General features: G+C 40.1%; 7 protein-coding genes across 9 annotated transcripts; 4 read left to right on the top strand and 3 right to left on the bottom strand.

The window, feature by feature from the left end:
• Positions 1–4,489: 4,489 nt before the first annotated feature.
• Positions 4,490–13,279, top strand: LOC142396507 (long-chain fatty acid transport protein 2-like). Its single transcript, XM_075479382.1, has 10 exons — positions 4,490–5,052; positions 5,395–5,604; positions 5,706–5,864; positions 7,682–7,806; positions 9,196–9,390; positions 10,107–10,197; positions 10,314–10,512; positions 11,233–11,330; positions 11,459–11,589; positions 11,738–13,279. The coding sequence occupies exons 1-10, from the start codon at positions 4,572–4,574 to the stop codon at positions 11,912–11,914; spliced, it is 1,866 nt and encodes a 621-aa protein (XP_075335497.1). The 5' UTR covers positions 4,490–4,571; the 3' UTR covers positions 11,915–13,279.
• An 822-nt stretch (positions 13,280–14,101) lies between these two features.
• LOC142396454 (long-chain fatty acid transport protein 2-like) lies at positions 14,102–21,171 on the top strand. Its single transcript, XM_075479254.1, has 10 exons — positions 14,102–14,595; positions 15,058–15,267; positions 15,413–15,571; positions 15,844–15,968; positions 16,151–16,345; positions 16,542–16,632; positions 16,721–16,919; positions 17,593–17,690; positions 17,864–17,994; positions 18,092–21,171. The coding sequence occupies exons 1-10, from the start codon at positions 14,127–14,129 to the stop codon at positions 18,260–18,262; spliced, it is 1,848 nt and encodes a 615-aa protein (XP_075335369.1). The 5' UTR covers positions 14,102–14,126; the 3' UTR covers positions 18,263–21,171.
• On the bottom strand, positions 18,268–23,022 carry hdc (histidine decarboxylase). The gene is made up of 12 exons (XM_075479117.1): positions 22,933–23,022; positions 22,630–22,802; positions 22,383–22,496; positions 22,165–22,287; positions 21,924–22,061; positions 21,705–21,848; positions 20,619–20,685; positions 20,338–20,500; positions 20,153–20,243; positions 19,964–20,062; positions 19,721–19,822; positions 18,268–19,443 (listed from the first exon to the last, which is right to left on the bottom strand). Exons 1-12 carry the CDS (start codon positions 22,958–22,960, stop codon positions 18,745–18,747), a joined length of 1,941 nt encoding a protein of 646 aa, XP_075335232.1. The 5' UTR covers positions 22,961–23,022; the 3' UTR covers positions 18,268–18,744.
• A 5,797-nt stretch (positions 23,023–28,819) lies between these two features.
• Positions 28,820–40,980, top strand: usp8 (ubiquitin specific peptidase 8). The gene is made up of 19 exons (XM_075478990.1): positions 28,820–28,907; positions 29,653–29,828; positions 31,252–31,396; positions 31,501–31,586; positions 31,700–31,841; positions 33,481–33,523; positions 33,667–33,838; positions 34,052–34,214; positions 34,293–34,434; positions 34,727–34,998; positions 35,098–35,610; positions 36,204–36,278; positions 36,406–36,710; positions 36,909–37,130; positions 37,225–37,435; positions 38,471–38,707; positions 38,818–38,960; positions 39,101–39,233; positions 39,398–40,980. Exons 2-19 carry the CDS (start codon positions 29,725–29,727, stop codon positions 39,554–39,556), a joined length of 3,267 nt encoding a protein of 1,088 aa, XP_075335105.1. The 5' UTR covers positions 28,820–28,907; positions 29,653–29,724; the 3' UTR covers positions 39,557–40,980.
• Positions 40,859–46,355, bottom strand: LOC142383428 (uncharacterized). Its single transcript, XM_075469185.1, has 6 exons — positions 46,235–46,355; positions 44,160–45,408; positions 43,096–43,290; positions 42,817–43,012; positions 42,246–42,715; positions 40,859–41,368 (listed from the first exon to the last, which is right to left on the bottom strand). The coding sequence occupies exons 1-5, from the start codon at positions 46,353–46,355 to the stop codon at positions 42,452–42,454; spliced, it is 2,025 nt and encodes a 674-aa protein (XP_075325300.1). The 3' UTR covers positions 40,859–41,368; positions 42,246–42,451.
• Positions 46,356–47,554: 1,199 nt separating this feature from the next.
• Positions 47,555–51,125, top strand: LOC142396279 (uncharacterized). Its single transcript, XM_075478863.1, has 10 exons — positions 47,555–47,672; positions 47,763–47,879; positions 47,966–48,117; positions 48,318–48,458; positions 48,729–48,786; positions 48,907–49,035; positions 49,191–49,286; positions 49,581–49,675; positions 49,826–49,868; positions 50,611–51,125. Exons 2-10 carry the CDS (start codon positions 47,856–47,858, stop codon positions 50,878–50,880), a joined length of 1,008 nt encoding a protein of 335 aa, XP_075334978.1. The 5' UTR covers positions 47,555–47,672; positions 47,763–47,855; the 3' UTR covers positions 50,881–51,125.
• A 15,093-nt stretch (positions 51,126–66,218) lies between these two features.
• mapk6 (mitogen-activated protein kinase 6) lies at positions 66,219–81,372 on the bottom strand. Of its 3 annotated transcripts, none has more exons than XM_075478687.1 (8): positions 81,167–81,372; positions 76,707–77,643; positions 76,292–76,609; positions 69,873–70,017; positions 69,346–69,510; positions 69,020–69,215; positions 68,800–68,917; positions 66,219–68,616 (listed from the first exon to the last, which is right to left on the bottom strand). In XM_075478687.1, exons 2-8 carry the CDS (start codon positions 76,941–76,943, stop codon positions 67,519–67,521), a joined length of 2,277 nt encoding a protein of 758 aa, XP_075334802.1. In that variant the 5' UTR covers positions 76,944–77,643; positions 81,167–81,372; the 3' UTR covers positions 66,219–67,518. The 3 variants fall into 3 exon arrangements, with proteins under 3 accessions (XP_075334802.1, XP_075334876.1, XP_075334734.1); XM_075478761.1 differs by lacking the exon at positions 81,167–81,372 and adding an exon at positions 79,618–79,777; XM_075478619.1 differs by lacking the exon at positions 81,167–81,372 and adding an exon at positions 78,367–78,496.
• Positions 81,373–107,257: the final 25,885 nt, after the last annotated feature.

The following is a 107,257-nucleotide window of genomic DNA, read 5'->3' as shown; positions in this document are numbered from 1 at the left end:
CTCAGTGACTGCTGATATTTCCTTGGCCTCTTAAAAAAAAAAAAAAAAAAAAAGTATCTTTGGCCGATGCCCAAGGTTCAAAGGGTATGTTCAAAGAAGCCTTCAGCTCCCTCCAGCATCATCACCTAGTTCAAAAATCACACACAAAAAAAAGTTCAAGAATGAACACAGTTGTGCCCATACTTGTGTATCTGAACTGCATTTATTAATTCAGTGTCACTTGGGCGGGGGAGTGGGGGTGGAAAAAGTAAGAGGCAGATAAACACATAACTTATGTAAACAGTACAGTCATGCAGGTGTTATAGGCTATTTCACAGGTCGACGAGTACATCAGAGCCTTCTGGGGTCTACGTGATGTGAATCCCGTCATCCGAGGGAATTTGCGAGCCAATGTGCAAACATCTGCTGTAGGAGCTGATTATGCTCAGCACTGTTTGTACTATACATAGGTGTGGGTGAGTCTGTCACACAAGCACATCCAGTGCGTGTAAATCAACGACCCAGTGGACAACTGTTGACATTAATTGCAAAGTGCTGCTAACAAAAAAAACATCCCACCTCACTGTCTAATTTCAATCCTGTAGGGAAAATTAAACTGGTTAAAATGTCTTCATTACTAGGCGCGAGGCACACTGCGTACAATCATGTCCTCAACCAAAAGCAGGCCCTGAGCAGGCGTCAGCACAGAGCCTCACATGCACCTTCTGATAAAAATACTTGCATCACGCAGACTGTACCTGATTCTCATGTACTCACAGACACTGCAGGTACAGCATTCATGTACCCACCACTTTAATGTGACCATGCAGACTTGTAAAAGTCCTATTCCACAGGCGTAAATCCGTGGGGAGACCCCAGTGTCATGCTCTCTTGGGCAGTTTATTGTAAATTATATAATTATTTAGTTTTGAATGATATCATATGCATCTAAAAGTTTTTTTTAAGACACAAATTTGGAATAACACATTTACATTCCCTCCCTTAAGTCTCACATTTTTTAAGTTCACCTGAAAGACCGTCATGCTGCATTGGACGTACCTCAGAAGTGAAGCGTTGAAAGTAAATTTTACATCATTTTCAATACAAAAAGTGGGGGAAAATAACAGGATTACCAAACAATTTGCAAAAAAAAAGGCTCATCAGCACTTAAATACTTCTATCAACAAAGGAGATAAATAAACTAAAATGCTCTAAAAGTACTCTGAAAGTACTTTGTCCAGTATTACGTTTAGCCCAGTCTCACCAGAAATTGTAAAATGTTTGTCCACACTATATGTAGTATTTTCACAATCCAGACTTAAAAATTGTGAGATAACACTTTTTTTTTGATACATTTTTTTGGTGTGGAGGAGTCACGTGATGTGATATAAAATTTGACCAGTGAGTATAAAACTTTGTTGTCCGTGACAATGTTTGTATTTCTAACCCTAACCATGTACATTAATAGTAACACTGCCCATATAATTTAACTCATAACTGCACCATTAGCGGGTGAGAGCGAAGTAGAAAAGTAGGTAATTGCAGAAGCATAAAAGTAAATGGAGTGAAGAAAAGGTTTTGACAGAAGCTGAACCAGCAAAGTGTTGCTTGTCCCTAAAAAGGATTTTTTTGTCTCACTCAAGTGCAAAAATCAAGCGAAAGCAATGCATTTGTATACTTAGAAACTGGAACTCTTGTCCTTTTTCTTTTATTTGCTTCAAAAGCAATTTATTGAGCAAGAAGTGTCTTGAGTTCTCTGTGTGTGTGTTTGTGGTTGTTTGTGTGTGTGTGTGTGTGTTTAGGGGGGGGGTTAAGAATTTGTCAATAACCGTAACAAAATTAAATATTTCTGCATGGGTTCGGGATCATTTTCAGCGAACACATTTCATTGCTTCATCTGCTGAATCCGTTGGAAGGAAGAAGTTCCCAAAAATGCTGAGCAGCTGAATTCCCATATCAAGCAAGAATGGGAAAGAATGTGATACATATGTAAATGTGTCTTCTTCGGCAGGAGAGTCTGAGCATTTACACTAAACTGTTTACTGCTGTACTTTCATTTTTCATTTTTACCTATTTGTTTACCGTGTCTCATTCTGCAACTGTATATATGTACTTATATGTATTCATACTTATGTTTATAGTTAGGCACAGTTTATTAGCATTCTGCTTTTACTGCACATGCACATACTCAACACTTTCTGCTTCTTTGCACTTCAGGTTAGATGCTAAACTGCGTTTCGTTGTCTCAGTACTTGTACTCTGTGCAATGACAATAAAGTTGAATCTAATTTATAAAGTGCATGTCACCAAACAGTTTCAGTAAATGGAATTGCGGCCATAAAAGAAATAAAAAAGAGAGAAATCTCAAGTTATCAATTCAGATCTAGTGATCAGAGCTCCAATCTTGAAACTAAAAGGGTATTTCCTTCTGGAAATTACTTTAAATTAATCAAGAGCCTCACATATAATTACTTTAATAACTATTTAATAACTTTTTGGCAGGTTATTAGTTGTATTTACGTCATTTTAAGGCTATCCCTATCAGTCTCACAGACCGGCATGGTATTGTCTTGACAAACACGAGACTCTTGAATGAAATCAGGCCACTTTTGGCAGAAATAAACTTTCAGTCTCAAGCTGGAAGCCATAATCATTTTTGGCAGGCAAAAAACTGCTGTATTGACCCATAATATGTATTTAAAGGCATTGCAGAGGGTAGAGATAGGTAGTTAGTCTGTAATCTATACAATATAACTCTCTCAAATTAAATCAAGCCGTTTAAGGCAGAAACAAGAATTTAGGGCCTAGCTGGGAGCCTTAAATCTCTTTTTGGCAGGGAAAAGATATTTGTAATGACCCACAACGTTCATTTAAAAGTATTGTAGAGGGTGGAAATAACTAGTTGCTCTATAATCTGTAAAATATAACTCTCTTGAATAAAATCAAGCCATTTTTGAGCAGAATGATCTTTTCAGTGCCAAGATAGTATAAATAGAGAATAACTAAGTATACATTTATACATTACAGCAGTATAAAACTGCTTTTTACAACAGAAGAGCTTGCCATCCGACCAGTTTCTGGCTAATTGTCACCTTTTGGTACAACAACTGCAGAAATTTGAAAGCTTAAATAAGCTGATTTATTATCTTTTAAAGCTGTCACCAAAAACTCAGCCTTCCTGTCTTAAAAGGAATTAACTTTTTTCAGCTTTCTTTTCTGAGTTTCGCTGTTTGTCCTAAAGCAAATCTGTGTCTGCAGTCGTCCAGGTTTTTTTTTACTTTTTTCTTTCAACTTTAATCCAAATTCAAACATGTCAGTCTCATTACCTTTTACAGAGCAAATAGGGAAAATGATTCAAACGGGCAGTGCTTGAATTGACCTGAGGTCCCACACGTCAGAGGGCATTGTATTTTTTAAAGTGCTACATTCATTTAGGCCACAGTCAGGAGTTACTAATAAGATTACGATTACATTTAGACAAAAGACAAAGGCTATTAAGCTCAACAACACAGTGCTGTAGAGGAAACTACTGAGGTCCACTGGGTCACGTTTCACAAACGTGAAATTCAGGATCCATTCCTTTTTTACGGGGTCATTTCTGACCCTACGCATTTTTACCCATTTGGAGTGAGCCTCAGACACAGATTGGAAAACCTGAAATTTTGCTACCGCACTGCCATGACTGTTGGGTTTTTGGACTTAACTATGTTTAGCCTCAGTCATATATTTCTTTTGATTAGTTTATGTCGGTGTTCTTTCTTGTAGTCACCATGCTGATCATCTAATCTAATCCTCATTCCCAAAAAGCACACCTGTTTCCACTCATCTGATCATCACAGTCCTACTTGAACCTTCTTTTTTTATCCCCACCATGCTTTTGTCAGAGCTTCTGTTTTACCACAGTTCTGCTTGGCCTGGTCTGGTCTGGTCTGGTCTGGTCTGGCTTGGCCTGGCCTGGTCTGGTCTGGTCTGGCCTGGATTTGAAGTCATAGAACCACTGAATGTTTAGAGGTTGGATTTTTCTTTGAGTTTTCTCTCTGGTCAAACTTTTAAAGCCTTTCAGAATCAACTTTTCATCTGTTCATCACACTTCCTGAGTGCGGGTGCATGCGTTTGGCTCATTATTTCAACTCAAAACACAACTCACGCATATAAACGAGTGACACAGAAACGTTCCAGTTGTCAAACTTCTTCATGTGAACAACAATACCAAATGCACCAGACAAGCTGCAGACTGTGGCGACTTAAAACCTCAAGGGTTTAACCTCTTCATCTGAGTGCCCTGAGCAGACTTACGTTGGGGGGGATTTGGTGTTGAAATAAATAAAATTAGTTTATCTCGAACGTAGTCAAACAGTATACGGGTCCAATTTAACACGTTGACTTTGTTTTTTTAAGAAATCTGGATTAGTTTTTCTCAGTTTCCAGAATATTCGCATATTCTTCCCTTTTCTAGGAACTTCACATTCTTTTGGGAAAATGCTCCGCCCCACTGAACAAAATCCTTATTTGCAACCTTTCCCGTTTTGCAGCAGGGACCGAGCATTCCTTGTTTGTTTGTTTTAAAACAGGATTTTAGAAGTGAGTTGACCATGGAGTTTTATGTCATTTCAATCATTTCAGCAAGTATTCTCGTCGTGCCATTTGCACTGAAAACTTTTTCTCCTTATGTTTGGTTGGATATTCTCTATTTCGTGGATCTCATGCGGATTTTAATCATGTTTGTTGCGAGGCGGAGAAGGAGACCTCTCTTCTTTGTTCTGGACCGTTTCTTGGAGCAAACCGCCGCGTCTCCAGATAAGCCGTTCATTGTGTTTGGAGATGAAAGCTACACGTACAGATGCACAGACAGAAAGAGTAACCAAGTTGCAAACGCGCTCCGGTCTCAGCCCGGATACAAAGCTGGGGACAGCGTTGCACTTTTCATGGGGAATGAACCCGCCTTCATGTTTACCTGGCTGGCTTTGGCTAAACTCGGCTCCCCTGTCGCTTTTCTAAATTACAACATTCGGACCAAATCTCTGCTGCACTGCTTTAGCTGCTGCAAGGCCAAGGTGTTGATAGCAGCCCCAGGTATTGACATGTGTGCTTGCTTTAAAGTGTTTTTTTTTTTTTTTTTTTAGAAAACTTCAGACAATTAGAGCTGCTCTTAAAGAAGAGCTGATCACTTCAGGTCCAGGAGGTTTAGGAGATAACCTTTGTGTTTATCCATGTGGAGCTCAACTAATAAAGTCATTTGTGCAATAAAAACTGTTGAAGGGGAAAAGTGCAGATTTTTAACACGTTTTTTTTTCACCCATAATCTGCAGTTGAAAATATGGAGATTGTAAGGTTTTGGTTTGCCATCAGTCTCTCTCTAGATTAAACTGGTAAGCTGTTGTGATGAACCCACTCTACCTCTTTGTCCTTTTGCAGAGCTCAAGGAGGCAGTGGAGGATGTGCTGCCTTCTCTGTTAGAGCAGGGTGTCACCGTCCTTCTGATGTCCAAACATTGTGACACTTCAGGAATTGAGAGCTTCTCTGACAAAGTGGAAGAAGCATCAGACGCCCCGCTCCCTCGATCCCTCAGATCACATGTCACATTTAAAAGTCCTGCCGTTTACATTTACACATCTGGAACTACTGGTATTGGAGAGACTGGATATGTGGTTTTGTTCGGCAGTATTTTGCAGTGTTCTCTACCAATAAGATATATAAGGCCCTGCTTGTGTCTTTCTGTATTTCAGGTCTCCCTAAGGCAGCTGTGGTCAACCAGAACCGCCTGTTAACAGCTCTGGCTGTTTTATCATCAAACGGTGTAACATCAAAAGATGCCATCTACCTTAACCTCCCTCTGTACCACACAGCAGGCTTTATTGTTGGCTTTGTTGGCTCCATTGAAACTGGTGAGACGATGGAGAAGTAGCTACTTTGGCAGTATTTGGGGGTGGCTGGCACACAAAATTGTATTAAAGCTGTCGGATGTGTTCGGTGGGGCTTGAATTTCCTTGAAGTTCTTTTTAAGCATTTTCTAAGACCTTTTATTGTGTTTATTTTTTGACAATGCATGAGAGTTCTGCGTAATACAAAGTGCAGACAAGTAACTACTTTAAAAGCAGTCGTGGGCATAGATTTATTTTGTAGTAATTGGACAGTTTTTGAGCAATTATCGCAGACCTGCTACATTTTGCACTGTTGACCAAAATAGCTACCACACATTCTGGAGTGAGATTGCATTTGACCCAAAGTCAGCACCATCTTAATAATCTTGACATTTTTAGATGAACAGAGGGATGATATCTTGGAGATACATTTTTTTTTTCTCATGCGGCTAATTGTAATTTATCTTACTTATTTCTTTATTTTTTAGATTGGTTGACCTTGCAACATGCAAGATGCAATATCTCACTGACCTCCCTGCTAAATTTGTAAAATAATTTGTTAATGGCGGTAGGTTTAAAGGATAAGACCGGTTTTTTGACATTGGGCCCTTGATTTCACATTATAACATGATGTTCTACTCACCCCTGCTTGTTGTTGGTCATTTGGAGCTGTTCCGAAGATATTCGCGAGGCGTCTGGCTGCTCTCTTGAGATATTCGGCCATGAAACGGTTTCCTATGGGCAAGTTTATACAGGCACAAACTATGCTGTTTATAATTTATTAATTACTGTACACTAGCACTGATAACGTGGAGGTGCGTCGCTTACTTAAAAAAATCCGGGTTACTAATTTTGAATTTTAGCCGAATGAATAAATAGGCAGCAGGTCTGTGGGCTGTCTGTGGCAGTAGCACGACGATGACGTCAGTAACACCCACTTTACGACAAAAATTCAAAATTACAGTAACCCGGATTTTTTTAAGTAAGCGACGCACCTCCACGTTATCAGTGCTAGTGTAGAGTAATTAATAAATTATAAACAGCATAGTTTGTGCCCGTATAAACTTGCCCATAGGAAACCGTTTCATGGCCGAATATCTCAAGAGAGCAGCCAGACGCCTCTCGAATATCTTCGGAACAGCTCCAAATGACCAACAACAAGCAGGGGTGAGTAGAACATCATGTTATAATGTGAAATCAAGGGCCCAATGTCAAAAAACCGGTCTTATCCTTTAAGTAAAATACTTCAAGTCGTTCCCATTTTCAGTTATGCAGATTAATGAAAGTGACACCCTGTTACAGGATCTTCAAATGCCTTCATATTACTTAAACGTGTGACTGCTGCTGCAAAAATGTAAAAATAAATTGAACTTGTTTCCGCTACACCCAACACAAAAGTGATCCCCCTGCTCTTCCTCTCCCTCTCGTTATCCTGCCTTGATTCAGTCTGGGTGAAAGAGTCTTTTGTCACCAGTAATCTGAACAGATCCTTTCTAATGGCTTTTTCCTAAATAGGCTAAAGTTCACATAGCTATTGTATATTTGTGTGAGCACTCTTAGTTACACGCTTTATTCGGGGGGCCTTTAAATACTGCCCAGAACAGTCCCTGTTCTGTTGTCCATAGTTAACTTGCACACAAGTCAATAATGTGGGCATAAAGTTGTGGACATATTCAAAACTTGTTTGCATGAATTCCTCTTTAATTAATTCAATTGACCGTGTACAGTAAATGCGTTGATTGCAGATCGGTTTAAGATTATCTTCAAAGAAATCTTATCAGTTGAAAACAAATAAAATAAAGTATAATGTCTCCATTCTTTGCTTTTTTCCCCCCTTTAAGGGTCAACTATAGTTCTGAAGAGGAAGTTTTCTGCCTCTCAGTTTTGGGATGACTGCAGGAAATATAACGTGACTGTTATCCAGTACATAGGAGAGGTGATGCGCTACCTTTGTAGCACACAAAAGGTACGATTTTGATTAGAATTTTGTCTGGTAGTCATGTTCGAATTAAGCTGTGTTGTAATACATGTTTTTAAGTGGCTGAGGCAGCCCTGTAATTGAAATCACTTTATACGACTAAGAATCACATATTCCAGGTTATATGCCTTATATTTGTGTATTTGTGGAAAAGCCTTTGCAGCTGGTTTATGAGCATGTGACAGTTAAAACTCTCAGCTTAAACCGAACAAGTAGCAATCCTTTAAGATTGTCAGGGAGTTGATATCACTCTCCCTGTTACTCAGAGGCACTTGAATATAAGGCCTTAGTCATCTATAACTGTAATGGGGATGCCCCAATGTAGAAGGAAATTGTTGCATTGAATAGTTCATTTTCAAAAACCATTGATTTTAACACGTTGATCTTATTTTGTAGGCCTTAACCAATTTTTCTTTTATCCTTGTCTTTTGATGGCTTGACTAACTGCAACCTGAACAAGCTCACACAAGATCTTTGGCAGGGACCTTTGGGCACCACGCCTCCCCCTTGCCATCTTAACTACTGTAAAACTTCCCAACAGCTGCAGAGGCGGGGTGCTGTGAACCGGCTGCAGCAAGCTGCTATTGAGAGAGAACTAGTTTTCAAATCTGTACATTCCCAAAGCACAGCACAGCTGGCTTACCAAAATAGAAATCGTTAAATCTCAACTATCCGATTCCAGTCTTTTGCTTCAATATCTGTGGGGTTTAAGCACATCATAAAATGCATCTGACATTTTTCGAGGATCACAATGAAAGCGTGTTTTTTCTACATTTTCTACATGTGTACCATTCAGAGTATCTAATTGCATCACATGAAGTTCTGTCTCAATTTACTGCGTGACCCTTAGAGGAGGTGGTTTGTCTTTATCTGGTCACCTCTAGGAATAGATGCTGGCCTTTACTTTAGAGGACCATATCAAGTAACTTGGCAACCAAATCTTCTTGTACTTATATACAGTAAAACTTGTGCGTCACAGTATTTTAAGAGATGAGTATTTTGTTAAATCGAGGTATTTTTTCACGTGTATCGGTGTGCTTTTAAATGTCAGAAGCATTATGAGATATCTGCATAGTAGAAAATACGTTAACATGCATGTTTTTAAAAGCATGTATTCTTGCACTTTAGAAACATCCTTTTGAAATACTCAAAAATATATATATTTGTCCCATTACCACATTTCATTTTTTTTTCATAAGAAGTGTCCTTTTGATTTTTTTTTTAGCACTGCTTTAGGATTAATTGATTATCCTAATTGATTGATCATGCAATACCTCAAGTCTTCAGTCCAATATTTTGACATATTGAAGTAACTGTTTAGGAAAGTACACGCACAATGCTTCACCTTTTTATTCTTATTTTTGTGTCAAAATGCAGAGAGACAATGACAAGGACCATAAAGTAAGGCTGGCCATTGGAAATGGTGTCAGAGCAGAGGTATGGAGAGAATTTCTCAATCGCTTTGGGACCATTAACGTTCTGGAGTTCTATGCCTCCACTGAGGGAAATGTGGGATTCGTCAACTACGCAGGGAGAATCGGAGCTGTTGGACGAGTCAGCTTTTTGCATCGGGTAAGAATGACCACATCTAAAACCAAAATTATTCTTTTTTTTTTTTATCCTTTTAACTTTTAACATTTTTTATTAATTTTTTTAGATGAACCGAATCCAGTTTGTTTGTAAATATGAACTCAACTCACTAGCTTAATCTCTTTTGCTTGACAACACCTAGGAAAGGGAAACAAAGTCCTTCATTTGTCCACAATGTGTCTGATTGTTGATTGGAGGAGTATAAACTAGACATTGTTTTGTCATATTTTCAGACTGATAAACAAAATGAACTCTCTTTCTGAGGTCCTCAGAAACACCTGTCATGCTTCTGCAAACATTTTGTTCCAGAATCTGAGACCCAATCAAGTGCATCGCACCTAATTGTTTTCCCACTGATTGAAAAAAATCCCTGACTCTGAAATCAGCCTCAAATGAAGTCTTATATATTTTTGTCTCTTACTGATTTGTAGTGTAGCATCATTTTCTTCAATGACTAAACAATTAAACAGGATAGTTTTAGTTTTTTAGTATTTGGGTACTTTGTAAATTTTGTGGAAATCTGATGATGTTTTTGACCACTGAAATGTTTAAAAAGCACCACCATGCAGATCCCTTGTTGAGGAAAGTTATGGTTATTTGTGGCTTAAAAATGTGTTGTTTAACAACATTGTTTTATTCGAATGGTATAAAAATGCATTGGACACTGATTACAATACATGTACATGTTCCTTTGGTAGAAGCTGTTTCCCTATACTCTTGTAAAGTACGACACTGAGAGAGACGAACCGATGCGAGATGCCAGCGGCCTCTGCATTGAGTCGCCCAAAGGTGAAGAACAACATTAATTGTCTAGCTGAATAGCACAATTACCTTTTTAAACTCTTCTCTCTGAGAGGTTCGTGTTTAGCTTGGCTATTCTATTTATTCATTTATTTCGTTTTTAGGTGAAACGGGACTGCTGGTGTCAAAGATCACAGACATAGCACCCTTTGTTGGCTACGCCCAAAACAAAGAACAAACGGAGAGGAAAAAAATTCAGAATGTTCTCAAAAGAGGAGATCTTTATTTCAACACTGGAGACCTAATGAGGATCGATAGTGACAACTTCATTTACTTTCAGGATCGCGTTGGTGACACATTCAGGTACACATTGCGTCATGATTTGATTTTTGACTTCGTGCTTAACTATCGAGCAAAGTATTTTACGACAAATAAGACTTGTTTCTGCTCAGAGGTAAACACACACAACTGACACAAGTCAGAAACAGCAGGTTTTTTAATTGATTAAAAAAAGTAGCGTAGAGCACATTTTTTTCTGGCAAATGAAGTGTAGTTTATTTTTTATGAAGAACTTATTGTTGCAGTTAATCATTTTTATACAACATAGTTTCCATCACAAATGCTGTATTTTTAAAAAAAAGATACTTTTATTAGACCACCAAAGTATTTTTTCCCTTCGGTCTATCTTTGTTATCAAGGGACCGCGCAGACAGTTGTACCATTAGCATGATTATGGTTTCACTGCTCATGTTATCTTCCCCTCACTGTGCCATTGGCTATGTATTATAAACATTTCATACATTTTCTGACTCTGATCAAACACTATGGTGTTGAAACATTTGTCTGTTAGCACTGAGTAACCTCCAGCCCACCTTTCATCTTTAAAATATATCCTAATCTTCCGAGAAGCGTTGGAATTCTTGGCCCACTTGTATTTCTTGTTTAGGTGTTGGGTTTTATCAAGTAGAGGAAGCATATGCTTTTTTTTTTTTTTTTTTTTCGTTTTAAACCAACATGCATTAGCTTGATTAAAGGGGGAAAAAATCTAGTTGATATGGAGTTGTAACTTGTTTGAACCCACAGGTGGAAAGGTGAGAATGTCGCTACAACTGAGGTGTCTGACATCCTGACGATCATAGATTGTCTCCAAGAAGCCAACGTTTATGGAGTCCAAGTGCCAGGTGATAGTCATTCCATCTGTGTGCTTTAACCAGAATGGGATTTTTTTATAGCATTACATTGCAGAGAGACATTGATTTTGTGACAACTTAGTTAATCTGTGTTTGTTTTATTTCTTTTTTTTACTCAGGACACGAGGGGCGGATAGGGATGGCAGCTGTAACTGTGAAGGAAGATTCACAGTTTGATGGAAGTAAAATCTATAATCATGTGGTTAGCTATCTGCCCTCATATGCACGAGCTCGCTTCATAAGGGTACAGGTAAATCAGTTTTGCACATAGTTTACTTCATTTTACTCTCAAATGAAACCCTGGGCATATGTTCATATTTAAAAACAAACAGTTCTATTTTCAAGAGATGACTGTGATCACGTGATCAGTGTTTTTTTCATGAGTGCTTTCTGTCCAGAGTGCCGTGGAGGTGACAGGGACTTTCAAGCAGATGAAGGTGAAGCTGGTGGAGCAGGGTTTCGATCCAGGACGTATCCAGGACCCTCTTTACATCCTGGATGATAATGCTAAGAGCTACATTCCGCTGACCGCTGAGCTCTACAGCTCCATCATATCAGGAGGCATCAAACTATGAGCAGGTTCACAAGCTATGCAGGCATTTTCAGACTGAACTTTCAGCTCAGGGACGTAACAGTCTTTTAATAATGATTATCCTTTGTTTGTTTTTTTTTTTTTAAAAAGGAAACGTATATGGAAGTTAGTGTAACAATCTAATGTCAGGACTCACTTCAGTGTCTGGAGTCAACCTGCAAGGGGAGATGTTCAGTCATATTAATAATATATTTGACCAGGAAGTGATGATATAGATAGCATGTAGTTGTATAATGGCTGTGCTTCAGTGCGAGGATTGCTGCTTACTCTATACTCTGCACGATATCTGTGTTGACAAGTGTTGCTGTATGGTGATAGTGGGTGTTGTATCACACGTGGATGGATGCTGCAGTTTAATAGGAAGTTATTAATCATCTTGGGAAACCAACCACAAGGCATTAAACTTACAGACAGTTTGATTATTCTCTTTTATGAAAGATGTCAGTAGCATGTGGTGTCTGTGGCTGACAAAAACGTGTAGAATAAGGCGTATTATGAAATTCCTGACTTACCAATATCTGTAAATATAGATCACTTTGCCAAAACAGAAAAATGAAACTGATTCTTTCTGTAAAAAAAGAACTAGTTACCATGTGTACGCCTTTTGTGATTTTGCTCGCCAAACATTACAAGGAAAGATTTCACATGTGACTGACAAAAAAATCACCAGGTGGAGCCAAACACTCACACTTCCAGACACTGTCCTCGGTGTAGGTTGGGGAATGTATGCCATGTGCTTGTTTTAACAGTTGCCATACATGGCCCAAACCTTCTGGAAACGTCTGTGGGGATTTGCTCACATTCTGCAATAAGAGCATAACTGAAATCCAACACTGATGTTGAGCAATAAGGCGCATCTCCTTTTGTGTTCATTACAAAGTGACATGGACAACATACAGTATGTCTTTAACCTGCAGCAAGACTTATTTAAAAAGGATGAAATAAAATCTAAATCTACAGGTACATCTAGTTACATTGCGGTCAAGATCAAACACTCCTGTGAAGTGGATGTCACCTCATTTTGGCAAATCGTTGAAGCACATGAAAATATGTGAACTTACAAAATAGGAACAGTGGATCATTTTACTCTTTGATACCACTTCAGAAAAACATGTTTCCAAGTACTGCAGTGTATTATAGATCCATTCTTTTTCTTTTATGTCTAGTTTACTGCTTGGGATGAGAAGAAAAAAAAAAGAGAGAGTGAGATCTGGCAGTTGAACTTTGATTTGACGATTGTAAATTTAAACAACCTTACTTTCAGCTATACTGTTTTGGCTAAAGTTAGTTATAATTTACCCTTGCGCTATATATTACTACGGGTAAAAAAAAAAAAAACCCAGAACAAGCTAATTATACATATGATAAATACATTTTTATGCTTTGTTATGTTGTATTCAATCATTTTTGATAGATAAGTATGGATAAGTTTATTTTGAACAGGATTGTTTGCTCCTTAAATAGTGTTTTGCCAGCAAGCATTTGGCCCAAAATCATCATTCTGCATAACAATTTAAGCACACATGCTTTTGAGGGTCACTTTGCAGCTCAAGAGAAGTGCTTTGCACTGAATAAAATGTAATAAAGAAAATAATAGCACTTTACTGTACAAGTGGGAGTATTTATTACAAACACACTGGTATGCACATGACAGTTTTTGGGCTCTGTCATTTATATTTTAGTTTTTTTTACTGTTACGTGAGAAAAATTGAGAAAATAATACATTATTTTTATTACTTATTATTATCATTAGCACACACCTATCAACTCAAACTACAGGACGCCGGCATTAAAACCCATTCCTGATTAAGAATACTGACAGATAGCACGAGGAGCCTCTTCATCAGATTCAGTGAAGAGCCAATCAAATATAACAACAGGCACAAGTTAATAAAGTTCATCCGGAGTTAGTTCCAGTCACAGCAGGAATCATGACCCACTTTTCCCCTCTGAGTGGCTGAACAATCCACCTTCATGAGTTCAAAATGGGGAACCCTGGGAACATAACCCGGGGATCATATTCTTCTAGCAGCAATTCAATTGTTAACACTCGAGACCACGAGAGTACACCCACAGAAGAGAAAGTCGTCCAAAGTTCAAGAGGCGTAAACAGAATATATCCACCCACCGCTGGAATGAGATGTTAAAAGTTTCAGTACTCGCATAGCAGCAGGACAGACACATTACTCCCGATAATGATGATTGCCTATATCATTTGTACCGTTTTGGCAATTTTGCCCATATTGCTTTACCTGCGAAACCCCTATTTTTTCGGAGATCTAAATTACGCAATTAGTGCCTTGCGCATCGGGATGCGCATGAGCAAACTCAAGAAAAAGTTTGTTAGTATTTTAGACTGCTTTCTGGACAAAGTGGCGAAGCATCCACACAAGAAGTTTATCATTTTCGAGGGAACGTCCTACACTTACAGCCAAGCCGACAAAGAGAGCAACAAAGTGGCCAGAGCTCTATCGACGCACGCCCACCTGATGGCGGGGGACACGGTGGCCCTCTTTGTGGAAAACGAACCTCAGTACGTGTGGGTTTGGTTGGCGCTGGCCAAGCTGGGATGCGTAGCGGCTCTCCTCAACCACAACATCAGATCCAGGTCCCTGCTGCACTGCTTCTCCTGCTGCGATGCCAAGGCCCTCATCGTTGGTGCCGGTAAGCTTTGACAAAGAAACGGACACAGGCTGTGTGTGGAATTCATTTCACATATGCTGCCTTGTGTTTTTTTTTTAAAGTGGAATTTTCACATTTCCCAAATCGTGGAATTTTGTCATATTTATTTAAGGAAGTCAGAAACTGATGGTAAATTTGTTTCCTTCCAGAAACGTGTTCTCTGTGTGTTATTCTAGGTGTACTTTTTCTTGTGATAATTGGTCATATCGTTTGACAAAACCTGAACAGGAACGATCAGGAAAGATGGAGATACTTTCTTACATACCAATAATCAGTTAAACATTTCTGTGCTGCAGTTTCATGTTACTAATTGTATGACATGCACAGCCAATTGAATAAATTCTGCAATAAAGCAATTCCTTAAAGTAGCCTCGAGGCATCTCATTGTGATTGCATTGACCTTTGTGAAGACCTTACAACCTCTCTTCTGCGTTTCTCTCTCAGAGCTGAGAGGAGCAGTAGAGGAGGTGTTGCCCAGCTTGAGGCAGCAGGGCATCCGTGTCTTTATCCTCAGCGAGCACTGTGATGTGGAGGGCATCGACAGCCTCTCTGACAAGATTCAACAGGCCTCGGATCAGCCTCTCTCACCAGAGCTGAGGGCCAACATGAACCTCAAGACTCCTGCACTGTACATCTACACGTCAGGGACCACAGGTAATCTGAAAGACCTATTTCACCTTGACCTGTAATCTTTGTTCAAATTGTTTTGTGTCTTGCTTGTAGTGGCCTTGAGCCGTATAAGTAGGACTGTAAAAAATATACAGAGTCATCTGCTTATAATGGCGGCCTTATCTTTTAGGTCTTCCCAAGGCAGCTGTAATTAACCACGAGAGGGTATGGCTGTCATCTTTCCTTCAGTGTATCGCTGGTGTGCGCTCAAATGATGTCATCTACATTTACCTGCCTCTCTACCACTCTTCTGGCTTTCTAATGGGACTTTGTGGAGCCATAGACAGAGGTAATACATGAAAGAAAGAAAAAAACACTTTATGTGAAAACTACATGTAAAAATGACAAATATGAGTTTCCATCCCACATCCCAATAATAACTAGGTGTATTTTAGGTTAAACCAACCGATATATGACCTCAAACAACAGACCTTCTGGCTCTGATTTTCATTGTTTGCTTTTCAAAGTTCTAAAGTTCAGTTCACTTGGTGAGTTCCCAACATTTGGTGAACTCTCACTGTAATGTAGTTAACCTGCTGAAACCTTTTCCTTTCTTGCCAGGCATCACAGTTGTTTTACGACGTAAATTCTCTGCCTCCAACTTTTGGAACGACTGCAGAAAGTACAACGTGACTGTCATTCAGTACATAGGAGAGGTAATGCGTTACCTCTGCAATACACCAAAGGTAAACGTCCGTCTCATGTTTGGATATTTATCAATAGAAATATTGTGCTAAATTTAATCAGCACCTTAATACATTTTTGTTTGAATTTGGTAGTTTCTGTTACACTTTTCATCAGTTAGATGCACAGCTTGTACATTTTTTTGTTTTTGATCTTTCTATTTGTAAAAATGCTTTCCTTTCAGAGAGAAAATGAAATGGATCATAAAGTACGAGTGGCTGTGGGGAACGGGATCAGGGGAGATACCTGGACCGAGTTCCTGAAGCGATTTGGGAACATTCGTATCTGTGAATGCTACGGAGCAACTGAAGGAAATGTTGGCTTTGTCAACTACGTTGGAAAAATCGGAGCTATTGGCAGAGAGCATTTTCTGTACAAAGTGAGAAATCAAGCTTATTTGCTCAGCATTTCGGGTCAGGGTCAGATTTACCATCGTCAAGTTGTTGGTTTGATTGGACCCTTGTCTCAAATTTAGCAGGTTCATTTCTATCATTACTACATGCATAGTACATACATGGATTACTCCATTAACACATCTTCTTTTCCTTGTGATTTATTCTTCAACTGTTTTTCAGATGTCGAATCCATATGCCTTCATAAGATATGACACAGAGAAAGAGGAGCCAGTCAGAGACTCTAAAGGATTTTGTATTGAAGTCCCAAAAGGTGAGCCACATTCCCCCAAAGCTAATTCCCTTCTTTATAGTTAAATTTCTCACTGAAAACACATCTTGTTTGTTTCTTCCATCTGCAGGAGAGACTGGTTTGTTGGTAGGAAAGATTGGAAAACAATCTCTCTTCACAGGCTATGCCAAGAACAAGCAGCAGACAGAGAAGAAGAAGCTGAAAGATGTGTTTGTAAAGGGAGACGTTTACTTTAACAGTGGTGACCTTCTAAGAGTAGACAATGAGGGATTTGTTTACTTCCAGGACCGCATTGGAGACACTTTCAGGTCTGTGGATAAGAACAATTGAACAAATTTGACAAATAATGATGAAACGCAGAATGCACATCACAAAGACATGTAGCCACTGGAAATCGTCTTTGAATTGTTCAGTTAAAAAAAGAGCAGAGCAATGCCTAAACTGGATGGATTCTTAACCTTTGAGGGTCAATTTTATTCAGTGTTACTGGCAGTTTTATCAACTCAGATTTTGGACAGCATTATATCTTGTTTTTCCGAACTTGCTGGCATTTTGTTTACTCTGTTAACGTCACATTCAGTATTTCGATTTTAAGTAGGTAAAACTGGGCAGAACTTGGTAAAAATGAGATTTTAGCATTTACTTCTCCCTCTCTGCTGTGCTTCCGCTTTGCATCCAGCGCTCCTCGCTGAAGATGAGGCTATCATTTATGCACAAGCTAGAAACCACGGCAACTGTAGAAGTGGCTGTGACTCCTTCTGGTTCTTATTTTCACTCAAAAACAGTGGATTAGAAGCAATGCGAAGAGGCAGTGGAAACAGATTTTTTTCACAATTTGTCTGTCTTGTGTGTTACTGTCATATGATAGTTATAATTTTAGCAACAAAAAAGAAAGTTATTTTCATTTAAGCTACCTGTTTCAAAAGCAAACATTGCACCTGTGTTAAGCATGTTTTCTGTCTTTACTGTCATGTAATGCAGGTGGAAAGGAGAAAATGTGGCAACCACAGAGGTGGCTGATATTTTGCTCACAGTGGACTTTGTTGAGGAGGCGAATGTCTACGGTGTAAAAGTGCCAGGTAATGAATACATCCATGGTGATTTATTGAGAACACACTCATAAGATAATAACTGTTACAAAATCACATCTGTAAATCAAACATTTGTCTCCCAACCTCTCTTCAAAATGTGGCAAATATAATGGATCATGTACCAAAATGAGTCTTTTCTTGATATTGACTGTACTGATTAGGACACGAAGGAAGAATTGGAATGGCAGCACTAAAGCTGAAAGAAAACATGGACTTTGATGGTAAAGCTATATACCAGCACGTTAAAAGCTACCTGCCCAGCTATGCGAGGCCACGGTTCATTCGCATACAGGTAAACAAAGTTCTGGTAATTTTACAAACTTGTATGAAAAATTGTGTGAAAATGTCCCAGCGACCAGTAAATAACCATTTTATTTTTTACGGGGTAGGATGCACTGGCAGTGACGGGAACTTTTAAGCAATTGAAGGTGAAGCTGGCCGAGGAAGGTTTCAACCCCACCATCATCAAGAATCGTTTATTCTTCTTGGAAGACAAGGGCTACGTACCCATGACTTCGGAGATATTCAATGCTATAGAAGAGGGAACACTGAGACTCTGAATGATTTCAATCTTTATTATTGGATTGTCAAATAGTGCTTTTAATTTTTTAGGCGATACAGGATGCAATAATAATGACAAATGGCCTGCAAAGTGAGCACTTATATACAGCACATGAGCTATTTTATTTTTTGTTGGGAATATTTTGTACATGACTTATTTCAGAGGAAAAAGTTTTGAGAATTAAAACAAAACCAAACAAAAACGATAATAAATGAGAAAAGCAATCCCGCATTCTTATAACTTTAATTTTGTGATGATCAAATTGCCAGTGGCTGTCTGTGCAGGCTCAGTATCAGCACAGCCGATGCAGAAGTAAACTGCTTCATTATCAATAACAGATTTACTGTGTGGGTGTGTGGGTGTGTGTGTGTGCTGCAGTTCATTGCTTTCAGGAACATTATAGGAGTTTAGGTGCAGCGGCAGTTTCCAGTGGAGTAGTAGAGGGAGCTGTGTTGGCAACAGGAGAAGTGGGCATACAGTTCATTCTTCACAGGTGGAGGACAGGTGTTTTTGAGATGCCTGCGAAACCTTCAAAGGGCAGCACAGTTGCTGCTGACCACATTGAACCCACTGGTTGCAGAAACTGGGCACACTGTAGAACTTTGTCAGCTTTTTTAGCACCCGTTTGCCTAGAACATTTGAAGGCATCTCAGTAATCTTATACAAAGGGCCAGATCCTGTTGTTGATGGCAGGGGCAGGCCCCCTGCTGCATCTTTGAAACCAGACCTTGTTTCACAGTCGTAGCCAGACAGCGGCCCAATGTGCGTGTAAGGCAGAGGCTCGCTGTTGCAGCTAAGAGAGCGCATTGGTCTTCGAGGTCGATTCCAATTCTTGTCAATCCACAGCTCCACTTGAGCCTTTTCCAGCTGGGCGGCTGCATCTTCTTTCTCGTCAGATGTGGCATCTAAATGAGAGTCTTGGTTTTCTGCAGCTCCTTTTGCCTCATCTCCCCCTGGTCTTGTTTGGTCTGCATTATTCAAAGCGTGCATTTCAGCCAGAAGAGTGGAAGCGGTTTTAGATATAATGCCCCAGTCCTTAAGGATGTCATCTGCAGTGGTGAACTGTGAGGTCACCGTAAATCGGATGATGCGTTTGGCTTGAATTTCTGCAGGGATGAGGTACATTGTGCCCGAACGGGTCAGTCTCCTCAAAAGCTCCTGGGTCAAAGCATTTCCTGCCTAGAATAAAAGAAAACCTCATTGTGTGTAAAGCATTGTTATTGACCTCAGACAAATTTCAACACTGACATGTTCAGTTAAATTTTAGTTTTGACTCTGCCCTTCACCTGAGCTCGGTTGATAAAACTATATTCCTCGAACTCACCTTTGAACAAGGTGTTACGAGAACACTTGTACATCTTAGTAATGATTAGCCAGTAACAGATGTGTTGCTTCATGCAAAAAGCAAAACACTCATTCTGTGCGTTTTTATAGCTTAGAAGGTTGTGCTGCGTACTTTCAGACAGAAGACCACCAGGCCAAGATGCCTCTGAGCAGGAACCTCAAAATTTGGTTCACTCCTTATGTGAGACTCCAACAACTTTGCCATCTCGATCCCCTAAAACAGAAGAAAAAAAATTACTCTGAAGCTTCAGTGGGTTGTCACTTTAACAGAGGGCCTCACATCAGACACAATTTGTTTAATGTTTTACTATTGCTCTGAAAAAAATAATCAAGAATAGGGCTAAATGTCACTTGCATGTCTGATATGAGCCTGGAGCTTTTTCAGCCCAAAGGAGCGCATGACAAACCAGAGCTTGAGAGACCGGAAGCGTCGGCTGAGAGGGATTTGCCAGTGCTAAGAGACGAAAAAAGTAGTGTTATTGAATGTAGCCTGTCTCTATGATGGTTACACTTATGATTTAGTGAAGACATGATGTTATAATACCATAAAATCTGTGGCTGCCTGTGAGTTTTCATGCCTGAGGTAAACAGGATCAACACTGAAGGTTTGCTGGAGCTTGTATCTATCCTTTACCCTGAGGAAACAAATGATTCGCACCGACAACAGGTTAAGTGGTTTTTAACTCCAAATTTCATTTCATAGTTATTGTTGAGGACAAAATGACTCACCAGAAAGCTGTGCAGTCAAAATGAACCATCATCCACTTGGAAGGGTTAAAAACAAAAGAGTGTGCAAATTCAATGCCCTCCAGGGACCATCGGAGCTCAGGGCAGAAGTAGGCTGAGCCAGCGTATGCAGCATCTACGTGAAGCCAGAGGGCCTCTTCTTTACCTGCAGAAAGGTTCAAATGCAGTGTTTCTTCATTCCCAATACAATTAACAAAATAATTTTTGGCTTTACAAACAGTGGTAAAAGAAGAGATATATGTAAGTAAAGCTTGGAGACACACAGACGGGTCCCAGTTCGGACAGCTTGTCGAAGGCACACACTCCCGTCGTTCCCAAAGTTGAACACAGCTGAACAAGAGAGAGAGAAAAAAAAATCACGGATAAGATTGTACAGTTTTTCCTCTTTATTTTCTTGCTCTTTGAATTTTTCATCATCAGTTTCTCAGTGAATGTATGTGATTGTTCTTTGTGTTTTGTCTCTTTGTTGACATTATAATGTAGAACTGTCATGCCAAATTGAATGAAACTTGGTGTAGAGGTGAAGAAACGCAAAATATTAATCAAATTACTTTCAATTAAATTGCTAAATAGAGCAATTGGCTTAGGATTGGAAGAGGATGTTTTATTTGAAATGCTGTCCTTGGCAAGGGACTACTCAGGTGCCCCTGGAGTGTTTTATATTACTGATTATTTCCCATCCTGATACACAAAGTTGTATTGTTTAAAAAGTATTTTTTTCTTGACACAAAGATTTTGAAAATGCTAAGGGATCCCAGCTACACACTGCTCTTATTAAACAAGTTACAATTGCCGAGTTAATCATAATAAAACATTGAACAGGAATGTGTTTTCCCAGATTATTTGTGTGGGATTTCTCTTTTGAAAATGAACCAACAATTTAAAGATGCACATAAGAGGAGTTTTAACAAAGTCCAGGTATAGAAGCAGTTGAGGATATAAACTGGGGCACTTTCTGCAACTGGGTGTTAATATGTTAAAGTGTAACCAGGAACGATAGAAAACTCTATCATATCAGCACATCTCAGAAAGCTTCAGGGGTTTTACAGTATGCTGTTAAAAATAATTACATCTGTTAGATTTCTTGCAAAGTACTACAGCCAGTATGGTTGTCAAGAAAAGAACAGTTTCGTAATCGTGTGCCCTGCAGTAAGTGTCAGAAACAGGCAGTTCCTGCTTGTATATAAATGACCAATAGGCAGTAACATGACTTGGTTGCTAAATATCCATGGATAACCTACTGAATGTTATTCTAGTGTAACAGCATATGTTGTTGAAAACAGTAACAATATTGTGTAACATATGTGTGATATCAACTAAAAAATATATATATATATATTAAAAAGTACCATGAAAGGGACCAGTCCCCTCCTCCTGTCCTCCTGGATGGCTTGTTTTAAAGTGTCTCCCCTTAGAGACAACTGCTCATCCGTGGGAAGAAACCTTATCTTTACCAGTGAGATCAGACCTGCTTTCTCAACTGAGGAATGAGCCTGTAAAATCAGTCACAAATCAAATCTTTGTACATTTTGTCTTTCTGATAAGTTGCTGAACACGGGGTGACTGACCTGTTCCGAAGCATACGCTACCAGTCTTGAATTTAGGATTGAGTCGTCCACCTCCTGGTCCAGTTCAGCCCGCAGCTTCAGAATTTTGTCTTTCCTGGCTGCCAGCAGAGCAACTAGGGTGCTCTCACTGACTGTGCTCTAAGTGGAGAGTCAGGCCAAAGGGAGAGCGAATGAGCTTTCAATTAAAACAGTCAACTCTACAGTGAAGGTTTGGGGCTTATCAACGAATAGTGCTGCTGACCTGCAGGATACCTCCACCTCTGCTGTCAGGATGGTGATGCAGGAAAAAGAAGGGGAGCCCCAGTGCTTTACACAGCCAGTCCATCATGTTCATTTCCAGTTCTGTACAAGCTGGGCTGGAGGCCTGTTTAAAACCAAGACGCACAGTATAATCAATCAGGATGGCGCGTTATTAATGTGATATCCTTGCTGTTGTTGTGTAGCACATTATCCACTTACCCACGTGAACCCAACACAGTTGATGGCGTCGGCCAGCATGTCCCCAAGCATAGAGGGCCATGAAGTGAGACTGGGGTAGTAGGCATGCATGTGGGGGCTCTGCCAGTGAACCACCTGGGCAACCACATGAGAAAATATTCACCTTAAAGTTGTTTTCTAAATCATTTTGAGTCAACTAAGCAACTGACATGGATTCAAAATAGAACATTTATACTTGCTGATATGCTGTGTGATAGTAGGAACTTACTCCTGGCATGATGACCCTCTCAATGTCGTTGAAGATATTCTCCCAGTCCTCCGGTTCTGTAGGTGCGGTGTCAGGAAGAAGATCCCGCATGTAACCTGGTTTCACGTCAGGAATGACCCTCCTCTCCCTGATGGAGCCCAGGTACTGTGTGATGTAGTCCACCAGCTCCTTACCTGATCAGTAACACTGTAATGTGAGTGATACTCCAATTTACATACATTTATTTCTATTACTGTTTGCTGGTTCATTTGCAGTGCAATATAACTTTATCATAGTCAAAAGGAGAGTGCAGTAAAAGATTACCTCTGCGATTGTATTCCTCAGCCTGCATTTTCAAAGACGAGATCTCTTCGACTAAATCTGTTGTGTGAAACGAGTGGCTGCAGGGATGTTTTGTGTGCTCAGTAGCAGAGATCACAGAACTATATAGAGCTTGTTGTGAGGAGCACGCCCTTAGTGACGCATTAATACCACCAAACAAATACCCCGCATGTGATCTTTCCATTACCCCCTGACTCCACATTAGTCCTGAATATTTACCTGTCTTTCAGGCTAATGAATATTTGTTCATTTATTTGTAAAACAAACATCTCTGCTATTATTGGTAACTATTAACAGTGTAACTGCTGACTAACCATGTAACTAATTTTCTCTAATTTAGATTTTTTTTTTTTTAAATTTTAGAAAATATTAGAGGGCTAGAGTGGAGAGGAAGGATGTAACCTGAAATTTGTTGTTGTATTTCATAATAATTGTAAATTACAGTTATTCATCTGTTGCATACAGATGGTTGATTTATGTAATTATATATACAATAGTTTTGTCATTTCACTCATTTCATTATGAAAAACAATATTTCATTATGTTTGCTGTTTTGTTTCTCAGGTTGTGTTTTATTTACCTTCATGTTAAATGGAGCTTATTGAGGAAAAAAAAATATTTTTTTCTGTTATTGAGAGCACATGCATCAGTTGGCAGTCTGAAGTCACTGCCAACTAAAAATCTCAGCAAAACACAACTTTGGCATTTTGTTCAGGGCTATTAAGTCCTTGGCTAACCAAAGCAAGAACTGTGTCAGTATCCTCAGCCCATAATCAAGCTTGTTTATGCGTATTTGACTCATGGATGCACCGATCCGATATTTGGATCGCATATCGGTACTAATATCGAAGAGATTCGAGATCGGGTATCATGACAATGGGCTGATCCGTATCGACCTTTTTCCCCCCCCTTTGTCCTGTCCAACATTGGCATTCTTCCAAGGGCCTTCTGTCCCCTCTAGTGGTGAAAAAACTTGTTAAATTGGGACTACCTCTTTTTTTTCTTTTTTTTTTTAGTTTTTACCAAGCTAGAGAAGCTATTGTTTTGTTCAGATGCTTTTGTAATGGATGTTTAATTCCCATTTGCACTAAACTATATAAAGAGCCGATTGCTATTTATTTTGAAAGTCTACCAACCAAGCTGGTGAAGCTATTGTTTTTTTTCTCAATTTCAGCTACTTTATTGTTCAATATTTTGTTTTACATTGGATTTTGAATCCCTAATTGTACTGACTGAACCAAATACACTTGTTATATTTTTATGGTTAAGATTGTGTTACTGGTGCACAATTAAATAAAATAAATAAGCAATTCAGTAAATTTTTATCTGTTTATTTGTTTTTTAAAAAATAGGAAAGTAATGTTTAAGTCAAGTCTGATGTTGCCTTGCACAAAAGAATGATCCCAGTCTTTTCCACGCAATGAAACTTACCGTTTGTTACCATAATTCCACGCTGTTTTTCTGTATCGGTATCGGCCGATACTAAACCTCAGATATCGGTATCGGAGGTGAAAAAAGCGGATCAGTGCATCCCTAATTTGACTCCACCAGGGCTGCCTTTCGTCACCTATCCTGTTTATGGTTTTCATGAACAGGAGCTCGAGGCGTTATCAGGGAGAGGAAGGCATCTCGTTTAGCAACCTCCGGGTTGCATCTTTGCTTTTTGTGGATGATGTGGTTCTGTTGACTTTCTCAAGCCATGACCTCCAGCACAAACTAGAGCGCTTTATAGCTGAGTATGAATGAACCAGGATGAGAGTCAGCCCCTCTAAAGCTGAGGCCACTGTTCACAAATGGAAAAGGGTGGCGTGCTCCCTCCAGATTGGGGGTGGGTCTTTGCCTCAGGTGAAGGATCTCGAGATCTTGTTTATGAGTGAGAAAAGGATGGATTGGAGCTTCTTCAGCAGTAATGAGGGAGTTACTCAGGTCTGTTGAGGTGAAAAAGTAACTGAGCCGAGAGGTGAAACTTCAGATTTATTGGTTCATCTATGTTCTAATCATCACTTATGGTTACAAGATGATTCTTTTCCATGGAAAAAAAACCCTCTCTCGTGGCATTAAAAGGGTTTGGGCTTGACGTCACCTTTTGCATCATTAATGGGGATCCATGATCATGCTAATCTGGTCCCGCTGACATTTCCACCTGCCTGCAGTGGTTAGTTGTCTCAGCTTTGCAGAGTTCATGCTGCTCGCTGCTAACACTTGCATGCTGGGCCAGGCTAGTGAACATTAGTCTCCAGCTAACTTCTTGTCACAGCTTGCTCCAGCTTCTAGTTTAATCATTTCCTCACAGGGCATGCAGTAATAGCTTCACAGTTCCACCTGGAAAGTTGTCAGGATTACCTACTGTATTTCTATCCTTTACATGACTACACAGGCTGTTAGATCTTGCCTCTCTAAGACTTTATGCGGTGTTTTGCACCTTCAAAGCAACTTCCAAATATCATTAATAGCTGATTTGCTCACTGTATCTAATTAAACCATTTTCTTGGATTTGAAAATGTAGTCTGATGAATTGCTCGCTGTTACACAAAGAAAACACCATAACAGTTGTACAATATGCAATTCTTTTTTTCCCCTTAATTTTGAAGAATCTTTTAAATAAACAGTGACATACTGGGAGATGCTGTGAAATTACACAGAACCTACACTTGTCTCTTTGTCATAAAATGCAGTATTAGAAAATGTAATTTATCACATTAGATATACTGTGACATTTTTGTAAAGAAAACTTTTCTTTTCTGCCCTTATGGATGTTTGTAGAGTATGGCAAAGTCCTCAGCCATTTATCTTGGTTTAGCAGGAAAAAAGTCTGCCACTGACAAAGTCAATCAAAATAATTATCATATCTTGTGTGCAATTAGTTTTGTCCAAGATTAAAACAATAATTTGTGTTTTTTTTGGATAGGGTTTTTTTTCTTGACCATGCAGTTGGGTCGAAAACCACAAAAACTTTGAAGTTATGGGTCCACGTCAAGAAAATTGTACAATTAGTTCAATCTAAAACAGTGAATAATTTAAACGAGCAATATATAGTATGCATGTTAGAGGTTTTATCACTTTTGTTCAGAAACCGGCTGGCTATTTTACCTCAAGTCTTTGTGCTTAGATGATATAATTGTTATATATATTACAGCATCATAAACATCCAAAGCAAATTGATACAGTTCATAATAATAGATGTCTCATCATTTCATCTTGGCTGAATGCATTTCAGGAGATGGTTGGAGAAAATAAAAAATTGTTCCGGATGATGACTCCTCTCAAACCAAATGAAAGGGGAAATACGGGGGATGTTATGAAAAAGGATAAACACGTAGTAAAAGGTAAAAAGATAATGAGGCAAAACTCATCTATGTCACAATTTATTGCTGCCTTTTAAACTATGACAAAGGATTGAGCAGCACCTGGACTGTTCACACACTGTCCTGTTTACACTGGGCTTTGTGCTTGACATGTGATAGCTCTCATGTGGTCCAAATATTATACCAGAGACTCCATGATGAGAGGCAAACACTGAAGCTAAAAAAGCACCAGAGGATGTTTATCTAAGCCTTTTGAAAGCTTGATTCCCCTAGGTCATCACAGAAACTGCAGATGTAATAAACATACAGCATGATGCTATCTTAAGGAAGGTCATCTGTTAAAAAGGGCTGATTATACAGGTAAGTTATTACGCAATGATCTTCCATTTAAAGTTTTCTGTTCAGCATTTACAAAGACTTCCTTTAAGAAGAGTCAGTATCATATTTGTCTTCTTTTTCTGTCATCTCAGAGCACTTCTTCCGGATTGAATTAGCACATTCCAAAAAAGACACCTGCTACAGATGTGACTGATATAACACCCAGGTTTCCAAACTCAAACTGTACCCAGGTAAAGTTCAAATCTGATTTCAAACAAGCAAAAAAAAGTTATTTGAATCCGAGCGATAACAGTGACAAAGACTTTTTTCATTCTGTTAAAGGCAGCTCACCCAATGGCATGCAATGACTAATGGTAGCTGGTGTGTGTGTTTATACAAATGAGTGTTATATGATATCCAGCAACGCACACTGTGACTATTGTGCCTCTGCCCTTGTGTAGTCTGAGAGTCTGGGCCTGATGAAAGTACATTTACTAATAATTGTGCAATTGAGGCTTGGTTGCTGCTTTGTGACATCAAAGACAAAGTGCTTCATGTTGGGCCTTATTGTGGTGCTTTTATTCAAACAAGCTAAAAAAAAAAAAAAAATCAATGTCAAGCCAGCTTGATAATTCAAACCAAAAGTCAAAAGCAGTTCACATAGAGAGGACATTGCCACCATGTCTTATATTTATATAGGCAGAAAAGACACACTAATGACTAATGATGAGACTGTCTTTGAATGAAAGGAAAGGAAAGGAAAACAGGAACCGTGTGGTTTAAAAATGTTTCTTAATCGTGACAGAGATTTTTGTAGTACACACTAAATAAGATATAATTTTAGGTATGAATTAGATGTGAAAACAACTGCATACTCTTTAGGAATATAATATCACGGCTTTTTGTGAAACTGTCATGAAAGGAGTATTAACCAGTTTCAAATGGCAAAAAAGTCCATCTTAGCCCAGAAGGAATTTAGCCTTGGTGATACACACAACAATAAACCCTCTTATATACCACTGTACATTACAAATGTGTTTTTTCTAGATTAATGTTTTAGTAGAGTCTAGAGCAAGCAATTGAAGTTGGCAGAATCTGATGTGAAAGATTTTATTGTGCACAGACAAAACATATATAAAAAAAAATGAATCAGAATGCAGAATTGGACTCTTTTGCTTTGTCTTTAACACGCACCTGTTGAAACGTCTTCCCTGAGCTTCTGAAATTTCTCATCCAATTACATTTTTTTTACCCTAAAGATTTGGACATTTAAGACGTGACAGCGGGAAGTGACAGATAATTCACACAAGCATAATAAACAGAAAAAAAAGGATCAGAGCTATCCAACATGGTCTAACTCTAAACGCCGATCACAGCAGTGTCCTTCCTGCTGATCCATTCTGATAAATGATTGGAATAACTTTGACCATACAGCTGTGACACTTTATGTTTGAAACTAGGAAATTGTGACACTTCTGACACTCCATGTATAAGCAAGTGACAGATTTAAACTGCCTTTGAATGCATGTGAGTAGCTTCATGGCGAATACTTAGAGTAAGTTTGAAAGTCTGTTGCGACTCCCCATTCCTGTTAATTGTGAGATGGGTCACGTCGCCATCCGCTGTCCTGCGTTCCTGATAAAGACAAAGAGAGACACGATTAAAACCTGGTTATTTTCTTTGTAGCGTGTGTCAAAGTGAAAATAATGGCAAATTTGTGAGCAGTGGAAAGAAATCTAGCACATATACGTGTGATTGAGAAAAAAAGACAAACGTAATAGCCGAGATTGCCCATCAAAGTGTTTGTATTAGAAGGTGTTCTTGATGAATTACCAAAACACATTAGAAAGAGGATAGAAAAGAGGCTAAGAAAGAAAAAAACTGAACAGAATTTACAAGTTTTGACACATTTTACAGTCAAGTAGATTAATTGGTGACAGGTTTTTTTTAAATATCCTGCCTTCATAAATGTTGGTGTATTTTGTGAAATGCTTTGTTGTATGAAATGTTTTGTCTTGTCTTTTTCTTGTTAATTTGCACTTGAGGGACACTGTCCCTGTCATCTGTCTGATGTATTCTACCTTATCTTATCTTATCTCTAAAAAGAGCATTCCTCCCAGTCAGATGATTCAATCCAACGCCAACCTTTTTATCCTTCTTCGTGGACCTGTCATACACTCCAGTCCAGTTGGTGGGGGTAATGTACATTTAAGATGGTTTGTTGGACGCTGGTAAACATCAGAGAGGAAGAGGAAGAAGAAGGAAGCGGAACAAGAAATCAGAAATCAGCTGTCAAAAAAAGTGGCTTAAGTGAAAACAACGGACCGAAAAAGGGTAATTGATTGATAGATTTATACTTATTAAAACATATGTGACAATGCATTAGCTGGTATTATTTCTAAAAGACATACACATCCTGCAGAATATAGTTGTAGCCGTGCCTGCCGGTGCAGTGGTTAACCAGCTCTGATACGCGTAACTGCGTGATCTCATAGCGCAGCATGCTAACATAGCTAGCAGGCTAACTCGGAAGCCAACAAACCCAAGCTCGCGTTTAATTTCCTAAACTTTATTTATATTAAGCCAGTTGTTGGTTTACGCTCTATACCGAATACCGCTTGTTTAGTTGTCGATTTTCTGGGTAACGAGAACCCACTTAAGACAGGTGGTAACAGCTAACGTTAGCCAGAAAAGTACTTAATGTTGTTGTCACCGTCACTGTTGACAAATTCTGTGCCAGCTAACTACAGCCACTGGATAAGTGATGTTGGCTAGCATGCTAATTGTGAGGGTAACATTTGAGTGTCTTAGCTTCATCCCTTCATGTTTTTAGATGAACGTAACCTTATATTGACTGTTTTTGAGCGCTGCATGACAGCTAACGGAAAGTGAAACTTGTATCCCTTTAAATGTTACGACGTTTAGACGTTGCTGAGAACGCAAAGAGCAACTGTGACTTAAACGTACGCTAACGTAATTGATTTGGACAGAGATTGTCGAGTCGTTTTGGTATCCAACAAAAACAATGTGTGTCTACATTATATTGTTGTCACTGTTTTTTTTCTTCTTAATTTTTTAGAGATGTCCAGAGGTTGCGTACAGCACTGACGGGTCCCCTGCTTGTGAGTTCTGACTGAACACTCCTGCCAAGATGCCTGCAGTATCTACAGGGGTCAAAGAGTTGTATTTATCCACATCTCTTGGTGACCTCAACAAAAAAGCTGAGATTAAGCCAGACAAGACGAGCACCAGAAGGTAACGTTGCTGACTAGCGTTTTCCCACTCAAAGCAATTGCATTACAGAGTTGGACTTTTCTCTCTGCATGTTTACTGTCTCTACTGGCATGTGTTCGTCAACATGAAGTGGACAACAACAACAAAGGGGCAGGGGGTGTTACTTCAAAACAAGTCAACACAGCCAGCCTTTCTTTATGTTTACTGACTCAACAAATCCACTGAGAGATAGCCTAACTGGTTATGGTTATGATTGTTATGGTTATGACCTCTTCTGCTAATCAAACTGGCACTTAATTAAAAAATAGAGAAACATAAACAAACATAAATGTGATTTTTTTTTTTTTTTTAAGTTGTAGGAAATTGTTGTGCATATTGAGAAATGAATGTATCGCTGCTAATTACATCATGACAGGTGCACATAAAGCTCTTAAATTTTTCACTTGACTAGACCTACATTTAGCTCTGACATCCCGTAATAACGTGGAAACCGCCTAAGTCATTGACCAAATAAATCTTATTGATTGAATATTGTCTGAGCTACAGGCCTAGACTGCCTCATTCTAGTGTTTGTTGGATCCAATTACAGCAGGTTATGGAACAGATTTGTTTATTAAAAACATTGTTCCATGGTAACTTGAAGGACAGGTTATGTTATTTTACTGTTTCTTCAAAGTTTATTTTGAACTGCTTTTGAACTTACTCAAAACTGCTCCTTAATTTTAGTAACTTTATTGCAAGTTGCTCAATTCTGGGTTAAAAGACCTGTATTTTAGTTAAATACATGTTGTGTCAAATATTTAATAGATTAAATGCTCTAAAGATGTCACTGAAGCCACAGTGGGAACATTTGGCGATTGAAATTCCAACATTTGATCAACATCTAAATGTGGCAATCTGACTGACCTTTAAAATAAGATAAGATAAGACCTACTTTATGGATCCCCTGCAGGAAAATTCAGTTGAACGGTTGAATTATTAATTTTCTGACTGGCAATCCGATGTTTGTTGTGCGTCAATTATGCACTTAAAATTTTTTATACACCTTCAGGCATTTACGTTCATTATTCTGCCCTGGGGGCATCTAAATGTCCAGAGTTTTGCTCTCTGGTATGTCATCTGTACAGGAATCTGCTGCTTTTTTCAAACTATTTCATCTGAAATTTGAACATAAAGTGCTTTATAGCAGGTTATGAATTCAGCCTAAATAACCATGGTGATCAAGGCAAGTTTAAAAAGCTACCTTCTTGATACCAAATACTCTGACTTTCAACTCAGCATAGTTATATATACTACTAATCTTTAAAGTATTGTATGAGTGAAGTGAAGAAAGATTAAATTGTATGCAGCACAGCTCCGTAGTCACATCTTAAGTAAGGACATTACAGTCACACAGGGATGCAGCCTGTATGTATTCATTTACACATTCATTTTTAATTTGCAGCTATGTTCAGAGTGCCTGTAAACTTTTCAAGGCGGCAGAGGAGTGTCGTCTGGACAGAGATGAGGAGAAAGCTTATGTGCTTTACATGAAGTATTTAACAGTACATGACATCATCAAGAAAAGGCCAGACTTCAAGCAGCAACCGGTACGATTGAGAATTGTAAACTAAATGTTTTGCAGGGGAACTGTATCAATAATTGTAGATTAGTTATCTCCCTGAGTGACTCTTTTCTATTCTTATGTGTTAAGGATTATTTCATGACCATGCTTGGGCCAACTAGCTTCAAGAAAGCCATTGAAGAAGCAGAGAAGCTGTCTGAAAGCCTCAAACTCAGGTTAGAAGCTTTGGTCGTCCTCCACAATTTGTTACTGTTTATTATAAATTAGACCATCATGTATAAGAGGGCATCTCTCTGTTTTACTCGGCCAATCTGTCTGTTTCAAACAGGTATGAGGAATTCGAAGTTCGAAAAAAACTTGAGGAGAAGGAGAGACTAGAGGAGAAGAAGAAAAAGGAGGAAATAATAGAAAAAGATGGTGGTCGCAGCTCTCCAAAGGCGTCATCTGCAAACAAGAAGGATAGCAAAAAGGTAGAGATATCAAATATTGAAAATACTGTAAAAGTATCTGCCAATCAAAACATTCCCATTGTGAGTTATATATTTTAGGTTGCAGTTATTTGGGGAGGCCATAAAAAAGAGATTCACACCTTTGCCGCTTATTTTGTCTGCCCAGTTGTTCATAAACGCTGCAGTCGGTGATGTATTCCCAGAGCAACAGAGAGAAAAATTTTGAAACCAAAAAACTCCTACCCCCTTCCACAAAACTCTCTCCAAAGCCTCACTAACAGTGTGCGCATATCCAATCACTGAAAGAGCAGTGAGTTAGCCTTGGGCTAAGACTGGAAACCGTAGTCAATTCAGACATTGACTTAAGCCCTATTCGGACGGGACTAGTTCAATGGGGGGACGTATGGTAATGTTGGTTAACCAGACGACGCCAGGGAGAAGAAATGACCAATTCGGACGGGACAAGAAATCCCTGTAATATTCATCTAACATGGGAGGAGTTGTTGGTTACGCACAACCGTCACATCCTGGATGCTATGCACGTCTTCATTTCACTTCCGTAAACCCCATTTGTAAACAGACATGGCGCCGACCAGGTCGAAGTAAGCCAAAGTCCATCCAGAACCTCCATGTTTGCAAACAGACACACCTAATTGTTTCTCTCTTTAAAAGGATGTGACGACATATTCCGTACTTCTTACCGAAGGTCGCATTCGCACGGGATTAGTATTACCTATGGTAGATACTCCGGACAGTTTCACAGGAGGTAGAATTCTCGGCAAAGTTTACCGACATACTCCGCTATCTTTACTGACATGGCGTGTTCGGACGGGACTAGATTTCCCGGTTATTATTGCTTTACCCCAGGTCCCCCCATTAAACTAGTCCCGTCCGAATAGGGCTTAACACACAATGTAGCTATATATCAATCAATCAATCAATCAAAATACTTTATTAATCCCTGAGGGGGAAATTACAAGTTTCAGTACAACCCATAGCTGTGCTAACTGTATAGTCATGAAAATAGCTAAATTCCCACACAAAACAAACCCAAGTGTTTCGTATCCAGCAGGAAAATGCCAACCTTGGTTGCAGCCGTGGGATTTCTGAGTTTTAGCCATCGTGGAAGAGTTATTTTTATCTTTACTCTGGTCTGTAGTGATACTTGATACGGAAGGTTTAGGTTGCTGCTCTTTCTTTGCCATTACTGTGCTGTCTACTCGCTGATCTCCTTTCTGTGCAATTAGTGCACAGAGTGAGTCAAGGCAAACGGGAAGAGAAGCTGGTCGGCCACCCAGTCATTTTACGCAGCTGTGCTGGACCTACAACACGGACCTTTTTTTTTTTTTTCTTCATGCAAATTCATTGGTGGCTTTCAGGATATGGAGAGAACATTAACATAACTGACAAAAAAATTCAGTTGGAGAGAATCGGATGCTGAGCCTTTAACTACAACATAACAATACGAGTAAATATTTCGGTTATATGTAGAATTCAGTCTGTCCTCAGATTTTTGCTTTAAAGAAATGGGCGAATCTGTACACACCAGTGGTCTAACAAATTTTCCAATTTTATTTTTTATTACTCTTTAGTGATTTTGTGTAAAATTCAAATTGTTCCATGTATTAATGAGATGATTGTTTTTGTGTATGTACGTCAGGTGAAAGGAGAGCAGAATGAGCTGAAGAGTGTGATCACAAAAGGTAAACTGAATATCACAATCGAAGTTTGATAAACCCGTAGCTCACTGTGAGATGCTAATAAAAAATCAGGCTGCCTATTGACAAACTTGGAGCCGTCATGTTTTCTTCTGTGAGGCATCTTATATTGATGTTACGTCTGGTAGCTGCGCAGCCAGCTGGTGGGATCACAGCCGACAAGCTTTTCCACATGATGAAGGACCAGACGATCTCAATGATTGTGATGGATGCCCGCTGCCACAGAGACTATGAGGAGTCTCGTATTCAAGTCCCAGCCCAGACCTGCATCAGTGTGCCGGAGGAGGCGATAATCCCAGGGTGAGACACGAGGCTTCACACCTGAATGTTTGGTCTGACTCTGCATTTGTAACTCTTATGGCTTCAGGAATGATGATATGAAGGGATTTTTCTTTGATTTTTCTCTTGTTCAGATGTTTTCGTGATGATGAGCTTTGTTTTTCATTAAAAGCAGCAGGGAAAAAAATGTCTACTCGGTCTAAAGTCTTCCACTCCAATGTCATGACTTTTCAGAATCACTGTGAATCAGATTGAGGCAAAGCTGCCTGAAGTGTCCAAAGACAACTGGAGGCGGCGAGGATTTGTGGATTACATCATTTTGCTGGACTGGTTTAGTTCTGTCACTGACCTTAAACTGGGAACCACCTTGCAGAGCCTCAAAGACGCCCTCTTTAAGGTATCAGAGTGCGTTTCTTAATGAGTGAATTGCATCAGAATTTTTATGTGAAGAATTTACTTTTTACATATTCCATAGTGGGACAGCATCACCATTCTGCGCAGTGAGCCACTGGTGCTGGAGGGGGGCTACGAGAACTGGCTGTTGTTTTATCCCATGTACACGACCAACGCTAAAGTTCGACCCCCGAGGCAGACTATTATCAACACCCTACCTCAGTGTGAGTATCAACAGCACAGATGTGGCGTCTTCTTTTTTTTTAAGGTATTTTACTCTGTGTAATGAATCTATATGAATCAATTTTTTGAGCTGTTATTGTAAGAAGCACAGACACTCCAAGGCACATGTCTTGGCTGATAAAAGATGGCTCTGTAACAGTAATAAATGATACATTCATCCCGTCTGCATGTCAGACGGGATGAAGATAAAATAGCCATATTGGATTTTTAACACTAAGCTAATCTTGTATCATTCATTCTTACATTGTATGTTTTTTAATCTTCTCTGAACAGTGGACTTCAGCTACCCATCCTTGGAGGAACCAAAGCCTCCAGCCCCACCTCAGCCTGAGCCTCAGGTTTCAACCGAGCCTCAGGAACCATCAGCTCCTGTGCTGGTTAACGGGGTTGCAGAGCAGCCAACATGCAAAACTTCAGTGCTTGCTGATAGGTTGCCAGATGCTGTTGATTCCCCCATCACAGGCACTGCAAAATCTGGGCAAGACTTAAGTAAGAAGGTCCCTGCATCCAGCCAGTCACCTGCAACAGCCAAGGCATTCCCTCAGGTATTGTATCTACCCTAAAAGTTGTTACATCTGTGGAGACTTCAAGTGTGGCTATACACAGCTTATGTTTTCTTCTATCCACTGATTCTCCTCTCTCAGTTTGACCGTACCAAGAAGCCCTCTGTCCGGGTGTCGGAGGAACCTAAGTCCAACCAGAACGGGTCAGCGAAAGATGCCACCCAGAATGGCCCATTCGTCCCCGACCGCTCAGCTAAACCGCCCCTCGTCCCCGGCACTGTTCTGTCTAAAGAAGAGCAAAGTCAGATACACTCTGAAGCAGTGGCAGTGATGGAGAAGGCAAAGCAAGAGCAGGAAAAACGCACGCAGGAGCGTCGTTTAGAGGAGGAGAAGCGGGAGAAGGAACGGAAAGAACGAGAGATGAAAGAGAAGCTAGAAAGGGAGGAGAGTGAGAAGAGAAAGCTGGAAGAGGAGGATAACAGACACCAGGACAAAAGGAAACTTGAAAGGCAGAAAGCAGAGGAAGAGGAAGACAAAGAGAACAGGACATGTGACGAGAAGGAGAGGAGGGGGAAGGAGCACAACTCTGAAACACCTTCTAAGAGCATGTCTCTGGATTCACCTGCTCCCAACCATATCGTCAGTGAAATTAAGGTGAGTCCTCTTTGTCAGTGCTGAACGCTGCTACAGTGATATGTTTCACTCTCACCCCTGATAACGGCATAAGCACTAAGAAAGTGCAAGACAGCCCCACAAGGGCCTTTTGCTGTGTATATATATTGAGCTTGAAAAAGCTTGTAAAATACACAGTCATTATCATGCATCCTAAGCCTACGAGTCAAAAATCTGTGTCCATCGCTTTTCAAACACACGTTCCATAAATCTGATCTGTTGAAGTCCCCCTTACCCCCTAAATCCTTTTTAAAGATTAAGAGTGTAGTAATGCAAGATACAGCTGGACTGTGTACGCTGTGGGTCTTCATGATGCAAATTTAACTCGGATTGCTGCAGCTCTGGTTTCATACCCTCCTTTTAAACTATGTAATTACTCAGGATTGAGTGCTTCCCACCCCGCACTCACGCACGAGCTCACATTATCTTTACCTCGTAAACCAAAGTCAGTTGATTGCGTTCTTTAATCAGGTGATTTTGTTAGAAAAAGAAATAGTTGCTGATATCGTTACAGAATTCATTGTTCAATAATTTGAGATGTTTTAAAGTCTGTGCACGGTGTGTTTGCTCCACAGAGGGAGCCTCTTACCAGAGCAAGGAGCGAAGAGATGGGCAGGAGTGTGCCTGGCCTTCCAGTTGGTTGGATGAAGGTACCAGATATTTATCTATACATCATGTCGAGTCAATTTAAGTTGCTGATTTTGAATTTAAAGTTTTGTAAATTTGAACTAATACTGTTGAAATATTTTGACTATTTATTCATTTCTTTTTGGTTAGTTCCTTGATACAGTGACGGGAACTTACAGATACTACCACTCCCCGACCAATCGCGTCCACCTGTATCCTCCTGAGGTCACTGTTCCCCAGACCCCACCTTCCACACCACCAACAGTCAAACACAAGACACCACGACCAGCTGAGCCAGACGCCAGCCGTGAGCAAGAGCAGGAACAGTCCAAACTGAAACGCTCCTACTCCTCTCCAGACATCAGCCAGGACGTGAGGGAGGAGGCCCAGCCTCCTCCCTCAAAGGCCACGGCTCCAACCGCTGCTGTGATACCCAGCATCAACAGAGAAACCAAGTAAGGCATCCAGACCTTTTATGGTACATAAATACTCTGTTTAGCTACCAATCGATTCAAGACAGTTTGCTGTCCCAGATATCTTTCAGACTCGGCTGCATTTTATTTTAGGGATATATATTGTGTTATATCATTGTATTTTCTTATCCCTACAAAAAGTTCTCTGATAATCCCTCACCGTGCCTCTCACTCCTGCAGACCTCCCAGTGCAAAGGTCTATTCTAAAGTGGAGATTGTACGGCCGTCTGCAGCCAAAATTCGCAACTTGAATCCTACATTTGGAGGTTTGGGTGCATCACTGACCGGCCTTCGTAACCTGGGCAACACATGCTATATGAACTCCATTCTGCAGTGTCTTTGCAACACTCCTGCCATGGCTGATTACTTCAATAACAATTACTACCTTGAGGACATCAACAGGTCAGGTTTCAGCTGAGTTGAAATAACTTCCCAAAAATAATGGGGTATTATAGAAATGCATTACATTCCTGTATCTGTCCTCTTCATCTGCCAGGTACAACATTCTTGGCCATAAAGGGGAGGTTGCAGAGGAGTTTGGAGTGATAATGAAGGCCCTGTGGTCCGGTCTGTACAAGTGCATCAGTCCACGGGACTTCAAGATCACCATTGGCAAGATCAACGAGCAGTTTGCTGGCTATGACCAGCAAGACTCCCAGGAGCTGCTGCTGTTCCTCATGGATGGGCTCCACGAAGACCTCAACAAGGTAGTGCTCACACTTTGATTCATGGCAAGGATAGAACCGCCTGTGTGGGGTTTTTGCAGTCTTACAAATGATTGTTTAAAAAGTCTTTTTTTTTTTTTTTTCAGTTTAACCATGGCTGTGTAACGCTTGCCTTCTGCTACACCTATATGTTGTTACACATTTGCCTGTTAACAATTTAAAAACTTAGAATTTTTCCTTCTTTCTATTTTTTTTTTTTTTTCCACTGGGTTTCAATTTGATGGCAAATTAGAGAGTAAGTAAATGGCTGTGTGTTCTTGGTCCTACTGCAGCGGTGTGAATGTGCTGTGTCTGCATCTGTCTGGTCTGATGCTCTTGTCAGAACCTCTGTGCATGTGGACCCAAAACATGCTCATTACCTGTATGGTTTTTACTGGCTTCATGTGCATTTGGAGAAGGAGAAAGGACTAGATAAACTGGTAAAACAGCAGAAGAATAATTTGTTAGCTGAAATTTCTTTGTTTTTTGCCGCTGTGACAAATGGCTCAACCTGGAATTTTGTCTGGGTATTTTTGTTTATTAAGTTGTTAAATATTTCGAATTGAGCAGATAAAGTTCCTGATTAGGTTGTAGCAGCTGGTGACGTGCATTTCTCATAACACACTCTCCATTTCATCATGTTCCTTCTGTGTGATGTTCAGACCTGTCTGCCATCAGGCTGGCCCAGTCCTGGTCCAGTCCTGGTCCACTTTGTCTCTTCAGCGTAATTGATGATTCAGTCATACTACCCAACGAGATATTAACTACTAAGCACTAACCTGCCCCTCATATTTTGCTGCCTACATACTCTGATTGAGCTGGCTCATCTGCATGCTGATGGAGCTGATCATATAGGCCTTGAACACACAATTAGAAATTCACCAAATTTTTCTCTGGAATATTATTGTTGTGGCTGATACATTCTGTATCGTCTATTAGTCATTGAGCTTTAGCGGGAGCATGAAGGCAGCTACTGCTAACCCAGTGTTGCAGTTGTTCCTGTGGTCTATCATGTTGCGTTTCCACCTCTGTTGTCAGGCGGACAACAGGAAGCGGTACAAAGAAGAAGAAAACGACCATCTGGATGATCAGACTGCAGCTGACGTGGCCTGGAGCAAACACAAGCTGCTCAACGAGTCCATCATTGTAGCACTGTTCCAGGGGCAGTTCAAGTCCACAGTGCAGTGTCTCACCTGCCATCGCAAGTCACGGACGTTTGAGACCTTTATGTACCTGTCGCTGCCTCTGGCCTCTACCAGCAAGTGCTCCCTGCAGGTCGGTCACACTGTACATGTGCCAGCACTACTCTGTTCCTAAAAACAAATGCTGAGAACTATTTCTTTTTTCCTATGTGTAATCGAAATGTTCTCTTTTTTTCATTGCAGGATTGTTTGAGGTTATTCTCTAAAGAAGAGAAGCTGACCGACAACAACAAGGTGTTCTGCAGACACTGCAAAGCCCACAGAGATTCCACTAAGAAACTGGAGATCTGGAAGGTTCCACCCATCCTCCTGGTGCACTTAAAACGGTCTGTAATCAATGTTTGCGTTCAAATTGCTGTAATAGAACAACACTACTTATGACTTTGGGAAATAGGACCATAAGAAACTGTAAATGTTAAACCAGACCAGTATGTTGACTTTTTCTTCATGGGTGTTATTTCTGCAGATTCTCCTATGAAGGGAGATGGAAGCAAAAGCTGCAGACAACGGTAGACTTCTCTCTCGACACTCTGGACCTGGCACAGTATGTTATTGGACCCAAACAGAGCCTGAAAAGATACAACCTTTATGGAGTTTCGGTAAGTGGGAATCAGTGAATTCTTGTGAAGACAAATGTGAGTTTGAATGGATTTCTCACTAAGCTTCAAAACCACAGCCCTGAGAATTATATATGTGACAAATAATTCTATCTCAGACTTAAGATGAGCCTGACCTTCTTCTTCTCCTCCTCCTCCGCCACCAGAATCACTATGGGGGCTTAGACGGCGGCCATTACACAGCCTACTGTAAAAACGCCCCCAAACAGCGCTGGTACAAGTTCGATGACCACGAGGTGTCTGACATCTCCACCTCCTCTGTCAAGTCCTCCGCAGCCTACATCCTGTTTTACTCCACCCTGTGACGCTGCTGTGGAACACGAAGAGAGAAAACCACGCCTGAGCAGCGACGCTCAAACCCTAGAGGTTGTTCTTTTTCTTTTTGAAACCACAGCTCTGAGGACCCGGTGCACACGGTTGTGGGTTAAATGGTGGTGAGCGTGCACGAGAGGGCGCACTCGAGCATGTGGCTCTGGGATCCGGATCAGAGAACGGTGAAGGCACACTCTGTAATGCTTAAGCTACTAGAGAACGCGATAGGTGTTAAAACATGCCGTCTGTTCACCTTACTGCTCATCCAGAGACTAAACAGATGCTCATGTTGATCTGACTTCTCTGCCATAGTTGTGTTTTAGGGCTGACTTCTGATTCAGATGCTTTTTACTCTCATTTCTGTACTAGGTGTGGACAGCAGTTTTGCAGAACTGATTAATTTTTTCTTAGCTTTGTTGTACTGTGTACACAGGATTAACAGTTAGACGGCATGTACATTCTTACCAATGCTGATGTTGCACATTCAAAGTTTTTTGTGTAAATATTCAAGGGCAAGGTGTTTATCTGTTAAGTGACCATATTATACTTTTTTTTTTTTTTTTTTTTTTTCTTGAAAGTAGCAGCCAGCATAACACCACCATAGACATGAGAGCTCAAACTGTGTAGCCTTCTGGTGTTTGGCAAATGAGGGATAGAAGAGACTGTGAGTGATTTCTGCATTCTTCTGGAGGAGAGGAGGGAATTTAGATTGTTGCTCGTATTAACCACATTATTGCACTTATACAATATGCAATCAATTTCAGTTGTTCATGTAGAACACATCGTTTAACAGCGGACCTTAATACTAAACTCAGAAGGCTTTAAATCGATACTGATGCTGAGAGCCTGTTCGCTTTGCTCCATTCAGCCGGTGACATAAAACCCAACCTGCTTCTGAAAGGTTTATGCTCTGTTAAACATACTCAACTTTGTACATTTAATATACTCGAACACTATTAAGAGGAAAAATGACGGGGATAGGTAGATATCTCTCTGGGTTTGAACCAGTGATGCTGGTTTTATTTTTGTTTTGAGTGTCTTTTTGTTTAAAATTTTACCGGAAAATTTTATTTTGTGTTCAGTACTGAGCCGAATAATATGAAGACATAAGAAATCGACCTCATTCTCTTTCACGAGGGCATCAGTGTCGACATTTGCTGCCTGAATGACTTGCTGAACGACTGACAGGAGAATGCACGAGGTAGACCAATAATTTTTTAATGGACCAGAGATCTGAAATCGCAGGATTTGACTACTTCCTGAGTACAGTTTTATTGCCGGAGAGGCATGAGATCAAGATCTGTTTTTCTTTTCACGCTTACTTGATTTATCTCTAAATACCCTTTGTATTAGATATAACGACTATATTAACCTCAAACAACTCGTATGCCTATTTATTAAAACTGCTTCAAAATGGCGTTTGTGTGTGAATGAACATTTCTCTCAGTTTTGTCCTTTTACTGCAGTTTTTTACAGGATAAACGGTACACAGCATTTTTATACAAGTAACAGATATGTTGGTGCTTGATCTTCAAATTTATTTGCATATAGAATGACTTTAAATAGTAAGGGGAAGTGACAGATATTCGATAAACCCTCCTTGGTGGACGAAGAGCTCAGAGTCCGTGGATCTTTGGTTTCTGGAAAGGTTTCCGACTGTAGAGCAGCATGTAGGCATTTGGTGATTGCACGAGGATGTCCCGTACTTCTCTGACAACTTCGTCATCAAAGCAGTGCCAGGTCCGGCCCGGGGCGCTGTAGCACACAGCCGTGTAGTGACCCATGTTCAGATTACCCATGTGGTTCTAGAAAAGGAAAAGGTTCATTCGTGTGAAATTGATCGAGGCGCAACACAACCGAGAGAAACGGCCACCGTCATGCCATTTAAACCAAGAATTCACAATACGGACGAATGACAAGTCACTGATGGATTTAGTTAGTCTTCACTCCCAATCGTCTCTTTCACTTTTGAATCAAAGTTTGCATATGTGGCCATAAAACAGCAATGGAGCAACATTTTGGAGTATTTTTCTGATCACCTACCACTACAGCATAAAGGTGGTAAGAAGAGGATGTGTTCTTCGCTGAGCTGGATAGAAACTGGGCGAGATCGAGCTTCATGGAGAACAAGACATTAGTCCTTAGTTTCACCTGATTCTTCCCCTTGCAGCCAAACCTTCAAAAACGAAGATCACTTTGATTTTTTTTTTTTTTTTTTTTTTAAGAGCACAATTTAAAGCCAACAATGGGGTATTTGGACATAACAGAGCTTTGTAAAACTCGTGTTAATGCACCTAAACTGTGCACGACACGCTGAAAAATTCATTCAGAAACGCATTTATAGTTGAGGTCTGTTGTTCAAAGCACCGTTAGTTTTCAGTACTTAAACTTTGATGGTCTATAACTTGGACTTACTATAAAGACACGCATGCAGTAAAATGTTTTTCGTTTAAATTCGTAAATGGAAAAAATTCAGAGCACGTGGCTGTTTTAAGAGAACATGGGTAATTACCACAGAAGAATAATTCAGCTGTCCTGTTGCAGTTGATCAGTGTTTCAGTCAAAAACAAATAAGCTTATGTTGATTATCATAAGACTGAACTTCAGGTCAAATCTTGACTACAGATTAATCTGTTAAACAGGTGCCATTACTCCTAAGTGTCTCCTTAACAGATTACCCACCGTTTCAGGTGCAATATGAGGATCTCAGGAGGTTTTTCTAAACAAGTTAGGACTGTAGTTTCTCTCCTCAGCCCGCACTCTGAACACAGCACCTGATCTCCCCCGGTAAGGACGGTCTGCTCGAAGAACAGCGACAAGCAATCCTGCACAACAATGGGGACAGAGTGAAAATGAAGGAGCACAGAAGATCGAGGTTAAACCGAGATCTAGGACATGTGCTTTGAAATGGGGTGCCTGCAGCTGTTAAAGGGTACCTGAATGGAGCACTTTGTGATGTCTTTTGGAATTGGAAGTGAAAGTACAGTGAAGGTTTGGGCGTTGTATGCCTGGTGATCGCAGTGCATGCAGAGGGTCATGTTGCTCAACTGGCCCTCAAACAGATGAGAGACAATTGTGGACTCGGTGGCAAAGTTTCTGTTTTGCTCTCGTCTTGCATGTTGCATTGAGGAGCGCATCTGGCGCTTTAAAACCTTGGAAACACAAACACACAGAGTTATTCTCTCTGTTGGTGTACTCTGGTAGACAGAGTAAGGGGCTCAGTCCATGATAGGCAAGACGGATGGTGCTGCACCTTTTTGAAGTCGTCATGGAGTGCATTGAGGAGAAAGAGCAGCAGCTCCTGAGCATCTTGCTGGGAGTAGTTGTTGAACTGTGGGAGGATGGAGCACAGTATAGACCTGGCCTCCAGAGGGGCACAGCTGGAGCTTCTTCCCAGCCACATCTTCTCCAGCAGGCGGACAAACACCTCCGCGACCCTGCACTTAGACCTGCATGAACAGGGAGGTGGAGCTACTAAGAAAACATGACAGTATTTAAGCGAGTCAGAGATGGAGATGGTAAGTGGTGTTACTTTGCAAGCTCTTTGCGTGTGTCCTGATTAAGGAGGTGCTCGACGACGGGAACAGTGGAACAAAGACATTGCAACACAGCATTTAAGTAGCAGGAGTTGCCAGAGTTGTCTAACCCACACACTCCTGGTCTGTTCCACCTGGTCTGTAACCCCACTGCATTCTCCATCACCTGACCACAGCTCCTGGTATTCATCCTGCAGCAGCAAAGACGGAACAGAGGTCATCTTTAGTCATGGGTAGAGTTGCTTATTGTAATTGAATATGCCCAGAGCCTTAAAAATCTTTAATATTCTTTAGTGTATTATGCGCTTGAGATTTTTTTTTTAAACTCTCATCTTAAAGACAACCTCAAATGCTGTCTCGAGCTTTATGGATAAAAAAAAAAAAACAAACGCAAAAAACACTAAGGGTAATTTAATAAATAAAGTCCTTTTTTTTGTTCTTATCACATTGAGCCACAGTGAGATTTTAAAAGCTCCCACAGATATGATCATCCTGACTTCTTCTTAATCAACTGTCAGCCTCATAAAAACAGAATGATAGAAATGTTGTTACCTCATTTGAAAATAAACTGACTCATCTTCTGATCAATTTAATGAGGAAAAATGCCAAACATTTAGTGGCAACCTCTCTCTTTTTTTTTCTTCTTATGTTTCTTTTCAGTTTTACAGTCAAATGTGTTGGCACTTCGGATTTGCAAAGCATTTGATGTAACGTTGGGATGAACTGTCGTGAATTAGTTATAGAAATAATCCTTGATTTCAGCGCTTATGTTAACACATCTCACTATAAGCTCTGTGTATACTGACTAAACTTGTGCTTTGTTGTCCTCATGAAAAGTATACCATTCAAAGTGTTTATAATGCACATCTATTAACTAAATTCCTTTCATGTATGGATGTCAACATTATATGTTGAGAGGAACTTGCACTGTAATAGCTGCAGGGGGATCTCCACTGTAAACCTCATCCAAAAATGTCAAGTTTTCACTTTGTCGTTTCATACGTCTGTTATTATGAAGACTATTAGCTTGGATCAAAACGTTGTAACAAATAAGACTTACCTTTGCTTAGGATGGTTTGTTAAACTTGTTTCTTGATGTGAACAGCTGTTGAGTCGTGGCAGAACAGGCACACTGATGCTGTTGTCTGCAGCCAGCTGAGAGGCCAGAGCCCTGGTGAACTCTGTCAGGTGGACGTGCCGGCTTGAACCCGGACTCTGCAGAGTGTGGAGCACAAATGTGTTGATGCAGATCATGTGCAGTGTTACCCAGAGGCCTGGCAAAAACACATCTACCGCTGACCCTTTCAGGTCTGATGGTGAAAGCAGAGCGGGTCCTGTCCAGCCCTGGAGGTGGGCTACAAGTTTAGACTTTGAGTCCTCGGATATCAAATGAGGTGGCGTGACTGAAAGAGATGAAGATGATGCTTGGCTCTTAACAGGCCTTTTAACAGCTGGGACAAAATCTATGTTGACTCCAAATTCATGTATGTTTGGGAGTCTGCCCTTCATCCAGGCAGAGCTGTCCAGCTGAACCTTGTGTCTTTGGCTGCAGAAAGGTCCTATCAGCTGTCTGATAACCTGCTCAACTACAGACTTCCGGCTCTGCTTCTGGAGCTGCTCTGGACAGTAGAGGTGCATGTTACAGATGAAACCAGAGCTCACGTCACAGAGAACAGCAAGAAGGAGAGAGCAAGGACTGTGCTGGTGGGAAAGTCTGTATTTCTTCACAGCTAGATGGGGACCTGGTGAGTGCAGGGTCTTGTAGCGCATGCATAAGTGGTTGCAGAAAGTAGTCAGTGCTCCCAACTTGTCTCCATCCTCCAGTTTGGACAGAGATAAAAGGTTGGTCTGGAAGCTGTTTCTCTTCAGGATACCCTGCCATCTCTCCAGTTTTAGGGTAAGCTCTGATCCAAAGTTGCAGTTCTCACCTACAGACAAACCACTTTGTAGGGCTATAGAAAACCATGTTAATGCCTCATTGTAGTCCTCCTCGGAGAGATGAGCGCTCTGCTCCCTGCTCTGCGATGGTCGGTGAGTCGCAGCTTTCACATCTGGAGCTCTACTAATCAGCTCCCGGACGCCTTCTCTGTTCAACGCTTCCAGCAAAAGCTCTCTGGCTGTATAATGAACCTGATAAGTGGGGCTCGTCTGAGTCTGTACAAGTGGCTTCACTTTTCTGGGCTTGAAGATATTTGGTAAACACAGGCTGTTCCTCTGTGCATCTCCACGCAGCTCATCCTCTAGGTGGCACTCCTCTGACGTCCATGTACACTCCCTCACTGACAAAGCCCTGGCCTTCATTTTAGCCTCTGTGACCAGTCCAAGAAAAAACAGCATGTGAAGAGCATGGTGATTCCTTTCGCAACAAAGTTTTCTGATCTTAAATGGCCATGGCGATACAAAACCAAAAAAGAAGCCTGGCAAGTTTGATGGCAAAAGCTGAAAATAACCAGACGGGACACAGCACAGCTGAGATGTTTCTTTTTTCCTGTTGGGTGTCTGACCAACTGTGTACTGTATATGTACGTATGTGTTAATCCTCTCAAGTGAAACATCCGCACTCTCATGAGAATATGCTGTTAAGGGTAGATTCCCCCGGGATCCACAGTAGCCAGACAACGCAGTCTTGACAACGTACAAACATGACACTTTGATCGCAGTGCAGCTCTTACGACAAGCCGTTGTGTGTCATTTCGGGCTTTAGTTTGACTCTGGAAAACTCAGGAGAACTGCACCGCTTCATGATGCAACACTAAACTGATCTTTATAAGAGATGTTATGCGGTTTTCTCACAAGCTGGTACAATTCCTCTCTGAAACCATGAATTTACATCCCTATTCCAGACTGTCCAGGTGGAGTAAGTTGCATATGGGCAGATATGGACTTGAATTACATTCAAAGAACGTGTGACCTCTAGTGGAGCATCTGACATCAACTCCCTGTGATGGGTAAAAATGGCCTCTGATGGTACTCTTGTAAAGAGAATGCATTTTTGCCCTGATCATTATCCATTTCTACCTCTAACCAAGTGATGTTAGAGCCCAAAGGCAATCGGGAAATGGAAAAAGTTTCACCGTAACCAGCAAGGCCGAGCGCATTTCGTGGCCGCGGCCGCGGCCACGAGCGGCGAATTACTTTCCGAGGCCGCGGCCACGAGCGGCCATGACTCTCTGGCCGCGGCCACGACCAGCCATGACTTTCCGAGGCCGCGGCCATGACCAGCCATGACTCTCTGGCCGCGGCCATGACCAGCCATGACTTTCCGAGGCCGCGGCCATTACTGAAGGAGCAGCCATTAATAAGTCCGAGACAGACGTTGCGAACAGGAGTCGGGGGATTACCATTCACAGGTAGGATTCAACATTATAATTGATTGTATTGTGTCAATAGAATATTATTGTACTGTATTTGTGTCTGCCGGCGATATCGTAGCCAGTGTTATGCCGAGAAGTGCACCCCCTGCTGGTCGTACTTTAAAGTGAGTCTGTGATGGAATTCTATGATATAACTACATCATAATTTGTTTACCTGATTTATATAATGGATGCGAATCTGATCAAGTCCAAATTTGTATATAAAATTAAAATAACCAAATTTCATAGTTTCAGGTTCATTTTTATGTAATTTCATCTGGGCTATAATGAGTTGAGATTGTTAATAGAAAATGTATCCAACTGTCTTTCTGTTGACTACAAAAGTATTAGTCACGGCCCTTACTTTAGAATATATGTCCAATGATATAACAATAGTTCGGAATAGGAATACTCTACTGTACAATTGTCGGATTATCATAATTGTAAACGTATTATTATTAATTTAAATGAAGAGATGTGAAAAAAAGATGCACGAATTAAACACCATTGTCAGCTCAATATTATTTTTTTGGGATAAATGTAATAATCCACACCTGAAACGGTTTACGCGCGCTCCCGTGAATGGGAATGCACTTCTCTGCATAACACCTCTGTTCACACGGCTATTAGGCCAACGGAGACTTCATAAATCATATATTCCATAACACAGGCTTAGATTACAACTAACACAAGAATGCTACTTTTGAAATAATGCAAATATTACTGTTATAACATTGACCATCAGATTTTACACAGGTTTATTAATAACGTTTATTATGCCTGTATTATTCACATGTAATTCTTTCATCCTAACAAAAGTATTTACCTCATGTCTCATACCCACCCCACAGATTGTCCGACTGAGAGTTGATGTTATTCCCTCCATCTTCGGCTTACAGGTTCACCTAATAAGAGTAGGTGTATCATTTTAAGGCTATTAGCATTCATAAATTTAAATATTATCAATTACAGGGCGGGGTGAAATATTTATCCCTGTGCATGTGCATGTGCATCAGGTGCCGACATGAATAGGTAAAAAGCGTGTGGATGCATGTATGCATGACAATTACTTATATGTAATAAATAACATATACTAATTAAATTTGTTCTCATGCAGAAATGTCTTCAAATCATCCGGTGGCCTTGAAGGGTGGACAGTGGCATTTCCTTCACAGTGGAAGCAGCAAGATACTGTTAACTGTGGAGTCTTTGTGTGTTCTGTAAGCTGTTTATTATTTGAGCTGCTTCTCCCCTTTTCTTTGCAAATGTTGTTTATAATTTCATCAAGTTCATTTTTGTTTCACAAATAGGCTGCTGAAAATGAGCTCATAAACCGCAAGGTACCTGCAGAGGCTCTGAGCCTTAATCAGTGTAGGACTCTTCGTGTTCACCATGCTGCAGAAATGCTGAAGGCTGTCAACGCAGAGGTTAGAGGTTTTTTTTCTGTTTTAATGTTATACCAAAATCTGCAATGAATAAAAGACATGATGTAAAACAGATCGTTGTAACACAGGACTTCCCACCAACTGCTGAAGAGCTTCACAAAATGGAGAAAAAAGAAGTAAAACTTCAAGAAGCAGAGGCAAAGAAACCTAACTCCAGCAGCCATTGCCTGGCCTGGCAAATAAGGTCCTGCTTGTTCCAACGGGCAACTGGGACAACCAGGTACGTACAACATAAATAGAAACTATATTAATTATATTTATATAGTACTTTACACACAACACAGTCTATATATCAGAAAATCCAAACAACACAGGAAATATGAAAAAATTATTTGAGACCCAACTGAACTGTACAAACTTGACAGTAGATCAAAACTTATTAACTATTGTTGGAATTGTACCACTTGTGTTTTTCAACAGTTTTTTCCATGAAAAAATAAAGTTGTACCCCTGGGTACAATGCACAGCATGCAAAAGCTGGCTGCATTTCAAGTGTGCTGGTGTGGAGGGGGACTGGACCACAAAGGATTTTTTTTGTGGATGCAACAGCACCCCTGAATTGTAAGAATAATTTCATTTTGCAGAAGCCTGCCTGCCATGAAGATCAAAATAATAATTGTTTTTGTTGTGTTTAAAACAGAATATTAACATGGTTTTACCCTTAATGCTTCTCATCATTTTCAGTGTTTTACATTAATGTACAAAGATTAAAATGTGTTATATAATTTTCATTTGACAAGATTAGGACAATGGAGTATGACTTAACAGTGGGAGTATGTATCTTGTCGAAATGGACATGTAAACATTCAGGTAATGCTTTTCTTTATACAGAGATGACATTCTGCAGTCTGTGAAAGCAGAAGACATTCTGGCAGATGAAGAAATAAAGGTAATAGCATACAATCTCCTGTGAGATGTACTGCATTTTATATACTAAAGGCATTCAATAACTCTATAAATAGCCCATGGTTATAAAGCACTATCAACCGCTAAATATGTATGATTACAGGATTTGGAAAGAAATCTACAGAGTGGGACAATTCTGTCAAACAGAATGTATTTATGGAAAAACAGAGGACTAGATCCTGCACTGCGGAAACACTACAGTGAACATCTCACTTTGTTCAATGACATGAAGGTATGTGGACTTTTTAAATAGCATGTAGGAAAGGAGTAATAGAGCATTGTAAGTTTAAAATTGGTCACTTTAACACAGGTTTTATGTATTTTTTTGTTATTCAATTTAAGAATGTTAGCTAAATCTTTTTTTTCCAATGTCTATTACTACACCAGACCGAAGACATGATCGAGCGACTCGAAAAAGTCCTGTCAATACCCGGCACCGTTGCTGAGAAGCAGCTCTACGTTTCAAATGTCATTTTGCCTGAGGTGAGCTAAGAGGATCCTTAACAACATACTTATTAGTACAAGAATACAATTCACAGCATGAAATTATGAGTAATGGTATTTGTGTCTTAGAGATGCAAATGTCAAAAGAGTTTGGATATAGATATAGAGATATATCTATTCCTCTATGGTACCATTCATTTTCAATATAATTCAATTGTAGCTTTTGGAATCAAAATTATAGTGCTTAAATCTATAACGAATAAACATATGTATACATGGCTAAATTCTATATTGTTTGTAAGTTGCCATTTTTTCTCATAATTTCTTTGTTAGGTTTTGATTCAGTGGCTGCAAAAAACTCTCAGCATCTCCAGACACCGAGCTGAATCTGTGCTTCTGAAGAGCACACCAACTAAGGATGACAAAAGGTAAAGGCCATTGTGTTTTAGGTGTACGTGTTAAATCTATAAATCCATTCTGACAGTCATGGATCAAAGTACTAAGCAGGTTAAATTGATGTCACTGTAATGATGGCACCAATGCAATTCAAAGATCTTTTTTTTTTGTTTGTTTTACAGGCCTGAAGACATAACAAAGGATGACTCAGAAAGCATGGAGGAGGTAAGATCATTTCTATCCTTAACCCTGACAGCTATAGACCCATTAAATGCTAGTGCGATCTTATTATTAAAGTGGCTTCAGTTACACGAGACAATAAAAACAAAGCTAAGCATATATGATCTCATCCATTTAAAAAAAATATATATATTTTGTTGCTGGTAGTAACATGGCTTCTTATTGTGCAATGTTTTACACAACTATAACTTATTATTTTGCAGCACAGCCTACTTGACTTGCAGAACGGTGACACCTTGTGGTGGAACTTTATTATTGTAAAATTTTAACCCTTTGGTTTTTTATTTCTATGGATTGCATGCATGTAAAGAAATAACAATTACATTATATACAAACCAAGAAGATACATGAGGTTTAAATTTTATTTAAATTGAATTTAATAATATTTAAGAGTCGTTTCTTAAAAAAAAGACAAAACAGTTCACAGAAGGAAGTACTGAAATAGTTAACATAACCAAGGTTATGAATTCCACTTTCACATAAAATATACAATCTTGGTTTTATTGTAAGGCAATATAGCAAATTCAACACGGTGAACAATGATAGCCTAGCCTACTTAATAAAGATTATCTATAAATTAGGGGTTTTTTTGAGAATGAAATAATAAGCATTTCTATTTATATGATCAAGTTGTTATTCTGATGTAAATTATAAGCAAGTTTCAATCAATACTTGGGAATATCAATGTACGATGAAGACTCTGACCTTGTCTTCTTGTTTAATGCAGAGCGACGTTCTTTTGAGAGACTGCAGAGCTGCTGCTGACTGGTGTCGCAATACAAAATTTACAGGAAGAGTGGAAATACCACAGGTCCTTTCCATGGAAAAAGAGGAGCAAACCCAAATACTTCAGGACCTTCACAGTTGGGAAGATGAACATGACCTGGATTCTCCAGCAGAAATGTTCACATTTATCTTTCAATATAAAAAGGACTATGATTATTTCTGGGAACAACTCGTAGAAGGGAAGAACTACAAAGTTTTTGGAAGATTTTAACAAGACAGACTTTTCTTCTTTGTGGACCATAACTGTGCTATTAATAGTCCACAACATCCACAATATCCACACAATCTTCTCCCTCCCAAAATATGCAATACAGCATCTAGCAGTCGTATTTAAAAATTGTGTATATATAACTACCTTCAGTGTTTTTTATATTCTTTATATTTTACATTTTATTATAGTATTTCTATTTTTGTGAAATATTTAATTACAGATTTTATAAAGATGTTACATACAAATCTTAACAGCTGTATAGTGTCTTTATTCCTCTTCAATGATACAAAGCTTGTAGTACATGATTGGAAAATTCGTTAGGTCAACAGCTTGAATGATCTTCAAGCAATGTGTATACATACCTACTCATTCATTCGTAGGGCACCATAGGCAATCTTTAAATAAATACACATACAAAACAAACATCCTCTACCTTACACTAGAAATATATACACATACATATGTATATAACAAAGCTGCATTCTCATTATTACACCCGTTTCAAACCACAAAATTACGACAAGGCTCGAGCTGCCAAAACAGCGTCAGCTGACAACGAGCAGCTGACCAGTCTATCACACACTGTCATTCTGCTGTTAATGTACGGTACCTGTAGGTGGTATTCTGGCCCTAGACCTCCTGGTGTTCTACTAATCTGGGTCTGAAAAATAATAAATTAATTAATTCAAATATATTAAGGTTTTGACACCTTTAGTGTAGGTAAAACAGTAGCAGTTACCATGGCAACTCAATGGCAGCTGTGTGAACACCTGGAGATGTAACCGGCAAGTGCCAAAATACCTTCTGCTGTACCGCCCCAGTAATGGCTGCAGCCTCGATAGTGAGTGCTGCATCGATAAGTCATAGCCGCGGCCTCGGAAAGTCATGGCCGGTCGTGGCCGCGGCCACGAAGAGTCATGGCTGATCGTGGCCGCGGCCAGAGAGTCATGGCTGGTCGTGGCCGCGGCCACGGAGAGTCATGGCTGATCGTGGCCGCGGCCAGAGAGTCATGGCTGGTCGTGGCCGCGGCCAGAGAGTCATGGCTGGTCGTGGCCGCGGCCACGGAGAGTCATGGCTGGTCGTGGCCGCGGCCGCGGCCACAGAATGCGCTAGCCCTCTCTCACCGTAACCGGTCGTGTTTACAGGTAACCATGGCAACCATTACAATGGTGTTGATGAATGAGGTAATCATGTTGTAAAATGAATGGGTTTTAGCTCAAACCCCGATCACGTTTTAATGGAACTGTATTATAGACAAATGGGACTGTGGAAAAATTGTTGAAAACATCACTGCGGTCAAGTTACATCACTGCGGTCAAGTGAGCAGACGTTCGTCTTTTCCTGATTTAAAGTGCGCCCGTATTACAGAATTTATGGTAAATATAGGAAGTCCATGATACGGAGCGTGCAAATATTTTACTCAACTGTAAAATCCTTTTGATCCATAATTTCTGAAAAAGGTTGATACACTTGAACTCAGGACCATCCTGACTGTTCACTCACTCAGTATCAAACATATTCACTGTATCATTTTGGAGAAATTCAGCCTCAAAGTTCATTACATTTAAGTGAAAAATGCCTTATGCGCGATATTTATGCTACTGTAAAATCCCTTTCATCCATAATTTCTGACAAAGGTTGATACACTTGAACTCAGGACCATCCTGACTGTTCACTCACTCAGTATCAAACATATTCACTGTATCATTTTGGAGAAATTCAGCCTCAAAGTTAATTATTTTTAAGTGAAAAATGCCTTATGCGCGACATTTATGCAACTGTAAAATCCCTTTGATCCATAATTTCTGACAGAGGTGTGTACACTTGAACTCAGGAACATCCTGACTGTTCACTCACTTAGTATCAAACATATTAACTGTATAATTTTGGAGAAATTCAGCCTCAAAGTTCATTATTTTTAAGTGAAAAATGCCTTATGCACGATATTTATGCTACTGTAAAATCCCTTTGATCCATAATTTCTGACAAAGGTGTGTACACTTGAACTCAGGAACATCCTGACTGTTCACTCACTCAGTATCAAGCTCATTAACTGTATCATTTTGGAGAAATTCAGTCTCAAAGTTCATTATTTTGAAGTGAAAAAGGCATTATTTGCATTATTTATGCTTCTGTAAAATCCCTTTCATCCATAATTTCTGACAAAGGTTGATACACTTGAACTCAGGACCATCCTGACTGTTCACTCATTCAGTATCAAACATATTAACTGTATAATGTTGGAGAAATTCAGCCTCAAAGTTCATTATTTTTAAGTGAAAAATGCCTTATGCGCGACATTTTTGCTGCTGTAAAATCCCTTTGATCCATAATTTCTGACAAAGGTGTGTACACTTGAACTCAGGAACATCCTGACTGTTCACTCACTCAGTATCAAACATATTCACTGTATCATTTTGGAGAAATTCAGCCTCAAAGTTCATTATTTTTAAGTGAAAAAAGCCTTATGCGTGATATTTATGCTACTGTAAAATCCCTTTCATCCATAATTTCTGACAAAGGTGTCTACACTTGAACTCAGGAACATCCTGACTGTTCACTCACTCAATATCAAACTCATTAACTGTATCATTTTGGAGAAATTCAGTCTCAAAGTTCATTATTTTTAAGTGAAAAATGCCTTATGCGCGATATTTATGCTACTGTAAAATCCCTTTCATCCATAATTTCTGACAAAGGTTGATACACTTGAACTCAGGACCATCCTGACTGTTCACTCACTCAGTATCAAACATATTCACTGTATCATTTTGGAGAAATTCAGTCTCAAAGTTCATTATTTTGAAGTGAAAAAATAATTAACTTTGAGGCTGAATTTCTCCAAAATTATACAGTTAATGAGTTTGATATTGAGTGAGTGAACAGTGAGGATGTTCCTGAGTTCAAGTGTAGACACCTTTGTCAGAAATTATGGATCAAAGGGATTTTACAGTAGCATAAATATCGCGCATAAGGCATTTTTCACTAAAAGATAATGACCTTTCAGGCTGAATTTCTCCAAAATTATACAGTTAATATGTTTGATACAGAGTGAGTGAACAGTCAGGATGTTCCTGAGTTCAAGTGTCCACACCTTTGTCAGAAATTATGGATGAAAGGGATTTTACAGTAGCATAAATATCGCGCATAAGGCATTTTTCACTTCAAAATAATGAACTTTGAGACTGAATTTCTCCAAAATGATACAGTTAATGAGCTTGATACTAAGTGAGTGAACAGTCAGGATGTTCCTGAGTTCAAGTGTATCAACCTTTGTCAGAAATTATGGATCGAAAGGATTTTACAGTAGCATAAATATTGCAAATAATGCCTTTTTCACTTCAAAATAATGAACTTTGAGGCTGAATTTCTCCAAAATGATACAGTGAATATGTTTGATACTGAGTGAGTGAACAGTTAGGATGGTCCTGAGTTCAAGTGTATCAACCTTTGTCAGAAATTATGGATCAAAAGGATTTTACAGTGGCATAAATATTGCAAATAATGCCTTTTTCACTTAAAAATAATGAACTTTGAGACTGAATTTCTCCAAAATGATACAGTTAATGAGTTTGATATTGAGTGAGTGAACAGTCAGGATGTTCCTGAGTTCAAGTGTACACACCTTTGTCAGAAATTATGGATCAAAGGGATTCTACAGTTGCATAAATATCGCGCATAAGGCATTTTTCACTTAAAAATAATGAACTTTGAGGCTGAATTTCTCCAAAATTATACAGTTAATATGTTTGATACTGAGTGAGTGAACAGTCAGGATGGTCCTGAGTTCAAGTGTATCAACCTTTTTCAGAAATTATGGATCAAAAGGATTTTACAGTTGAGTAAAATATTTGCACGCTTCGTATCATGGACTTCCTATATTTACCATAAATTCTGTAATACGGGCGCACTTTAAATCAGGAAAAGACGAACGTCTGCTCACTTGACCACGAAAAGACGAACGTCTGCTCACTTGACCGCAGTAAAACATCCGACTAGGAAAAAAAATGAAGGATGCCAAGGAGAAGTCAGATATCTTTGTCAAGATATGAAACGTGAAACAATTGTCTTCAGAGGCTGAGAAATAAGTTGTTGTTTTTTTAGAATAGTTCAAGAAGACTCATTACACATCAGGTCTTATTGGGCCACTGAAGATGTACAAAGTTGAGTGTCTTGCTAAAACATGACAACCTGCATCAACTCATTGCTTCAGGTGTGCTGATTTACATAAGCCGCCTCCAACAAGCAAAGAATATTAAAGCTACAATTTTCAAGCTTCACAGTAAATGGGTAATAATTCATTTGTACATAGGTTTGCATTTTCAGAACACCAAGTCTCCAGTTACAAGTCATGGTGAGTCATTAAAAAAGTTGTACACTTTGAAAGAGAGATAAGCCAAAGAGTGTGTAGGAAGGAATGTGAGTAAATCATTTAGAAGAAGATAAGCCATCAGTAGAGTACCCTGTGGATATCTAGTCAGGGCCTCAGGAACAGTCATGTAGCCTCACACAGATCTGCATTCTTCCTGCTCTCTGTTGAACATGTTCCAGTAATAGAAAAATGCATAGGTTTAAAATTCAACATGTAAATTCTCAAACTTCTCTGTATACAAATCGCAGTTTAAAAACAACTGCTCATTTGTTGCATTTGCACGTCTCTGTTGAAGATGCAATAGCTTTGCATGCCTGTAGATGGCAGTGGACCACACTGTTGACACGGCTAATTTTCACATCTGAAGGTGGTGCATTTTGGACTCAAACTGCTGACCCAGAGCTGCAAGTATGACCCCATGACTTTCAGTATTCTTATTTAAAGTATATCAGCTGAAATGCTGGCCGATGCAGAAGGCCGACATCTCCGAGTCTGGTCCTCTCACAAGTTTCTTTGTGTTATATAGGCAAGGCAAGGCATCTTTATTTATATAGCGCATTTCTTACCACAGGCAACTCAATGTGCTTTACATAAAAACAAGGCATTTTAAAGAACAGCATAAAGCAGCATAAAAACAAGCAATTTAAAGAAAAAAAAAATAGAACAAAAATTAAAGCAATCAAAGAAGAGGGGAAAAAGAAAAATATAAACTCAACCATAAGCACACCGAAAGAGAAATGTTTTTAACCTGGATTTAAAAGTGCTTACAGTTGGGGCTGATTTCAGTTCTGCTGGTAGTTTGTTCCAGTTGTGTGCAGCATAACAGCTAAAAGCTGCTTCACCGTGTCTAGTTTGAACTCTGGGCTCCACTATCTGACCTGTCAGCAGATCTCAGAGCTCTGCTGGGTTTATACTCTATTAGCAGGTCATTCATGTATTCTGGACCTAAACCATTCCGTGATTTGTAGACGAGCAGCAGAACTTTAAAATCTATTCTGTATCTGACCGGGAGCCAATGTAAAGACTTGAGAACTGGGGTGATGTGATCTGATCTCTTTGTTCTGGTTAAAACTCGGGCTGCAGCATTCTGAATGAGCTGCAGCTGTTTGAGACTCTTTTGGGGGAGTCCAGTCAGAAGACCGTTACAGTAGTCAAGTCTGCTGGAGATGAAAGCATGAATCAGCTTCTCCTGATCTGTTTGGGACATGAAACCCTTAATTCTGGATATGTTCTTAAGTTGATAAAAGGCTGATTTGGTGACTGATTTGATATGATTGTTGAAGGTCAGGTCTGAGTCTATAAGCACGCCGAGGTTCCGGGCTTGGTCTTTAGTTTCTAGAGACAGTGACTCAAGATGTTTACTGACAGCAAACCTCTTCTCTTTGTTGCCAAACACAATGACCTCAGTTTTTTCTTGATTTAACTGAAGGAAATTTTGGTTCATCCACTTTTTGACTTGCTCTAAGCAGTCGCACAATGACTCTATAGGACTGCAGTCATCTGGAGACAGTGCGAGATATATCTGTGTGTCATCTGCATAGCTGTGGTAGTTGACTTTAGAGTTCTTCAGAATTTGACCCAGAGGCAGCATGTATAGAGTAAAACAATAGTTTTAAAGAAGTCAGATGGCATTGTGTCAAGACAGGATGTCGATGGTTTAAGATGCTGGACTTTTTCTTCTATGGTTTTTTGGTCAACTGTATTGAATTCTGACATCATAGTTGATTGATTCCTAGGTGGTTTTAAGGTTTGCGTCATTTTATTATTTTGCTGATTTATGTTGATATTTAGCCTTATAGATTTGATTTTTTCATTGAAAAAACAAGCAAATTCATTGCATTTTTCTGTGGAACAGAGTTCTGAAACTATCTGTTTTGGGGGGGTTGTCAGCTTATTAACCATTGCAAACAGAGCACGAGTGTTGTTGATGTTCTTATTAATCATTTCAGATAAGTGTTGCTGTCTAGCGCGGAGTAACCCGTGGTTAAAATTACAAAGACTTTGTTTGTAGAGGTCATGGTGAATTTGAAGTTTAGTTTTTCTCCATTTACGCTCTGCTTTCCTGCATTCTGTTTTCAAGGCCTTTATCATCATAGTGTTTCTCCATGGTGTTCGCTTTCTGCTCAAGATCATCTTATTTTTAACAGGTGCAACAGTATCCATGACATTTGAGATTTTCAAGTTAAAGTTATCTAAGAGTTCATCAACTGTCTCTGCACTCGCAGTTGATGACATAGCTATAACTTCCATAAACTTAGCACTGGTATTCTCAATTATGTACCTTTTTCTAACAGACACACGGGTTAACTGAATGTTTGGAGTTAACTGTAAGTCAGAGAACACACAGAAATGATCAGAGAGCGCCAAGTCCTTGATATCAACAGAAGAAATGTCAACACCTTTAGAGATAACCAGATCCAGTGTGTGGCCTCGAGTATGTGTGGGTCCATTCACATGTTGAAGGAGGCCAAAAGTGTCAAGTAGAGAGCAGAGTTCTTTGGCATTAGTGTCCATGTTATTGTCCATGTGAATGTTAAAATCCCCAGTTATGATAAAAAAGTTATAGTCAGTGCAGATAACTGACAGCAGTTCAGCAAACTCATCAAAGAAAGTTCCTGGGTATCTTGGTGGTCTATAAATGATTAGGAAGATAACTTTTGGATCCCCCTTTACTAAAAAACAGAGATATTCAAACGAGCTAAAATCACCAAGTAAAATTTCTTTGCACTGAAAGACTGATTTAAAAATGGCGGCAACTCCCCCGCCCTTCTTACCACTTCGACACTTATTGATAAAACTGAAATTTGTTGGTGCGGCCTCATTGAGAATGGTATCACAGCTACATTCAGTCAGCCATGTTTCACTAAGAAATAAAAAGTCTAGATTATAGGTCATGATCATGTCATTTACTAAGAGGGATTTGTTGGCTAGTGATCTGATATTGAGTAGGGCTAATCTCGTGGAGACAACAGGTGATACTGGTGTGTTTCGGGGTTGACACACTATATTCAATAGATTGGTAGATTTAACTGAACCTTTTTTATTTCTCACCAGTTTGACCACTTTTCTGTTACCTGTCATCACAGGGATTGAAAAGGCTGTCTGAACTCCATAGGGCCCTGACTTTATCTGGGGAAGAGCATTCTTGATATCAGTATTAGAGCCTGGACCCGGCACATATCAGTCAGACTCACAGATATGATGATTCAGAGGAGGTGGGGGAGCTTGGTCACTTCTGTTTGAGGGTTGTTTCCAACGTGATGGACGTGGTGGAATGGGAGGGGCTGGATGAGGTGGGATGTTAGGGGGGAAGAATATGGGATTTTGGCGTGGTGTCAATTGTATTCCAATATTGAGAAAGCTCTTCATCCTGTCCGGGAAATCCAGAAGTGAGGAGTCCAGACTGAGTGGAGACTGCTGGGGGCAGGGTGGGGTCCGGGGGGGCGAAGGCTTGGGGTTTCCCACTGGGGCAGGGGGAGACTCCGCCTGTTGGACTGCCGGGGCTGGTGAAGACTCCTTATCTTGGGGTGAGGCTGATGACGTTGCAGACTCCTTATCTTGGGGTGAGGCTGATGACGTTGCAGACTCCTTATCTTGGGGTGAGGATGATGACGTTGCAGGTTCTTTCTGGATCTGCTGTCCTCGCTGGTCAGTCCTTGTCTCAGCGCCCTCACCAGAGCATTGTCCTATCTGTCGTTTTGGATCGTTTTGTCCTGTCTTGTCCTTGATAGGGGCTGCTGGTGTGTGACGCAGAGTAAAAAATGTTGGAGCTTAGCAACTGAACTCCTGACTTGTTAAGGTGAAATCCATCTGCCTTAAAGAGGTGCCTGCGTCCCCAAAAGATGTTGAAATTGTCAATAAAGTTCATTGAATGAGCAGCACACATGTCTTTGAGCCATCTGTTTAGCATCATCAGTCTGCTGAATCTCTCATCTCCTTTCCAAACTGTTGGTAGAGGTCCACTGAAAAACACCTCTGTACTGGTGCATCGAACTTTGTTTACCAGGTCCATAAAGTCTTGTTTTAATACCTCCGATTGTTGCTTCACAACATCAAGGGCTCCTGTGTGTATGATGAGAGATTTCAGTGTCGGATGCTCAGCAACAATGTCCAGGATATAGGTGTTTTTTTTTTTTTCATGAATGTCAGTTACACAGTTCGAGTCTCGTAGATTAAGTTTAAATTTTTGACAATGCCTCTTCTAGAGTTTGTCATCTCCTTTAAGTAAAAGTTACCACTTTTATTCAGAGGGAAAACGATATTGTTATGTTTTTTGCAGACATTTCTGTCCTGCACAAGCAGAAGTAAACAAGTGGCTGAGCAAACCTTAACATCCTTTCAGCTGCAGTTTGTGTTTACTGCAGTGTTTTCCAACAGTAAATAGACACTGTATGCACACAATTCCCTCAAGGGCTCTTTGAGCTGGCTTTGCATGTATCAAATCCACTTTCAAGGCCAAAATATGTTGAACCATTGATATCAAAGGGCATCTTCTCTCCACACTTTGAACTCTGCATAATTTCTAATCTAGGAACCTATTCATTTACCAAGAGAAACATACTCGAGTGTCCACTGAAGCAGGATGTACTCTTGTATGAAGTAGCCAGTTTAGGTCAACCACACACTGAATAAGAGAATACAGCGGTAATGAATTTATCTGATGTGGGAGACTGAACACATGTAGGCGATATTCTGCAGTGCGGCATCACACAAATTCATTTGAGAATTTGTTATTCCAGCATCCAGTTTATTTAATCCTACCGTCCTCTGTTTGTGAAACTACATTTAATTTAAAAAGCCTTTCAACTACAATCCTTACACGTTTTCTTCTGTAAATTGCATTTGAAAAATAGATGAAGAAATGTATGAAAACTATCAAAGTTTGATATTTCTCAGAGTTGGGCTTTTATTTAAGTGTGAGAGTTTTGAAAATGTCAAACTCCTCTTTCATCCTTGAGAACTGCAGTAGAAGAGATGGTAACTAATTACTTGTTGACATGATTTCTCATGCGTGAACATGAAAAAATAGCTTTTTGGCGAAAAAACATGAAAATGTTGTGAACCTGTCTTTTGATATCAGTATGAATTTGATTTAAGAACCATTGGTGTCAGAAGATTTTTTTTCTTTAACTAGCAAACAAGAGTACAGCAGCACTTAAGTATGTGACACTTAAAGAAAAAATATACCATCAAGGTAAAATCGCATAAGCTCTAAGTAAATGAAAAAATAATATGGATATGACAGCTGAGGTGCAAGGTGTCTGTTAATAACCCGTCTACATAAATCTGACTAACAACAAAGCCTAATAACAACTTACCATGCTCAGTCATGCCTTGGTGTCATGCTAAATAACTGAGAGTTTTACACAACCACTCATTATATGTATTTGGGTACACAAGTAGTTATTTGCCTCCTTGCTGAATTCAACTTTTGTACTGAAGAATCAGCAAGAATACAAAGTCACAGAATTTGGCTGTGCTCCCTAAGTGCTGATGGTGTACGCGTCCCTGAACTCTGGTGGGTTTAATAAAACACATGCTTGCACGTGTTCATCTAACAGGAACAAAGTGTTTTCACCTTTCTGATGCTGTACTCTGAAACAGGATATCCACCATTTCATGAACGACATATGAAGGCAAAGTACACCAGTATGTAAAACTGCATGTCTAATCAAAGTTGTGGTATCTCCTGGGGGATTTGGGGGGAAATGCATCAGGCAACATTTCCACCAGATATTTACAGAGCACTTTAAATGCTACTCTGCTTTCTAGAAATGTGTCAGCTGTGTGCCTTTGACTGAAACTGAAATGTTTGTGTGTTTTGTGTGACAGTCTGCAGTGGAAAAGTCCACTTCCTGAGAAGGGTCAATTTTCTTTCTGTTGTTGCGGTACAAAGGCATGCATGGTACGTGTGAGCTGTGTTTGGATAAGTGGCCACAGAATGGAAAATGAGGAATGAATTTTTTTTGTCCTCCTGCTGTCTCACCCCACCCCACCTGTCTCACTTATTTATTTGGAAATCACGTGGGAATCAAACTACAGTGACATTAAATGAAAAATAAGATGTGACTCTGTTAAACTGTGGATTATAAACAGAATACAATGAGCAGAAAGTGATTTAAGCCCCATGCTGATTAAATTGTATATATTATCATAGATAGCAAAGACAGCATCCAGTTCTACAGTTAAAGCTTTCTTCATTTTTTGGCTCAATATAAGTTTTCAGTTGCTAAACAGTTCAGAGCCTCTTTTGTTGTATTTTTTCAATTTCATAATACACCAAATGTTGCTGTGCTTTTGTCCCTGTCCTGTCCTCTCAACCCCCAACCGGTCCACACAGACAGCCGACCTTCCTGAATCTGGTTCTGCTGAAGGTCTCTTGCTGTTAAAAGTATATTGTTTCTCTCCGCTATCGCCCGCTGTCCCGTGTATCCTCAGGATGGTGAAGATTTGATGCGATGTGTTACATTCTTTTGCTAAGCTACAGTTTCAGAAGTGGCACATTGTAGATACAGTTATGATGAACTCCCCATGGCTTTAGAAAAATAGGGATGGATGGATTACTTGTTTGATTTCTCATTAAAGTGACTTGCGATGACTATTTGTTAATTGGTGCAACATAAAGTTTGGGACTCAGACTTTTTTTACTGGGCCTGCTGTTGTATTGCATTCAGAATAGGATTTGGCATGGTCTTGTCTGAATAAGAATGACCTTCACTGACAAATATTATAAATTGATGGCTCCATATGTTGCCAAATAAACTGCATTCTCTGTGTTACATGATTAATAGAGCCTCCACAGATCAATGGTGCCTCCACACCACCACTGATGTTTGCTTTTCAGCTGCGTGCCCTCTTCTCTTTCACCCACAGGACGCAACAATCCGAAATATCCCCAAACTATTTAAAGTTTTGATTTGTCAAACCACAAAGTAGTTTTACGCATTGACCTCTTAAAATAGCCTGGGGTGAGATGTTGGCAGTGCCCTGATATGTCAGCTCCAGTGGCCTGATCAGCCCCCGTTCCAAAGTTCATTTCCACCCTGCTGAAATGCAAAATTCAAGACAGCGTTTCATTGGATTCAGATTTAGTATACGCCCCTCAGTATGATGAGTCATCAACGCGTTAAGCGTTTGTATTTCGATTATCAGCACTCAAAAACAAAGCAGTTTTATCGGGCCAGTTACTGTGTTCAGGTGACGTGCAAAACACTTAAGTAATGACTTTGATTTCATCGGATCTATAAACTGTTTAGCTACTACTGTTGGACTCCATGTTTTACACTCCCTGGGATGTTTTTTTTTAAATTCCCAGTCATGTTACTGACCTTCTTGATGTGTCTTTTCTTGCATTTGTCAAATGTATTTGATTTAAATGGTTGCAATTTGAGTTTGCATGTTCTCCCCGTGTATGCGTGGGTTCTCTCCGGGTACTCCGGCTTCCTTCCACTGTCCAAAAACATGCATGTTAGCGTAATTGGTGATTCTACATTGTCCCTAGGAGTGAATGTGAGCGTGTGTGTGGTTGTTCGTTTCGTTTGTCTCTGTGTGGCCCTGTAATGGACTAGCGACCTGTCCAGCGTGCACCCCACCTCTCGCCCAATGGCCGCTGGGATAGGCTCCAGCCCCCCTGCGACCCAACCGACGGATTAAGCGGGTATAGAAAATGGATGGATGGATGGATGCAATTTGTTGCATTTATTTTAGAGAACATCCCAAATCTTGATGACATATGACATACACTTCAAATCAAATGGAAAAGAAGCATGAGTAGCATTTATAATGCATCCGTGTAGAATATATCTATCCAATAAACCACTCCAGAACAATCAAAATAACTAAAACCAATCCAAAATAGAAACTTATTGGCCTGAAATCCCTCAAAATAACAGAAACACACGCAAAAATTGAAAACTTGTCATACAATATGGCTTAGCTTTCCTCATTCCCAACGTATACAAAGCACAGTCAAATGAACATGGCCTCATGTTCTAAAATTGGTCCTGGATGAGGTCATTTGCCAGATGAGACTTTGAATATCCTCACCTCTTTGTCTTTGTGCAATTCAAATGATTCCTGATGAGGAAAGTCTTTGTTTACTTTTAAGTGGGGCAGCAAGAATTTTTCATTCTTTGTGAGCGAGTTGCAGTAAAAAGTCATATCTTGTGGCTTCTATTTGTCATGCACACTGAAGAAAACCGTTCTGTTATGGAAACTCTTCAGCTAAATTGGATGTCCCTGTGAAATAAATGTGCTTGATCAAGAACAGCTGTTGCTATTCTACAGGCACAGGGAACATTGTGTTATGAGGGCATAGTGAATATTAATAAGCTTTTTAGATAATATTCATTGAATGAGGGCACAAATTACGGCTGGCAGCGTTGCTTACCACATCTGCTCTGAAGTATTTGCATCCAGTGAAGGGCTGATGGATTCTGCTTCATGATCCCTATTTTTCAGAGGAAAAAGTTAAGTAAAATATCCGCTTTTGATTGACTCCCCCCCCTCATGTAAATAATGCTATGTAGTTATAGTGATCATTCTGGCACTCGGGGGTCCCCAGTTTGACATCCACAGCAAAAAGGAATGCAGAATTTGTAAATGTGACACTGCAAAACGTCACTTGGAGGAGTATAAAATGATACGCTGATATAATATCAGCGGTCAGGACGCTCTGTAACTTTGGCAGGAGTCAAAGCTTTTAAAACACAGGTCCCTGAGGGGCAACATCTATTTATGAAGGCACTTTGTGCTCTAACTTTAGTATCTAGTGCTCTGCCAAACTCTGGTCTCAATATGGACACAAATTCTGACACAGAGGAGCCAAAATGAGCAGCCTCAAGTTTTAGCAAATATCCACTGGAGGCTTGCGCTTCGTCTCCACAATCATTCAGCTGCACTGCAAGTCCTCTCACAGAGATCATCAGGTTGTTTTAGTACATTCTCAAGGAGGAAATTCTTAAAGCAGTTCCTGGACTTTGCGGCATTCCAAAAAACACAAACTTAAAAACTTTCCAGGAAAGAGAATAGAATAGAATCATGACCTTGAATTAGAACGAGATGTGTTGAGCTACTATCAGCTGATGGGTGGTGAGTTGAGCTGCTTATCTCTGTGTTGTTGGGTTTTTATTTTTAACCGGACAACACCTGACAGGCCTCGGGACACAGGGAAGACCTCAGAGAGTCAGGGATGAGAGGCAATTGTGAGAAAGAGAGGAGGGAACATGAGAAAGTGAAGTTTGTGAGCGCAACACTGAGAAGAAACTCACAACACATACTGCAATTTGAAGTAGAATGTGAGGATGACTTCCCATTAATGAGCCATGAGTTGGTCTCATGATGTTGTTGATGTGTTGCAGAGATGCAATCAACACATCCTTCTGCTTCCCAGAATAGAATAATCTGAAGACGTCCAGACAGATGACGTGCAAAATGGCTCCACGGGAGCAGTTGGCCTACATTTACTCGTTACTCCCCTGTTCTGTAACTTTACGCAAATAATGTGTCTCAGTTTTCATGAGAGTATTCCAGCAGGGCCTAGTCACTCGCTGAGGACCGTGTTGTTACTAGGGAAGAAGAAAAACATTGCATGGCTGGCCTAATTCTTTCCCAGCAGGAATTGGCAGCAGTGAAAATCAGCTGTAGCTGATTATAAGGGACGCACCCAGTTGCAACCTTTGCACTACAACTTCCTCCCTCCTATAATGTTTAAGATCAAGTCAGTCTGGTCAGAGAATTGCACAACAAATGGTTTCCAACTGGTTTGGTTCCTGTGGACTAATACGTTAAGAGGATTTAGACAATTTAATGCAAACGCGTTTTGGTCCAGAATCCATTTCTGCTAAGAAAGATTTCTTTGTAGGCTTATAAGGACTCTCACTGGTCAGAATCAGGCTTCATTAAGTAAGAAGGCAGAGGTGATGTTACACAATCACAAGTACGTCATACTCATTCACTTTACCACTTCTCAGAAGGAAATGTTGTAACTGTGACTCTAATCTGCCTTCGAAAGCACATTACTTTTTAGAATAAGTTGTCATGCAATATATACGAATACATATGTATGAAATGAACTCTTCCTTACTTTGATATACATTTAATAGCCGAAATGTCAAATCATTATTATGTTACACTTATCCTTACATATATTTCATTACCTAATTGTCTTATATTCCTGTTACTGCTGTGACAAGAAATGATGTAAGATGAATAAAGTTCCATCTTATCAAATCCAAAATGTGATTTAACCCAAAACTGACTGTCAGTAACAATGTCACCAAAACCCACAAATACCCATTATTTCTACACCATCCACTGTCATATTGTCAAGTTTGTTCTCAAATAAAGCTTTGGAGAAGTTTAGAAATGAGCAAGAAGTCCAGCAGAATTTTCCATTTCAATATAAATGTGACCTAAAATATGATCAGATTTTCCATCAAACCATTAAAGTAGTTAAGAAGAATCCAGTTAAATAAGACTAAAAATAGATTTAAGGAAACTAAACTAATATTACACATCTGAGTAATAAAAGTACATGAACGTTTGGTTTCAATAAGCTAACTTAGAACTTTGCTTCGAATAAGTCTGGACTTCGACCTGGCCGTTCTATTCCATTATTTCCACACCACCAGACGTCACCTTATCAGTTCTTTCTCAGGTTTGGATCTTAATTTGAGAGCAGGTGGAAATCTTAGTACCAAGCTCCCAGCTCTGAAAGGCAGCAGTCTCATCCAAGTCTACATTTAGCAATGGTTCAAACTTAGTTGCAAGCGCTCGCAGTGTAATCGAGTCTGCCTAAGGACATTAGAAGTGGAATGTAAACGTGGCAGCACTGCAGTCGGCACTTTTTCCTCATCAAGGATCTTTTCAGCCCTCTCTCAAACAGAACTCGAGTTACAAAAACACAATTTAACCGTTCGCTGGAAGAGAGACATCTCAGGTCAGAAATAACGAAGAGAGACGAGACAACTTTGCCAGTAATTTTTATTTTGAGATATTTTGTAGAACAGGGGAACCAATGATTACAAAAAAAGTCCGAAAATGTTCTACATGCTACACCTTAACCTAATTCATCATGCTTGCTTGGAAAAAGTACATAGAAATTTGACAAAAATGTACAATTAAAACTGACGTACATTATACCCACCGTTAACTTCACTTTTGATGTACCTTTCTGTTGCCTCCATGCACGCATTTTTTATTTGTTTCTTTTTTCAACATTTAGATAGAAAAAAAAAAAAAAAAAAAATTAAGACTTTTAGGCGCTTCTTTAAACCATACAGAAGTTTTCCCACGAAGGACCGAATGCACCTGTACATTAAAAAAAATAACCAAAGAATGATATCCATTCGAACATTGATGGAAAACGGAAAGCCTCAACTTACTTTTAGAACAGAACACATGAATCTGCACGTGCACACCCTGATAGTGCCGAAATGAAAATGGAAGTCTGTCCAACTCCTGTCTCTTCAATGATCACATTGACAAAACACATTTTATAAAATAAATATCGCACATCTGCTAGAAATAAATAATGATTACTGAAGCACTTCACTATGTTAAAATGCCAAAGTGAGACAGATTTCAACTATGCGACCACTTCATTTCATGGTACGAGGATGGTCATGTGTGTAAAGCACTAGTGCGGCTTCGAGTGTCTCTCACGGCTGTTACCTTGAGGTAGATAACACATTTACATTAACGCCTACGATAATGGTTGCTGCTGGCATCATGTGTCAGATTTACAGTATGAAAAGGGTTGTTAAGGAAGATTTCTTTGAGGAAAGTAACAAAAGAAACCCCCCCCCCCCCCCCATGTGTATCCCCCTCCCAGGAAAGGCTGTTTGAAAGCTCACAGCAATGTTAGTCTACCGTCCTTCCCCATGTCATGACCAAAGGAGCCAAACGTCATCTCTTAAATCCTCTGTTCCCGTTTCTTTCTTCAAGCAATTTCTGCATCTACAGTACTTACGTGTGCGAGTGACATGCCAGTTTAGCAATGAGGGCGTAGACATTAACCCATGAAGGCCAAGTGATCAAGGCTCAGAGTGATGGCAAAACTCTTTAAATATAATAAATCACCCCTCTCAACTCCAAGGAAAATAATGATAATAATAATAATAATAATAATAATAATAAAAGTAACCGATAAAAAAAAGGTATGAAATGATTCAAGTACAATATACCGTATTATAAAAAAAATAAAAACAAAACTGCCTAGATTTTGGACTGTGAGGGAGGATATATATATATATAGATATATTTCATTAATTAAGATGCTTGAAGATGCTGCTGTATGTTTTGTGGGCAATTTGTGGGGAGCATTTGACAGCACAAGGGGTGAAGGATGCCTGGATGGATTTTAGAGGCAAGTCATCAGGGCTGTCAAAGCCAGGCAGGGCCAGAGAGTCCAGCTGCATATTAAGCACAATCTCTGTGTGACTGTCGAGGAAGCTGTCGTCAAGCTCTTTCACCACCGAGGGCTCCATCTCCGGACTGGCCACGGTCTCTCCGACCCCCTCTTCCTTTCGGCTGAACAAGTGGTCCAGGTAGCTGGTGTAGGTGCTCTCATTCTGGAAATGGTCCTCTTTGCGAATGTCCCAACACGCTTCATCTATCAAACAGCCGTTCTCCTCGACCCTTTCCCCAGAGCCGAAGCTCTCCCAGGGTTGAGCAGGCCAGACGCAGTCCCCGGAAACGACTCCCAGCCCTCCTGCACCTAACTGGGCGAGGTTAACCAGGCACTTCTCCTCCTTCTCCTGACTTATGGTTTTTGACATTGAGCTTGAGCGAGGAGCCTCCAGCTGGGAGACGGAAAAGTTGAGCTCGTTAAGAAGGCCCACGTCGCTGATCAGGGTCACCTCCTGACAGGGCTCGGGCTGCAGGCTCAGTTTGATGGTGCTGGCGATGAAGGAGTCAAAGTCAAAGCCTTGGTTCTGCTGGCTTTGAGGCCTCTCAGTCTGGTGTTTCTCCTGCACCTGGTCTTTCTCCACCAGACTGTGGGTCTTCTCCGCCTCCTGCAGTGCGATCCTGGCCTTTACGAGCCCATTCTTTTCACACTTGCTCTTGGCTTTGCGGTCTGCCTTGTCCTTGTTGTGTTGCTCCTTCCAGTTGGAGAGGTCAATGATGAGTTTGGGCTCATAGTAGTGGTTGACTTCACTATCCCTCCAGATGAGGTTGTCAAGGTAGGAGGGTGACACGGCCTTGTAGTTACATGTGTGGCTACACTGCAGATCACAGTATTTGTTCTCATGGTGGTCTTCCTGCCAAGACCGCTCGGATGGGAGCAGCAGAGTGGAGTAGTCGAAGGACGGCTCATCCAGAAACTTCTCTCGATCAACGTCTGCATATTTACGTGGATCGACCTGGACATAAAAAAGAAAATATTAGGCCTTTGATATCACATCAAACAGTAAAGGTAAGCGAGTCAGGAGCAAGTTCCACCTACATCCTTTCATACAGACTTGTCACATATTGCTTTATGACTCCTGAAATCCTCACAGCACTACTCAAAAGCAAAAAGAAAATATTTGTGAAAACCAACACACCTGGACCTCCTCCTCATCTGTGACATCAGAGAGTGCTCTTGGGTCAACCTGAACTTCATCTGGATCATGGGTGCTCTGCAAGTGCCAATCAGCCTCCGAAAACTGGCTCTCATGATACCTGATTCAGCATGAAATAGAGACGCATTAATACATAGAACATATAAAACAGGAGAAAAAACAAAACAAACAAAACAGGGGTAACTTTGCAAACATAGCGTACCTGTCCCAAGTGTGGCTGTGGCTCTGGTCCATGAGCAGGATATCATCTACTTCATCCTCAATGTGGAAGGGGTGCAGAGAGACGGGCTCATCCAGGGGGAAGGAGTAGTCAGCCATATAGGGGTGGGCCAGGGCCTCCTCCGCAGTCAGACGATCCATGGGGTTAAAGGTGAGGATCTTTGCCAGAAAATCCAGGGCTTCGAGGAAAATGAGATGTCACGTTAGGAAACAAAAGATATGATACACAAAATCCTGACTTCCATCTGTTTTCATCAGAGTCCTTTCATGAGCCGGCAAATACTCCTGAATACACAATGCGGTGCTCACCCTGTGGACTGACGTCCGGCAGCAGCTTGTCCAGCGGCATGTGAGGCTTCGACATGTCGTTGCGGATGAAGACGGGGATAACGCTGTGGAGCTCTTGTCGGTCTTCCTCTCGCAGTACAGGTATGGACTCGAGGATCAGCTGCATCTGCTCCAATTCATGGGCTCCTGAAACACCGGGCAAACAGACAAACATCGGGTTCATTCTTAGAAAAGTTACACAACCTTCAACACCTGCATGACTGAGTTTGAACGAGGATAAGCGTAGCAGGTCATGGGAATAGCTGTTATTTGCCTCGTGTCCAGCTCGAGGCAGTTCTTACACACACACACAGAAACAGTTTCACCCAGCTTTATTATAAATTGCATAAGCAGACCCTCTGCATCTATCTCCTGTCTTTTCTAAACAGACATTAACTGACTAAACAAACATATGCCTTCGACCAACGCTGTATATTATATTAAGCAAGCTGCTCTCCTTTATGTTTGCACAGGAGGTGATTCGGCGGGTCTGACATATGAAAATTTACCTGCAAAGAGGGTTTTCCCCGTGAGCATCTCGGCAAAGATGCAGCCAGCTGCCCACATGTCAATGGCTTTTGTGTAGTTGTTAGGAGAGAGCAGCAGGCGAGGAGATCTGTACCACTTTGTGACGAGACCTTCAGAGAGATGGCCCTGTGATAGCAGGAGACATATTGGAGCCATTGATAAAACAATTAATTTAAAACAGGGGGGACAAGGTACGGATAGCATGATTCCCACACACACACTTCTTCTTGAAAAAGCATTTATAAACTGTGTGTCCACATTCACAGATACGATACTCAGGCAGAGATGTGATAACCATGCCTGCTAGTCTGTCTAAACTCTGAAAACGTGGTGCCATCCACTTAACAGACGTGCTCTGTGCTCGTCACGTACACAACACAGCATGATGACAAAGACCCAAAAGAGAGAGAAAAAAAAAAGGCTGAAAAGGGGGATTTCAGACACGTGCAGGCCATGTCAGCAGTCTGAGAGAGCAGGATAATCCCCCAATGCCACACCAGTGACACCAGCCTGCTCTTCACTCCCAAACAGTGCCTGACTAGTCACAGGACACTAAACAAAAGAAACTGGCCTGTGTGTGCATGCATACACCGGGGGAGGGGAAGTGGTAAAATAACACCCTTGTCGCCCCCTGTCTTACCCCCATATGCAGTGGTAGTTTGTGGTGAGACCAACATGGCCAGCTCACCACTGAGTGAAGCTCACGTTTCAGCCCAAATTTAGCCTCAGATACTCAATGTAACACCATCCTGACATACATCACTCCACTGCCAGCCCTTGTTTCAATGGACCTATAAATGGCACACAATGCAGACAAAAACTCCTTGCTCCAGGTAACCAGATGATCTTTTTTTGTCTGAGAGCAGCATGTAAAAGAGGTTAGGCAGAATTAGAACGTAGTATCGCACAGATAGGTCAAACCTGATGACTGACACCTGGCTCGGCTGTCCAGCACCCATTCTGCGACACCGCTTGGTAAAAGCTGACTGATGCGACTGTGGTTATGGTGGAGAAATGCATGCAATCAGCTTAGCCCAGAGGGATGCAAATTATGTTAGCTTGAGAGAGAGTGTTTGGTCATTGCATAAGGACAATTCTGTGTGCAATGGACTAGACCTTAAAGTTTACCTACGAGCCAAAAGGCATAAAGTGCATTAGGTGAAGTCAACCTGTTTAACTAATTTCTAGGCTCGCCACTCATCATAAAGAGAAGAAACACAGGCAAAGCATTAACCACCTCGCACCTCAGGCCATAGTTGGTGAATAACTTGACTACATGATCTAGATCAGAATAGGTTGACATATGACTCATAACAGGTTCACAGTGTGTCAGACTGCGATAGTTTTAACTTCATGTAGCAGGTCAGACCAGATATCAGTAAAAGCAGGATCACAAAGAAGGAAAAGATCACACGCAAGTCAAGCTCTAGGTTACAGCTTGTAAATGAACACTAAAACCATTGATGTCCTTGCTGGCACTCAATGTAGCTTAGCTATGACCCACCCACATGAGTCATTTCACTGTTCAAGAGTTGTACTTCAAAGTGGATAAGCAGAGCGTCAAACATCTATGGTGACAATGGACATAAGCGACTACTTGTTACACGAGAGATCTCTGTTATACAGGATGGTTTGAGTTGTTGCAGATCATGTTAAAACTACTTCTAGTTACAACAAAGTAGGTATCTGAGAAAATAAGTGACACCCTCTCTCTGAAATTCACTAAGTTTTAGGTTGACTCCCAAACCCGACTGATGCCAGACAGGCCTGTTGCTGGCATGACAACTGGGTCAAATATGTGGTTTAGAGTGTTACTGCACTTGCGGTTTTGAGTTGCAGGAAATTTGTGTGGCAGAAAGGACCTCAGTGAACCCTCCTTATAAAACCACTGAAAGAAAAGAAAAAAATCCCTTGTATCTCAAATAACTGACTTTTCCCACCAAGCCACAAGTAAACACATGATCCTGATTATCAAAATTTTTTTTCTTTACAGGTTTGCTTAAGTTCAACTACTATGACTTTAAGTAACAACCCAAAAGACTTTCTACAGAGGTACATTATCATTACTTATTAGTGATGCTCCGATCAGCATTTTTTGGACCGATCACCGATCACCAAAATCATGATCTGCCCGATTGCCGATCACTGCCGATCACGGAAGGAATCTGACATTTCCATGCTTTTCATCTAGCAGAGAGTGCACCATTTATAGAAATTAAACCACCAGAGGTAGCTGGGGACATGTAGAACATGAATCTGGTGAAGTTTGCAGAAAACAATTGTTTTTTTTATTTTCTATTAATATTTTAATCTGCCCATATACACCATTCATTGGGTATGATTTCAACATCATATTATTAAACAATGATGCAGTGAAATGACTTGAAAATCACCACAGAGGTAGCTGGGGACATGTAGAACAAGAATCTGGTGGAGTCGGCAGAGAACATTTTGATTTGGTTCTAAATTAAGTTTTCAAATCTGACTATGCAGAAATTAGTTTGATTCTGAATATGCTTCAATAATTTTGCTCTATCATTTCGTTTTAATCATTAAAAAGAATGTAGTAAAAAAAACAACCAAGTAATGACAGGTGTATGTATTCCAACAAATGAAAAATATAACTTCGATATAGATTTCTGAGTTTACGGGGTGCACTTGAATGCACCATAAATCGCTCACACGCTTTACCGTACGACGCGATGTAAACGGGCACTCGATTTTCAAGTGTAGCTAGCGCAACCGTGCCTCTCCGAAGCGCAGATGGCGTGACCGCAGTAAGTTTCACATCTTTCTGACACACTTTGAAGAAATTCCAGACAAGAGAGGTCATGTTGTTGAGATGCACTGTAGAGGTTTTGCCTGTTCGGTTCTGTACACACGTCACGTACCACATTAGAAAGTGGTCGCTAGTAATTTACGTCAAAAAAAAAAAAAGCTAGTAATTTACGTCACGTGATCGGTTTTTTGATCGGCATATTTTTCCGATCGCCGATCAGGCTATTTTGGGCATTATCGGCCGATCATGATCGGCAGCCGATCGATCGGAGCATCACTATTACTTATCAATGGTTTGTTCATTTTCCAAAGCAAATGATTAGTCACAGTGATGTGAAAACTGCATAGAATTACAAACAACATGTTTTGGCACACAGAGTCATGTGATATGGTTCACGTTACGTTTGTTGCATTATCCTGTAGCAGTATACAGCCTAAGCCTCCAAAAACAGCACATTTAAGATGAACAGAAGTTTAGCTCCCAATGAAGGGCAGGCCACAACTGGAAATGAACACAAACTTTAGATGGGCTACAAAAATAGGCCCTGAGCATGCCCCCAAACCCTCCCCCCCCCACACCCGCACAAAGGGCTGGCTGGGAAAAGGAGGGGAATCTGGATTGGAGAAGTTGGTTGAGTGCACGCGAGTTCTTGTCATTCTTGAACCCGAGCCAACATACGGGCCAACCTTAAAGCTCACACTTGCAGTAAGAGATCGTCTTCTGAAAACAGTGAGCCCAGGCATACAGGTACTTCAACTCTAAACAAAGTCATGCAGGTTTAATGAAAGCCAAAATTAAATTGATTTTATGTCTTTTAGTAATCCACACAAAGGAAAAAGAAAGGCATGGGGTAAGAAAAGGTGGGGAAAACAATTAGTCAAACCTATGTCACTGATGCATGGCTGCAGATATGCAACTGAAACCATCCCAGAATCTGAGGTTTACTGGAAAAAGAGCACTTCTTTATTTAGATACGTTATTCAAATAGCATGCACTCAGTCACCCAGCTGCTGTCTCACTCTGACGCAGAGGCGGTTTATTAAACCATATTTGCCCCCAGTGATTCTGCCGTAATGTTAGGACTGGGCGATTAATCGAGTTTTACGATTTCTCGAGATGTTTTATGAAATCGAGAAAGATTTTGACATATCGAATTTCTCGAGTTAATGCTGTAGAACCTAAATGAACAAGATTTCGCCACTCTGATTTTCCTTCTGTGCTGTGGAGCTGTCCGCTCCCAGTGTTTCCCACACATATACTAATTCGTGGCGGTGCGCCACAGATTCAACACCGGCTGCCACATATGGCGTTTCGTTATTATTATTTTTTTAACGCTATTTAAAAAAAATACTCGTATTCGTTAAGCTGCATGCATTTCCTTTCCCTGCTCTGCCTCCGTCTCTCTCTGTCCCTCGCGTCTCTCTCGCATAGCCTACACACACACACAGCCCCTCCCCTCGCTGCTTCCCTGGAAGCTTGCTAGCTCAGCGTCGCGTTAGATTAGCTCTATAGCTCTGGCTCAACCGAAAGACGGCTGGAGAAATTCACGAAAGGTTGGTATCACGTGCACCTTTATAAAATCACACATTAAAAAGTCCTATAAAAATAGTTTATATTTTGAATACAATGTTGTCCCGTCCCGTCCCGTAGCAAACACGCGATTACGCCTTCTTTATAAAGTTAACTAGTCGCAAGTTTGTCGTAAAAACAAAAAAAAATGTAGTTGGGTTGTCGAGGTCAAAACACTAGCAGCTGTGAATCAAATAAAGTAGTTTTTTAACACTCTTACACTGAATGTTTGCTGCTTCAATCCACCACACATTGCCTTCACATCTGTGGGAAACACTGCGCTCCACTATATAACTGTCTACCCTCAGATTTTATGTTTATAATTACAATAAGGCAATATATTTCTTCCTTGGTTTGATAATGTTAAAAATGGTGCACAAGCACTTTGTTACTAGTACCTACCTCTAGGCACTTGGCTGCCTACCTGTTTGCACTTCAATAAAAAAAAAAAAACTTTGCTGAATTTGGTGCGATTTTTTTCTTTTTTTATATTATTTTTTCCTGCATAGATATCGAGATATATATCGTATATCGAGATACAGCAAACACTAATCGAGATTATTGTTTTTCTCAAAATCGCCCAGCCCCACATAATGTCCAGCCAGCTCTGGCCACATTTGCTTTTAACGCCTCCACACTCACTGGCCACCATATTGTCAAATAGATGTGATGAGTGTAGTTTTTTTAAAAAAAAGCCTCGTTTGGTACGAGGCACCAAACACGCATATCAAGCGAAAATGGGTGCCATGATTCAGCTCTACCTCCCCCAACACTGTTACGGCAGAGGAGACAGAATCGCAGCAACATTGTTCAGAAATGACAGGTTAAAACCCGCAACAGTAATCACAGACTAAACATCCAGTATTTGCATCTTTGACAAAAACTCAGCAGTAGTCTGCTGTAGTGCTACAGCAGACAACAGTTAAACACAAGAGAGCTGACCCCCCTTAGCAAGCAGCTTTTCAATACCCACTTGCCTGGATGCTTCTTATCAGACAAAAGAAAAAAAAAAAAAAAAAAAAAAAAACCTTATACAGATGGAAACCGCCCACATGGTTAACCCAGCTTCATGGCTGGTGACTGGTTACAGTCACTGAACTGCGCTTGAGAAACTCTCACGTTTTTTTCCGTCAACTATGAGCCTTCATCTTCCTCTACCCATTGCATTGTGACATACTGTCTCCACCATAGATATGACTCATACGAGCACAGAAGTCAGATTCATCATGAGTCAAAAAAACACAGTTAGAGGTTATGGGGAACAAAAAAAAAAAGCAACAGCTGTGGTGAACAAGTGTGCGCAAGTCAGTCTGAAGCGTTTCATGACTTGGAGGGCTCCTGGCTGTGATCTGAGGCTGAACCAGCCAGTGGATTCACATCACGTGAGCCCACTTCAGACAATCCAATGACTAATCTGAGACACGTGTAAGCATCTGACCGCCTTAAAGGAGATCCAACAACTACAGAGAGCGCAACAGGGGTGGGGGGTGTTGACTGGCCAACCTGCATGTCCTCACGTCACCATATGGTCAATGACTGGAATTTCCTCATCCCTTTATAAAGGTGACAGCAAGCCACAAGGGCAATACAGACCCTCCAACTGGCTAAAATGAGGTAATACACTGTGAACCCCATGAGACTTTAAGCAATTCCTAAAATTTTAACAAATGTTTTGTAACTATATTGCAATTAAAAAATTCAAATAATTGTTTTGTTATGTAAAATTTATGTAATGGAAAGAACCGTAGGGTTTTCCAGCCTTGCTTCTCCTGAGAAGGGAAACAAGAGGCGTTACCATAAGGACCAACATCCTGTCTTGTTTACTTCCTGCTGTGAAAAACTACGTCACCCTGGGGAGCTCCACATTACCGGGCAATAAACATCCCCTAACAGAGTACCCATCGCGGAACAGAAAGCGTAGAACTACAGCCTACACAGCGCTGTTATCATACATCATGAAATCCCACAACAACAACAAAAAGAAAAAAAAAAGAAAGAAAAAATAACAGACTCTCTTAACACAGCTGCAGCAGACAGCAGTAATGGCCCTACCTTGTGAGAGTAGTGGGGATCCATGATGCGGGCCAGCCCGAAGTCCCCGATTTCCAGTACCAGGTCCTCTGTGTTAACAAACAGGTTGGCAGGCTTGAGGTCACGGTGCAGCACATTGGCAGAGTGGATGTACTTGAGGCCCCGCAGGAGCTGGTACATGAAGAGCCTGGCATGGCCCTCGGACAGAAGGCCCCTCTCCAGCAGCTGACGCAGGTCAGTCTCCATGTACTCTTGTACGATGTAGACCGAGTTGACCTCAGTCAGAGACACCACATCCTCTGTTAGCCTGCGACCGCTGGGGCCCAGTGTCTCAAACACCTGGTGACACAAAAGGTCATTCAAAATAAATGAATAAATCTGCCCCAGTTATCGATGAGATAAGCATTCCGTCTTACTTTTGAATCGTACACCGTACCTTGACAATGTTGTCGTGGTCAAGCCGTCTGATTATCTTGATTTCCCGCAGGGCGTGCTTCACGCTCTGGGGATCGGTCAAGATGATTTTCTTCACAGCTACACGTTTGTCACAGTCCGTGTCAACAGCTGAGAACACCAGGCCATTCCCTCCGTAGCCCAGAGGCTTCAAGTCCATGTAGCGAGAGCCCAGGTCAAAGCCGTGGATATTCATGAGCGACTCAAACTTCTCTGCCATGGTGACTGCTTTTAGGCTCTTACACCAAGCTACTGCTATTTCTCACACCTGTACCCTGGCCTGTTTGAAGCCCAAGTTTAACACCAACAGAGGAATTCTGATAATTCCTCCCCTGCTTCAGAGGCTGAGCTAACTGAACCCCTATACAGACGACTACAAAATCCCCCTGGCTTGCCGTCACTGTCAGACGTGGGGCACTAATGTGTAATCATAATTTCTTTCCATGTTGAATTTGGAAGAGAAATGTTAAAAGATGAATTCCTTCTCCTATCCTTTGTGTGTGGATAGCATTAACTGAACAGGTCTTAGTAAACTAGTGTTAACAGACTGCAATGGAATGAACTTTGAGGCCAATTTAGTCTTTCTTTAAGAATAACAAAAGCATAAAAATAAAAAAGCACTGGGACTTAAACTATAAAAACATGTAGTTGCATCCTCACAGTGCAGATACATTCAGTGTATGACTGGTCCTGAGCAGCTTCATGTGTGCCAAAATGCACAACTTTTTATTTTTATTTTCCTTTTTTTAAATTAGTTTTCTCTCTCTCTCCCCTTTCTTTCTGTCAAGTCACCTGATCTATACAATTTAAATGAGTCTGGCCTTTAAGTCTTCAAAGGAGTTTTTCACCCTCAGTGATCAGGTGGCTCGAGCTCGCCACAGTCACAATCAAAACTATCCTCCATTTTACTTGGTTATAACCTAGAGAAGAAAAAAAACACATAAGACAAATGGTGAGAAAACCACAACCAAAATAAAGGCTCAAGGGGTTTAAACCCCAGCGTGGAATTAGGTTATTCCCATGACTCGATTACCGGCTTTCGCTACAAACCCGGTGCCGTGAGAGAAATTAGCCCCTCCTCTACCCGGTAAAGGCGCTTGCTAGTCCGGTTTCTGGGTATCGATAATTTTTTTAAGAAAGCACACGGATGTTTGACCAAGGTTAATATATAGCAGGAATGCTGACACCTTATCTTAAAGGGAAAAAAGACGGCTTCAATCCGGAGTTGATGCCGCGCGTTTCGGCCTTTGTGGGGTCAACGAGTGCGTGGCGGTTCAACGACAAGAATGGAAACATACAGACAAGCCGCTCTCAAGAGCTCCGTCGACTTGGTATTAATTAATCACATACCCGCTCCCAGCAAGTAACACTATCACAAAGGACATTATACAAAGAAAACAGCTATCTGTACGCGTTGTCTATTTGACGAATATCAAACGCAACATTTAAAAGAAATCCGCCAACAGCGTGAACAAAGGAGTCGTTGTTGGCGGAGGCTTTTGACTACGTGGTACAGCTTTCCCAGCGCTAAGCAACACAAAGCCGAGGCCGACTAAACCGCTCGAAACGACAGTAAATCTGCGGTGTAATCCCAAATGGTGTATATAACAGTGGCAAGAATAGACGTGGAACAAATTACTTACAGTCCTTATTCGTTGCATTAATTCGGTTATTATGTAAATCAAACCCAGAAAAGGTTTGAGTGCGCTCCGCTCCCCGAGCTCTGCGGATCTGCTGCAATCGCCATTTAGGCTGGCTATGAAAGGCTGTGCTGACGTCACAGGGCTGCATTCATGGATTGTCGGAGGCGCGAGTTGATTTGCCGAAATATGCTGAAATATGTTTTGCCTGTTATTAGGTCACATAGTCAGTATATTTAAGAATGCTTTTAACTTACTTGGAACTGAGTAATGATATTTCCACATCTAATAGAATATTAAAATTCTGAGTCCACAGTCAGGTTAAGCTGGTTCACTATTCAGATAAAACATTAAATGTGCCAATTCAGATGTAGTAATAACGTTTGCCGACACATAACTTTTTAAACATATCTAACCATCCCAGAAACACTGTGCACCCATTCTCTGTTGCATCTTTCATTCAATAGCTCATCTTTTAATGCTATTTTTCCAAAATTGAAAAAAAATGGTGCATTACAACATACAGTTGAAAATAAACCAAAAGCTACTAATAAAACTTATTTTAGCAGTGCAGACCGGTGGCATCCCTGTATGAGTCCGCCGCAGACTCGCCCATCAGACAGGCGCCGCACGGAACATTGTGTAGCGGACATGGGAGCTTCGAGCAGTACGTGAAAGCAGCAGGAGTCATTCAAAAACGTTTGTTTGAAGTTGGAGATCACGCGATAGCGGTAGATTCAAAATCCTGTTTAATGATGACATGTTAATGGCTTACATAGAAACGGGTACAAATCGCAACGATGGCATGGATCAAGATGTGAATGTGCAGCTTAGTGTGCAGCGTAGTGTGCAGGCCTACAAGTGTATTCATTTAAAATGATAATGCAGCCCTATGAAGGATTTTATACCAATTCAGTTTCATTCCCTGTGCTACAAAATTATTGGACTGAATTTCGGGTCTTTCTTGATGTTAGTTTACATCCTTTCCAAAATAAGCACATTGCAGAAAATGTCGGCCTCTTTAGACCTTGCAGTATAGCCTATAGACATTTCTGCTTTTTCTTTCTCTATCTCAGACGTGCATTTAAAAAAAAATATGGCTACCTATCCGTTGTTTTGTTCCTTCTTTGCATTTAAGCCCTGTTTTTTCAGTATTGGTCCAAAGGCTGTTATCTATTTTTGTTTTGCACGCAGTATTGGATTAGCCTTGTCGTTGAGAAAAATCCCCCGCCCGGGCCACTCACTGCCGCTTACGGATTTAGAAAGTCCATCTGTCCCCCAGGTGCGCAATGTGTTCTTCTTATAGGAATCCCCTCTCACATCGCATCTCCATGAGGCTTATGCATCCAGAGTGACAGATCAGAGAACGCATTATTTCTCACTTTTCATAACCCTCCGTCAGACTGTTGCCTGGTCCAGACTGTCAGTGTGGATGCTGTGAATGGATCGGCAGCGTGGGCGGGTCGGCAGGCAGCACCACAACCGCAGCAGTCTGCATCAGCATCCGCATGCAGACCATGTGAGAATCCATGTGTCGGAGAATGCAGATGCCTCTCACAGGCCGGGATGGGCTCTGCGATGGAGAACAGAAACTGCATGCGGACTGAACGTGGTGCGACAGAGCCGGAGAGACAGACATATAGAGAAAGACGTGATATATGGCCAACTTTTCATGGGATTGTTTTATGTGATATTAATATTTTTAATGATATTTGACCCTGCTCACTGTTCACAAAGACGTACTGTTATGTAATAAGATAATTATGGATGATTTCCTGGATTTTAAAGCAAGAATTAGGCTAAATGAAGATGCCATAAATGCAACACAGCCAACGCATTGTGAGCTTAAGGTGGATTTTGTTAATGTTACTGAACTAATACATCATTGATCCGATATTAGTTTCCCAGCCTTTATCAGAGGTCCACAGCTGCTTGATTGCCATTGCTCTGATGGGTCTTTGATGTTTTCTGATAGCACATTTTCAACCTGTATCCTGCTTTTAGCCATCCAGCCAATACTCCCCCATATCCCAAGGAAAGCAGTAACAAAGTAAGACAGTTTGAAATTTCTTTAATCTGAGTGCATTAATGTGATTCCTTGTCCTGGTGTTTGGCCAATTCCATAGGTATCACTGATTGTTTGTGCTAAAAGCTGCATTAATAAGTAAAAGTCAGATTAGTAAGATAAGGTGCTTGCTTGCCCTGAGAATACTCTTTGCCCTACATGGGCTGTAGATCCACAAATGGAGGTCCCAAGGTAAAGTTTCATACTGCATCTCAAATAAAATAAACCCTTCTCCCTTTGATTGTTTTTGGGATGGCATAAAAAAAAAAAATCTTCCAAGCAGTAACATTTTGCTCATTTTAGTCTGTTCTGCTGGTTTGTCTTGTTATATCATGAGACAGTTGACATAAAGTCCTACTCCAACAAATCTGACTAGGGGTCATCTATTTTTGCCACTCACACTTACGAATAGCACTCTATAACAATCTATTACCCAAAACAAACACAGTACATTCAGGAGACTTGTTTGTAGGGCAGACTACTTAATATGAAGTTTTGGACATACTGTTGTGCTGAGTAGAGTGACTCTTTAACACACTTGCACTATTACAGGGAATCTGAGTGTCTCTTTTCATTCATTCATGTCTCGATCAATCAAAGTATAAAAACTTTTTTTTCATTATTATTTAATCTACACAACTTCTTAAGGTATTTGCCTAATTCATTGACAAAAACAGAAATACCTTCAATATCACAACTGTCTGTTTGTTTCTTGTTGAAAATCTTCGTGCTACTTACCAAGGCTGAAATTCTCCTGAGACAACAGGAGCAACATGGTTTAAGAAAGTTAATATTCCATCCAAGAGAATGATTCCTGTATCCACAAAGTTAGTCCAAAACGACAAGATGAAAGCTTTCAGTGCAGTCCAGTATCTGTAAATGTGTGAGTACGTGAATGTATTCTCAGAGCCTTGGCTGTGTTTTGTCCTCCTCCATGTGCCTTTAGTTGTGAGGTGGAGCTCCATGGAAAGTTAATATAGGCCAGTCCAGAGAGGGGAGGAGACTGCTCTGTGTATGGTTTGGCTTGTCAGTGTGTCAAATCCACTAGAGTCTTTTGCCACCACCTCTCCCTGTTTCCCTCTCGCACTTTGTGGCCTGTGCCGGTGCCGAAACTTGGTAGATTCCATTTCCTGAGAGAGATTTCTGTGAACCCAGACTTGTGAATTCATTAATTATATCTGCCAGGTCAAATCAAGGGACTAGATGTAAATATTCTGCTAATTTAGATTAGAAAAAACATCAAAATCATGAAAAATACAGGATTACACATGCAAACACCTTGTTGAAATCTTCACAAGTGCTGGACAGCCATGAGTTCACTGTTTTCCACTGAACAGAGCTGGCACAGGATGACGCTGTAATGTGTTTGTCCTTTGAAGGTGAGTCTCTATGCTTTACTGCTCACTTTAATGGTCAGTATCTGTTGGGAGTTCACGAAGTTGTGAATTTACAAATGCCAGGGAACAGCAGTTGCCTGTTTTCCTCCTTTCTTGCCCCACAAACCAGAATTTCCTCTTTTCAACTAGTGTCCACTCACTGACACTAACTATAAATCATTGGGTTTGCTGTGTTCTGCCTGAAATGCTGGATCTTGATCTGTTCGTCATATGGCAGAACCTGGCATCTTGATAGACTGTATGTTTGGACTGTAGGGACACGTGAGCTTGTGCATTTGTTTGATATTCAAACCAGACTTCTGCAGGGTCAAGACAAGCGGTATGTTATGAAAATATTTAAATGGATGTGTGAGGACATGAGGGCAAGCTGTGGGTTTTCCGTTGTGTGATTGTTTTTGCGTTGCCAAAGACCTATTACTTCTTCCTGAGACAGTATTTAATGATCTGTGATGCATGCAGTGCAAATTTGTCTGATTGTACTGAATTCACTTGTTAGATGGCGTTAATTAATTAATTATTGATTACTCTGCATGTGTACATTAGAAAAAACCTTACATAACACAACTTACAGAAGCAATAAGGCCTGCTTCCAGATAAGCAGTTGAAATGACCGGTACTGATCTATGATGCTTCCTCTGTTTAACCCTCTGAGTATCTGCTGTTATATGACATTCTGTCTCACCGGACCCGAAGCCAAGGTGCAGAATGGCTCAAAACAGAGCAGGAATTCTTACATCCTTGTGAGTAGCCACTTGACACATACAGGACCTATATCATCCATACACACCCTGTTTGCTTCAGATACCACGCATCTCTGGTATTTAACATTGTTGTGAAAGAGGCCTACGCAGAGAAAGTGTTAGAAGACTTCCCCACTGTGATTATTCTCTAGTGCAGGGGGCAAACATGTTCATGCAATGAGATCCTTTTGTGGTTCGATTTACTATATACATAGGTGACAAATCCCAGGGAAATCTTTAGAGGATCTGGTTTTATTCTGTCTCCGACTCCTGTGTGATTTGTTCTCTTCCCCCACATACCCACAATGGACTGGATGTTTCATCTCACTGCTTTCTGTTCCAAGATGTTTCGCTCCTCCTGTGTCAGCAGAAGTATGTCAATGCGCTGCTGCTCAAAGGTGAATTAAGATCAGCAAACAATAAAGGAACATGTTGCTACAAAATACCTTTTACCGTCACATCCACATGTCATTCTGCTGTGTGAAAGGTTTCCTCCAAAGAGCAGTGTCAGTGACATGTGACAGTATATCGACTGTATGTAATATTGCCAACACTGACCTGGATGTGGTGGATGGTGTAGCCTACACTTTGATCCAGATCTGGGATGGAACCAGCATCAATTACACACATTCATGTGAATATATGTTCATGAGATGCTGCGCATTGTTACAACATCAATAGTTTGACCAAAAGGTATGTCAGGGTTAAAAAGCTGTGAAGGACAAGCAGACTTGGAAGAATTTTGATCATTAAAGGGTTTGTGCTGTTGGGTGGACAAAGCAAACAATGAGACAGTGCCAATTTCTGAATTATTGCAAACTAAACAGCCATTTTATTAATAAAATAATCAGCAACTTAACCTATAATGACATAAATCATTAGTTGCAGTGGGCTATAGTTTGACTCCAATTGATCTATTACAGCTATTGAACACAACTTTCATATCAATGCACATTTAGTAATAACATAACGGAATAATAAACAATAGTGTTATATCCACCAGTGCCACTTTTCTGCAGTAAATATTTTCACTTTTACCACTTTTAGATTCAATAACAGTCAACTTCAATAACAGTCATTGCAGGACTTTTACTATAATGGAGAATTTAGTGTCCTCTGAATACTTCTCCTACTACTGTGTGATGTGATGTAACCTGTTTTGCCTGCTCTTTGCTCCCAGACGTATGACAAAACAGTGGATTTCTCAGGATATTCTGAAAAGAATGATTAAAGGATGTGGCAGGTACACAGTGTGTATTGTGTGCACGCAATGTGTTTGATGTGATTAGTTTTGTTTGTATGGGGTCGGAGATAAAACCGGCTCCTTGGTGGTGATGTAAGAGGATCAGGAGCTTTGAGAGCTGGAGGTTTCTTAACAGGACTTTTCAGAAAACCTTTCACTGTTAACAGAAACAGTGTTAAACTCTCCTTTACAGGTTCAGTAAATGAACACGTTATCAAAGTCACTGTTCCACTGTAACCACAAATGATCAGTTATATGTAAGAAAGAGCGACTATTGTCTCTGTCTTCAAATTTGGTTACTTTTTTAGGTAAAAATAAAATTGTCATTTGTGGAGGTGGCATTTTGAGCGGAACCCTTCGGTTCCAGGTAAGTCACTTGCAAAACGTTTGATGACACAGTTTAGTGGAAACTTTTTTTCCACCCCTCTGGCAATAAAATCATAAAGATTACAAAAGAAAGGAGGTCAAAGTTAGAAGCTGCCTGACAATTTTTCCTTTGTCATGAAAGAACATAACCTGACTGCTCAATGTCTGGGAAAGACCATAAAACTCTAATAATTACACCTGGAACATGCTATACACACTTCACAACGAAAAGTGATGAGATCAGAGCATGACAGATTTTTCTTGGCCAATAATGATAGTTAATGTATTACACACATGCAGTTTAAGAGCTCTGAATTACATCAGCTATCAGCATACGTGATCATTTTACACCTGCACCTCTGTGCTTGCACCAGGTCTTTTTACTCATAATATTTGGGTTTCAAATAAGTTCAAGGACATCTTGTGTCATTGTTATCAGCACTGTGCTGTGCTCCTGATTTTGTCTTCCCTAATTTGAGTTTTTTATGTTTTTGGTCCTTTATCAGATGCTTTCTTTAGCCTTTATAGTCAATACATTTCTAATAGTTTGTCTGCATGTAAACACTTATCTAAAAGAGAATGTTTTAGCTGTCTGGTAGTTTCACACAATTACATAACATTTGTCCTATCCCTCCTCTCAGAATTTCCTTCACACAGACACATTAACATTAATCATTCAATAATTGCACTGCAACTTTTTACCTTTTTACTTTTTACTTTAACTTTTACTATTTTTTATTCTCTTGTATATTATTTAGATATCTTTTTATATTTTTTGTGTATACAAAGCCAAGAGTTCCTAAACTAAATTTCATTATGCCTGCATAGTGACAATAAAGATTCTTGATTCTTGATTCTTGATTTCCAGCTGACTTTAACAGTTCTCGCGAAACCCCAATAGACTCTGCATCAAGCCTCTTATCACACATCAGGTCTCACCAGGAGTGTGTATAAGATTGATTGGCCTTTCATTGCAGTGTGTGACACAGGTGCTGAGCAGCAGCACTCTCCATTAATCACGAATGATCCCGGATGAACCTGAAACTTATACGTATTGCGCAGAGTGTTGGTCACCACCACTTTTCAGTTTTCCATCAGCTAAACTCAGGAGCACTACAGAGATGATGGTGCGCTGTGGAGTAGCATTAATGAGCTTGTGTAGATCACAGCCAGCCAGCAGTGTTAACATTACCAGCGCGGATCGGGCCCGTCTTGTAAATGTGGCAGAAGTCAGTAAAAAGCGCTGCAGTTGCTCTTACTGCCCTGCCTCCTCAGCCACTCGGCTTTGGCTCCGTGGTTCTGTCACTGCGGATCAATGCAGCACTAGAGTAGGGCAAATGCACAAAATGTTCAGTTCTATCAGCAGAGTGGCAGCTTTAATGGGTTGTCTGTCTGGCAAATCTTGGCCTGACCTAGCCAGCCTGTCACTGGCAAATTATTGGATGAAAAGGGTTTTACAGTGCACTACTTCGATAGCCTATCTGCATCTCTGCGATGACATCACAGGCCAACTTATCCAAAAATGCTGAGAGTGCTTATACGAGATGAATCATTTGAAGAAATGACAAGATTTAAAAGTAAACATGCCTTCTTGTGACCGTTAACACAGCTTTGAAAGTGGGATTTTTCCAGTCGCACGACAAGTCTGTGGCAGTCCATCGACCGGCCTAAGTAAAGCATCAATCATTAACTTGGGCTACTATGGCATGATGTGATTGGAGGGTGGAAAAACACCTAGCTGTTTTTGCAGGTTGGCTGCACTGCATCCTTCCTTTATCAGAATGGAACTGGACTCAGGTTTGTTTTGCAATAACATGTAATCCTGTACCATGGAATGCTGCAACTCTTGGACCCCTGAGGTGTGTGTTCATTTGGTAATCTGGAGAGTTGTGTGTGTTTATGTTCATATGCATTTTCCCAGCTGCACTGCACGCTCTACAATACGCCCTAGTGTGGGCTGATAGGTTGGAACAAAGTTTTTCAGTGGAAAGGTCACTGCAGTTCAGTTCATCATTACTCCTCTGCAGTGCTGAGGAATATGTTGCATAATGACAAAAATGCAAATGACATAGGATCAGGCCAGGGTTTTCCTTTGCCTCCGTCAAGCACTTCTTTGCTGCCTGCATAATTATTATAAGAAAGGATTATGTCGAGCGACTGGGCATCGCAGAGTTCACCTAAAATCCTTTTAGGAGCACATCATTATTTAGGATACAGGGAATATATCTTTCTCTCATAATTCCATAACGGACAGAGATGGCCTTGCCGCCCCTATTTCTGTCGATACCACGTTGAACCATTTCTCTCTGTCCAAATGAACATACCTCCTGTGATGTCACAGCCTAAATGTTCAACTAATGACAAGACAAATCAATACACATGGCCTGCAGTGAGCGTGTGTGCGGGGATATTTTCTATTTATAGCCGCTAATGAACGAGTGACTGCACGATTGCACAGAAATCAAGTGCAGAGTTGACAAGTCAGGACTGATTAAATCTCTTCCCAGAAACTTGTTAAGAGACTTGATTCAAGTTAGAGTCATTCCAAAAAATTTCCCCATTCTTCTTCATATTTTAATTTTGTGCTTGATCACTGCTGTGCAAAGTCTGATTTTGTGAGCCTGCAATAAAGATCAGGTGGTTTAATCCCACTTTCAGAAGGGTGGTCTACACATCTTGAAACATTAACTTTCCAAAACTTAGAAAAGAAAACTCTACATCACTCACATAATTGTATATGTCCATAATGCAGCTTGTTAGTTTAGTTTAGAAAATTTGAGAAAGACAGCTGATCCGGTTCAGCACAAAAGCTACAAAATCCAATTTAGCTGCCTTTAAATCTCATTAAAAAACTCGTAATATCTGTGTTGTATAATGTGTGCAAACATCTGAGTTTGAAAATGCTAATTATTGGATAAAGTAACCAGGGTAACAATATTTTCCTTTAATTTTCTTTTCATTTTAATTTTCTTTTCCAAAATCCTGAAACAATAACTTGATTTTTTTTTATACAGGGTTGATGGTGCAACACTGATTACCATGACAGAAACAAACAGCCTTGACTAGGTACCAATAATCCAATGTATTAACATTTGTGCATCATTACATATGAGAAAAATCAATAGCAATATAATTGCATGCCTTTTAAATATACAGAGTAGGTGAGAACAACTCAAGTCGTTGCTGTGGAGAGCAGCTGTGTTTAATGTAGACAACACAAAAAGAGGAAAAAAACAGCTTGTCAATGGCCATTATTTTCAACCCTTTCAGACAGTGTTTTAATACAAGGATTCTAAGTTTATATCTCTCTCGTCAGGTCTTGTCTCTATTTTGCGGTATTGTATTTCTCTCTACTTGTTGGTGTTAATTTGTCAACATGATATGTCTAAACTTAAGTTGCAGTTGCTTAAGGCCTAATAATATCGATTGAAAATGATTATGGTGTGCTCCAATGGGAGGTTAATTCAAATCTGAAGGGGAAACAAGTGCAAACATGCTCTGTTTTGCTTTTCGGGAGCGCCTGAGGCTTTTTTGCACATGCCGTCTGCTGTTCAACAGATATTACCTTGGTTTTATCTCTTTGAGCGAGGAGCCAAGATGTAGACAAGATGCAAATCTGATGAATAAATTTCACTTCAAAAAAGAAATGGGAAAGCGTTCATGCAAGAAGAAGCATGTAAATCTGCACCCCAACGTGTATAGAAAAAGTGAAGGAGAAGTTCAGGAAGTTTTAGAAATAATAATCACGATGAGTTAAATTCAAGATGATAATGATAAAATGTACTTACTTTCAATGTTTTTTTCTACGTTCTAAGTTTTTTTAAAGTTGTGCTTGTACTTATACCCTAACCTTTCATTTCCACGCCTTAGCATTTCATGCAATAAACAATTTTCTTCTAGTGTCACCATACAGGTTTTGTAGGTAGCATATCTGCAGCGACACACGTCCCTATAGCTTCAGATCATGTTTTGTTACAGTTTGAATCTGCAGGGAGACTCTGCCTCAGGGAAAAGAAGCTGCTTAGTTTAATATTTACACAGGGTTTGCGTGTGAAGTCGCACTTTATGTTCATTAGTGTTAGCTATTCTTTGCTCAAGTCGCTCTTAAACACAACTTCAAGGGACTGCAAATTCTGTTTAAATCGGGATTATTTGTTTAAACATTCAACCCATCAGCTTGATCTTTCCCGCCACAGAAAAGAAACATTAAAAGAAAGACAATGTATAGCTTTTGGCCAGAAGTAAAACTCATTTAATGTGCAAAAGTTGGATAAGTATTTTTTAGGATCTCTATCTACATGTAGAATGATGTACACCTTTCTGCAATAATTATATCTCTTCTCGCCCCAAATTTTCTGTGTGTGTTTATCTAAGGACATCTTTTCCAAATCTCTGAATTAGAAAACAGGGAAAAACAATTAGATTTTTATGGACAGAAAACACACGTTGTTCACTCTGTACAACACGTCATTTCATGAAATAAAGCCCCCCCTCCCAAAAAAAAGAAATTTTGACACAGAAGAGATAAATATACAAATTTGACAACAGGCTCCTAACATACAGTGTAATACCAGTACAAATCATACAATGTTTTTGTAGTTGACAGTAAGAGTCAACTGAAACTCAGGTGAGTAGATGGGCTGCTGCTACGCTTTGCTACCTCTGTGTAAGCATAATAGCATCCTCTTGTGTTTCAAAATATCCTCTTGGTGTACTTGCTGCTGACTTTACAGGAAAGATGCATTGCATGTAAACTGATGAATGAGTGAATTCAGAGCCAAAAAGTGTGCAACAGTGGTCTTACAGCAGGTTCTAAGCCCTCATCCTCCTCTCTGCTCAAAAGACTGCTGCACGTGACCAAGCAGAAGTCCCACGTTTTCCACACGTTACCCATATACAACGAAATGGGCCACACACATGACCCACTGAACAGGATGTATGTTCTGCACATGCAAACACGCTGAACTTTAAAGGCAGCTCTCAAAACAGACACAGAGTTAAAAACACACCTTTAACACATTGCCTCGAGACTTAATGTGAGTAAATTTGACAGACAGCCAAATACTTAATTTCCTGCAGCAAAATGCCAAATGTCTAAATAAATTGATGAACTACTAGATCAAACAAACTAATGCTTGCAAAGTCTCTGTTTAAGAAACACCACATATTGTTTTTTGTTCTTGTTATGATCAGTTCAGAAAGGAAGGATCAAACGACCGGAGACAAATTTGCAGAAGAAAGAGTGAGCTCTATTTAAGCTAATGCAAAATGACAGCTATTCAGCAGGCAAACAAAAGCACAGGGGATAGGCTGAGGCAAGAATCCACAAAGACGCTAATAGAAAGGTTTGACTTGGGCAGAAAGTTGGAATGGAGAGAAGGATGGCACGAGGAACATAAACCAGCTGACAGCTGAGGGGAAGTGTAAATGCACCACAGGACTGACTGTCTTACGACTAGCATACACTTCATATTCTACATTCTGTTACACCTACATTGATCACGCAGAAAAATGTCAGGAAAACATACAAAAGCTGGAGGTAAACACACCAACACACAGCAGAAGAGTACATTTCCAACAAACTAATATGACTCCGCTTCTCTAAGCTATGCTGGATGCCAAAGATTTGGGTCTGTCACGATATTTCATCCTACGCTTTTACTGTGCTGTTTGGTGAAAGAATAACATTATTATCAAAGTTATTAGGAACAAAAATGGGATTATAAACCACAAGTCCAAAAGGTGATATCCAGTGTGTTTTTTTTCATTGCTTTTTCGATTAGATGTTTTCTTCATGAAGATTCTTTGAATCAAAATCAAATCAAATTTATTTATATAGCACATTTCATGTACAAACAGTTCAAAGTGCTTTACATAAAATAAAAGCATTGCAGCAGGGAGTGCAAGAAGCATTAAAATACATAAAAGAATATAAAGAGAAACATGAATTTAAAATCAGGCAACAGTCTAGATAAGTTAAAAGATATTTCATGCATAGACACATGAGAAAAGAAATGTCTTTAACCTGGATTTAAAAATGTCTACATTTGGTGAAAGTTTAATCTCCACTGGCAGTTTGTTCCACTTGTTGGCAGCATAACAGCTAAATGCTGCTTCTCCATGTTTAGTCTGGACTCTGGACTGGACCAGCTGACCTGAGTCCTTGGATCTAAGAGCTCTGCTAGGTTTATATTCTCTGAACATATCACAGATGTATTTTGGGCCTAAACCGTTCTGGAATTTGTAAACCATCAGCAGGCTTTTAAAATCTATTCTGTGACTGACTGGAAGCCAGTGTAAAGATTTTAAAACTGGTGTGATGTGTTCAGATCTCTTAGTCCGGGTTAAAACTCTAGCAGCAGCGTTCTGGATGAGCTGCAAATGTTTAATGCTTTTTTTGGGAAGTCCAGTTAAAAGAGCATTACAGTAATCGAGTTTCCTGGAGATGAATGCATGGATGAGTTTCTCCTGGTCTTTTTGGGAGAGGAAACCTTTAATTCTGTTGATGTTTCTGAGATGGTAAAAAGCTGCCTTGGTGACAGCTTTGATGTGGCTGCTGAAAGTCAGATCTGAGTCTATCAACACTCCGAGGTTACGAACTTGGTCAGTGATTGTAAGGTCCTGAGTCTCAAGATATTTACCAACGCTGACCCTCTTCTCTTTGCTCCCAAACAGAATGATCTCAGTTTTGTCTTCATTTAATTGTAGAAAATTCTCTCTCATCCAGGTGTTTATTTCCCTCCAGACACTGACACAGAACGTCAGCTGGGCTGCAGTCATCCGGTGACAGAGACACATAAAGTTGTGTATCGTCTGCATAACTGTGATATTTGATGTTAAAATTCTGCAATATCTGACCCAAAGGGAGCATATACAAGTTAAACAGAAGAGGTCCAAGAATTGACCCCTGGGGGACTCCACAAGTCATGGCCACTCGCTCAGTGTCATAGCAGCCAATTGTAACAAAATAACTCCGGCCTTCTAAGTAGGACCTGAACCAGTTAAGGACCGCTCCAGAAAGTCCAACCCAGTTTTCCAGCCTGTGCAACAGGATTCTGTGATCTACAGTATCAAACGCAGCGCTGAGGTCCAACAGAACCAGGACTGAAACATTACCAGAATCAGTATTCAACCTAATGTCGTTTAACACTTTTACCAGAGCTGTTTCAGTGCTGTGATGACGTCTGAAGCCTGATTGAAAGTTATCAAGACTTCCACTTTCATTCAGAAAGTCGTTGAGCTGGTTAAATACAACTTTCTCAATAATCTTGGATATAAAAGAGAGATTAGAGACAGGTCTGTAGTTGTTCATCATAGAGGCGTCTAGAGTTCTCTTCTTTAGGAGTTCTCTTTTTCTTTTCATCATAACCATGTTCATACCATAGCAGTTAAACACAGAAACTGGACTGTACAGTGTAATTTGCATGATAAACAGAACCGTCACAATGGCTGTGTGAATCGTTTACATAGACAAACTTGATATCTTTAGCCAATTGAGAAAATTCAAGTTTACAGTATAAATCTAAAGGGAATACAACAAATGAAACATTTTGTTTTCTCAAAAGAAGAAATATTCCAAACCTATGAGCATGCTCGCAGGATGTGCTGTTGACCCTACCAGATACTGAGAAGAGCAAAGCTTTTCAAAACTGAAACTTACGTAAAAATGTTTGAACACCTTCTTGTCACAGGATAGATTATTGGTATGTGGGTTTGGCTTTCTGTCTGTTTAAAAGTGTAGTGCATTAAAGCAGGATAACAAGGATTTTATAGCTGAGTTGTGGCCCTGAAGAAGTGGTCGATGACTTTCACTTAATGCATTATGGTGAGTCAGAGCATAAACAATGCATGCCTGCTGCTGGGTTACTCTTGTTAACTTGTTTGAAATGTATTTGCTATACATGTGTAATGACCAGTTTGAAACATGATCCAAAGTCTGAAATTAATGTGGGAAACCTACAACACAAATGCTAAATGTCTCAATGAAGTCAGCCCAGCTGAAATGATTATGTAATTCAAACAGTTTTAAAGGTGAATATTTTTATTTGAAAGGCTATAAAAGTACAATCATGGCGGAGACTATGTTCATAACTATGGCATGTTGTTCTACGATTGAAAAATATTTTAGACAGAGATTCTGTGTGCAGTATGTCCAAGTTACCCCTGTCTACAGCCCTTGGCCTTCATGTTCACATTTGGCCTCATACACCATTAAATGTACTGTTTAAAAAAGACTGTGTTTAAAACAGAAATATAAGATTCCAATTCCATCAGTAAAACACCTACACACATTAAATATCACTACCACAAGCTAAATATACATGTATATGTGTTTTTTTTTTAAAAAGTGGGTACAACTGCTAAAATTAGCCAACTGACTCTTGTCTCATCACAGCTCTGACACCATACAGCACATTGCTCCCAATTTGAACCCTGCAGACTACTGCAGCAGCAAGGAATGGCATTTAACTGCCCCAAATCTGCGACGGACCATCATTTCTGATAAGCAAGACTTTCAGAGAAATACAAGTCATTATTTTTGTGTGGAAGGGTGGGCGTTAGCCCTATACAGAAGGACTATGTGCAGGCTGGTGAAGAAGATCTGACGTGTCTGTTTTTATCTGTAGATTGGTGCTCAAGTTACTTTTAAAAACCTCCATGTAAACATGGATTTTGACAGATATTTCTGGGCTCGCTCAGTCAAAATCTGTGCCCACCCGTCTGCCAGGTTTACATTACTGCTGAACAGAGCTAGAGTCAGGTATATACCAGCAACTATTGCAGAGTTGTTTAATGCAGGATTAAATACTGATTGCACTCTTTTCCACTAAAGGCAAACACCACGTATTAGTTGTGTTATTTTTTTCATGTATAAAAGAGGCCAGGTAAAGCATACGTCACTATAACAGGGAATTGCAGAGTAATCTTTGAGGATTACTTCTCATGTTCGCATGTGAACTCATACTGACATCCTGACTCTCACAGATTTGTAGCCCTCCAGCTCCTAGCTTTGCCTAATGTAGCACGACTTTCCTCTCCAAGCAGACTCAGTACTTGGGAACCTTTAACCTACATACCATGAGGACTAAAAGAGGCAGGTTATTCTGAGGAATAAAGTGAAGCATAATTACTAACCAGCTGTCAGACAGATTGGCACAAAAGAAATCCAAACTCTAAGGCAGCGAAACAGACAAGGAAGAATGGCTGGAGGAAACTAATGAGGGGGTTTCATTGGGAAAGAGAGAGGGGGTGGGGGTAACTGAGGAGACAAGTCATGGTGGGCAAAAAATGCAGCCTATCTGATTAGTCTGGTAACCAGGCATGCAAAGGAGGTATTGGGATGGGAGTTTGTTTGGTGATATGGCCCTGTTACAAAGAGCAAATGGAAAGTAAACATATTAAAAAACATTTGAATATTTTCAAATATATGGCTGAAAGAAAAAAAACATTTGTATGAATGATGGGGCTTATCTGAGAACTAGAGCCACCAACTGCCTATGGCACAAGCTATTTTTAACATCTTTCTATTTACAACACACTTTCAATATAGATAAGAGTAGGGATGTGGAGGGTGCTGACCTGCAGCACATCATGTCGTCTGCATTACCGTGAGCAGGAAAAGTAGCTCCAAAGGAAATCAGTAATCAGTGAGGCAGTAAATGTGAAAAAAGATTAGAAAACTAATTTAAAAAGCAGGCAAACACAAATATGGGGTGCGTCCTGCACAGTTCTGCAGTAATGCCAAGTAAAATTCTTTGGTCCAGCATCGTTAACGTGTCAATGCTCCTGACAGACTAAAAATAACAGACAGAAAAAAAAAAACACAGAACAGATTGCATAACAAATGAGGTGGGTGTAGTTGGTTTAGTTCAACGGGTTTACAGAGAGGAAGTCTTCGGCTCTCGGGAGGAATCCGGGTCCTCAGCAGAATGGGCTTCCCCTTCAGGCTTGCCATTGGGATTACTCACTGCGGACAGAGACAAAACCTCCAAACATGCAACAGAGCCTTCGTGCAATTGATAAGTCAGTCAGTCAATCAGTCATTCCTGTTTCATGTGGGGCGATTTATACTCTAGGGATAGTATTGTATGGAAAATGCTCCACTGGACACTGTACTGACACTAGAAAAAAACAAATTATTGTATAAGTCCTACCAAAACAAGCCTTTTAAAATGTATGTAAACATGCTATGTTAGTCTGACTAAAATCTCTGAAAACCAGACTAACACTCCCATAATGCGTTTGGAGTTGGAATTCTTGCATGTCTCTGTTCATCCAGATTTAAATGGGCCTTTGCGCTCCACAAATGCAACCAAGTTCCATCTAAGTGTAAGGGTTTATTAATGCAGCTGAATTCCTATCAGCTTTTTTGTGTGTTTTGTCAGATGCCTAAGCACGTAAAAAAAACATTTGACTGTAAATCAGCCCATGAAGGCTATGTGTCAACTCAATGTAATGTAAAGCATTTATAGACATTTGCTCCGCTCTAATAAAATCCTAATTTTTCACCTGCAGCATCACCTATCAGACAAAATCATGTTGACAAAATCATCATTCAAGCAACTTAAGGACAACATCTGTGCTATACTTACATATAAGTTGGTCTCCCACAGATAAATGAGGTTGGGGAATGTCATGAACGCTTGCTCACACATTCCACAGCATCACAGTGATGGACGTACTTCAGTCAATAACTCATTTCCCTTCCAATGCATGTATATTGTTACAAGGATGGTGGTCCTATTTAGTGGCTATAACCGTAGCTCATTTCAACTGTACATATAACCATGTACCATGTTCAGTGGCTTAAATTTTCTATTCGAGAACATAAAGAGTTTTGACTTTTGACAACGAGCCTGATTTGGTGCAGCTGCAGAGCACTTTATATTATTACAATGCCAAGGTGGAATATTGCATTTAAAATGTCTTGTTCAAGATTGCTAAACACCCTTGGTTTAAGTAAGTAGACAAGAAGAGATACTTTCTACCTGCGTGAGTCACTTTTCAAACCAGATTACCAATCATGCAGTGTAAGAATGATCTGACTTTCCAAAAAATAAATGAACAAATAAATGTCTAGTTTGAATATATTTGTAAAATTGTTTGTCTACCTGACAAACGTGACTTTTTAAAATTAGTTTTAGTTGGAATAATACACCCTGATGATGTGGGATTCCTAAATGTATATTTTCAATGAGACTGTTGCTGAAATTCTTCTCTACAAAAAAATTGGCTGTCCTGTGCACCAAGTCTATGGCTGAAAGGCATGAAAAGGCCCTTGCTGCAACAGAACTGTGAATACTGTTCCAGTGCATTCTATGTGTGATTTCCCCATTTACGGAGCCATGGCTGCATACAAACATTTACGGCTGTAAATTAGGTTCTGATTCTTGGGGGTCATGATTTGATTAAAACTGATTCCCAAGTCACAATGATTTATAATTAAAAAGCTATTTCAATTAGTATAAAACTGTATCAATTTCAGAATCTATTCAAATGTACCATGTGTACAAAAGTAAACATATATGCAGAGAAGTGGAACTGTCTTAATTTAAGGAGGTTTTATATTTAAAAAGTTTAAATAAACAAATAACAATTCAAGTACTGTTGAAATGATTAAACGTAATAAAGTGGCTCCTGTAAATTTCTCAGAATATTATCAGCTGATGTCCATCCTTACTTATAGAGGTTCTAAATCTAAATTTAAAAAAGTCAAATACTGCCGATAGCCGCACCTGTTATGGTGTTTACTGCTCGGAAGCAGGGGACTGCTCGGTCTGCACTTCAGTCTGCATGGTCTACACGGCCCGTACTGATATGAAGGTAGAGAGAAAATAGCGCCAAGCGACTGTGAGGTCTGACTTTTTCTGGATGATCGATTTTGTGACGCAAATGTATTACTGTTTTGAACGCATATTGTTTTGAGAAGCAAGACGCTTTATTTTTGTGGCCCCAGCCAACTAGCCGGACTAGCTTCGTCAACGCCAAAACGAGGCTGGAACTCAGCTCACAGGACGCAGCAGGTGGTAAGTCAAATTTAATAAATGATATTGCTAATATGGGATGTCATACAGCTTCATGTCAAAAAAGGCGAACTATCCCTTTAACACACACATATTTACATCCTAAAACTATGTGTAAGACAATTACACAGAATGCTCCAGCATCTATTGGTGTCCAGCTGTTCTTCTTCTTTATTCTCATGATGATTTAGTATGGCGTAGTCGTTCCCTGCCCCTATGACATACATTTTGACATACATTTTGACATACATTTTGACATACATTTTGTTGTTGAAATACCTGCAGTGTGAATGTGTTTGTGTGCACCTTACTATGCTGAGCCATGACTGTTAATATGATGTTGAAAGAGAAAATCCCTCCACAAAGGTATGTAGCCTCACAGATCAATCCTCTTAACTGATTAAAGCTTTATGAGAGGTTGCACTCCCGGCAGCCATCTGCAGGTCAGCTGCCTGCCATTACGGAGCAAACTGAGATCAACACTGATTAGGATTATTACAGCTGTTGCTATATTTATGGAAGCGATTTTCAGAAAAATAGCATTACCAGCTGAAAATGTGATTCCTTTGTGCACATTTTCAATGTAATTCTCAAAGAAACTAAAAACTCCCTTTGCATTCTCCCATATCAGAACGACATCAGTCTGATGCCAATGGTCCATCAATTATTTATGCTGAGGTCCATATGCTTCAATCCACAATCATTGTGAATATTGACCAACCTCAGTTGTTCTTGACCCAGTTTGGACACGTCAGTCATTTAACTTTTTCCCCCTTGTGTCTGCACTTATTTGATTTGTCAAAGCTTAAGAAAGTGGGTCAGACAGAAAATGTAAGGGCCATAACTATGGGCTATCCTGGAGGCTAGACTATTGTCCAGTTACTCAGGTTTACATGTTTATTTATGAGTTTATGTTTATACATTTGGCAGACGCTTTTATCCCAAGCGACTTACAAATGAGGACATAACATTACAGCTAACATCAAAGATAACAATAAGCTACATAGAAGGAAAATCACTACTCAGGCTCTGTCAGAGGTGATGGGGTGGCAGTGTAGGAATAGAGTGCAGGCATAGAGGGAAGTGCTAGGGTAGGAGATGCTCTGTGAAGAGCTGGGTCTTCAAGAGTTTCAGGGACGCCCCAGTTCTGGTAGCGCTCAGATGGTCATTCCACCATCATGGAACGACACATGAAAAGAATCTGGATTGTCTTGAGTGTGGTGTAGGCACTGCTAGATGACTGCAGTGACTGAGTCGTGACATAAGCATTTGCGAGAGGCTTATGAGCAGGTATAATTCATAGTATGGGGACCTGAATTTAATCTCACAATGACTTTATGCTGACTTGTTTTCTTCAAATGGAGAAAAAGAAAGTCCACAAGCTTAAAGGCTAATGCAAGCTTACATTTTGGGATAACATTAGTTGTGCTTAAGGTTGTTAGTTAGTTAGTCCCTGGGAAATAAATTGAAGTCACTGCATTGTCTTCTGAAGTCATGGAAACATGAGTGTATGAGTGTGCATGCATGCCTGTATGTGTGTACATGTTTGACTTCTCACCAATGCACAGTTCTTATCCAACTCCTGCTCTATTTCTGGAAGTATCCATGGTGCTAATAATTTGCAGCCATGGGAAAAGGGTGGATGGACAAGTGGATATGCCTATTTGACACACATGGGTGACATCTCTGCTTTCTCCTCCGGTTTATTTACCTGGTCAAACAACTGCGGGGGTAGTGGGCTGAACTTTATATGGGTCATGATAGGAGAGGTGCTTAAAGAGTTGTAGAAAATGCTGGAGAATTAAATGGGCGAAGGAACAGAAGGTAACTTCAGGTGACAGGCAGTTAGGACATTAGCACATGGCTGACACAGAGCTCATGCAGAGCCAGGCCCTGAGAGTAATTCGGATGAGACGCGTCACTGTGCAGTCCCAACATAAGCAAAGCTGAGGGATTTTGCTTTCCTTGCTTGTCTAAAGTACGTGTTGCAAAACCAGCAGCTTAAGGCAGTGACAATTCTGTTCATGAGACATTTACAGTAAAGAGAACTATTGCACAATAAACTGTATAAAACTAGAAATATCTCAGGTGGTTTTATTTTGTTTGTTTGTGACTCTACCAGTTATGGTGCATCTCTGCTGCACAGAGGAAAATAAAAAAATAAAGAAAATCTTAACACTAGTTTGGATGAGAAGAAAGTCTACTGTACATCCAAACCAAAATACACACACACACACACACACACACGCACTCACTCACTTGAAATCATAGAGAGATAATGCCCTCTCTGGCCAGTTTCAAGCAGGTAAAATGTGTTAGCTTTGCTACAAACCAGTTCTTCTCTCGTTGCAACACAAAAAAGTGTATTCATGTGAAACTTTGGTTCAGGAAAGATAAAGACAACAGACCATCAATCATCAACCATACAAAGCAGACATCTAAAGGAGAGGTGTCCTATAAATATTACCCACAGTGCTGCGTGCTGATGGAGAAAGACAACGTCATCGTGTGTTTGGACAGCGGACTTTAGACCACTGTGACATCAAACTAAAGCTATTAAATGCCCTCAAAACTAATCCATAATAATTCTCTATCATAACATAAAAAATATTGGAGTAATGGGGAATTTTCTTTTTTATCAATTTACAAGCCGTTGTAAAGTAGGATTAATCATTAGATATGTTTTGTTCATAGTTTTATCTACTTTAATGATTCGTCACTTCTCTAGTTTTTAGTTTTTAATGATGCCAGTCTCAATCCTCCACAGGATGGAGAGGGAATCAGGATTTTTTGCCAAAATTGTGGGGCGAGTCTTCGTTTCTTTTTGTTTTTTGAATGATCTAAGCTTTGATATTCATTTAGTCAACAAGGTGCTATTTAATTTGGCAAGTTACATCAGAATGTTTGGCACTTGGCCTTCACTCGAAAAACCAAACCCAATATTCCTGTGGAAATAAGTGTTTCTACAGATGTGAGCAACTTTTTTGTCCTCTTTAGTGAATGTATACGTTCACACAAAAAGTTTTACATAACTTATTTGTTTAAATTATATTTGGTTTAAAAAAATTGTTAGCATTTAAAGACATGGCTATTTTGACATATGAGTCGATGTTGGAAAAGAATAATAGTATCAGGTTCCCAGTTCGATCCATTGCCATCATGTTATGAATGGCTTTAAAAGTCCAATATAGAGATGGCCAAATGCCATTTATATGAAATACATGAAAGAAATGACATCAAAAGACATCCATTGGACAACAGATAATAAAGATAGATCAGTTTGAATCCGGCTGAAACTGGACAGAAAAGAGGATAAAATGAAATAAAAAGGTAGAAAAAGAAATCCCATAATAAAAGACATAGACAAGTGCATAATTGTAAAATTTGAGGAGATGTCTGTTTTGAGTTTTCCTAAATTAATTTACATGAATGAAATTGGTAACACCACTCACATTCTGAGAATTTCAAAACACAAGTATGATTATATGGGATACGCTTCAAATCCAGACCACTGTTTTCTACTTTACGTCGGTCCTTTTTTTTAATGAGCTTTATCCCAAAAAAATGGATCATATTTGCACATAACTTCTTCTCTGAATGACAGAGTTTTAACCTGCATTTGAGGGTTACACGGTGAACTGTGGCCCCACTCTGCCAAACTTGTCTGTTTTTAATGCAGAGCTGCCTCTAAAGATTCTCTGAGTCTTTTGATGATTTTATGTATTACAGATGATGGAATATTAAAACATTTTCACTATGTCATGTTAAGCAACATTATTTTGAAATTGCTTCACAATTTTGCAGAGTGCTGAAACCTCTGCTCAACTTTACATCTATGAGACTCTGCCTCTCTATGGTGCTCTTTTTATATCCTATCATGTTCCTCACCTCTTGCAAAATTAACCAAATATTTACAACCTGTACTTCCAGTACTTTTCCAGCCTTTTGTTTCTCCCATCCCAACCATCAAATTTAAGACAAGCTAATATTTTTAAATGAAATAAGAAATTGGTTGACTTTGAATTTTCAATATGTTTTCTTTATTCTACTTGATTACCTTCTATGTTTACTGATAGCAACTTGATTATATAATTTTTGATCAGTGTGAGCTTACGTTTGGTCCAGTAATTGGGATTTCTCCATCACAATGTTAGGCTTTCAAAAATAAATCGATATATACAATTTTTCAGAAGGATTAGGTTGTAACAGGTAGCAATTCAAATTCCCCTGCACTGTTTCAATTTTGCTCAGAAATCAAAGACTCAAACATTTGTGACAATCATGAAATGTCATGAAAAAACAGTTCTGTAGCAGAAGAAAGAACTTTATCAAAAGAAACCTTTGCATTTCCCAAAAACGGGGAGCAAAGCTAAGCTGGTTTAAAGTCAATACTGAAATGACAATTGGAAACTTATCCCTTAGCAAAAGTGTGCAAATTTAGAAGTGGTACATTAGTTACTTACTGTCCTGCTCTAGACACTTGCTTATCTGACTCGAGTGACTGGACAGAGAGAGGACAACAGATGAGCCAAGAGAGAAAGACAGAGAGTTGACTTGGCATGGGGCAGGCAGGGTGGTTAGATAACATAAGGTCAGAAGCAGAGTGTACTGTGTGGTCGACTTGCAGCAAGCTCTGAAATACCGCGGGCCAGAGAGACTGGGCGTGCTCTGGGCCCACACCTGACCTCAGCACCTTACTCCAATGACCTCTATCTTCCACAGCATATTATTTCTCTTTCACTCTGCCAGACTTCAGATCCTTCTTTCTTCACCCAATGTCGAAAACACTGCAGTCTTTGCTCAGTCTGTATTCTGCATTTTATTATTTTAGCCTTATATTAATCGCAAAATCAAAAATGATTCCTCCACTGACATAATAATCTGGGGCTGTTTTGATTTAACATAATTCCAATGGGAATTTGTAAGCATACCAAGATAGTTTACAAAAATGCTTTTCATAAAATTACATCCAGCATGTAGATGACATTACCTCTGTCTTTCTGATTTTTACATATGTTTATGTTTATGCATTTAGCGGACGCTTTTATCCAAAGCGACTTACAATTGAAAAAATATATAACATTACAGCTAATATCAAAGCTAACAAGAAGCTACATAGAAGGAAACCACAAGTCAGACTCTGTCAGAGGTGACAGGGTGACAGTGTAGAGATAGAGTGCAGGCATAGAAGGAAGTACAGAAAGAGAAAGTGCAGTAGAAGGGGTAAGGCAAGGCAAGGCAATTTTATTTACAGAGCACAATTCATACACAAGGCAATTCAAAGTGCTTCACAGCTACATAAAATCACAAGAAGGCAATAAAATCATTAAAAAAAAAAATAATAAAAAAAAAATAATAATAATAATAATCATTAATTAATTAAAAAGTGAAGAGTGCAGATAAAATACTTTCAGGTGTCATATGCACAGCTAAATAGAACCGTTTTCAGCCTGGATTTAAACATTGTCAGAGTTGAGGCCTGTCTCACATCTTCTGGAAGACTGTTCCAGATTTTAGGAGCATAAAACTGAAACGCAGCCTCACCTTGTTTAGTCCTGACTCTGGGCACCAGCAGGAGACCCCTCCCATAGACTCTCAGAGCCTGAGGTGGTTCATATGGCTCTAACATGTCAGAGATGTACTTTGGCGCTTGACCATGAAGAGACTTGTACACAAGCAGAGCTGTTTTAAAGTCTATTCTCTGAGCGACAGGAAGCCAGTGCAGAGACCTGAGCACTTGACTAATATGTTCATATTTCCTGGTTCTAGTCAGGACTCGAGCAGCAGCGTTCTGGATGTACTGCAGCTGTCTTACAGCCCGTTTAGAGACATAGTCATGATAAACAAATAAATAAACAAAAAATAAATACTAATCATCATAGTAATAGTAAAATATGCATTAAATACATTGAACAAAAAACAAACAAACATAAATATGTACCAATACAATGCATGCACCTATGTATGCAGTTTAACCTGTGCTTAGCAGTATTCCTCTTCATTTTAATGTACATGTACTCTTAGACCCTCCTGCCCTTCTAACCCCTCTTTCCCTCCCATCTCCAAGCATACATCCATCCATCCACGCATACGCCCACATTCACACCCATATAAATGCATCAGCATACGTTCATCCATCCACATATACACCCACATTCTCATCAGCATAAATGCATCCACCTGCATTCACAATCCCCCATCCCTCCCCTTCTTTCTAACACCCCCCCTCACACACACACACACACACACACACACACACACACACACACACACACACACACTCACACACACACATTCACCCATATATATACAAACACACTCATGTCAAAACCCCCATAAACAAAATAATTAATCCAAAAATTAATCTAAAGTAAAAAAAAAAACTTAAGTAAGTAACCAATTTAACCAAAATACACTGCAGAGGGTATGCATAAATATGAATGGAATATTGAGTATTAATTTCTCATGAGGGTGGTTTAAGATGGCTTCTCACTGTAAAGGGCCCATTTTTTGTCGTATACATTTTCTTTATTATTAAGTCTATACATTATTTTTTCCATATTTCTCATTTCCTCTACACTTTCCAACCACTTATCTGTACTTTTCCAGTCCTTCTGGTATTATGCCCAAAATAGCATAATGTTGTTGTATTGACACTTCCTTACTTAGTTTTTCTCGCAGAAGATGTTGAACCGCTGCCAATATTTGTCAAGTTTATCACAAGAGTAAAATATATGTGTATAATCAGCGTAGTTTACACCACATTCCCTCCAGCAGCTGTACAGTACTTCCAACTTGAAGTTCACCCATCCGGGTCTTTGTTATGCCAAACATGTAATCCCATGACAGCGCAATGTAAAAACTTGACTTGATGAACTGTGTCATATCATTTTTCAGTCTCAGCACATGTCCCCTGATAAACCTCTCCGACAACAAACAAGTGACAGTATTGGTCTTTTCTAAAGTATCCAGTAAACATAAATGTAAAAATGTTCCATTATGTGTCCTAAAATAAAGTGCCTCTGAAGGAATGACATATGGCAGATTGTGAAACTCTCACAAATCACATTGATGGATTTTTCTCTGTTTTTTTTATTTAGATGGACAAGTTATTACATATTGCAAAAAAAAAAAAAAAACACCTGAGAAGTAAGTGTACACAACTCAGATCATTTAAGCTTGACATGTGTGACCCATGCAATGACTTTGGTTGATTTGTTTTCAGATTTATTTTGAATATTGTGTTTGCTTTGTCGTCAGATTTGTAATTTTACCTGTGTTGTAGACCGGACCTCACTATCGGACCGCCTACAGGTGTGTGACCTTGAGCATCTTGAATGAACTTTAGACGTTTACTTGTTGAAGTGTGACACTTTTGTTTAAGGCAGGGACGTCCAAATCCGATCCTAGAGGGCGGCTGTCCTGCAGGTTTTTGATGTTTCTCTGCTTCAACACACCTGATTCAGATGAAATAGATCTCTTCGAAAATTGTTAAATTCTGCTCAAGCCTGCTAACGATGCATTGATTTTTTTTTAATTCTTGTGCAAAAAAAATGAATGAAGTTGCTCTAACGGGTTGCAAAGCACATTTAATGCCACTGGTGTGTGAGTGTGTGGAATAGGTGGATGTAAAACAGAAGTAAAGCTCTGCATAAAGCTGCTACTATATACCATCTACAAAAAAGAAATAATTTTAAAGTCAGAGAGGGCCACCTCGTCTCTGGTGGTTGTGCAACACAAAGGGCCACCTTGCTTTTCTTTTTGGTCTGTTATTCTGGAAAAGCTTAAGTGTAATCTCTGTACAGAACAGCTCACAGCTGAAAGTAGCCTGTTGTTTACAGATTAAACCCTGTTCCTTCGACAGAACACGCTGACCCAAATTGTTGAGGTCATGAGAAAAAAACAGAAAAATACTGAATTGTTACAGTCCTGTTTGTGTGGTGTAAGTGTGTGAATAATGCACACCTGCTTGTGCGTAAGGGAAAATATTCCGGCTAAGACCCTCGCAGCGGTCTCTAGGTCACTGTCATGTGTGAAGTGTGAGGATCCTGCTGTGAGAGTAAAGTATTGTGTTTCTATTTTATTTATTAGCCTCTTATATAAGCACCAGCAGGGGAAAGTGACACACTGAGAGAGGGGTAAAGGGCAGCTAAGAAATACAAGCAAGGTACACAGAGTGAGACTGTTATTGAGGTAGTTTATAAAATCTATAGAAGCAAGTGAACAAGAGAGACCTAAGAAGTAGAAAAAGAGCTATTTTGTGGAAATGGACTTGTCTTGACTTATTCTGTGAAATGAAATGAGAACGTAACACAACACACCCAAGGAACAAAGATTTGTGAGTTTAGTGTGAGAATAGCGTGGGGGTTGTGACTTTTTTTTTAGAGAATAACAAAACCTAATGACTGATGTGTTTGCACCTCTTTATATTCATTATATTAGCAATATAACAATTAGCTTGTTCGAAGGTAAAACACAACAACATACACACCGTAGAGGTGCGCTTTAGTGTGAACGTCCACTACTGTTGTTGATGAAGAAAAATGATTTTATTTAAGCTGATGTGAATAAATCCTGATAAAATTACATGACAGAGAGATTACACAGAGATTCTGTTTTTCATTTTCTTTGTTTCACAGTAAGAAAAAATCTGATGACTATTACGTGAAACAAGCTTTCAGCTTAGACTGTAGTGTCACATTATCTGTGTGTCATATTATTGTGAAAGTTCCTGAGTGAATCCAAAGCACCATCCAAGCACCATATGCTGCAGAAAAGCTAGAGCAGACAATGCAAAAACAAGACACACACTGATCAGCTCAGTCACAACATTAAAACAATTTTGGGTTGCACTTCTAATGCTAAAAAAAAAAAAAAAAACGAGTTGAATTGAGGCAAAGTGAGTAACTCCAGCATGGCACCGAGTAACTCTACACATAATTCTGCTGGGAAAACCTTCACCCTTTAATTCACATGGATGTTACAGTGGCACTTGTCTCCCACCTAAACATTTTTGTAGAACAGTCACACGCCCCCACGAGGCAGCAGCACTCTCCTACAGAAGTAGCCTCCCTCTGCAGGAGAGCAGTGGCTCCCATAAATGGTTCAGAAAGGGCCAAAAGAAAATTAAAAAGAGTCTGCAAGTGTTCAGAGATTCCATCCAATCTCCAAACTCCCCAGATGTCAATATTAAGGAATCTGGTGGCATCTGTGGGAATCAAGCCAATCCGTAAAGACCCCCACTCCACAGCCCCACAGGGCCCAAAAGATCTATGGCTAAGGTCCTGGTACCAGACACTCCAGGACACCCTGACACTGACTCAGCTGCAGTCTCCTCTGCCTAATTAGAAACACAGTTGCCAATTTAGCCCTGAATTACAACCTCAGCCATGTTTCAGGGTGTGCCTGCAGGGCGGAGGTCCCCCTGCTGACCTTCAGCGCTCTCTTTTACAGAAGATGGGATTCCATTGAGTCCATTTTTAGGTCAGACAAGGTAAGCTAAGATTTTGGTTGCTGGGGAATAACCAAAAAGATACAGACAGATAAAAGAAAAAAAAAACACAGACGAAGAACAAAGAGCCAATAATAAAAGAGGGTAAAATGCTGCAGCCCTCCCCTCCGCTTCACCCCTTTCAGTCAGTGCTGACTGTGTAGCAGTGCCTCCTCCTCTCCTCCCCTCCTTCCTTCCTCTCCTTACTGTGTGGAATTGGGTTTACATAACACACTGCAGTCTGAGATAACGCAGCACACACCGCTGCTGACGACACCTTCTCTTTAAGGGCAATAGACACACGACATTTGCATTAAGCACCATAAAACATTGACACTACATGTATTATAATAATGCACTGAGCAGTGTGGCTATACTTACAGCAGTGGGCTGCATAAACATGCATGTATCAGCATCTGCACACACACGAGGGACTGGTCTGACTAATGATGGGAAAGCTAATGCGGTTGGGTACAACTCGCCCACAGCTGTGAGCGGTCCAGTTGCACAAAAGCCTCATTCCATCTCAGCAGCTTCATTGTGAATTTTCAAGTAAGTGGGAGCTGATTCCAAACACTCAGAAAACACTAACAGCTCTTTTAAACACGTCTGTCCTGGCTGTATATCTCTCATATACAAAGGAGGCTATGTTGTCAAGTTGACGTTTTATGTAACTCTTAGTTAATCATTTAGAGTTTTACCAGTTTTGTACGCTGGGTGGCTGCAGCCAGTTCTGTCTGGACAGGGGACCTGATGGGTTGTTATCTCTCTGTGTGAACCCAGTTAAATACCTTTGTGTGCAACACTGTGCGTCATTCTGGCAGATGAACTTGAATCAGTAACTAATACTGTTGTCCTCTCATTCTCCTCTTATTGTGTGGCTCAGAGGGGATCAAGTCTCGATACCTCACCTCACGTAACCTCATTTGCGTTCTAACAGCTGAAGCACTGACGTAGATAACTGAACCCAAGACTTTGTGATGATCCCACTATGGCTCCAGGACACACTGAATGGTATATAATGCTCAAACGAATGAGTGCAAAATATCATCTCCTGATTGCAGATTATTGTGAAAGGACTTTCTCCCATAGAGGACGCCGCTCCTCAACAGCTTGAAACCCTATTTGTAATTCAGACTTTTTTGCTTTGTTTGCTTTTTTAATTACATGGTACAAATGGATTATTTTCTTCTTCACTTTCCATGGCATATGGAATCCTCTGGGATCAGCATCTTACCATCATCCTGCCATGTAAAACACAGACTTCTATATCCAGACTTTTCTATATATGTTTGATCATTGGATTGTGTGAGTTTGCAATGAGCTCTGAAGAATTCTTTACTATAGTTACTATGGACCCATAGTGTAACCACTTGGGTCATTTTACCCTTAAAACAATGAAGCTGCATCTTAAGGGTGCTTTACGCATTTCAAGGACTGTTCTTTGAAAGAAAATTTATAAAAAAAAAAATTAAAAAAAAAACTAACTTCCTCTTGCAACCCTAATCGCTGTCATATGAAGTTTTACAAAGCTGGGAAACATTTATGTCCCTTATTTTTAACATATGGA

Source organism: Odontesthes bonariensis, chromosome 1 (genome assembly GCF_027942865.1).
Source record: "Odontesthes bonariensis isolate fOdoBon6 chromosome 1, fOdoBon6.hap1, whole genome shotgun sequence".
In the NCBI taxonomy this organism is placed as follows: domain Eukaryota; kingdom Metazoa; phylum Chordata; class Actinopteri; order Atheriniformes; family Atherinopsidae; genus Odontesthes; species Odontesthes bonariensis.
This window is presented reverse-complemented; position numbering and strand designations above follow the sequence as displayed.

What these genes read in the sequence shown, in the direction of transcription:
- LOC142396507 (XM_075479382.1), top strand. Translation starts at nt 4,572, where the DNA reads ATGGAGTTTTATGTCATTTCAATCATTTCAGCAAGTATTCTCGTCGTG. An exon ending in TTACACATCTGGAACTACTG is followed by an intron (nt 5,605 to 5,705) that starts GTATTGGAGAGA and finishes TCTGTATTTCAG; the next exon opens with GTCTCCCTAAGGCAGCTGTG. An exon ending in CGCGTTGGTGACACATTCAG is followed by an intron (nt 10,513 to 11,232) that starts GTACACATTGCG and finishes TTGAACCCACAG; the next exon opens with GTGGAAAGGTGAGAATGTCG.
- LOC142396454 (XM_075479254.1), top strand. Translation starts at nt 14,127, where the DNA reads ATGATGATTGCCTATATCATTTGTACCGTTTTGGCAATTTTGCCCATA. An exon ending in TTGTGGAGCCATAGACAGAG is followed by an intron (nt 15,572 to 15,843) that starts GTAATACATGAA and finishes CTTTCTTGCCAG; the next exon opens with GCATCACAGTTGTTTTACGA. An exon ending in CTACGGTGTAAAAGTGCCAG is followed by an intron (nt 17,691 to 17,863) that starts GTAATGAATACA and finishes TGTACTGATTAG; the next exon opens with GACACGAAGGAAGAATTGGA.
- hdc (XM_075479117.1), bottom strand. Translation starts at nt 22,960, where the DNA reads ATGCAGGCTGAGGAATACAATCGCAGAG. An exon ending in ACTGTGTTGGGTTCACGTGG is followed by an intron (nt 22,288 to 22,382) that starts GTAAGTGGATAA and finishes GGTTTTAAACAG; the next exon opens with GCCTCCAGCCCAGCTTGTAC. An exon ending in TCCAGGCTCATATCAGACAT is followed by an intron (nt 19,823 to 19,963) that starts GCAAGTGACATT and finishes CTTCTGTTTTAG; the next exon opens with GGGATCGAGATGGCAAAGTT.
- usp8 (XM_075478990.1), top strand. Translation starts at nt 29,725, where the DNA reads ATGCCTGCAGTATCTACAGGGGTCAAAGAGTTGTATTTATCCACATCT. An exon ending in CAGACTTCAAGCAGCAACCG is followed by an intron (nt 31,397 to 31,500) that starts GTACGATTGAGA and finishes TTATGTGTTAAG; the next exon opens with GATTATTTCATGACCATGCT. An exon ending in TCTGAAAGCCTCAAACTCAG is followed by an intron (nt 31,587 to 31,699) that starts GTTAGAAGCTTT and finishes TGTTTCAAACAG; the next exon opens with GTATGAGGAATTCGAAGTTC.
- LOC142383428 (XM_075469185.1), bottom strand. Translation starts at nt 46,355, where the DNA reads ATGGCTGGTCATGGCCGCGGCCAGAGAGTCATGGCTGGTCATGGCCGC. An exon ending in ACAAACCATCCTAAGCAAAG is followed by an intron (nt 43,291 to 44,159) that starts GTAAGTCTTATT and finishes TTGCTGCTGCAG; the next exon opens with GATGAATACCAGGAGCTGTG. An exon ending in ACACGCAAAGAGCTTGCAAA is followed by an intron (nt 43,013 to 43,095) that starts GTAACACCACTT and finishes CTGTTCATGCAG; the next exon opens with GTCTAAGTGCAGGGTCGCGG.
- LOC142396279 (XM_075478863.1), top strand. Translation starts at nt 47,856, where the DNA reads ATGCTGAAGGCTGTCAACGCAGAG. An exon ending in TGGCAGATGAAGAAATAAAG is followed by an intron (nt 48,787 to 48,906) that starts GTAATAGCATAC and finishes GTATGATTACAG; the next exon opens with GATTTGGAAAGAAATCTACA. An exon ending in CCAACTAAGGATGACAAAAG is followed by an intron (nt 49,676 to 49,825) that starts GTAAAGGCCATT and finishes TTTGTTTTACAG; the next exon opens with GCCTGAAGACATAACAAAGG.
- mapk6 (XM_075478687.1), bottom strand. Translation starts at nt 76,943, where the DNA reads ATGGCAGAGAAGTTTGAGTCGCTCATGAATATCCACGGCTTTGACCTG. An exon ending in CACAGCCACACTTGGGACAG is followed by an intron (nt 68,918 to 69,019) that starts GTACGCTATGTT and finishes ATGCTGAATCAG; the next exon opens with GTATCATGAGAGCCAGTTTT. An exon ending in CAGATGAGGAGGAGGTCCAG is followed by an intron (nt 68,617 to 68,799) that starts GTGTGTTGGTTT and finishes TTTTATGTCCAG; the next exon opens with GTCGATCCACGTAAATATGC.